The sequence below is a fragment of the Homarus americanus genome, unplaced genomic scaffold (genome assembly GCF_018991925.1).
Source record: "Homarus americanus isolate GMGI-L3 unplaced genomic scaffold, GMGI_Hamer_2.0 scaffold25467, whole genome shotgun sequence".
Lineage (NCBI taxonomy): Eukaryota > Metazoa > Arthropoda > Malacostraca > Decapoda > Nephropidae > Homarus > Homarus americanus.
In genome coordinates, this window is record NW_024732867.1 from 7,002,526 (window position 1) to 7,140,446 (window position 137,921).

Sequence of the window (137,921 nt, forward strand, 5' to 3'; positions counted from 1 at the left end):
CAACATTCACTAAACCAACGTCATAAACATTCACTAAACCAGCGCCAATAAGATACGATTCACGAATGTTCATAAGTTATTTATTATCTTTAATTCGTAAGTTAAATGGTTCGTTAATGGGAAAAAATTACGTCTTGAAGCTTTGGTGTGGTCGAGAAAGGTGTGGTAGAGAAAGCTGTTGGTGGAGTCAGCCTCGTGCCTGGGTGACTCACTAGCGGTACATTACTCTGTTGGCAAACTTTTAATAAGATCCCAAGAGAGTTTTGAAGATCGTCTCTCTCTCTCTCTCGTAATTACTTTTTTCTTTCTCAAAGCGTGACTTAAGACACCTATTAAAAAACACACCCACACCTCAGAAGCTTATAATTATATGGTGTATTGCAGAGCCTACCTTAGCGTGTAGTATACAGTATATCATTACGGGGAGTTATCTTGTTCGCCTTTACATCCATTTGGTAACTTCTCGACTTCACGGTTCATTATTTACAATAGACTCAGAAGTAAATAAGTCTTCGAAATTATGTCGTTGATTTATGGAACAAAACTCTACATTGGTGACGTACGCTCACTCTTGGCTAATCAAGGGAAACTTACGATGACGAAGTGAAGTCGGCGACAAATCACAGATACGGAGTTCAGAGGTCATTGGTGTTATGGCAAATCATGACCAAAGAGAGATAACGTTATAACCTGGGTAGCTAATGTGCGGGTGGAGTATTGGCACTCAAGAGCCTCAAGGACCGTCCCTGTTCCCGTTGTTGGTGCTGTTTCTGTTACTGATAAGGTTCCCGTTACTGTCACTACCGCTGTTCCCGTTGCTGTTTCTGTTACTGATAAGGTTCCCGTTGCTGTCACTACCGCTGTTCCTGTTGTTGTTGCTGTTTCTGTTACTGATAAGGTTCCCGTTGCTGTCACTACCGCTGTTCCCGTTGTTGTTGCTGTTACTCATAAGGTTCCCGTTGCTGTCACTACCGCTGTTCCTGTTGCTGTTGTGATAAGGTTCCCGTTGCAGTCACTACCGCTGTTCCGATGTTTCTGTTATTGATAAGGTTCCCGCTGTTACTACCGCTGTCCCGTTGTTGTTGCTGTTACTTATAAGGTTCCCATTGCTGTCACTACCGCTGTTCCTGTTGTTGTTGCTGTTTCTGTTACTGATAAGGTTCCCGTTGCTGTCACTACCGCTGTTCCCGTTGTTGTTGCTGTTACTGATAAGGTTCCCGTTGCTGTCACTACCGCTGTTCCTGTTGTTGTTGCTGTTTCTGTTACTGATAAGGTTCCCGTTGCTCACTACCGCTGTTCCTGTTGTTGTTGCTGTTTCTGTTACTGATAAGGTTCCCGTTGCTGTCACTACCGCTGTTCCCGTTGTTGTTGCTGTTACTCATAAGGTTCCCGTTGCTGTCACTACCGCTGTTCCTGTTGTTGTTGCTGTTTCTGTTACTGATAAGGTTCCCGTTGCAGTCACTACCGCTGTTCCCGTTGTTGTTTCTGTTACTCAGAAGGTTCGTCTCGTTAAGCACGTGAGTTGGCACGTGGATGAACTGTACCTTAATGATCTCCGCGGGCGACAGGTGTTCAATCAGGCTTGTTAAATATGATAGGAAGGTGTTAATGTAGTTTTTCCATGTTTTTCGTTCGGTTTTGTGTTGCGTCTAATCTTCCCTAGGTGCAGGGAAATAGGCTATTGGAAGTGGACAGGTATAAGTGGTGTAGGGGAAAAAGTAGACGGTGCCTAGGGGTGAAAGATTAGACGCAACAAAAAAACTAAAGAAAAAATATGAAAAAGTTTATTAAATTCTTTCATCTTGACTGGCAAGCTTCAGTGAACACCTGTCGGCTTGGTAATTAAGGTCTCACGGCATGTACAATCATCTGCACTTACACCTGGTACAAACACAGAGTTGCCACATCTTACAAAACGCACCAGCCACTGTACCAGGTATAAATGTAGGCGACTGTGCAACACGTCAGCATGCCAAGGCTCCTCCAGGCGTGCACACAGAGAAACAGAAGGTGCTAATGGGTAAACGTGTCTGAAAGGTTCACTGTAGTCTTCACCACTAGGAAATTCGCGCCATCGCCTTCGTCGTTAGTCTAATGATAGGCTTGAGGTCACAGAGGAAGGTTTTGTGCAGGTCTTATTACTCTGGTCACCTTCAGTAGAGGAAATGGTCACCTTCAGTAGAGGAAAGGGCAGGGGGACAGGGCAGGAGGATACGCATCTCTGTTTGTATATGGACGTCCCTGTGCTATATGGACTGATGCTATATATCAAAACAGACTAGTAAACTGATTAGAGGTGAAGTTATATATTAAAAACTATAAATAATACCTGACTTCGCTGTACGGGACCCGCTTCATGTGAGGCTTGAGAAGTTTATATTAAATCCTCCATTCATCGTCGTATTAATGTAAAAAATTCAGGTGGAACAAAGAGCAATAATGTGGTGTTGGTGTCCATATGAGATTTACTTACGCGGTCGTAATACAAGAACAACAACAACAACAGCAGTAGTAACAGCTACAACAAGAACATAATAACAGTAAATCGGGAACAGTAGAATAACAACAACAAAAGAAATTAATGCAAAAGAAACAAATTCCAGTCAGACAGGATCAGTATTCAGAGACGGGAACGAACGAACGACGCAGCCCCTCCTCCCCTCCGCCTCAGGTACAAAGGAGTGATATATTCAGCCAGTGCCTAGAGTAGAGGGACTGAAAGAAAGACATATCGCTATTCATGGACTAAAAGATGTTGCTGTTGTGGGTCTGCCTCTTGGAGTAATATGGATGGTTCAGTGGTAGCCAACATGATGTGCATGAAGGGGGAAGATAATTTTTACCTCAGAGAGAGAGAGAGAGAGAGAGAGAGAGAGATAGAGAGAGAGAGAGATAGAGAGAGAGTGAGAGAGTGTGTGTGTTTTATGGTGGTAGTGAAGTGTTGTGTAGATGTCAATTGTACTCGGTTGAATGATGATAAATTGACGTCTAGTTTAGATGGACGTATTTTTAATTATATTTATCACACACATACACGCACACGCACAGACACACACGCACATACACACACGCACATACACACGCACAGGCGCCTTGTATCCCCAACAATTTGGCAATATGAAAATTTCCTCCACCACTCACTGTCTTGTCAGCTTTCTCGACTACATATACCGCCATCTGGAGAAACGAAAGACGTGTGTGGCTGTCGCCTTCATTGACTTCACCAAAGCATTTGACCTAATCGACCACAATACAATCATCAACACAGCTATTGGCCTCTGGTTTCGGAGAAGTCTTATACCATGACTTGCAGACTTCCTTAGTAATCTGTGGCGTCCCCCAAGGCACCAAGACGGGACCGCTCTGCTTCCTCATGTTTATCAATGATGCCCCGAGAGGAACCTCAGTTCACTGGAAATATGTCGACGACTCCACCATCTCTCTCCATTCTCCATTACTTTAGGCCCCAACACACTCCAGGTTGTGGACTCCACTAACCTCTTTGGCGTCACTATAGACAACAAACTAAATTAGAAAACACACGTCAGTACAGTTGTCAAATCCTCCAGTTTCCGTCTCCACCTCCTCCGGCGACTCAAGTCCCTCGCCCGAGCTCCTCAGTGTTTACACAACATTCATACTTCCCAAGCTCACCTATGCCTCCCCCACCTGGTCTTCCTCCCTAAACGCCACACAACGTAAACACCTAGAAAAAGTGCAGAAAAGGGCATGCAAGATTATTCTCTCCCCTTCCTACTCCACATATCAAGAAGCGCTCAACACACTGACCCTCTCGGCTCTCTCTGACCATCACCACAACCTCATCTGCAAATCTGGGGAGAAGCTTCTGCACCATCTCAGACACCGTCACCTGCTCCCACCCGAGATCTCTCGTCCGCGTATTGCTGTTCTTCACCACAACCACATTCAGCCCACACGAGCACGTACTGATCGCTATAAGAACAGCCCAGTCCCAACCATTGTAAAAATTATCACCAACCAGTGCATTCACTCCCAGTCAATCTTACCTTTTCTTCACTGTCACTATGTTGAAATTCCCTGTAGTATGACCTTCTCCCGACTTAGTTATTATATATCACATTTGCATCACTTAAGTTACTTGTATATTATTTGTAAATCAAGAGACCCATTCCCCAATTATGTAACTGCATTTTCAACATTCCGGCTGCCACGCTCTTTCAATAAATTGTTTATTATTATTATTATTATTAAACACACACACACACACGCCGCGGGGTTTATACAAGACATCGCTGTTACTGACATTTTTTCTTTTACGTATAAAGGATAATGTGAGGAAGCAGACAAGTCCTCTCTCTCCTACCACTTCCGAGAGAGAGTGGTGGAGGGAGGGGGGTGTTGGTGTGGGTGGAGGGAGTGGGTACAGGGGTGGAGGGAGGGGGAGGGGTGGAGGGAGGGGGTGTGTGGAGGGAGGGTGTGGGTGGGGGAGGTGTTGGTGGTGGAGGGAGGTGGGTGACGTGACTACTATCTTGCCGTCTTGTGCCTACCGTGATGCTTGGGGGGTAGGACACACACACACGTATGCAAATTAGGTTTTTGAATATACTGAGTTGAATATGAAATCGCCCTTTCTCTTGTCCCTTTCAATTACCTTTTTCCTTTCCTTTCTCCCTCTCTCTCTTCTCCTTCCCATCTCCCACTGCTCTATTCCCCCTCTCTTCCCTATCTTTCCTTCTCCCTTTCCTGTCTCTTTTTAATTCACCCTCCCATCCCTTTTTCTTCCCCTCTCTCCCTTCCTCTTCTCGTCAACAACAGCGAGGAGGAGGGGGAGGAGAGGGAGGGGGAGTGAGAGGGAGAGGGGGAGTGGGAGGGGGGTGGGGGGGGAGGGGAGGAGGAAATAAGGTAAAAGTGAGAACACAAAAGGAAGACCAGAATGGATACAAAAGTTATTAGTGTTCTCTGGTGTAAATAACAAGTCCACGACATCTTGATCTGCCCGTTGTCTGCCCAGTCGTATCTCGAAGGGTCTGAGATCAAGGGGGAAAAATATAGGTCGTGATAAAATAAGAATGAAATGATGGTTTTTTTTTGAGGGTAGAAGGTTAGTGAGAAACAAGACACTGGTATTTAATCAAGGCAGAGATATAACTGTATTAGATGTAATGAATCGTTTATTTTTGTTCCACACTGCCAGGTCTTGAAGCTGATAAAAACACGTATTATATACAAGCAAGCAAGTCAGCTCACGTGGGTATATTTATACTAACAAGCAGACGCACAAACGCACGCGTACACAAACACACGCCTACACAAACACGCGCCTACACGGCAAGTCTTAGTCTGTTTCCACCAGACTTAACGCGGTTCTTCCCTGTTGTGATAAAAGGCTGCAAACACGGGCCTTCAAAAAAAAAAAAAAGGGAGGTGTTGAATTCCTACAAGACATTATGGCTCCTTCTTGGCTCTGGTGGCTCTTTTATGCCTCCTTATGACCTTCTCTTGACTACCTGACCTGTTAATGTATTTATGCACATCCTCTTTCGGGTGTTCAAGGAGGAGGAGGAGGGGGGGCAGGAGGAGGAGGACGGGTGAGGAGGAGGAGGATAATTCCGATTTGGGTTTTCCAGATTTGCCCCCACGTAGCGCAGGAGCTAGTTAATCGTGCACACCCCCTCACATTCGGTTAGTCGCACTTACTATTGTTCCTTAAATCTTTGCTGTAACTCATTATATATCACGTCCTTAAGTCATTGGTTCTTTAAGCAGGTTTAATACTGTTCCCTTTCCCTTTGCCTCTGAATACATCCTTGAACCAACAGGACACTTTATACACTGGTCCCCTCAAGACGGACCTATTTTACAATCAGCCAACACAGAAACAAGACTTTTCCCTGTGTTGAAAGGTTACGCCGTCATCATGTTGATTATCTGTCTATGTGAGGTGTTTGGGGGCTGACCGGGACTAAGGCTACCTGCCCCTGACCACCACCCACCTGCCCCTGACCAGTACCACCCTCACACACCTGCCCCTGATCAGTACCACCCTCACACACCTGCCCCTGACCACCACCACCCTCACATATCTGCCCCTGACCACCACCCCACCTGCCCCTGACCAGTACCACCCTCACACACCTGACCACCACCCACCTGCCCCTGACCACCACCACCACCCTCACACATCTGCCCCTGACCACCACCACCACCCCTCACACACCTGCCCCTGACCACCACCCACCTGCCCCTGACCACCACCCACCACCCCACACACCTGCCCCTGACCACCACCCACCTGCCCCTGACCCTTCACCCCCACCTCACACCTGCCCCTGACCAGCACCACCACCTCACACACCTGCCCTGACCACCACCCCACCCACCCCTGACCACCACCACCCTCACACACCTGCCCCTACCACCCCTACCACCTCACCACCTGCCCCTGACCAGTACCACCTCACACACCTGCCCTGACCACCACCCACCTGCCTCTGACCACCACCCACCTGCCCCTGACCACCACCACCCTCACACATCTGCCCCTCACACCTGCCCTGACCACCACCACCACCCTCACACAGCCCCTGACCACCACCACCACCTCACACACCTGCCCTGACCACCCCCACCTGCCCCTGACCAGTACCACCCTCACACACCTGCCCCTGACCAGTACCACCCTCACACACCTGCCCCTGACCAGTACCACCCTCACACACCTGCCCCTGACCACCACCCACCTGCCCCTGACCAGTACCACCTCACACACCTGCTGCTGACCAGTACCACCATCACACACCTGCCCCTGACCACCACCCACCTGCCCCTGACCAGCACCACCCCTCACACATCTGCCCCTGACCACCACCACCCCACACACCTGCCCCTGACCAGTACCACCCTCACATATCTGCCCCTGACCACCACCCACCTGCCCCTGACCAGTACCACCTCACACACCTGCCCCTGACCACCACCCACCTGCCCCTGACCACCACCACCACCTCACCACACCAGCCCCTGACCACCACCCACCTGACCACCACCACCACCCCACACACCTGCCCCTGCCACCACCCACCTGCCCCTGTACCACCACACACCTGCCCCACCACCACCCCCCCCCACCTGGACCAGTACCACACACCTGCCCCTGACCATCACCCACCTGCCCCTGACCACCACCACCCTCACACACCTGCCCCTAACCACCACCCTCCTGCCCCTGACCACCACCACCCTCACACACCTGCCCCTGACCACCACCCACCTGCCCCTGACCAGTACCACCCTCCCCACACCTGCCCCTGACCAGTCACCACCTCCCTGACCACCACCCACCTGCCTCTGACCACCACCCACCTGCCCCCCACACCATCTGCCCCCTGACCACCACCGCCCACACACCTGCCTGACCACCACCACCACACACCACCACCACCACCTGCCCTGGCACCACCTCACACACCTGCCCCTGACCAGTACCACCCCTCACACACCTGCCCCTGACCAGTACCACCCCCCACACCTGCCCCTGACCAGTACCACCTCACACACCTGCCCTGACCAGTACCACCCCTCACACACCTGCCCCTGACCACCACCCACCTGCCCCTGACCAGTATCACCCTCACACACCTGCCCTGACCAGTACCACCCACACACCTGCCCCTGACCAGTACCACCCTCACACACCTGCCCCTGACCAGCACCACCCTCACACACCTGCCCCTGACCAGCACCACCCTCACACACCTGCCCCTGACAAGCACCACCCTCACACACCCCTGACCAGCACCACCCTCACACACCTGCCCCTGATCACCACCACCCTCACACACCTACCCCTGACCAGTACCACCCTCACACACCTGCCCCTAACCACCACCACCCCTCATCTTACACCGTTCTCTCCCTGAGTACACCGAGCCTCTTGTGCTGAACCTCTGTCCTGTATGGCAGTGAGCAATGATTAGTATTATCAGTTACCACGAGACCTGACCTGAATTACTTACATTAAACAAAACATTGTACCTGTATGTATTGTAGCCATTGTTTATGAAGGTGTTGAAGTAATTACCTTCCTGTAATGTGAGGTGAGGTGAAGTGAGGTGAGGTGAGGTGAGGGGAGGTGATGCTGAAGCTGCTGTTTGTCTCGGAGAAAGTTCCCAGTGTCATTTTCATCGTATGATTTTACATAAATGATACTTGCTTTATTCTCATTATTCCTCGTTCTTTTCTCCTTGTTCTCCTTCCATCTTCCTCTCTTTCCTTTCTTCCTCTTCCCTCCTCCTCTTCCTGCTTCTCCTCTCCTCCACCCTTCTCTCTCTCCATCCCCCTCCTTCACTCCTCAGACACATGTAATACATTGTTGTGATCTCTTTATTCACACACACACACACACACACGAATAAGAGAGAGAGAGAGAGAGAGAGAGAGAGAGAGAGAGAGAGAGAGAGAGAGACTGTGTGTGTTCCTGGTAAATATGATAAATAATAGAGAAGAAGAAGAAGAACCCAGACGACAAAAAGTATTGTCTTACAAGAAGATGACAATTCAAGCCATATTCTTGCCCACTATAAAAAAAAAAAAGATTTAATGAAGTTGACACATATTTACATCCTGTCGCAGAGTAAAGAGAAGAGATTCTCGTTACTTGACTTCTTGTGACTTGTAAACACAGCCGTTTATGTCACTGCCGGATCTTTGCATAGTTTGTATATGTTGAAAGCTTGTAGATTATCACACATTCTAAGTGGCATTACAGAAACAAGAGAATGGTGAATAACAGAGTAGCGGAGGGAGGGAGGGAGGGAGGGAGCGTTCTTAAATGTGTAAACTGTTGTTTTCTTGTGTCTGGACTGAGTTAGTTTGCGTGCTTTAAGATCATAGTTGTTGAAGAGCTGTAAAGACCATAACCAACAACAACGGTGATGATTAAACCAGAGTGAGATAATGGTGATAATCTTTATAGTCTTCAATGGTGTCTGTTATACACACTAAGACTTGGTGAACGGTGTACAGTATAATAAACACTGCTAGTTGAAGCACCTAAAACTAAGACCTAGTGAACGGTGCTTAATAAACCCTGCTAGTTGAAGCACCTAAAACTAAGACCTAGTGAACGGTGCTTAATAAATCTTGCTAGTTGAAGCACCTAAAACTAAGACCTATTGAGCCAGAAAACCCCTTATCTTGTGGTGGAGAACTCTTGATTAAAACGCTCAAACAAATAGTCCTCTGAGTTCATGTGACCAATGAGACACCACTGGCCCAAGACAGCAGTTAATGACGTGTTTTGAACCTTCCTAAACCCTTGTATTATATGTAAACAATATCTGTGCTCGAGAGTGAATGGTTCGGGTAGCTGAAGCACTGAAGTCGACGACAACAACTTGTTACCAGCGGCTGTCATCCAGGTGAGGTGACGGAGAGTATGTCATTAATAACGATGCAAATAATTGTGGTAAAGGTGGTACAGGGTGGTAGAGGGTACGAGGAGGGTGAGCAGGCGTTGGTCTCCTGTTTCTTACCATTCAGCAGGTGTTGAGGTTCACGCACCTCCCTACACCACCATTCACGCACCTCCCTACCAAATTACAGCTATTCACGCACTTCCTTACACCACCATTCACGCACCTCCCTACCAAATTACAGCTCTAGCTTTAAAAACTGGAACTGCATAACACACACACACACACACACACACACACACACAGGTGGGGGGGGAGGGGGAGGTGGAGGCGAGGGGAGATGAGGGGTGCAGGGGAGGGGGAGGCGAGGGGGGAGGTGGAGGAGAGGGAAGTGAGGGGGGAGATGATGGGGAAGGCGAAGGGTGAGGGGTAGGTAAGGGAGGGTAGGGGTGAGGGGGAGAGGGTGAGGGGAGGGGAGGGAGGTGAGGGGGGAGGGAAGCGATGGTTGCAGCTTATGATATTACCGTTGTGATGACCAAACAGCCTCCTCCTACGCCCACACGCCCACATTCCAGCTTGACTCATGCCCACACACCCACTTCACTTACGCCCACCACCCGACGCCTTCACTGACGCTAACAAGCTACCAGAGATGAACAAGCCGTTCTATCCACGCCCATAGCCATGCCCAATCAACGCTTACATGTCCACTCATCACGCCCACACACACGCACACCTACGCCCACACTACTCACGCCTATTTACTCACCCAAATCATACACCATCTACGCCCAGATGCTCCTCACACGCGCCCACGTGCCTTCACACACACACGCCCATGTGCTTTCACAGCCCCCACACACACACACACGCTAACGTGTTTCCACGCCCACGTGTCTCCACACTCACGCGTCTCCACACCCACGTGTCTCAACACTCACGCCCACTTGTCTTCACACCCACTCGCCTTCACGCCCACGTGTCTTCACACACGCCCACGTGTCTCCACACCCACGCCTATGTGCCTCCACACTCATGCTCACGTCTTCCCACGCCCACGTGTCTCCACACTCACGCCCACGTGTCTTCACACACACACGCCCACGTGCCTTCATCACTAATACACTCATATTGCCAAAGTCCACAACATATCAACGCCCACACGCCTGTCCCACACGAAGTTACGCTCTCGATCCACCCACGCCTGTACTCCCACCTCACCATGCCCACATTCCCACCTCACCACGCCTACACTCTCACCTCACCACGCCCACACTTGACCACGCCCGTACCCCCACCTCACCACGCCCACATACCTCCTCACCTACGCCCACTCAAGTCATCAAGTGGCTAGCCTATTTATCTGAGTATGTCCTCAGCCTTAGTATCAATGTTAATGGCGAGTGAGTGATGAGGAAGCCCCAAAGATGTTCTGAGGTTGAGCGGTCGTCCGGGATGTTGAGAGATGTTGCAAGAGAGAAAATAATGACAGGACAAATTATATTGCAAGTAACATGTGGTTTTCAAGAGATAAAGGAATTTGCAATGAGACATAGCAGACTAGTTGAGAGTAATATGTCTACAAAAAGCTGAAGGGAAATATTACACGAAAATTAATGGCTAGACAAATGTTCCAAAGAGGTGCAGAGTGATGCTGCATACCACAAGGAAAGGGTAATACATCATGAAGACGGTGAATCATTGTAGGTAACATGTAGTGTATCAAGAGTTGATTGAAAATGCTGCAAGGGCAAAGAAGAGATTGCAAGAATTACTCACAGGGCCATCAAGAAGAGACTGCAAGATATGGTGTCTAAAAGGTGGGGGGAGGACAGAGACGTTGTTATTGTAAGGGGATGTCTCAAGGTGTCGGAAATACCAAATAACTTAGGAGCAAGAGAGAGAGAGAGAGAGAGAGAGAGAGAGAGAGAGCGCGATCACCAATAGAATAAGAGGTGGCAAACGAGAGCGAGGTGGCAGGAGGCGTCGGGCGGGGGTGTGGGTGAGGGGGCAGCTGGGCGATGCAGGTGTGAGCGTGGCACCGTTGATGCCCAGTGCCACCATGGCCTTCCCTCCACCCCGCTGCCACTCGCACGACCAACCTTCCATCACTCCTCCACAACCCTTAATTTAGCGCTCCACCTGCAGTATCATAACGCCCTCAGGGGGATAAAATACATCCCAGGGGAACTATTCGCTCTTCCTGGAGAGGTGGAGGGGCTGAGGGGTGCTAGGGGCGTCAGGATAGGGCACGACAGGTTGGGCCAGGAAAAGGGTAAGGGTCGTGGGCGCGGCCGGCAGGGTAGAGAGGGCCAACATACCGGGTCCTGCCATGGTGAGGAACACGTGAGGGAGGGCAGCGCTATGCGGGCGTGGCGCGGTTAGCTCTAACACCGGAGAGTGCCTCTCTGCCACCATGGACAGGGCCCAGCGTCTGCGCCTCATATTGCAAGGACTCATATGGGCCTGGATCTACCGGCATGTAGACGCGGGTAAGTACTACTACATCTACTGTTTGTCAGGTCGACTCAGGTCAGATGGCATAAAAGGCAAGGATAAAGGTCAAGATAAGATAGTGTTACATGCATCAACGCTAAAAACCTCGCGTATTGATAACTCATCGTGACTAATGTGTTGATCCACGCTATCTGACTTATATGTAGTCTTTTTCTGATGATCAGGTCAGGTCAGGTCAGGCCAGGTCAGGTCAGGCCAGGCAAGACCAAGAATAAAATAAACTCCGGAAAAAAGTCAGTGTAAACACAAAATCAGACGCGATGTTAAGCAGTACAAGACCTCCCAGTTTACTGAACCAATATGATTGATGGAACCACAAGTCAACACGGAAGCAACACCTCCTGGCTCGTCTAACAAGTCAGCATCAATAAAACACAACACCTGACGCACTGAAACTGTCATCAGACAACTGTAACTTGTCTTGGTGGGGGTAGAGGGGGTGATACCTGACGCACTGTAACTTGTCTTGGTGGGGGTAGAGGGGGTGATACCTGACCTTACTGTAACTTGTCTTGGTGGGGTAGGGAGTGATGCCTGACGCACTGTAACTTGTCTTGGTGTGATACCTGCGCACTGTAACTTGTCTTGGTGGGGGTAGGGGGGTGATACCTGACGCACTGTAACTTGTCTGGTGGGGTAGAGGGTGATACCTGCGCACTGTAACTTGTCTTGGTGGGGGGTAGAGGGGATACCTGACGCACTGTAACTTGTCTTGGTGGGGTAGAGGGTGATACCTGACGCACTGTAACTTGTCTTGGTGGGGGTAGAGGGTGATACACTTGTCTTGGTGGGGGTAGAGGGGTGATACCCTGACCACTGTAACTTGTCTTGGTGGGGGTAGAGGGGTGATACCTGACGCACTGTAACTTGTCTTGGTGGGGGTAGAGGGGTGATACCTGACGCACTGTAACTTGTCTTGGTGGGGGTAGAGGGGTGATACCTGACGCACTGTAACTTGTCTTGGTGGGGGTAGAGGGGTGATACCTGACGCACTGTAACTTGTCTTGGTGGGGGTAGAGGGGTGATACCTGACGCACTGTAACTTGTCTTGGGGGTAGAGGGGTGATACCTGACGCACTGTAAACTGGGGGTAGAGGGTGATTGACGCACTGTAACTTGTCTTGGTGGGGTAGAGGGTGATACCTGACGCACTGTAACTTGTCTTGGTGGGGGTAGAGGGTGATACCCTGACGCACTGTAACTTGTCTTGGTGGGGGTAGAGGGGTGATACCTGACGCACTGTAACGATCTGTAACTTGTCTTGGTGGGGGTAGAGGGGTGATACCTGACCACTGTAACTTGTCTTGGTGGGGTAGAGGGTGATACCTGACGCAATGTAACTTGTCTTGGTGGGGGTAGAGGGGTGATACCTGACGCACTGTAACTTGCCTTGGTGGGGGTAGAGGGTGATACCTGACGCACTGTAACTTGTCTTGGTGGGGGTAGAGGGGTGATACCTGACGCACTGTAACTTGTCTTGGTGGGGTAGGGGTGTGACGCACTGTAACTTGCCTTTGGTGGGGGTAGAGGGTGATACCGACCCACTGTAACTTGTCTTGGTGGGGGTAGAGGGTGATTGTAAGTAGAGGGGTGATACCTGACACTGTAACTTGTCTTGGTGGGGTAGGGGGTGATACCTGACGCACTGTAACTTGTCTTGGTGGGGGTAGAGGGGTGATACCTGACGCACTGTAACTTGCCTTGGTGGGGGTAGAGGGTGATACCTGACCCACTGTAACTTGCCTTGGTGGGGGTAGAGGGGTGATAGGTAGCGGCTGACGTTTCGTTGTAAAGGTCAGTTCTCATTTTGCTGTTGCGAGTTCTTGAGGACCAGTCAGTGTCCTGCTGCTGTAGCCGTAGTTCTTGGGGACTTAAACTGCGATATAATGAAGTATGATGACTTAACCCTGATATAATGAACGATTAATTAAACCTGAGATAATGAAGATAACTTAAATCTGAAATAATGGCGTTTGACTTAAACCTGAAGTATTGGTGTATGATGGCTTAAACCTGAAGTAATGGCGTATGATGACTTAAACCTGAAGTAATGGTGTATGATGACTTAAACCTGAAGTAATGGTGTATGATGACTTAAACCTGAAGTAATGGCGTATGATGACTTAAACCTGAAGTAACGGTGTATGATGACTTAAACCTGAAGTAATGGCTTATGATGACTTAAACCTGAAGTAACGGTGTATGATGACTTAAACCTGAAGTAATGGCGTATGATGACTTAAACCTGAAGTAATGGCGTATGATGACTTAAACCTGAAGTAATGGTGTATGATGACTTAAACCTGAAGTAATGGTGTATGATGACTTAAACCTGAAGTAATGGCGTATGATGACTTAAACCTGAAGTAATGGCGTATGATGACTTAAACCTGAAGTAATGGTGTATGATGACTTAAACCTGAAGTAATGGCGTATGATGACTTAAACCTGAAGTAATGGTGTATGATGACTTAAACCTGAAGTAATGGTGTATGATGACTTAAACCTGAAGTAATGGTGTATGATGACTTAAACCTGAAGTACTGGCGTATGAGGACTTAAACCTGAAGTACTGGCGTATGAGGACTTAAACCATGTGCCTCAAAGAGAGCTCAGGTTCTCAACTGGCTCAGCCATGTTAATATTGTTATTATTATCTACTCTGTATCTGTATTTTTCTGGCTAAATAAACTGTTACAATTCAATTGATATAACAAAGTAGGATGACTTAGCCCTGATATAATGAAGTATGATGGCTTAACCCTGATGTAATGGATGGTGAATTAAACCCGAGATAATGAACGATGAATTAAACCTGAAATAATGATTTAAACATGAAATAATGGCGTACTATGACGTAACCATGAGGTAAGAAATACGATGACTTAAAACTAAGATAATGACGATCTAACCATCCAAATTACGGTCCAACGAATTACCCAAAAGTACCCAAAAGTATATTAAATCAGGGTAAAATCTTAACGAATATATGTTTTACATCAATAAAACCTGATTAATAATGTTTTCATTGAAGTGTAGTCAAAATAATGAAATAATAAACAGCGAAAAACGCTAAATTCCTATGAGTCACCTATCCAAAATGGAGATATAATTACCGATGTTTCTGTTACTTTGGGGTATTTAACATAGCCGTAGGATTTACTTTTCGTTAGGTTAGGTTAGGTTAGCGAAGTGCATCACGATGGATCTGAGTTATATCTCTTGTTCACGAACTCTTTGGAATTTATCGTTCGCCAATACTGAAAGTTTTTCGCTGTTTATTATTTCATCTTACAAATTATTTTTACAAAATTACACTAAAAATATTGTTAGACATGTTTTGTGTTTGTATAACAGATATTCGTTAAGATTTTACCCTGATTTAATATAATTTTGGGTACATTTGGGTACTTTTCGGTAATTCGTTGGACCCTCCAAATTATGATAACTTAACCCTGATATAATGACGGCCCCATCTTCTAGAGTACAATGACGAATCCTTAAGTAGTACAAAGGCATAACCCCGTGTTAGTGATGACTCTGCGACGACCCGTAAAACACGATGACTTAATCTCCTTGTTAACGAATCATGCTGACCTCACTTGTTGATGACGGTAACCCTTCAAATAAAACAACTTTTAAACCTTTCTATACCAAGTGTCTTAAAAGTGTAAGTGTCAACCTACTTCTAAGAGCCATATTGTACTTAGATATATCCACCTACGACTTTATTCCTTCAGATAGGCCAAAGGGATTTCTTTTTCTTTTTCATGATACGATACGAGCTATACACATCGACCTCCTTCCAACCTTGTAGCAAACCCCCTATGACGTGTTGAGAGAGAGAGAGAGAGAGAGAGATTACACCTCTACAGATCTGTGCATGGTACTATTGAGTTGATGGAACCTGTCAAGTTGAATTCGTGTCCAAAGCCGCACCGTCAAACCAAGAAGAAAAAGGGTCACTTATCCCAATCTGTGCTGGTCTTTGCGTCAAGGGGTAAGGGTGAAGGGGTGAGGGAGGAACGAAGTAAGGGGGTAAGGGGTGAGGGAGGGATAGAGTAAAAGGGGTAAGGGAAGGATGGAGTAAAAGGGATAAGGGGTGAGGGAAGGATGGAGTGAGGGGGTAAGAGGTGAAGGAGGGATGGAGTAAGTGGGGGTAAGGGAAGGGAGGATGGGAGGTGGGGAGGGGTGGAGGGATGGATAAGGAGGGGTAAGGGGTGTGGGAGGATGGAGTAAGGAGGCAATGGGGTGGAGGATGGGAGGCGGGGCAGGGGTGTGGGAGGTGGATGGAGGCGAGGGTAAGAGGTGAAGGAGGGATGGAGTAAGGAGGGGTAAGGGGTGGGGAGGGATGGGAGTAAGTGAGGGTAAGAGGTGAAGGAGGAAGGAGTAAGGGGGGTAAGGGGTGGGGAGGGATGGAGTAAGGGGGTAAGAGGTGAAGGAGGGATGGAGTAAGGGGGGGTAAGAGGTGAAGGAGGGATGGAGTAAGGAGGGGTAATGGGGTGAGGGAGGGATGGAGTAAGTGGGGGTAAGAGGTGAAGGAGGGATGGAGTAAGGAGGGGTAAGGGGTGTGGGAGGGATGGAGTAAGGAGGGGTAAGGGGTGTGGGAGGGATGGAGTAAGGAGGGGTAAGGGTGAGGGAGGATGGAGTAAGGAGGGTAATGGGTGAGGGAGGGGATGGGAGTAAGGAGGGGTAATGGGGTGTGGGAGGGATGGAGGCGGGGGTAAGGGGTGTGGGAGGGATGGAGGCGGAGGGGTAAGGGGTGAAGGAGGATGGGAGTAAGGAGGGTAATGGGTGAGGGAGGGATGGAGAAGGAGGGGTAATGGGTGAGGATGGAGGGTGGGGGTAAGGGGGGTGGGGAGGGATGGAGTAAGGAGGGTGGGTAAGAGGGAGGGATGGAGGCGGGGTAAGAGGTGAAGGAGGGATGGAGGCAGTGGGGGTGGGGTGGGGAGGGATGGAGTAAGGAGGGGTAATGGGGTGTGGGGAGGGATGGGAGGCGGGGGTGGGGTGGTGGAATGGAGGGATGGGAGTAAGTGGGGGTAGGGTTGGGGAGGATGGAGTAAGGAGGGGTAAGGGGTGAGGGGAGGGATGGAGGTGGGGGTAAGGGGTGTGGGAGGATGGAGTAAGGAGGGTAAGGGGTGAGGGAGGGATGGGAGTAAGGAGGGCATGGGGTGAGGGAGGGATGGAGGGTGGGGGTAAGAGGTGAAGGAGGGATGGAGTAAGTGAGGGTAAGAGGTGAAGGAGGGATGGAGTAAGGAGGGGTAATGGGGTGTGGGAGGGATGGAGTAAGGAGGGGTAATGGGGTGTGGGAGGGATGGAGTAAGGAGGGGTAAGAGGTGAAGGAGGGATGGAGTAAGGGGGTAAGGGGGTTGGGGAGGGAGTAAGGAGGGGTAATGGGGTGTGGGAGGGATGGAGTAAGGAGGGGTAATGGGGTGTGGGAGGGATGGAGTAAGGAGGGGTAATGGGGTGTGTTGTTGATGTGTGTGCAGGACGTCTGGGAACACGAGTCATTATATGTGGCCGCCAGACTACCCAAAGCTCGGGTTTCTTAGGTCCGCCATCTTCCTCTCTGCTTTATCTTGGTCCAAATGCGTCGAGCAGAAGATTGGGGCGGAGAGTCACACACATACACACACACACAACACACAACACAAACAAACACACACGACGGGCTGTTTTGATTTCCAACAGCAAATATTGATCGAAAGAGAGAGACCTTCTTGTAAACTGTGAATCTAATAAAACATACGAGGAAAATTAAGAAGAAATATTAAGTTCTGTCAAAAGAGATTTGTGGTGAGCGACTGTTGTTCGGTTCACCACAAATAATTAATAAGACACTGATAAACTTTTTGTTCTTGTGAGGAAACTTCTAATGAGACCGGCGGACTGCTGACGCCCACACACCATGATACTACTGCTGACACCCACACAACATGTTAACTACTGCTGACACCCACACACCATGATAATACTGCGGACACCCACACACAATGTTAACTACTGCTGACGCCCACACACCATGTTAACTACTGCTGACACCCACACACCATGTTAACTACTGCTGACACCCACACACCATGATACTACTGCTGACACCCACTACCTGACGATACTACTTGACACCTACACACCATGACAACACACCATGTTAACTACTGCTGACGCCCACACACCATGTTAACTACTGCTGACGCCCACACACCATGTTAACTACTGCTGACGCCCACACACCATGTTAACTACTGCTGACGCCCACACACCATGTTAACTACTGCTGACGCCCACACACCATGTTACTCCTTGAATATGACATCATCGCATTCAGAAAGAAAACAGGATAAAGGGGTTAAACCATCTTACTGAAGGGGTTAAACCATCTTACTGAAGGGGTTAAACCATCTTACTGAAGGGGTTAAACCATCTTACTGAAGGGGTTAAACCATCTTACTCAAGGGGTTAAACCATCTTACTCAAGGGGTTAAACCATCTTACTCAAGGGGTTAAGTTGTACTAGACTACGAGTATTTAAAGGGTAAATTACGAGTATCTAAAGGGTAGACTAAGAGTATCTAAAGGGTAGACTACGAGTATTTAAAGGGTAAACTCCGAGTATTTAAATGGTAAACTTCAAGTATGTATAATATTGGAATTAGTACATTTCACCGCCACACCACCCCGTTAAGTACTGTACTGCGGTGTCCCTCAGGACTCATTTCGCTTAAAACTCGTATTGAAACACGACGACCCTCTTCAAGGGAAGATGTTGTTTAATAATACGGGCGTGAAGCTCTTCCTCGTCTAATCTTAAACTACGATAAATTCAACAATGGACTACGATGGTTTATTAGTAGGCTTTAAAGTGGAATACAAGACTACTAGAGGTTTAACTGCAGACTACAATGGTTTAACGTGAAGAATACCAGGATTTTGAATTTTTACCTTACGATATATGTTATGTACTACGATATGATAAGATAATTTAATTGTACTATGAGAAATTAATCAAACTACGAGAATGAAATTACATATAGACTAAGACGTTTTTCACCCAGACTTCGAGTGGTCTTTTCACTTAAAATACGATTTTTTTTACGATTTGAGTTACGACCAATTCAACCAAGGAGATATTTTAATTCTTAAAATATACTTAACATAGGACAAGTCTCTCGTATCTGTCTCTCTCAAACTACGAGATATTTTGTGTTCTAAGTAGCGTGAGATGAAGTGTTTAGATTACGGTAATATACGCATCAGTTACACAAGGGATTTGCACCCAGCTTTTGAGCGTCTCGGCGTAACATGATCTAGCGACGCGGGGGTTGCTGTTGGTGTGTTATAAACTCACAACACTTATGCCATGAGTCGTCCACTAGCAATGACATGTCGTGACCTCACCACATATGGAAGGTTAGTATGTTACTTACCTCACAACATAAGTGGGTAAGATGCTTGTTATAATTTCAAGGCCAGAGTGATTTTTTTGTGTAGTGTCTTGCCAGCTCATGCCAGAGAAAGGCTAGGAAAATTCCCTCGCTCCTATGCTAAGTGGTGAAACCTCGGGGAGGGAGGGAGAGAGAGAGAGAGAGAGAGAGAGTTCACCGCCTCCCACCTCACAACTATCCAACACCACGAGTCACTCAAAATAATCCTTCCATTGGCGGCGTTTTCTTCAGTGAATCTTAAAAAGGGTCTCGGTAACTGGTAGTGATTACTTTAGTGGCATGTCACGAGCCACTCATACGTCCCCCTCACGCTCGTAAACTGTTCCCGCCAACAAGCGTCTAGACTCAACACATTCAACACTTAACCTGGGGAATAAGTTGAAGAGGCAGAGACTTCAGCAAGCCCTAACTAACAACACCCACGCAATTCTCACAAGTTCCTACGTTAAATTTTATTCCCAGCAAAGAATTTCAAGATCACATCTCACTAAAACATAAAGAAACAAGATCACATCTCACTAAACCATTAAATTTGTTGAGAAAAAAACAACATTTACACTGAAATTTTGATCTTAACACCCGAGGCAGTATTCTCAAAGGTGCTTAAGTTGTGTTCTCCTAATAAGGACTTCAAGGGCGTATCTACTGTCTATGGTCCACTTACGAAGCCTTGAGGTAAAAAATATCTCCAAGATTTCACCGAGACTCTGCCTTACCTAGATACTGTCTCTTAGCATCAGTTTGGTCCACGAGGATCGAATTAACGCAAAAACTCTAGTGAATCCGGGCCCTGACCGCTAGGGGGACCACCCAGCCTAGAGTTTTGAGGGGCCGAGGTTTGATTTTACACTTCTACACTGGGTTGTCTGATATACTAGCAGCAAAGAGTCGAGCATAGGATTTATAACTGGGTGTGTTATGTGGTAGTGGAACAGATTCGCAAGATGTAGGACTGGCATCCTGACAACCCTGGCTGAGGGTGTACAGGGTATTGAGCTGTTCGCCGCTTATACTGTCAAAAACTCTGTATAGTGAAGATGGCGATCAAATGATAATATAAAAATGTACTTCCTCCACGTTCACTCGATGACTGTTGGTGTCAGCTGGTAGACTGTATGACTGTGTTGGTGTAGAAGCCTTCAGGTTGGGATGCAATAGAGACAATGTAAACACGGAATTACGGCGAGGGTGGGATTGAGAGCCGACTAATGCTAATTGGTGACACAAACACCTGTCTCTGGCTTGCGTTTATGGCACCCCTAGTCGACCCAACTGTAAATGGGTACCTTACCTTAGATGACAGGAGGTTAAGTGCAGTACCGAGAGTTTAATGTTCTTCAGTGTGTTGTATTGGACCCACCACATACTGTACACCTTTCACGGACCCACCACATACACTTTTCACCCACACAAACAAGGGTTAAACTGAGTCAGTATCGAGGCAGGCTGGAACGATACTTTCCCTGACAGTACTTCTCAACAGTGTGGTGTTGTTCCGTGGATTTCAAAGTAATCTGATATTACGATTTTTTTTGTCAAAGTAATCGTATATTATTAAGTTACAAATATTTTAACTGTCAGCTGGCATGTGAATTAAAAAAAATCAATATATCAGGCTAGGAGGAGAGTTCGGTTATAATAGTCACCCCTTCAATATATCTAACTTTTCTATATATGGTATTTTTTTAGATTCTTATTTATATTTTCAAGACTTATACTGTTACACTTATATAAACCTTTCTACCAATAAACTTCTTTTGTGACTATCACGTGAGATAGATTCGTACAAGTATACAAACATTGGTAAGCAGTAAGTCAATACAGCTAAAGACTACCCGAGAAAACCGCTAGGACAACATTTCTCACTTAACACTTTATGCGCGGGGACGCCTCTGAGCTGAGTGGGTCCCCGAAGTGAAGAAGTTAAGCTACTGTCATGAGGTAATGGTTTTTTATCTGTTTATTTAGTTATTAAAAATGGTAACGTCTTAACTCGGTACAAATACTATATTGTAGATTCAGTCTCTGGGTTTATGTGGAATTATTTTTTTTAATTAGTGTTTTAATTCTAACCAAACTTTGAATATGTAGACATTTACCCCTGGTACTCAAGGGATTAGTGTTTTCGTAGTTAAAGGGGTTAGGGTCTTAGTACTCAGGGACTAGTGTTTTCGTACTCAAGGGAATAGTGTCTTTGTACTCAAGGGATTAGGATCTTCGTACTCAAGGGATTAATCTTTGTACTCAAGGGATTAATCTTTGTACACAAGGGATTAGTGTCATCGTACTCAAGGGTTTAGAATCCTCACACTGAAGAGATTGCCTCCCTCTTCATCTATCTAATAATACATTAAAAGAAATAATAAAATCAGATTCTCATAAAAAAAAAGATCTCTTCCCCTCACGATGTGTTTTATGTTTTATCTCAGAGTAGTGTTAAAACCCGATCTGTGTGTTGACCTCTGTGCTGTTGACGAGAGTTTAAGTCTGGTTTTATGAGGCTCTTGAAGGAAGAGGTCAGGTCATTAATGTCAAGAGAGTGTCCTGTAGCTCAAGAGATGGTGTTGTGTCGCTTTGCACAGCTTTTGTCGTTTTGAAGGAGTGTTGTGTTGTTTTGAAGGGTGGTTGTGCCGTTTATGCTGGTGAATTCATTAAAGTTTCTCTGTGAGGCTGCTTGAGAGGTTAAGACCCTCTAGTGTCGTGTATTGTCGTTAGTTTCTCTGTGAGTTTGCTTGAGAGGTTAAGACCCTCTATTGTCGTGTATTGTCGTTAGTTTCTCTGTGAGTTTGCTTGAGAGGTTAAGACCCTCTTGTGTCGTGTATTGTCGTTAGTTTCTCTGTGAGGCTGCTTGAGAGGTTAAGACCCTCTAGTGTCGTGTATTGTCGTTAGTTTCTCTGTGAGGCTGCTTGAGAGGTTAAGACCCTCTAGTGTCGTGTATTGTCGTTAGTTTCTCTGTGAGTTTGCTTGAGAGGTTAAGACCCTCTAGTGTCGTGTATTGTCGTTAGTTTCTCTGTGAGTTTGCTTGAGAGGTTAAGACCTCTAGTGTCGTGTATTGTCGTTAGTTTCTCTGTGAGGCTGCTTGAGAGGTTAAGACCCTCTTGTGTCGTGTATTGTCGTTAGTTTCTCTGTGAGGCTGCTTGAGAGGTTAAGACTCTCTTGTGTCGTGTATTGTCGTTAGTTTCTCTGTGAGGCTGCTTGAGAGGTTAAGACCCTCTTGTGTCGTGTATTGTCGTTAGTTTCTCTGTGAGGCTGCTTGAGAGGTTAAGACACTCTTGTGTCGTGTATTGTCGTTAGTTTCTCTGTGAGGCTGCTTGAGAGGTTAAGACACTCTTGTGTCGTGTATTGTCGTTAGTTTCTCTGTGAAGCTGCTTGAGAGGTTAAGACCCTCTAGTGTCGTGTATTGTCGTTAGTTTCTCTGTGAAGCTGCTTGAGAGGTTAAGACCCTCTAGTGTCGTGTATTGTCGTTAGTTTCTCTGTGAAGCTGCTTGAGAGTTAAGACCTCTGTGTCGTGTATTGTCGTTAGTTTCTCTGAGGCTGCTTTGAGAGGTTAAGACCTCTCTCAGTCGTGTATTGCCGTTAGTTTTCTGTGAGGCTGCTTGAGAGGTTAAGACCTCTAGTGTCGTGTATTGTCGTTAGTTTCTCTGTGAGGCTGCTTGAGAGGTTAAGACCCTCTTGTGTCGTGTACACGTTAGTTTCTTCAGAGGTTGCTTGAGATGTTAAGACCTCTTGTGTCGTGTATTGTCGTTAGTTTCTCTGTGAGGGTTGCTTGAGAGGTTAAGACCTCCTTGTGTCGTGTATTGTCGTTAGTTTCTCTGTGAGGCTGCTTGGAGAGGTTAAGACCCCTAGTGTCGTGTACGTCGTTAGTTCTCTGTGAGGCTGCTTTGAGGTTAAGACCCTCTTGTGTCGTGTATTGGTCGTTAGTTTCTCTGAGGCTGCTTGAGAGGTTAAGACACCTAGTGTCGTGTATTGTCGTTATTTCTCTGTGAGGTTGCTTGAGGGTTAAGACCCTCTAGTGTCGTGTATTGTCGTTAGTTTCTCTGAAGCTGCTTTGGAGAGGTTAAGACCCTCTCTTTGTGTCGTGTATTGGTCGTTAGTTTCTCTGTGAAGCTGCTTGAGGTTAAGACCCTCTTGCGTCGTGTATTGTCGTTAGTTTCCTTCTGTGAGGTTGCTTGAGGTTAAGACCCTCTAGTGTCGTGTATTGTCGTTAGTTTCTCTGTGAAGCTGCTTGAGAGGTTAAGACCCTCTTGTGTCGTGTATTGTCGTTAGTTTCTCTGTGAGGCTGCTTGAGAGGTTAAGACCCTCTTGTGTCGTGTATTGTCGTTAGTTTCTCTGTGAGGCTGCTTGAGAGGTTAAGACCCTCTTGTGTCGTGTATTGTCGTTAGTTTCTCTGTGAGGCTGCTTGAGAGGTTAAGACTCTCTTGTGTCGTGTATTGTCGTTAGTTTCTCTGTGAGGCTGCTTGAGAGGTTAAGACCCTCTTGTGTCGTGTATTGTCGTTAGTTTCTCTGTGAGGCTGCTTGAGAGGTTAAGACCCTCTAGTGTCGTGTATTGTCGTTAGTTTCTCTGTGAGGCTGCTTGAGAGGTTAAGACCCTCTAGTGTCGTGTATTGTCGTTAGTTGGTGCTTAGGTTCACTTTTTGTCTTGTCCTTTTATATTTTGTTCATCGTGATGGAACTCTCGATTAGTGCTAGTGCCGTTTATATTGTTCGTCTTAGCGTGTCCTGCTACCAAACAGTGGAGGTACTACCGCCTGGGAAGATAGTGGAAGCATAATGTGTTGTCCCATATGGCATCACGAAAATTGTGACCAAGTCCCAGGTTGCTGATCTGACTCTCTGCCTCATTTACACACAATTGCAGGGTCTCAATTGTTTCTCTTACTATTAACAACACAACATACATATAGCGTTTCTCACTATTGATTTTTTTTCATTCATGTATTTCCTTGTATTTATTATTATTCTTATTATTATTATTATTATTATTATTATCACAGTGTTGTTATTATTATTATTAACATTAATATTTTATTTTACTTTTTATAATAAATTTTATTTACTATGAATTATTATTACTATTACATTTTCGCCCCCCGAGCCCCGATGTGGGTCAGTGACCTGTGCCCGGGTGGGCTAATACTCGTAAAAAAAAACAAAAAACACACTACTACTGCTTTGCTGTCACTCGGAATCAAGTATGACGATTATCCAGTTATGATACAAAGATATGAGTTATTAGGGATGTCACCTTCGTTGGTGAGCTCTGAGGTGACTAAAGAGGCCAATACGGGACCGGCAGGGTCTTCCACAGATGTTACACATGTGGAGGGCTACATCTAGTGCGGGAGGGGCAGCGGCAGCGTCTTCCCAGCGTTAGCGCTTGTCTGCCTCGGTTTGCAGTCGGGCTTACTCGAAAGTATCAACATCTCGTGTGGTGCTCCTCTAAGCGTTACTGTGTGGAGTAATCGTCTCCCAGGTGAGGGGGTCGATTTGGCACTTTTTCAGGTTTGTCTTAAGACTATCCTAAACCTTTTCAGTTGCCCGCCAGCGTTACGTTTACTATTCGTTAGGTGACTGTAAAGTAGCTGCTCTGGCAGTCTACTGTCGTCCATGCGGGTAACATGGCCAGTCCAGCGTAGTTGTTCATGGATAATGGTAGCCTCGGTGCTCCTACAGTTGGTGTCAGCAAGAATAATGGCATTTGTTCTCTTGTCTTCCCAGCGAACTCGGAGGATGGAACGTAGACTACGTGGGTGAAAGTTTTCAAATGCCTTGAGGTGCCTCCTGTTGAAAACTTTCACCCTACCTCTACCTTTTACTATAACATACATCTGGACCTGAACGATCTATTCTCCATCAAAATCGACGAGAGATAAAAAAGATATTGATTTTTTTAACTTAAATTTTCTTCTATTTTAAAACTCGAGATGATGAGGAATTAATAAAGTGATATTAACTATTCCTTAATTGGTTTACCACTACACAATGATTTGGTTACACAGTTTGAGAGAGAGAGAGAGAGAGAGAGAGAGAGAGAGAGAGAGAGTATTAGACATCCTGCTTCTAGATTATCTCTCTCTCTCTCACATTACCGCGCCTGGTGATGCACTTAGCGCCTCCTGGTGATTACATCTGACTAGTTGCCTTGTTAGTGGTGGTTAAGGTTAGCTTTTAGAAGTCAATGGTAGTTAGTGGTCGTCTATGGTTGTTAGTGGTGGTTAGTAGTAATTTGTGGTGGTTAGTGAAATGGTAGTTAGTGGTGGTTAGTGAAATAAGTGGTAGTTAGTGAATAAGTGATGGTTAGTGGTGTGAGCAGTGGCTGCATGTGTTGCTAAATACTTTATTAGTAATAGCTAGTGGTGTAAGTGGTAGTTAGTGGTGATTTGTGGCAACTATCGGTGGTTAGAGGTGTTTGATCGTTGGTAACTTTAATGTTTTAATGTGGTTTGTGGTGCTGTAGTGGCGTTTAATGATCCGTAAAAGAAGCAACAACAACAACAACAAGAGCGTCATCAACAACAATAATAATAGTAATAATAATAATAATAATAATGATAAAAAACGTCAAATCAGATTTCATTTTAAAATACAAAATCCTTCATAAGTTTTTGAGCAAATTGACTTCAGCTGCAAATGAGAGATTTTGGAAGGTATGACCTTTGTGACCTTGGTCTATAGAGGTCAAGGTCACAACACCCTATACATGGTTAAAATATGGCTCCTCCCCTCCTCCCGTTCTCTACTGTAATGTTTGTACTGTCATTAGAGTCATCGGTTGTTGATGGGTAACTTTGAAACTGGTAATGATTCGCGTGATGGAGAGGCCGACAGACTGACAGACGGAAAGTGTGATAGACAGACAAGACAGACAGACGGAAACAGTGACAGACAGAAACATCCTAAATACATATTGCTCTACATTACCATAAACGACATAAAATATCTTCACCAAGGGCTGTCCCTGTGTGTGTGTGTGTGTGTGTGTGTGTGTGTGTGTGTGTGCGACAGGTCATTGGCTGCCTCACGCCCCCCTGACGCCAGCCGGGACGCCATGCTGGTGCACTAGGTTAAATGATGTCATTGTGGTGCTTAGGTTGTGGTGGTCGTCTGTATGTATGTGTTGTATTGGTGCTGTAATGGTGCTCAGGGTCATGTAATTGATGTATTGGTGCTGTAATGGTGCTCAAGGTCATGTAATTGATGTATTGGTGCTGTAATGGTGCTCAGGGTCATGTAATTGATGTATTGGTGCTGTAATGGTGCTCAGGGTCATGTAATTGATGTATTGGTGCTGTAATGGTGCTCAAGGTCATGTAATTGATGTATTGGTGCTGTAATGGTGCTCAGGGTCATGTAATTGATGTATTGGTGCTGTAATGGTGCTCAAGGTCATGTAATTGATGTATTGGTGCTGTAATGGTGCTCAGGGTCATGAAATTGATGTATTGGTGCTGTAATGGTGCTCAGGTCATGAAACTGATGTATTGGTGCTGTAATGGTGCTCAGGGTCATGTAATTGATGTATTGGTGCTGTAATGGTGCTCAGGGTCATATAATTGATGTATTGGTGCTGTAATGGTACTTCATGGGTAACCCTGACGTCCTATTGATACATTGTGACACTGTAATGGTGTTTTATTGGTGCATTTGTCCCCCTGTTGCTGTACTGAGAGAGAGAGAGAGAGAGAGAGGTGAAAAGGCGTGTGCCAGAGGTGAGATGGCGTGTGAAATGATTGAGTGTGATAGAGTGATGTACCAGAGGAGGGAGTAGTCAAGAAGGGGGCGTGCGAGAGGAGGGCGTGCGAGAGGAGGGCGCAAGAGAGGTGGAGGGGGAAAGGAGAGGAGGGCGTGCGAGAGGGGGGGGGCGTGGGAGAGGAGGGCGTGCGAGAGGAGGGCGTGCGAGAGGAGGGTGCGGAGAAGGGGGGCGTATGGAGAGGACGATGCTCCCTCATCGCCTTGTCCTCCTTAATCCCTCGTCAGCGTGAAGTAAGTAAGGTGTGGAGTAAAGTAAGTAAGGAAGGTGTGGCGTAAAGTAAGGAAGGTGTGGAGTAAAGTAAGGAAGGTGTGGAGTAAAGTAAGGAAGGTGTGGAGTAAAGGAGGAAGGAGTGACGCAAACCTAACCTAACCTACTCTAACCTACTCTAACCTACCCTAACCTACACTCCTCAGTACTCACGTCTTATATGCTGCAAGATAATAATATTCAACCAAAGATTATAACGGAGTCATTGTTTTGATTCAGGTACACAAACCAGTTCTCTTAATCTGCCTTGTTACATCACTTAATACAGAGATGAATATACGTGTGTGTGTGTGTGTGTGTGTGTGTGTGTGTGTGTGTGTGTTAATAATCTTGTTGAGTAATTGACCAAGTTTTATAAGTGTTAATTTTTTCTTCTCTACGTCTGGTTAACGTTATTATCCCTTATGTTACCACCTGGGAATTAATTAACTTACAGAGCCTCACAACTCATGACCTGTAGCGTCTCACAACTCATGACCTGTAGCGTCTCACAACTCATAACCTGTAGCGTCTCACAACTCATAACCTGTAGCGTCTCACAACTCATAACCTGTAGCTGTCTCATTAACTCATAACCCAAAGGTCTCACAACTCATGACCTGTAGCGTCTCACAACTCATGACCTGTAGCGTCCACAACCTATAACCTGTAGTGTCTCACAACTCATGACCTGTAGCGTCTCACAACTCTGGGCGAGACCTGTAGCGTCTCACAACTCATGACTCCAGAAGTGTCTCACAACTCATGACCTGTAGCGTCTCACAACTCATAACCTGTAGCGTCTTCACAACTCATGACCTGTAGCGTCTGCCAACTCATAACCGTAGCATCTCACAACTCATAACCTGTAGCGCCTCACAACTCATAACCTGTAGCGCCCCACAACCATAAACCTGTAGCGTCTCACAACTCATAACCTGTAGCATCTCACAACCCATAACCTGTAGCGCCTCAGCCAACTCATAACCTGTGTAGCGCCTCACACAACTCATAACCTGTAGCATCCACAACTCATAACCTGTAGCGTCTCACAACTCATAACCTGTAGCATCTCACAACTCATAACCTGTAGCATCTCACAACTCATGACCTGTAGCGTCTCACAACTCATAACCTGTAGCGTCTCACAACTCATAACCTGTAGCGCCTCACAACTCATGACCTGTAGCGTCTCACAACTCATAACCTGTAGCGTCTCACAACTCATAACCTGTAGCATCTCACAACTCATGACCTGTAGCGTCTCACAACTCATAACCTGTAGCGTCTCACAACTCATAACCTGTAGCATCTCACAACTCATAACCTGTAGCATCTCACAACTCATAACCTGTAGCGCCTCACAACTCATAACCTGTAGCATCTCACAACTCATAACCTGTAGCGTATATCTCTGAATACACTGGACGGACTATAAGTACTGTAGTTGCGTTTGATAGTTTATGTTCTTATATTCACAGCTAAGACGATAAACTGCACTGTTGGAAGGCTTACAATCTTCTGTTTACAACTATGAGTCACGTAGAAGAGTATTTACAGTTGTGTTGGTGATGTTTGGATGGTTTCAGTAGCGTTTAACACATATAAAACATCCCATTGTCAAGAAGTTTTATGACGTTAGTTTACTGAGACAGGTTAGCCCTTGGACACAACTAAATGTCAGGCATAACTTTGTCAACACAGACGCAAACACTTCAGTCCGTCTCGTAAATTTTTTTCAGACATTCTTCGCGTCATAAAGAGTGAAGACTGAGTGAACTACAATCTCTTGCACCGGTGTTGCGACCTGTAGCAATACAATTATTCTCGATTCTCTCAAACCGGCAACACAAAAATCAATCATTTGGATTGACAATTAAGAAAATATTACCCTTCCCCACCCCATCCCCACACAAAGGCCAGGTCAAGTAATCAACTGCGTCTGGCGTTCTTTTTCAACCGGCAAAGAAACATTTGGGGAAGGGCTTACTTGAAATATACATTCGCCAGATCTACGCCAGACTAATATTCTCCAACTCTGTTCCTCTGTCTCGTACACCAGCGATATATTTGTGTTTATAATGGGACGTCTATGTCACTGCCTTGTACACCCACGCTTGACTCGGGTTACACCACGCAGGCAATATTTGGCCTTCAAGAGGAGGAGATCGCGGGGTCAAATTTACATCCACAAGACACTGATCTGATGATGGGATTATGTGTGGCATTGAGACCAGCGGAGGAGATGTCTGTCATGCTGCTATTATTGCCCTCACTCTTATACTGTTGTCGATGTTCCTCCTTCTGTTGACTCTCCTGGTGTTACTGTTGTTATTGTCAGTGTTGCTGGTGTTGTTACTTGTGTTACTGTTACTACTGTTGCTCTTGTAGTTTGGCCCCGATGTGAATTGCTCGTTGATGTCAATTCTCTGGTCAGTTCCTGTTACCGCCGCTGTTGCTGTTACTGTTGCTACGTCAGTCTTAGTTATCACTCCCGTCTGTCGTTCTTCACATACGTTCCTGTTGTAGTGTTCGTCAGCGTATTTACTGGTGTTCCTGCCTGGCTGACGGCTAGGATGAGATGAATGTTGGGGCCTGTCATACCTCCTACTCTCGCTCTTCGGTCTTGATGAGAAGGGAGGGAGGGAGGGAGGCAGAAAGGAAGGAAGGAAGGAAGGAATGGAGGCAGGAAGAAAGTGAGGAAGGAAAGGGTGTATTGCTAACCGTACCTATCTCTCTCTCTCTCTCTTTCTCTGCTTCTTATTCTCTTTCTCTCTACACTGACAGCGAAAGACGATTTAGAGACAGAAAGGAGGGGTGGGAAGGGTAGAGGAAAAGGAGGGGAAAAAGATGGATGAGAGGGAGGGGGAGGTCTCTCTTACACTCCCTGGCGGCCACGACCCAGACGACTCCTCTTCTTCTCCTCCTCATCCCCTTCTTCTCCTCCTCCACCTGCTAAAACCCCTTCCTCTTTTCTGTTTATTCTCGTTCCTCCTCCTCTTCCTTGTCCTCTCCTCCTCCTCCTCCTCCTCTTCCTTCTCCTCCTTTCCTTTCCTCTTCTCTCCCTCCTGCCTCCTTCCCTCCCCCCCCCCTCTTCCGTCGTGTACACTTCTGGTCTGAGTTCCGTCTTGTTAAGCTAACTGAACACCTTCACGAGCGTCCTGCCGGGAATTTCAAACTTTAAATTTACTCAGATTTTCACTATCTGTCTATCTATCTATCTGTCTATCTATCTATCTATCTGCCTGTCTGTCTGTCTGTATTTCTATCGAATTATTTATTTACCTGTCTTTCCCAACGTATTCATACAGACAGACAGACAGACAGACAGACACAAAGGAGAGAGAGATGGAAGATTACAAGCATCAAGAACAGGAAGAAACAAATGACGAACAAACAATTAGGGGAAGGGGGGGAAGGAGAGGAGGAGGAGGAGGAGGAGGAGGGGAGAGGAGGAGGAGGGAGAGGAAGGAGGAGGAGAGGAAGGAGGAGGAGGAGGAGGAGGAGGAGGCCACGCACACCCTCTTCTGGACACTGCACTTACTAGACGGGAAGGGGGGGACACGTACACATTAAGATATGTTTACGTTTCGAATATGTGTGTGTGTGTGTGTGTGTGTGTGTGTGTAGTAATATGACCACTGGACTCAGGGTTGAAGGTTAATGACCAACACACGAACAGAAAACAACTTTAATCCTTCCCGAGAATTTCTAAAGCAAGAATCTAGTCATTTACATTCTTATAGGCAGAGTCTTAAGGCATTACAGAGCGTAGGCATAGTCTTAAGGCATTACAGAGCGTAGGCATAGTCTTAAGGCATTACAGAGCGTAGGCATAGTCTTAAGGCATTACAGAGCATTTAACTCGACACTGGAAAAATACCCAATCACAGGTAACTTTTTGTATGAAGAAAACGGATAATAAGAGCTCTAAGGGGTGACTACTGTCATCTGAATTCCTTTTTCTGGGGGAACTACTTAGTTTTGAGTCTGTTCTTATGTTAGTTTAAGAATGGTTTTGTATGTTGCCTGAAGTAGTTGATGTAGGTAATAATAATAATAATAATAATAATAATAATAATAATAATAATAATAATGACACGTATAACCTTACTGACGTCATCCACCTCACCTCTGAACTTTCTGACTTCATAATGATAATAATACCATGGGAGGGGATGAGGGAAGGGGGTGGGGGTGAGGGGTGGGGGTGAGGGAAAGGGTGGGGGAAGAGGGGTGGGGGTAGTTTAGTCAAGGTCAGCCTATTAGAACGAGTGTTATAGGTTGGCGTCATCTGTTATTGGCTCGTGTTGCGAACAGACAGATAAACAGACAAGCAGACAGACAGCCTTACAAACTTGATTGTGGCAATAAAAACTAAATTGACAGAGAGAGAGAGAGAGAGAGAGAGAGAGAGAGAGAGAGAGAGAGAGAGAATATTTTTGCGGTATCTTTCAACATGTCCTTAAGCTTTCATCTTCAATACCATTAAACATAGGTCATAATATACGTTCAAATAACTTACTGATCTACAATAACGGGAGACACTATTTCCAGTCAGTCACATGTACTCAAGGGATTAAGTTATCATACTCAAGGGATTAAGTTATCATACACTAAAGCTTAAGGCGCAGCATATATCATACATACATACATACATACATACATACATACATACATAGAGAAAGGTCTGTCTACATGGAAGAAATCCCTAAAGTAGATCATGGTCGACGCGGCTTTACTGACGATGTGTAATGTAATGTAAATATCAGGTTTTATATTGCTAGCTTAAGGCCATAAAAAATGTGTGTGTGTGTGTGTGTGTGTGTGGGATGCGATAGTTAGTTAGAGAGAGAACTCAGGCTGGTGGAAAGTAATAACACTGAACAGCTGTCACGGATAAACAACTGTTGGCTGGTGAGAGCGTGGTGTGTGGTGGGCGTGTCTTTGAGCTTGGCGTGTAGGCTGGGTGTATGTGGGCATGTGGACTGGACAAGGGTATGTTGGAGCTTGGTATGTTGGCTAGACGTGTGGGTTGATGTGGACGTGAGGACTAGGAGTTAAAGAAGTGTGTGGGCTGGGATATAAAAGGTGTGAGGGTTTGACTTATGGGGTGGAGGGAGTGTGGGTTAGACTCGCGGTTCAGAGTGTGGGTTGGGACCATGTATGTGGTGGGGCATGGGTTTTGTTAGTCTTGTTATCATTACTGTATTCTCTGTCGCTTCCTACAACACCTCGTCACCACACGTCTCTCGTCCTAAAAATATCTACGTCATGTTATGTAAATCACAAAGGAATATGGCTGCTTCCTTGACGTCCAATCACCTCCCCATCCAACATCACCCCCCTCTTCTTTTTAGAGAAATGAGTGGTGAAAGAAGATTAGAGGTGGGGGAAGGAAGTCATAGTTGAGAAATTGAAGAAATTTAGGAGGAGGTAAGAGAGGGCGGGCTGACCGCCCTGCTGTAGGTTAGCTAAGCTAATAGTGTGTTAGGGTTGTGTCATGGGTTAGTTATTGTCTGTCGGTACAGGCACTAGAGATCCTACCCTGTCCCATATATGGGTGTTTTGAGGGCCTTATTTCATATTCAGCCGACCCTACTGGTGGATGCTGGTCTATTGCCTGGCCGTGTAGATCGGGGCTGGTAATGGACCTTTTGAGATTTGGTAACTTTTTGGGAACCATGTATGGTTGTTGTCGTTATCTGGTGAGAGTCTTTGAAGGAGTTCTTGCTCTAATCGTTCTATCTTTTGCCAGACTCTGCTGGCCAGGGTGTGCAGCTGCTGGTTGATGGGTTTTATTCTCAGGTCTCTATGTATCTCGGCTGTGGTTCTGGTGAAGGGGTATCTTTCACCTGTGACGAATCTTAGGGCTACATTTTGGACCACCTGTAATTTTAATATTTGAGTGGTGCTCATAGTATGAAGAGGTACTGCTGGGTAAGTTAATATCGGTGTGATAATTGATGTCACCAGGCGGAGTTTTATTTTCTCAGGAAGCGCTTTAAAGCGGTATAGTTTTCTCAGCTCTCTTCTTGCTTTTTCCTTCCTGGTGTGGACATGATGGGAGTAACCTGTCGTGGATATATGTAGGCCCAGGAGGGTGCCTCTGCTTTTGTATTCTATCTGGGCATTATTGGTTACTAATGGATGGGTTTTCCTTCTGCATAAGGGTATCACTGTGAATTTCGGGAGACTGGTTTGGATTTTCCATTGTTTTTCGTAATTATTTACCCTTTCTAATTCCCGCCTGGTGTTGTCGACCTGTAACGCTCGCGACTTTCCTCGATGTGTTGTTATTTGAGTGATGTCATCTGCATACATAATATCTTCGTTACCTATTTTAGTGGGAGGCGGGGTGTCATTTGTGTAGATAATATATAGGGTGGGGGAGAGGACGCTCCCCTGAAGGACTCCACTCATGAGTGGGAAGGTCTCTCCTGTGTGTTGTCCTACCCTCAGTCTGGCATTTCTGCCGTCAAGAAAGTTGCAAAGCAGCTTTTCAATGTTGGTGGGAGGTCCGAGTTGGAGGATCTTATATTTTAGACCGTCGTGCCAGACTTTGTCAAATGCCTTCGCTACATCCCGGAGAGTTAGATTACATTGTCTACCACTCGCTGCGGCTCTGGCTATGTTTTCACATCCTCCACCTTCTTCTCGGTCACCCCCCCTCCTCCTCTTCTCCTCTCTCTCTCTACCCACATCCGTCATCAGCATCTATCCCCCCCTCAGTTTTATCCGATTTTTTTCAATATCTCCTTTCAGACAATTGGAGGAATGTGAATGAAAGGTCACGACATTAGGCAGGTATCGGCGGTGACACTGATGTGTATTGGCGTTGTCACTTGTCAATGGCGCTAAAAACGACACTAATGATGGCACTATTGATGCTACTAATTATGACAAAGATGATGACGTTAGTAATGACACTAGTACTAGCACTGTTAATTTCGGCACAGTAATGACACGGTTATGACACAATTTAGAGCACTGGTCACGTGGCACCATGTATGGCCCCTTGGCACTGTTTACATACCGTCACATGACTGCCCTCACAGCCATGACCTGGTTATTGCACACTTCACCTCACCTACTGCGTGGCTCTGGGGGCGAGAGGGGGAGGGGCAGGACATGTAGGGAGAGGTGGGGAGGGCAGGACATGTAGGGAGAGGTGGGGAGGGCAGGGTATGTAGGGGAGAGGTGGGAGGGGCAGGCATGGGAGGGGAGAGGTGGGAGGGGCAGACATATAGGAGAGGTGGGAGGCAGGATGTAGGAGAGGTGGGGAGGGGCAGGACATGTAGGGAGAGGGGAGGGGCAGGGATGGGGAGGTGAGGGGCAGGGATGTAGGAGGTGGGGAGGGGCAGGGATGTAGGAGAGGTGGGAGGGCAGGACATATAGGGAGAGGTGGGGAGGGGCAGGGATGTAGGAGAGGTGGGAGGCAAGACACGTGGGAGGGTCAGGACATGTAGGAGAGGGGAGGGGCAGGAAGGCGCAGGAGAGGTGGGGAGGGGCAGGACATGTAAGAGAGGTGGGAGGGGCAAGACATGTAGGGGAAGTGGGAGGGAAAAGGGTATGAGAGGGGCAGGACATGTGGCTGGGTTGACATGTCACGTATTGACTCGGTGTATTGACATGGTTTGGTATTACAGGAGTCAGTTACTCAAGGCAGCTGGAACTGTTAACTAAAACGTAATAATAATGACAGGTTCTGCTAAGGTGAACTAGACGTATTGAAGGAATAGCACACGAAAAGTAGTCAGAAATGGGTAGAGTGAGAGAGAGAGAGGTGGGGAGGGGAGGGGGGAAGGGTGTAATACATCACCTCAGTCGGGATCACCTCTGACACCTTTAACTTATGGCACCCTCCCACTGACGTCACCGCACAGTGCCACACATCACGGCTAGAGAGGGCTATAACACGGCTAGAGAGGGCCATGACACAGCTAGAGAGGGCCATGACACAGGTAGAGAGGGCCATAACACAGCTAGAGAGGGCCATGACACAGCTAGAGAGGGCCATTTCTCTCTCATTCTCCCTAAAAATTATCATTCTCTCTCTCTCTCTATCTCTCTTTCTCTCTCTCTCTCTCTCTCTCTCTCTCTGACTATCAACATCCTCTTTCTCTGACATCGATCATTCACTTCTTCCTCTTCCTTCCTCGTTCGTTAATTACTGAAGGTTTAATGTAATATTCACTGCTTATCTGGACGAGGAGGGGTGTGTGTGTGTGTGTGTGTGTGTGTGTGTGTCAGGTTAGGTTAGTTTTTCTCCCTCGATCTATAAGTTTATATGGGAGTCTCTTGGTTAAATTATATAAGGTTCAATGCAAAAAATCCGACTTTTAACCGTCCTGTGTGGCTGAGAAAACTAAACAGAATTTAGACTCGAGCATTCATGTGTATATACAGTATTTAAATAACTAAACTGAACAAAGTAGAAACAATGCAGGCTTAGGGTTCACTTGACACTCAGCTGTTGTGGTGGTCGGTGGTGAAGACGTCTCAAGTCTAGACACGCCAACACCCCCTGAGGAGGTGAGGAAGGGAACACAACCTCCAACATGAGACACTGTGAGCGCAAGAACACTACGAGGTCATCACGGAGAACATGAACAGCTGAAAACGAGACTGACGCATACCAGATCAAATGTTGGGAGACACGTCAGTTAACACGTCAACGAATAACAGAAAATTCGTGATAACTGCAGCAGAGAGGAATGGGGTGAATGTAAAACGAAGTAGAGAGATATTATAGCCACATCAGTCACTATTCATAACCATAAAACGAGTATTAGATCCATAAATTTACAGGTTTAACTTTTAATATAAATGATATATAATGCTTGGGGCAAGGATTCTGTTCCTTCCTTCCCCCCTCGCTTCTCCAACACGTCCCCTTTCACCAGCACCTCCCCTTTCTCCAGCACCTCCCCTTTCTCCAGCACCTCCCCCCCTTTCTCCAGCACCTCTCCCCTTCCCCAACACTTCTCCCCTTCTCCAACACCTCTTCCTCTCAACACTTTTCTCAGTATCAATACCATCACATTCCTCTCCCTCACTAACCTAACCCAACCCAACCTAACCTAACCTAACCATAACCTAACTCTTGTCCGTTCTGAGTTCTGACACCAAAACACAGAGGTGCTCTACGAAAGGAGAGAGAGAGAGAGAGAGAGAGAGAGAGAGAGAGAGAGAGAGAGAGAGGAGAGAGATCACTCTTGAAAGACAAACAGGGAACCAACACCTGTTCCCCCACCTCGCTCCCGCTCTCACGACCCTGGCAGATATCTCTCTCTCTCTCTCTCTCTCTCTCTCTCTCTCGCTAATCCACCATCATCCGATTCTTCATCGAGTCATAATTTATTTTTTTTATTTTATTTTTTTACATTTGATTCCTTTCGTCTTGCGGATCAACTGTGATCAGAATGGAAATGTTAAATTATGATTATTTTTTATTAGAATTGTATTATTATTATCATTATTTATATTACTACTACTACTACTACTACTACTACTACTACTATCCTCATTGTTAATATCACCCTTGATTTAGTATGTGAAGCCCCGAGTAAATAGATATACAAAGAACTCCCTTGGATTTGAGCACTGGATACCATCTAGAAATACGATTGAATGTCTGTCTGTCTGTCTGTCTGTGTGAGTCTAAAATGAACACATCCCGAATGGCGTCAATATCATACTGAAACTCTACGGTGATTACTTATCATCGTTTAAAAGGACCACAAAATATATTGACGTTCGTGGATCATGTGACTTTGAATCCGACTTACTAGACAAAAACCCTCAGCCTTAAAGGGACAGACGAGTTGTGAGTCTAGTGTTGGTTTAATGGATGCTACACACACACAGACACAGACACACACACAGACACACACACACACACACACACCCACACCTCCCTCCTCCCGAGACAGTAAACAACTCCCTGCCCCCGAGTCAGTAAACAAGAGAGAGAGAGAGAGAGAGAGAGAGAGAGAGAGTGAGTACCCTACGTCAACACACCCACTAAGAACTCTCCTGCTCGTGTGATCATCCCAGGTCTCTAAGCGTGTCCCTCCTGCTGCCTCGTCGGCCCAGAGCACTAAAGAATCTTCCCCCGAAATGGTTCAAGGTGATTGGATATTTACGTCATCACACAGAGACCAGATTCATAAAGAAATTCATACGTGTTTTTTCTTCTCTTTTATCTGGAGTAAGTGAGAGAATTTTACACAGTGACTAGAGAATGTTTGGTTAGGTTTGGTTAGGTTTGGTTAGGTTTGGTTAGGTTTGGTTTGGTTAGGTTAGGTTAAAGTAGTTTTCATTGATAGATATTATGTACTGTACGAGTATACATCTTATCTATATCACTTTCCCCCTTCCTGCAAATTTTCCTTCCCCCTCTTCCTTCCTGCTCCTTCCTCTTCCCCTTTCTCTCCTTCCTACTCCTTCCTCTTCCCCCTTCTCCTTTCCCCCCTCTCCTCAGTCTCCCTCTCCCTCCCACGCCCCCTGCCACCAGTATTCCTCCTTCTACTCCTCCCCCTTACCCCCCCTCCCCTCCCTCCACCAGCTATAAACCACTCTTCAGTTGTTTCCTCCACCGGATGTCGCCCACACCACTCCCTCCGCCCTCCCTCCCTCTCACACTAACTTCCCTCCTCCTCCTTTCCTCACTCACATACCTCCTCCCTCCTCACCACCTCCCTCCCTCTCCCCCTCACATCTTCCCTCTCTCACTCCATTTTTTCTCAGGCTTTCTCTCCTCTCACTTCCTCCCCATACACTCTCACTCACTTCCTCCCCCATACTCTCCCTCCCTCTCACTCTCCCCATGCTCTCCTCCGTCTCACTTCCTCCCCATACTCTCTCCCTCCTCTCACTTCTCCCCATGCTCTCCCTCCTCTCACTTCCTCCCCATACCTCCCTCCCTCTCACTTTCTCCCCATGCTCTCCTCCTCACCTCCTCCCCCATACCTCCCTCCTCTCACTTCCTCCCCCATCCCTCCTCCCTCTCACTTTCTCCCCCATGCTCTCCCTCCCTCTCACTTCCTCCCCCATACTCTCCCTCCCTCTCACTTCCTCCCCCTTACTCTCCCTCACTTCCTCATTTCTCTATCTTTCTTTCTCACTTTCTAATACTTTCACAATAACAAAATCATAATCTTGATCGTGTAAATAATTGTCTCTCTTAGTAACTTTAAATCCGAATGTAAACTTCTAATTCTAATAAGTGAAATAATTCTGAATATCCTAATTCTAATAATAATAATAATCTTAATTCAAATTGTAATACTAATTTTAACACAAATTCTAATAATATTACAGGAATTCTAATTCAAATAATTCTAATTCTAAATATTTATTGTTACAACTACACACGAAACTTTAGTGAAGTTAAGTGAAAAACATTTAATTATTCCTGTTAAGCCTTAGTAATGTCCCTGACTGATCAACGCTTGAGCGGGTCCATAACATGTACACTTGAGCGGGTCCATAACATGTACACTTGAGTGGGTCCATAACATGTACGCTTGAGTGGGTCCATAACATGTACACTTGAGTGGGTCCATAACATGTACGCTTGAGTGGGTCCATAACATGTACGCTTGAGTGGGTCCATAACATGTACGCTTGAGTGGGTCCATAACATGTACGGTTGAGTGGGTTTTTACATGTACTATATGGAACTTTAACGCTTGAGTGAAGACGTTGACGCTACGCTTGAATAAGTGCATTAAACTCGCAGCTGAAGGAATAAAATTATCTTAAGCTTGAGTGAACATGGGAAAGATTACGCTTGAGTGAATGACTAAAACGTGGATTAAGTATTATGTTTTGAGTGAGAGTTTTGAGTAATCCTGATCTTGTCGTGTTTGCTAATATTTCTTCCATACTGTATTTGTCTGTCTGTCTGTCTGTCTGTCTGTCTGTCTGTCTGTACGTACATGTATCGTCGTTTTTACCTGTAATTGTGTTTATACCTGTACTTCATTACGCCCCTGTATTCCTAGATGTATCGTTCTTGCATCGTTACCTGTACCCGTAATTACCTGAAATTGCTGTACCGTTACCTGTTTTTGTAATCACATTTGTACCTGTATCCTTACTTGTTCTTGTACCCGCAAATATTCTTGTATCTGTATTTTTTTTTTTAATTGTTTCTCTCGATTTTAAGTCAATAATATTAAGGTAAATCTATTTTCAACTTCTTCAGTATACACAATGTTCACTCGTGTCAACATGGTCTCAGTATGTATGTATGTACGTATGTATGTATGTACGTATGTATGTATGTATGTATGTATGTATGTATGTATGTATGTATGTTGTATGTGTGGATTTTAAACAAGAGAATAAACTTTTTATATGACAAGTGAGTCTCGGGAAGGGTCACTGACATGTAAACAAAGATATCTGAGGGAGCCTACAAGCCTAAACCATTAATGACGAATAACAAGATGAGGACAACGAACTTATATGAACTTAACCAAAACTGACGTAATTTAACTTAACCTTACTTAACTTAACCAAATCTAACTTTTAACCTGTCTTAACTTGAGGAGGTCAAATACAGAACACTGAGAGAGAGAGGGAGGCCGTTCAATCTGTTACATAACCTTGTTGGTCTTCTTCGGTTTCGCCATTGAACAGTTGTGAACAATGTGAACGTACAAAGAGGAAAGACGAAAGTGAAGAATTAAGACCAGAGTGTATCATGTGTGTCAGCTGTGTCCATGAACATAATATTAGGGTTAAAGGAAAGACTCAGTGGTTATGGAAACACCAGCTGCTATACTATATTCAGCGACCAAAAGATGGAATGGATAACACTCGTTTGTTGTGGTGATGATTGAATTATTGTTTGGAATCTGTGTAACATAAGTTTTTTTTTTTCCTTTATGGATATAGAATTGATTCTTCTCTTTTGTTAATTTCTCTATCATCAACAAGAGAACGTGGATTTCAAGTTTTATAATCCTCTCATTGTTTACGTATTTTTGTTCTCTTGTCAGCCACTATAAGAATTCATCATCATTATTTTCCGCTTTCGTCCCTTTTTCTGCTTAACCATCCCTTCCAACACCCTTCACTTCGCCCCCACCCTAACTCCTCCACCATCACCCCTCCCACCCTAACTACTCCACCATCACCCCTCCCACCCTAACTCCTCCACCCTAACTCCTCCACCATCACCTCTCCCTCGTCTCAGCCTCCCTCCCACACCCTGGGTCGGGCCGCACGTGCACCTCTGAATCATGGCCAAACTTACCAGACATCCTCCAGTGCCACAGTCCCCTTGTTATCCTTGTGTCTCTTCCCACGTTCTTCTTCTCCCTGTCATCACATCACGTCTTCTGCAGGGCGTCTAGAAAAAACGAGAAGGAAGGTTTAAGAGGACAGAGTGGAGCTGAATCTTACGTATTTGGAGGTTTTGGCTGAGGGGTAGTTCAGCTGGCTTACTACAGGATGTCCAGAGGAGAGAACTTGTGTTTTAGGAGACATGCAGGATGTACCAGATCCTACGTGAGGGTGTGGCTTAGAGCTTGGAGGTCATGTGGTTAGTGGATGTGATCATGAGCTGCCTCCTGTAGGGCGTGTTAAAGGAAACACAACAGGGTCGACCATTCGTATATAAAGGGGAAGCTGGTACATCAGTGTGTGGGTTGAAGACTATACAAACACGAGACACATCGAGGCCATCACACTACAGTTACTTCCCTGACACTCACGTTCAGAACCACATTCCGAGACTCACAGGGTCGTGAAACTTATACGGGGCTTAAAGTGAAGTGAATCTGATGATGGCAAGGCATTAAGAGACATGAGATTATACATGACACAAACCACAACATATCTTCTTTGATTCCCACCGAAGGTTTTGTTTATAACTACTGAACTTATTGCGTTGATCACCTAGGAAAATCCATGAATAGTAATTACCTCAAATATAGCCACAATAATAACCACATGTTCAACAAGTTCACTGACTACGTGTGTTTTCATCTGGACCCCTGAGAGCGCCCTCCCACAACCCGACGCCCTCGCTGTAACATGACAAGTGTGTTGACAAATATAGCCGCAACGAGATGGTATCTTACTGGATACCATAGAGGATTTAGTTTTGATAATCATGGTATCCCTGGAGGTCAATAGTTGAAGGGCCAGGGGCTTTAGGACTGGGAGGAGGAGGAGGAGGAGGTAACAAGAGGGCGTGACAGACTGGAGGTGTCCAAGACGCAGCTGCTCCATCATCAACTGCTTCATTGTCTCCCGCCTGTTGCTGTTGTTCTCTGCTTGTATCTCCAGCTGTCTCCCTGCTTGTATCTCTAGCTGTCTCCCTGTCTCCCTGCTTGTATCTCTAGCTGTCTCCCTGTCTCTGCTTGTATCTCTAGCTGTCTCCCTGTCTCTGCTTGCATCTCTAGCTGTCTCTCTGCTTGTATCTCTAACTGTCTTCCTGTCTCCCTGCTTGTATCTCTAACTGTCTTCCTGTCTCCCTGCTTGTATCTCTAACTGTCTTCCTGTCTCTCTCTCTCTCACTCCGGATGCGTCACTAGCTGTTTCTCTGTCTCTCTGGTGTGTCTGTGTCTGATTATCTCTCTCGGCTGTTTCTCAGGCTGTAGTTCTCTTCTTCATTCTGCACTATCTCCTCTCTCTCATTCTCCCCATCTCGTCTCCTTGTTGTTCTCCTCCATTACTCTCTCTCTCTCTCTCTCTCTCTCTTCCATTCTTGCGACCTCTTTATTCTCTTTCATAAATCTCCATCTTTTATTTTCTACTACTTTGCAATTATTAATGATGATGATGATGATGATGATGATAACAATGATAATACCGATAATGACAATAATGACTACGATAATAACGAGAAAAAAATGATTTAGATGACTTAACGACATAATAGTGAAGATTGAAGAATTTGAGGTAGCCAAAGAAAGGGAAATAAGAGAGAAACAGATAATAAATATAGAAGATACTCCAAGAAGATGATGATGAAGAATGATGAAAACAATCATGGATAATGACCTTAACCTTATTACGTCACTTTAGGGTCAAGGGCGATAATAATGTGGAGAAGAAGAAGAAGAAGAAGAGAGAAGGAAGAAGAAGAAGAGAGAAGGAAGAAGAAGAAGAGAGAAGGAAGAAGAAGAAGAGAGAAGGAAGAAGAAGAAGAGAGAAGGAAGAAGAAGAAGAAGAAGGAGAAGAAGAAGAAGAAGAAGAAGAGAGAAGGAAGAAGAAGAAGAAGAGAGAAGGAAGAAGAAGAAGAAGAAGAGAGAAGGAAGAAGAAGAAGGAGAAGAAGAAGGAGAAGAAGAAGAAGAGAAAAGGAAGAAGAAGAAGAAGGAGAAGAAGGAGAAGAAGGAGAAGAAGAAGAAGGAGAAGAAGAAGAGAGAAGGAAGAAGAAGAAGAGAGAAGGAAGAAGAAGAAGAGAGAAGGAAGCAGAAGAAGAAGAAGAAGGAGAAGAAGAAGAAGAAGAAGAGAGAAGGAAGAAGAAGAGAGAAGGAAGAAGAAGAAGACTCATTATCCTCTTTTCAGTTACCAGAATATTTTTAACCTTTGCGAAAGATGATTTATACTACAACCCTTTGAGACAGACAGACAGACAGACATAACAAGAGGAACAAGACAGACAGACAGACATAACAAGAGGAACAAGACAGACAGACACAGACAGACATAACAAGAGGAACAAGACAGACATAGTTGAGACATGAGGTAGGAGGTTCTAGTCTAGCCAATGCGTCTCTTCCATCTTCCACCTTCTCCTACTCAAGGGGTTAAATCATAGTACTCAAGAGGTTACATCACAGTACTCAAGGGGTTAAATCACAGTAGTCAAGGGGTTAAATCATAGTACTCAAGAGGTTACATCACAGTACTCAAGGGGTTAAATCACAGTAGTCAAGGGGTTAAATCACAGTACTCAAGGGGTTAAATCACAGTAGTCAAGGGGTTAAATCACAGTACTCAAGGGGTTAAATCACAGTACTCAAGGGGTTAAATCACAGTACTCAAGGGGTTAAATCACAGTACTCAAGGGGTTAAATCACAGTACTCAAGGGGTTAAATCACAGTACTCAAGGGGTTAAATCACAGTACTCAAGGGGTTAAATCACAGTACTCAAGGGGTTAAATCACAGTACTCAAGGGGTTAAATCACAGTTACATGGTGGTGTTCGTGTGTGCTAGTGTTACTGTTTTGTAATATCTCCTACCAGGAATTACACCTGTATCTGTATTTCTACCTGTACCCGTACCCGTACCTGTACCCGTACCCGTACCTGTACCCGTACCTGGACCTGTACCTGGACCTGTACCTGTACCTGTACCTACATCTGTACCTACACCATACAGGTATTATTACAGACTTACGTTAGCATGGTAATAACTTTTAAGTCCTCGTATTTGTAACTGATTCCTGTACCTTTGTTGTTGTTTCTTATTTAAGTGATCAGATAAATTGGTAGGGAGGAGGAGGAGGAGGGGTAGGGAGGAGTCGAGGAGGAGGAGGAGTCGAGGAGGAGTGAAGGAGTGGTGGAGGGGGTGGGGCAGCCGTCCAAGCCACAGACCTCGACACTTGAGACACAACAAGAGACAGATTTCCTGAGGGTGAATCTTAAGTAGCGGATGAGACCAAGACTTGAGTCAACACGGTCATGGTGGTGCTAGCCAATGAGAGGTCGTGTTTCAGAATGGTTGTGGTTCGGCAGCCAATGATGAGCTTTGTATCAATGTGGTATATGTTGACAGCCAATGAGAGGTGCAGTCAATAACAGATTGCGTGTCAATGTGTTTGTTTTCAGCCAATGGTAGCTCTTATTTCAAGGTCATCATGATGCTAGCCAATGATAGCTCCTGGCAATTGCTGTGGTGGCCAATGGTAGGATTTATTTCAAAGTTGTCATGCTGTCAACCAACCAACCAACCACTCGCCACGCCTCAGACGGTTCATAGTTTTCCCACCAGGCGTCTAAGAAAGTTTATTGAGCACCCCTCTGTATCATGTCCAAGGTAAAAGTAAGAAGAATTAAAAGTGACCAATAGGGAAGCAGAAGGGATTCATGAAAGCTTTGTTACATGATGAATGGACGAGTGTGTCTGAGGGGCCGTCTGTCGTGTTAGTAAGTTAGGTGAAGTGAAGCCAGGATAATTGTGGTAAGCTCCTAATAATGTCAAGTGCCAAGGCTATCTCTAGGAGGAGGTGATGTCTGTCAGGTGATGGTGATGGCTGGAGAGGGGGAGGAAGGGGTCCTGTAGGAGGAGGAGGTATCACGACATGCTCGGATATAGTGAGGGCGTGGGGGGATGGGGGAGGGGTATAAGAGTTAGGAACGCAGTCAGGTTCATGTTGACCTATACTCAACGCTCCTCCGTCCCCTTGACCACGGTGCCATCCTAACGAGGTCAATTCCCTCCTTTTCTGAGATGTGACAGAAAAAACATATATTTATACAGTTATTCATAATAATAATATATATATAATGGTTGCCCCACGTGTAGCGAGGATGGCCCGCCCAAGGGCCACCTAGGCGTGAATTTGTTTAAGGTGTAGAAGCTGTCGCCAACACAACAATCACACCCTGAGTTAACGAGCTGCATGACCCAGTGTTTAAGGTGTAGAAGCTGTCGCCAACACAACAATCACACCCTGAGTTAACGAGCTGCATGACCCAGTGTTTAAGGTGTAGAAGCTGTCGCCAACACAACAATCACACCCTGAGTTAACGAATTGCATGACCCAGTTTCAAGGAATAGTTCGAGAAGACCGGACAACTCGCCAACTACACTGGCTAACCATTACCCGGAACACGATTAACATCCTGGTCCCCAATTACTGCTGGGTAGACAGAGGGAAATGGCGTAAAAAAACTTATCCATAGTTTCACGTTGCCCGGGGATTGTACCCGGGTCCGCTCGCCTGCAAGGCAAGCATGCTGACCATTACACTACAGGTCGCCATACATATAACCATGAATCCGATTGATGGTATGGGAGATTTCAATTTTTTTTAGTGTTTTGTGATAGATGGAGGAAGAAGCTTAGTGGTAGTAGTGAGGTAGTAAGTGGTGGTAGTGGTGGTGGGAGAGCACTGTGAATCACATTAGACACAGTCACAAAAACAAACCAACTCATCCCCTGGGGGCTGATCTATTGAGCAGTCTCCCCTTCCCCTCCTGTCTACCCCTCCCCCCTTCCCTACCCCTCTCCCTATTCTCTCACAGTGTTGTGGTTCCTCCTTGTCCCAGTCAATAGACCATGGAAGGAATTCATGGAACGGTCTCAAGAGAGAGAGAGAGAGAGATTCTGTTTTCCTTGAGCGTGTATTGATATCAAGGAGAAATAATGATCTTTTGTCCTCGTGTTGAAAAGATATCAGTAGGTCGCCCCGATTCATATCTTATTTAAAAATATTACCACAAATATGTTTAGTTATATATTATAAATACCAGTAACTCTGGTGTGTGTGTGTGTGTGTGTGTGTACGTGTGTGTGTGTGTGTGTGTGTGTGAGTGTGTGTGTGTGTGTTGTCTAGTTTACAAACGTCAAAGTAACCTCACAGAGCGAGAGGAAAATATCGTTCAATTGAGTGTATCATGAGAATCCCTTAACTAATCTATTGTTTCACTGTTAATTCTTCTTGGTCCCTCTCCCTCTATTCCACTTTCGTAGTATTATCCGTTAACTCTTGTCTCTCTTGTTTCGCTTACGCCAACAGCTGTTTTCACTAAGCTATGATGTCAGAAATTTAATTGTTTCTGGAAAAAACATGTTTGCGTTTAGTCAAGAGATGATGTAACCAAATAAAAGAGGTTGTTTTGGGAGCTAAAATTGCTAGAAAATCAGTTGTTTGTTTTCATAACGCAGCTGTTCTGGGGGAGGGTCACTGCAGGCTTCGTAACCTTCCTATTTCATTATACTCTAAGTTAATCTCATAGGTAAAAAATTTAATCCGATTTTTATCTAAATACTAAGAAAATTTCAAGTACAATGCAAAATTATCCATTAATAGTTGTTAGAGAAAGAATTATATGAAAAAAAGAAGAAAAAAAATTCAACCAACATGAAAAATGTCCCACTGGAGGGTTGGCACCGCTGAGTAACGTGACCCCCTCATGTGTCAAGACGTAAACAAGGAACTGGGTCTCTATGGACCAGATTTTTAGGGCCACGTCAAGCAAATTAACTCCGCGTCTAACACAGACTCAAGTGGCCACGTTTGTTTTGTTAATATTACTTATCTTTAACTCGACAATATTTAACTACCTCGAGAGATAGAAAAACATTATTTTATGATGTTATAAAACGTAAAAAATAAAAAATAAAATATAAAACATGTCTATTGTCTTACGTTTTCTTATAGGTTTATTGGTTATACTTCCGGCTGTCAGAGATGATTTTAATTATTGGTCTCGTATCTGTCTTTATTTTGCAAAGTACAAAAAAATAAAAAAAAACAGAAGAACGTGGATATCTTCGCTTAGAACATTGTTCATAGTGGTGATGTAAAAGAACATGTGTGTCGTGAGGTATGAAAAAACTTTGGTGTTGTAAAAATGTCAAGTTCACTTGAGCACTGTTTGTTCTTATCCCAGGACAGTTTTATTAAAGGAAAGCACGCGATAGTGGAGAGAGAGAGAGAGAGAGAGAGAGAGAGAGAGAGAGAGAGAGAGAGAGAGAGCACTGTGGGGGCGGTGAGAAATCCTTTAAGACGAAGGGTCAAAGAATATCTTCCTCGGTGAGACACAAGCTGAGGGACACATTAGTCTGGTTAAGATGAGTGTCAGCAGGACCCATACAGTTACCAAATACTTGTACTGTGTTGGTAAGACTCGACTACTACATCAAACAAAGCTAAATATGATGTTACCATTTTACAAGGTTTATGTTAGTCGACATGTTTATGTAGGGTGGTGACTGTGATTACACTTTATCCTTCTGAAATAGTTAATATTAAAGTAACCAGTATGGAGCTTCTCTTAACATGTGCTCCTATCTTGGAAGCTGACAGATACGACACACTCATTACGTTATTTAATTACATTCATATAATTTAAAAGTGATTGAAGGAACCATTAATGATAATTCTAATCAAACTGTATACAGCCGGTGTGGAAGAATACATCTTTTTGCACTACTTTTCAGTTTATTTGGAACAGTTCAAAACTTGAAACTATAAAGTATTATTCGAATCAGTTTCATAAAAAAGAATATTATTGAAACAATCCTCGAGACGCACTTCATAACAGTTAGACTAAGTGTATCTGTATAGACGTTTTATAAGAATATGTAAGTCAATAGGGCATATATTAATGACACTGATAATATGTCAATATATACACGGTAACAGTATCGAAAACGGAATGCCGTACTGCTAGTAGACTGTTTGAGAGCTTCATGGGTTACCGCAAGACACCACTGTACCAGGTCCTTCAACTTGATGTTACTATGTTAACTACCTTGTTGGATTAAATATGTGGCACTGTTGGTTTTATGTGTGTGATTGACCTGGATAATTTAATATGACTAAGTATTGTGGTGATCTGTCCAAGAAATCTAATGGACTGTCGATTTATAATAAGATGGTGGCCAAGGTTATGAGGCAGTGGTTTAATGCCAAATATTGTCTGTATATTATGATTTTCCGTGGAGTAAAGTGCTAAAAGGGATACTACCATCAGTTGGGCTGACCGTTCACGCCCATCCAACTGGAAAAAATCAAAGCTTGTGAGTTTTAGTTGAATTCATAATTTGCATTGATCACGGTATCCTGTAGTGGTAAACCAACGAGTTAACATTACTTTTATCTTACAGTACAGTACAGTACAGTACAGTGCAGTACCTAGCAAGAGTAGCGCGGCTCTGTAGCCTGTTCAGAAAATGTATAAGAAAATGCAACTATTAAATGTGGGTTTTTTATAACTGGGGTAAAAGTAGTGTAAAGCATAAGACAAATAGCTAACCAGTTACTGAGAACTGGGACCCCTTTACCTACTGCTAGGTAGCGTGTGTTTTACTACTACTATAATAATAATACTATTGATAATAATAGTAAAAAATAACTTATAATTACCCGGCTTGGTCCGGGTGGGGGAGAGACTGTACCATTACTCATTCCCAGACACCATCACCTCCCTACTGAATTACAGCTTTGTCCTCATAAACGTGGACACACACACACACACACACCACTGTTATATATATCTCGTAATTTTTATTTGTTGATGCAATTGTGTAATTACCAATCTTCTTACACACTTAAGGACTTCAGTTGTTAAAGCTTCGTAATAACATTATAATAACAAATAATAATAATAATATATTTAAAGGTTTATGAAAATACACAGTAACCAAAACTCCAAATATACAAAGGCCAAGTGACAAGGAGGAGTCAGCCATTTAACAAAAGCTTTCAGCGTAGATAAAATATACCGAAGATGAAACAATGAACATACCTGTGTGTTGCTGTATGTGCAGGTATGTGTGTATACAAGAACGTGATTGTTTTTATGTATGTATCTGTCTACCTATCAAGGGAGGGGGGGGGTGTTAAGAAAGGATTCAGTTCCCTAAACCTTTTTGGACTCAGATATTGTTTTGTGTTTTTGTACTTTCCGTCCAAATTAAATTACTACGAGGGGTAAAAATATCCTTCGTCTGTTTCAAGAGGTAAACCAAATTAAATCTTTCTATCTACATAAAATTTTAATAAAATAAGTAAAGGAAAAAATTATGCCTTTGATGTTTTTTATATAGTTACTAGTTTTTATTAAAAGATTATAGCAAGAGAAAAAATGAGGATAGATTGGAAGAGAGGAAGAAATGAGGAAAGATAGAAGTGAGAGCAAAAAAGAAAAAAAAAGAAAGAATAGGAAAGAGGGAAAGAAGAAAAATATGAAGAAAGGGAAAGAACAAAGCAAATTAAAAGAAGTAAATCAAGAAGAAATATTTAAAAAAATCCCTCGGAGCTAAATTTATATTCCTGGGTCTGCTGGTAGCTCTTACGAAAGGCTTGGAAAATCCTTGTTGGCAGAAGCCTGAGAGCTAATGGCGGGATGGGAAGGGGAAAGAGGTGTAGATGGGAGGGAAGAGTTGAAATATGGGAAGGATAAATTAAGAGATGAAGAAAAGGCAAATGGGAAGGAAGGCAGAAGAGAGGAAGGCATGTATGGGAAGAGAGGGATGGGATAGGGAAGAGAGGGAAGAAATGGAAGAGAGAGGATGGAGGGAGGGAAGGGAAGGTGAGGGGGGAAACACACATACAGACACAACTGAACAAAGATTCCCTTTACTTGAGTTAACAGAAGAGTCAACGGTTAACGGGAGCAACAGGAGGGAGATGTTAAGGAGAAAAAACAGGTTAATCTGCCCTTAGAGCCCATCACTGGAGCCTAAAGCACGCCCCGGGGAAGCAGGCAACAACACCTTTTTTTCCCCAGTATTATCAACAAACTTAGTGACGTTGTAATTCATCCTGTATAAAAAAAATATGTAATTGCTGTCTGGGGATGTGAAAGAGTGTTGTTTACATTGTTTAGGTCATTACAAGATTGCCACCAGATGTTTGGAGGGTGGAGAGAGTGTAGGCGGAGCTATGTAAGGATAGAAGGAATGTAGGAGAGGGAGAGAAGAATAATAATCACTAGAAAGATAAAAACAGAAGAAAAATATCAATGTTTATGTTCTTGGTGTTGTTGTAAGGGGTAGTTTTGACTGTGAGCTGCGCGCGCATGACGTGTTGTAAGGAAGGGGGATAGAGCGTGTGTTCTCTTTGTATTGTAACTTGTAATGTCATCGTATGGACAGCATATTGTCCTCAATGCATTAGACACCTTCTGTTATGTTCCGTGGTGATGCAGTGCTGAGCCTAGCCTTCTAAGTCCCAGTATTTATACCTAGCACAGTGTATAGTATCAGTTGTTTACATTGTGGGATGCTTTCTGTATAACGCCTCCTGTTTGTTGTGTAAAGAACATGAGGTAATCAGTAAACTGCGCAAATATCATGTTTACTTTGTATGTCATGATTTCTAACACTGACTGAAATTTACTTCAGTAAAGTAGGCTTATCTCCAGCCTGCCTGAACTCAGTCTTTTTCTACAGCCAGCTGAAATTTTTGACAGGAAGGGGATATGAATCCTTAATGTCTTGCTCACGACGAGGCTCTGCCAATGTTGAGTGAAGTAGCTAATGATAATCGTTAATTATATGCAAAGCACTTAGTTGTCTCCTCCAAAAACAATCTAACCTTCACGGTGGTCAGCCTTGTTCTGATCGCCAAGCACGGCACGGCACGGCACGGCACGGACCTCGGTTACGGTAGAGTTACCCAGAAAACCCGCTGGGACTCGGTACCTCTGGACACGTATTGTCAGTTCAAATTTATAAGTTTATTGACAGACTCTGAGCTATTTGTAAAACAGTTACAATAAAATCTTAATTAATCTACAAAAAGCTAATTCAACTGAGTTGAAAGTAACTCTCGCATGCGAGTTAGCTCGTCTCGATCCGGGCAACAAACTGTCGTCCAAGTACTATACTGTACGTTCATCAGACCAATTAATAGTAGTAATAACCCGTCACCATTATTTATACACTTATATAAGTGAATTAAGGATTATATAAAATATATTGAGAAATCCGTAAATTATGCCTGACAAGAGCAATCAATAATGAATTACTACAGAAGCAAATATCAGCGTATACAAACACGCTATACAGCTACTGGGTTCAAATTGTCAATTAAAATATTCACAAGTCACAATATTCTAGTTGAAAATATACCCAAAAGATTTCCACGGTGTATTAGTCATGTTGTGAGAGTATAATTCAATGTTTGTGTGTAGTAGAGCCCATTGTTTGCTGTTTACATTGTGTTAACATGTTGAGTAACCTTTTTTGTTTACGTTACAGAGGGGGGCAGCCTGTTGGAGGTGGTGGGCATGGCGGGGCAGCCGCTGGGTGTAGTGGAGACGAGGGGGATGTGCGACAGCCGTCCCGGTGACCCAGGGGAACCTGACATGGCCTACAAGATCACCAAGCAAGCCGTCCTCACTGTTCCGACCGCCAACCTCTTTCCTGGTGAGTTTCTTTTCCATCATCACCAAGATCCAGCCTTATAAGAGTCACTAAAACGATCTTCCTCACTGTTAACACCTCGCCTGGTGAGTCTACACCTTGCCTGGTGAGACCATATCCAGAGGAAAGTAAATCCTTCAATTTACATGTCAAAGAAAATATCACCTTATCACCTTGTGCTGAACTTGATTAACTCATAAAAATCATTATTATTTTTTTATCTGTCGAAAACTCATACATTTTTAACACCTTACACCTGAAGAACTCATAAAACAACCACCCAGTGATGTGATACTCTCATAAACTCACTATGTCCTTCTCCATCAACCACACCAGTTGAATTCCCCGAAGACTTCAGTATCATGGTGACGCTCAGACCGAAACAGGGGTCGAGTTCGGTTCTCTTCGGACTGTACTCGGACTCGGGCGACGACCAGCTCCTGGTGGAAGTGGGCGACACCATCAAGCTCTTCTACCAGGACGCCCACGGTAACCCTGAAGACGGAAACACACTAGAATTCGGCGCAGCAATCAATGACGGAAAGTGAGTGAGATCCCCAACGGTGTGTTTTTGGAGCCTCAACTGTTTCCTTTTTTTTATTTATACGTCTTGGGAGAAGCGGGAGGAAGGGGGAAAAGGAAAACAAATATGTCAAGCTTTCTGTTCCTCAGTTAGACAGATGGACTGATAGATCGTTAAATGAATCAGTAAAAAAACAAATAGTGATGATATAGTTGTATACTTATATATAGGCAAATTTACATGTATCAGAAGATAGAGATAGATAAGTGTATAACAATTTATATATTTGGATAGATAGATAAAGATGGCACATAAGTGGAATCATCACTGTTATGTGACAAAGAAGACCAAGGTTCGTACCCAGGCCAGATACTACTCTCTTACACTGTGTGGCAGACAGTCCCGGGTGTCGTGGGCAGCTGTTGCTCTTGAACCATCAGACTCCCCGTTGTCCTGCTGCAGTCAGTCACACTCACCTCTCACTAGGGAGGTCAACCAACTTATTAACTCTTCAGCCTTGCTGCGCCGCACCTTCTGAGGCTCCCACTATACCAGAAGAGCTTGGCTTATCTTCTGCTGCTTCAAGTTTGGTGTCTCGTGACGCTAATTGGTTTTCATGTTGACCAAGAAGTTTTGCACTTAAGGTTATTTATATACATGGGTCTTTCCTTCAAATAATATTGAGAAGAAAATGATGCACTACTACTACTACTCTTTGTGGTCTCCGATCTCCACTTATAGCCATACCATCTCCACACATTTTATTACCTAACTATCCTAATACTAAAGCAACAGCCCTAGCTGAGTTAGTTAAGCTACAGATCCTTGTGACATTCGGTGACTTTTGCCTCCTAGTCAATGTCTGCGACTGTTGTTGGTTTAGAGGCCGAAGATCTTGTTCCTCTGAGACACAGCAGAGCAGATCTCAGCAAAGAGAATGATAGGCGACTTCTCAACCAGACCACGGCTAGGCTGCTGCTTCTGTTCTGATAACACCTCAGCCAGTCTGGCATAAAATCACTTTGTACTAGGTCCCTTCCCACCCGATGTTGTGAACACCAGAGTAGCAAAGTTGTCTTGGTCGATGTTCTGTATTCTCTGTGCTATGCTCTGTTCTTGTCGTTCTCGATTCTCTTGTGTCCAGCCTCTAGAGTCAGTTCATGGTGACATGTGGCTAAAGGGTCGAATATCCTGATATTAAAGAATCCACAAACACTGACATCCACATGAGTTACTACTATTAAAGTATATTCACACACACACACACACACACACACACTAAGTAGCATCGATCAGGTGTATTACTTTATTCCTCTAAGTCCTTTTCATTATCATCTGTTGCTCATCTATATAATGGCTGTCTCACTAGCCATGTTAACTTGTATATATCTGACATTACTGAGACTTTCCTGACACTACTGAAACTCTCCTGACACTACTGAGACTTTCCTGACACTGCTGAAACTCTCCTGACACTACTGAGTCTTTCCTGACACTACTGAGACTTTCCTGACACTACTGAGACTTTCCTGACACTGTTGAAGCTTAATCATCAGGTGAAATAGGCTAAGGTGCCTAATCATCAGGTTATAACGTGAACCACAACACGAACCCAAACTGCATTGCCTCTCGCCTTTTCGCTGTTGAGGATGCAGTAAGAGAACTGAACATTCACACTAATCGGGAACCCTCCTCTTCCTCTCCTCCCCGCCAGGTGGCATCGGGTAGGTTTGAGCGTGAAGGGCAACAGCGTGACACTCCTGGTAGACTGTCATACCACCACCAACCTCATCCTGCCTCGGAACTCCCCTTCACACATTTCCAACGCCGGTATCATCCTCCTCGGTCAACAGCTGCTTGAGGAGAAGTATTTCGACGTGAGTAGCATTCCTAAGCCTTCCCTTTCTTCTCTTTAATCTCGTTCTTCTATTTTTAAGGCCTTCCTCCGGTTCCTCCTCTACCAAGTCTTCCTCCTCTTGTTTGAGTCATCTTTGATCCTCCTTTTTTTCTTCTCCGTCCTCATCAACTCGAGTCCTACTTGAAGTGTAAAAGGTACAAGTTCCACCCGGTGTAACTTGTCTTCGTTTACTTCATTCTCTAATTCACTCTTCTAAGTCACTGTGTCATTGCATCTTCATCTTCCTTCCTTCCTTTCTTCTTCCACTTTACTCATTCAGCCAAGTTATCTCTTCAGTTATACGTTAATCCTCTCAATTTACTCTCTCGCATCCGTTCAATCTACCCAATTTACTTTCTATGTCTCATACGTTCATCCTACCCAATTTATTCTCTGTTTTATACGTTCATTCACTCAATTTATTCTGTACGTGTCCCAGTTAAACGTCCGCCTCACCCAATTTACTCTCCCTGTCTAATATACGTTCATCTTGGCTCCATCCACAGGGCGACATTCAGCAACTAGACATCGTGTCAGGACCCGAGGCGGCTTACGACCACTGTCAGATCTATATGCCCGATTGTGACCAAGAACTACCCGACCCGCTCCTGCTGGCCTCCTCTACCCAGCTCGAGTATGTCGGCGGCAGCGATGATGAGACAGTGTACTCCTCCAAAGTATCCGCCGAGAACTATACCTCCGTTGACAACTTTACCTCTACCGTGAGTATTTTGAAGCATCAGAACCACTCATTGTCGCGGGTTAATGACATAACTGAGCCTATGGGAGCCGATATGTTTTCACTGTTCTGTGGATCGAAAAATTCACTGTTCTAGGTCAGATAACTTCAGTGTCTTGTGTGCTGCTATTTTCACTCTCCATACAGGCCGATAAATTCACTACCAAACTGACAAATCATTACACAGTGACTGAGTGTAGCCGGGCAACCATCGTAAGCTTCTAACGATATCCCTATGCATTTCAATCATAATAATTAACGCAATTATTTTCACACTCTCCCTTTCCCTCTATAATTGCACTCACCCGCTGCACACGTAATGTTCAATGCGTTTAAAATCCTATTAAAAATATTTTCTTGCATGACAAAACAAATGTTAACTATAATTTACTAGGAAACAAAAAGGGTGAATAATTTTCTTCTGTTTTCTCACTGTAGGATTATGATGCGGCCGCTGCTGCTAGCTTTCTCCCATCTGGCGTCCTGCGAGGTTATCCAGGACCCCCAGGCCCACCAGGTTTTCCTGGTGATAAAGGTGACCCCGGCAGGAGCGGCATAGCGGGTACTAACGGCATCTCCGGTCCACCTGGTCACGTCTTCATGATCCCGGTGAGTGACAGGTGTAGGTACAACTACAGGTACAGAAACAGCTACAGATACAAGTACAAGTACAGATAAAAGTATAAGGTACAGATACAATTATAGATGGAAGTACAGGTGCAAGTACAGGTGCAAGTACAAGTGCACATACAACCATAAGTATAAATTTAAACACAGGTACAGTTGCAGGTAGTGATGCAAGTACTGATATATACACAAGTATATAGGACAACAAGCAGTACAAACCGATACGCTAGAATGTTTTATATTATTTATGAGTTTATATTGTTATAGATGTAAACATGTCTTCATATTGTTTAACTCTTATTATGATGACGGTGAACAAATTCTTGAAGTATTCCTTGATCAGTTCTTGGAGCACAATGTTTCGACAAGTCCTCCTCGTAAACGTAAAAATTGACCCCTTCTTCTTCCTCCTCCAGCTGAACCTGCAAGGCAACCAGAAGGGTCCAGACCAGATGCTGGAGCAGTTTCAACAGCAACTGTCCCAACACATGATGGCCATGCAGGGAGTGGCGGGTCCTAGGGGTCTGACCGGCCTCCCGGGACCCGAAGGACCTCAAGGAGAGCCTGGTATCAAGGGAGAACCTGGAGACATGGGAGAACCGGTGAGTGAGAGAGAGAGAGAGAGAGAGAGTTGTCAAATACACCCCCTTTTTATACACCTTTTCTCTTCCATCGCTACCTACTTTCTTTTCTTTTTCTTTTTCAAATTCTTTCCCTTTGTTTTCTATCTTTTATCTCTTCTTTTAAGTCATCCATTTCCTATCTCCCCTTCCTATTCACTTTTTTTATATTTCTTTCCTTCTCTCTCTCTCTTTCTCTCTTCTCAATTTTCCCTATTCACGTTTTTCTCCCCTTTCTTTCTCTTTCATTCTTCTCGTTACGCCTCCTATCCCAACCCCTCTTCTCTTCCTACAACCCTTTCCCTCTCATCACACCTCCCCCTTTCCTTTCTATTACTTCTATCCATTTCACATCCCCCCCTCTCTCAATCACTCCTAACCCACTCAAATCCCCTCCCCTCTAATCACCTCCCTCCCCTCTCACCCTATAGGGCCCGAGAGGTATGAGAGGGCAGCTTGGTCAGATGGGGGCAAGAGGTCGAAGGGGCCGTCCAGGAAGAGATGGAGAGCGCGGTCTGTCCGGTAGTCCTGGAGCCAAGGGCGACGTCGGGCTCAGAGGATTACCAGGTCAGTCTCTTTTGGTAACACTGTTTATATATTCTGATAAGACTGTGCATTTCTTCGTATTCTGGCAACACTTTCATATTTGTTTATTCTAGTAACATCATTATTTCCTCACTTTGGTAAGAAATTGTCTCTATTCTGGTACTAATGTTTTAAAATTATATACCAATGTTTATCACAAAATTCTAAAATTACATCAAGGATCTAGTTTCAAATGTTGGTAATATTGTTTTGACTCTTTCATTATAGTACGGTAATAATATTCTGGCAACGGTGTTATAATTTTCTCTGTTCTGGTATAACTTGTGGCGATTTTTTTATTGATGACAAAGTTTAGTTGGTTAGGCAGTCCGGTATACACACACACACACACACACACACACACAATTATCCCCCCCGACAGGTATCCAGGTAATTAGATCAGGTACATTTGTTTTCTTGGCTTCTGACCTAACCTGACCCCTACACAGGTATGCCCGGAGAGAAGGGTCATCGAGGAGTGATTGGCATTCCGGGAGAGTCAGGTCTTCCAGGTCACGACGGTATGCCAGGTGAACCCGGAGCTCCAGGTGTCCCCGGTCTACCTGGAGAGATGGTAGGTCATACAGTTTAAAGGTTATTATTATTATTATTATTATTATTATTATTATTATTATTATTATTATTATTATTATTATTATTATTCCTGCATAATATAATCTCTAAAATGTCTTTCAGTAACAAATGGATAGTTTTATAATATAGATAATTATAATGAAACTAAGTATTAATATTTCTTTTACTATTACTCTTTGGTTGATATAAGAGAATGAATATGATTGTTGTTTCTATATAAACAAGTCGTCCTCACTGAAGAGCAGCTAACTTTGCTGTTGGTGAATGTGGGCGGTGGCGTTCAGTGCCGGCCTTGTTTACCTAACGGTCAATAGGCTTATAGAACGTAAATTCACTAGTATGAAACACTCTTCCTTCAGGGTCCACGAGGATTCATCGGCCCTCGAGGTTTCCCTGGCCTCCCTGGACCTCCCGGCATCCCTGGCAGCGAGGGTTCCACCGGGCCCGAAGGTGATGCTGGGCCCCCTGGTCAACCTGGGCCCCCCGGCCAGTCTGGTCCCAACGGGCCTGTCGGTCCCCCGGGACCCCAAGGTCTGCTAGGTCCTCCTGGTCCATCAGTGAGTACCTCGTCTCAAGGGCGCCTCCCACCCTCCGGGGACTGAGCTGCGTCAGGTATCTCTATAAATACTAACGTCTCACTGTATGACTGACTGACTGAGAGAAAAGTTTTAACCTCTCACCACTGACGCAGGTCTAGGCCAGCGTTGTAACTCCTTTATTATCATAGTGAGTCAGTGCAGCGTCTAGCAGTCCTATTTAAGCTTTATCATCATCTGTATTTTGTCTCAGTTATTTGTCATCAGTTGTATTATGATTCCTTTCTTTATTCTATTCCTTATTAAGTTTATTTTCCTCACCTTCTATTATCCCAAGTTTATATATTTAATTCCTCAAGTTTGTTTTAGTTATTATATTTCCTCTTTACCTTCGTCTTTACGGAGTTTTTTGTAAATGTTTAGTTTTCGTCTTCATAAAATCAAATCAAGACCAATGTTATTCTAATGTGTTTGTTTAATGACGTCAGCACATCGTTCTCAGCACACCTTGTCCTCTTTGTTGACAGGGTCCCAGAGGTAAGCCCGGCCTACCTGGCCTTGTAGGGGCGGATGGTTTACCTGGCCACCCCGGCAACCCTGGATCCATGGGTTCTAAGGGTGACAAAGGCCCTATTGGATCCCAGGTACAGTATTACACCTGTACTTTGCATCTTATGTAACATTTAACACCTGTTTTAGTGTAATGCTTGACACTTGTGCTTCATGTATTTCGTAATATTTTATATTCGTATTTTTGTATAATGATTTAGCACGTCACATGTATTTTGTAGATCCACAGGTAACACATAACACCAGTCATTTGATCCACAGGTAACACATAACACCAGTCATTTGATCCACAGGTAACACATAACACCAGTCATTTGATCCACAGGTAACACATAACACCAGTCATTTGATCCACAGGTAACACATAACACCACTCATTTGATCCACAGGTAACACATAACACCAGTCATTTGATCCACAGGTAACACATAACACCAGTCATTTGATCCACAGGTAACACATAACACCAGTCATTTGATCCACAGGTAACACATAACACCAGTCATTTGATCCACAGGTAACACATAACACCAGTCATTTGATCCACAGGTAACACATAACACCAGTCATTTGATCCACAGGTAACACATAACACCACTCATTTGATCCACAGGTAACACATAACACCAGTCATTTGATCCACAGGTAACACATAACACCAGTCATTTGATCCACAGGTAACACATAACACCAGTCATTTGATCCACAGGTAACACATAACATCAGTCATTTGATCCACAGGTAACACATAACACCAGTCATTTGATCCACAGGTAACACATAACACCAGTCACATGATCCACAGGTAACACATAACACCTGTCACATGATCCAGGGGTAACACATAACACCTGTACAGTACATGGTGACCCAAATCTCTCACGGCCTCTTCAACAACTTCTTCCCTTAGGGTCGAATTGGGTTCCCGGGTCCTCGTGGAGTGAAGGGTGACCAGGGCAACAGAGGACTCCAGGGCGAGAAAGGGAACAAGGGAGAACACGGACCCGACGGACCTAAGGGAGATATGGGCATGAAGGGAGATCGAGGAGAGGTCGGCCCTGATGGTCAGATTGGCCTGGAGGGACCTGAAGGACCTAAGGTGAGGAAGGCCTTGAGGTTCAGGTTATTATTATATTTATAAGTATTATATTATACAAATAAACATATTAGTAAAATTTGAATATATAATGCCCAAGTTCCATTAATTTTATGTAAAGTTAGTATATTCTAATATATATTTTATATATCTTTTCTCTGGTTCAGAAAAATACTATTTTCAATATTTAGACTTAACTTTTATGTTTTGTGCTTATACTATATGTGTATATATATATGAATTATGTATCAAAACGTGGAAATTAGTGGAATTGAACACACACACACTCATTTTCCCTTCACTAACACGTATTTTTGCCCAGGGTTTTGAGGGCCCCCGTGGAGAGAGGGGTTCACCAGGCTCCCACGGAGACAAAGGCAAGCTTGGGGTCCCCGGATTCCCAGGCTACCCGGGCCCTCCTGGAGATAAGGGAGGAAAGGGCTCCCCAGGTCTCCACGGGCGACCAGGAGACAAGGGCGAACGAGGTAACCCAGGGCTACCAGGCGCACGTGGCGAACAAGGACCGAGAGTGAGTAGAAGACTTTGTTTGTCTCTGTCTCCTGTTATCCTCCCCGAATAGGTCAAAGGAACACTCGCTTACTCACACGACTACAGCACTTCAATGTTCCTTGAGTCTTATTCCTTTTCACATGTACAGAGATAATCCCCTCTTCTAAGTATCTGAAACACGTCTCTTTTTATACCTTATACAATACAGTTGTCTGGTACCGTCCGTCACCATGTCTCTCTCTACCCAGTCCTCGCCTCCACTTGTCATACGCACACGGAAAATTCTTGCTTTATGGTCCAATCCCTTGAAACACTAAAGTGACAATCCTTAAACACTTGGCAAAACGTCGACAACTTTTCCTCATCACACGGAGGGAAAAATGAGGAAAGAATAATTTCCCTTCTGTTATGTCACAGTGAGCAATTCTTCCATTTTTCCTATGTGGGAATTTTCTGTGAATTTTAAATTTTCTCCAGAAGTAGAATTGTGTTTATTCCTCTCCCTTCCTTTAACTGTTTCTTCTGACTGCCGCTGTTGTCCATCAGGCATTAAACTATTTTATCTTAGATCAGTGTTTGTTGTCTCAGCTGACTCGCATCCCGCCTCAGCTCTGGTCTTCTTTCCTCAGGGCTTCCGTGGATCTCGAGGCCGAAGAGGAAAAACAGGTCTTTCGGGCCCCAAGGGTGATACTGGCCAGCCAGGACCTCCGGGACCTAACGGTGAACAAGGAGGACAGGGTCCTGAAGGACCCCCTGGTTTCGCGGGATCAACAGGTCCTCCAGGTATTGACGGGAAGGACGGCATCGCAGGACCCCCAGGAGAACGAGGACCTCCAGTGAGTCTTACCACGGGTTGTTGTATAGCCTTCTAGCTCTGACGTCATACTTTGTTGCTTTGATAAATTTTTACGGACTAATATTTGTTGGCAATATATGTGCCTTCATCCAATCATGTGTGTGCATCTCTGCATACTTCATACATACATACATACATACATGATTCTGGAAGTATCCTAATTCCTTATTTGACCATGTAGGGTGAACCAGGAAACCAAGGCCCCATTGGACCCCCCGGTGTGGTGGGTCCCGTGGGAACAGCTGGAGAGCCCGGTCCTACAGGAGAACCGGGACCGCCTGGCTCCCCCGGTGTACCAGGAGAGGAGGGCAGACCGGGTGAGTCCGGGAAGGAGGGACCACCAGGACCAATGGGACCCCCAGGCAAGATCGGACCCGTAGGGCCCCCAGGTCTGCCAGGCTTTCCTGGAGAACGTGGACTGTCTGGCATCCCCGTGAGTATACCTGAGGGTACCTGAGTATATCTGAGGGTACCTGAGTATATCTGCCTTTGCTTCGTTCATTACTATCGGGTAAACTGTTTTTTATGCCATAGGAATAAGAACTCGTCAGACTTATTCTCTCGTTCAACACTCAGAACACGGACTGCCTAACTTTTGTAGTAAGTCAATGTTAATAAACCTCTGGACTTAGGCGTATGTTCCTAGCTTGAGTTACCAGCTGAAGTATGCGTTTTATAGCTGAATGATAACCACACTCAAATTGACATCTAAAAGAATATTTCAGGTTAGGAAACCAAAAGGCAGAACTATATATAGATAGCTGTATTAGTTAAGAGAAAGATATAGAAAGAAAAGAAGTCCTGTTATTCTTACTATCTATCTTACTTGTGCTTAATTTGCACCCCGTCGAGAGACGTAGAGTGAGGGGCGATAAGATAGAGGTGTATAAATGGAAGTCAGGGTTGAACAAAGGTACTCAAACTATCCAATCAGGAGCAAACTCGTAGCAATGGTTTTAAATTAGACCAACCTAGATTTAGGAGCGAAATTGGTAAAAATTGGTTTGGAAATAGAGTAGTGGACGAGTGGAACAAGTTGCCAAACATCATCATTAACTCTAATACTCTAGATAGCTTCAAACACAGGTTGGGTGGATATATTATGAGCGATAGGGGTTGGGTGTAAACGGGATTGCCCAGTATGGACCAATAGGCCCGCTGCAGCTTCCTCCATTCTTATGTTGATCTCTGGACTCATCATTTAGGTAGACTGATGATGTAAACAAACTTCATTAAATTAGTGTTGAGTAACTTGCCATGTGAGGTCTTCATTTATAACCTCTCACCTTTGACCTTGCATTATCCAGGGTGCCACAGGTCTCAAGGGCGAAATGGGTCCTCCAGGGCCTGCCGGAACCCCAGGAGACAAGGGTGCCATGGGCCTGGCCGGAAACCAAGGGCCCCAAGGACCTCCAGGAAAAGACGGACCACCAGGACCCCGCGGGTCTTCAGGAGCGAAGGGAGAGAGGGTGAGTATCATACCTCCTCTAGCTACTACTGGTGTCTGAATCGGATTTAAAACTGTAAAAATAGGATTCAATACCACATAAAAGGTTCCATACTTTATAACACAGACTTGGGCCTTTTTAATAGGATTTGGTACTTATAACTGAACCTGATTACTTTTAATAGGATTTCGTGATTTATTAATAGCATTGACTATATAGTAATATAACATGATGCTTTATAATAGTATTTATCACTTAAATATCAGTTAGAACATTCAGGAAAATAACTACATGTTATATACTGTACATACTGACGACATACTCACAGCTATAAGGGAATATGTTAAATATATTGTGTTCCTTCAGGGTGACCAAGGCGCCCCGGGACCCACTGGCCGAGATGGTCTTCCTGGCCCACGCGGTGAGTCACTTAGACCCTTTTGTTTCGTAAGACCGAAGCTTCTTGTTGAGTAAACAATTGTTAGAACCTCCAGTGTATTGTGTAGTGGTGTTAGAACCTCCAGTGTAGTGTTTAGTGGTGTTAGAACCTCTAGTGTAGTGTTTAGTGGTGTTAGAACCTCCAGTGTATTGTGTAGTGGTGTTAGAACCTCCAGTGTATTGTGTAGTGGTGTTAGAACCTCCAGTGTATTGTGTAGTGGTGTTAGAACCTCTAGTGTAGTGTGTAGTGGTGTTAGAACCTCCAGTGTATTGTGTAGTGGTGTTAGAACCTCTAGTGTAGTGTTTAGTGGTGTTAGAACCTCTAGTGTATTGTGTAGTGGTGTTAGAACCTCAGTGTAGTGTGTTAGTGGTGTTAGAACCTCCTAGTGGTGTGAACCTCTAGTGTGTTGTGTAGTGGTGTTAGAACCTCCAGTGTAGTTAGAACCTCCAGTGTAGTGTAGTGGTGTTAGAACCTCCAGTGCAGTGTGTGGTTAGAACCTCTAGTGTATTGTGTAGTGTGTTAGAACCTGTGTAGTGGTGTTAGAACCTCTAGTGTATTGTGTAGTGGTGTGAACCTCTAGTGTATTGTGTAGTGGTGTTAGAACCTCCAGTGTATTGTGTAGTGGTGTTAGAACCTCTAGTGTAGTGTGTAGTGGTGTTAGAACCTCCAGTGTATTGTGTAGTGGTGCTAGAACCTCTAGTGTATTGTGTAGTGGTGTTAGAACCTCCAGTGTAGTGTTTAGTGGTGTTTGAACCTCTAGTGTAGTGTTTAGTGGTGTTAGAACCTCCAGTGTAGTGTGTAGTGGTGTTAGAACCTCCAGTGTAGTGTTTAGTGGTGTTTGAACCTCTAGTGTAGTGTTTAGTGGTGTTAGAACCTCCAGTGTAGTGTGTAGTGGTGTTAGAACCTCTAGTGTAGTGTGTAGTGGTGTTAGAACCTCCAGTGTATCTGTTTACCACTTGTTTGATGTGAATGAACGCTGTTTACTTTTGGTCCATCCCGTGTTTGTTAACAAATGTTATTTACCCTTCTGACGGGTAGGTCCGCCTGGTGCCCCTGGACCTGTGGGAGAGCCTGGGGAGGACGGCGACAAGGGCGAGGCAGGACAACCAGGAGAGAAAGGCTTCAAGGGTGGCAAGGGCAACCAGGTAATCCTAAACGATTTTTTTGTTCATTATGATGTAAAGCATTTGTCTAATTGTATCTTTAATAATTGATTAGTTTGTCTCCCGTATTGTTTCTTTATTATTATTCTATATCATTTGTGTATAATTATTTAACACTGTAGGTATGGCTGAATAATCTCGTTGGTTATATTGTGGTGACCATCTGGTAACATGCAGTACATGGTTCTGGTCTGTAACAGAATTTATTTATATTTTTTCAGGGTCCCCCAGGTCCAGCAGGGCCCCAGGGATTGCGAGGTGCTCCAGGAACTCCCGGGGCCCCTGGGGAACGAGGTGCTCCAGGGAGAATGGGTCGAACAGGAAGGAAAGGCGAGGACGGGCCTCAAGGTCTGCCCGGACCTGCTGGCCCAGCAGGAGTACAGGGGATGCCAGGAGCCTCGGGACCAAAGGGTGAAAAGGGTGATATAGGAAATCGAGGTCTTCCTGGTCCCCTTGGTCCTGCTGGAGTGGCCGGGCCAGTGGGTAGTAAAGGTGCGACTGGATTACCGGGTCCCACCGGTCCTGATGGTCTCCAGGGAGAGAAGGGAGAGTCTGGCCAGCCTGGACTACCCGGTCCACCCGGCAAAGATGGAGAACACGTGAGTAGATGACGCTCTGAGAGACCCTCAGTCTCTGTCAACAGTTTCATCTCGACATTATCACTCGGCTGTAGATAAAGTACTTCATGTACTCACTCATATAGTTGGCCTTCTCATGATAATATATATATATATATATATATATATATATATATATATATATATATATATATATATATATATATATATATATATATATATACAAGAATAAGGTAGAACGGCTTTTATTGAATTAGATATGTGTTGCAGGGCAGAATGGGCCCCCATGGACCAAAGGGAGAAGAGGGGAAACCCGGACCACAAGGGTCCCCAGGCATCCGAGGACCTATAGGAGTACCCGGACCTAAGGGAAATGCCGGACCACCAGGCTTCCCTGGACCACACGGAGAACCAGGCAAGCAAGGACCAAAAGGCGTACCAGGGAAGGACGGCGAGGACGGCAAGCAGGGCGCGACGGGGCCCCCAGGTGAAACAGGACTCCCCGGCCAGATGGGTCTACCAGGAGCTGGTGGCAAACCTGTAAGTCCTGTGTTAATACATCACCACCAGTTATGTATACACTTACTGTACAGTGTACACTTACTGTACAGTGTACACTTGTTATATGTATACAGTATACACCTACTGTACAGTATACACTTACTGTACAGTGTACACTTACTGTACAGTGTACACTTGTTATATGTATACAGTATACACCTACTGTACAGTATACACTTGTTGTATACTGTACAGTGTACAAAATTTCTCTATTTATCAATCGTAAATCATTTCGGTCATCATCGCTGACAATATCTTAGTGAGTCTACAATGCTTCCTATAAGTTATCGCTACTAATTACTTGTGTTTTTTTAGAGTAAAGTGAACTTCTAATTTCATTATAAGTAATAGAAGTAAATTTTTTGTTTTGTAACTAAGTTAATATTTAGCGCCACTGGTCGTTTACAGGCCCTGAGATCATTTATACAGATATGTCACTGTTGCCTACACCCGAGTCTAAACATTCATTGTTATTCTCTAAGAGAAAATAATACAATGGAGATAATTGTGAACTTTAATGCCCAGGGTCCTGAAGGTCCAGCAGGCCAGCAGGGTCCGACAGGTCTGCCAGGAGAGAAAGGTGACAGAGGCTTGACTGGTCCCACCGGCTCCATTGGTCCAACAGGGTCACAAGGTCTACCTGGACCTCAAGGCCTGCCTGGTCTCCGTGGATCACCGGGTCCTGCAGTGAGTACTGTACACATAGTTGAGCCGAAGAGTTGATACACTTTGTAAAGTTTCTTGTTTACACTCAGGTCACTGTCACGTATAATGATACTTGGACACATTTAAATAGAATCAACTGACAAAAAGATTCGTCAAAATCAAATAACAAAATATGAAAACAACTTTGATTAGTCGCCATATTGCCGAAGAGACCAATTACAAAGTACGTAAGCTGAGATGATACAGACGTTGCTTGTATTCTGAATTACGATTATTGCATGTAGTACATACTAAGGCTGCACGTAGTACATACTAAGGCTGCACGTAGTACATACTAAGGCTGCACGTGTTGAGGTTAACTTGTTCTTCAGGGAGAAGTGGGTGTGCCGGGCAAGGAGGGCAAGGTCGGCCAACCTGGTCTGCCTGGGAGCAGTGGACAGACGGGACAGAAGGGCAGACGAGGACGGCGAGGATCTAAAGGCCACCGAGGAGAGATTGGTATTGCTGGATCTAAGGGCGAGATGGGCGAAAAAGGCGAGCCGGGCATGAAGGGCCCTCAAGGACCTCTTGGCATCAAGGGCGAGCCCGTAGGTATCCGTGGAGGAGAATCCCATGGTCCAAATTGTAGTGTTATATACAGCAGTGAGTGTCAGCAGCACCAAACTGATCCTCTGGAATTAATATTAACCATTCATGATAGTCGTGAGGATGAGGGACATAAGTGCTGTATTCTCTTAAAGGAAAAATGTTAACTTAGTGTTATAGTGTGTGACGAGAGTATTGACAAGACTAACTCCCCTTCATTTGTTCTTCCACTGGTAGGGTCCTGTCGGCAACATAGGAAACAAGGGTGCCGATGGTCCCCAAGGTCTACCTGGATTAGGGGGTCCCCACGGTCCAAAGGGAGTACCAGGTTCCACAGGGCCCAAAGGAGAGACAGGGCCATATGGTCCTCCAGGTCCCCCCGGTCCACCTGGGGAGCTGCCACTGTTGCCTCCAGAACTTCTCTTCCAGCGTGATGCTCCCTATGATCCTGACGACTCTGAACGCTTCAAGAGGGCAGCCAAGTAAGTGAGGGAGGAGGCGGCTCACTAGGTGCCCTGCGGTCTCGTCCTCAAAATCTCTAAATACTATTTTCTCTCCTTATAATTCCGACATCAACTTCGCTGTTAATTTTATCTGAGAATCTTTAAACCAGTTAATTAAGAAACGCGATTTTGAGGGTCCAGGCGGTGTGACCCCAGCAGCCTTGGGATGGATGGCGCTCGGGTCAGTGGTGTAGGGAACTGTTGTCGTTGGTAGTATTAGCAGTAGTCAGATAAAAACTTTGTACCTCATTTTTCTTCCCACTTTTCCCCGATTGATCAGGAGTACGATATTGATACTGATCAGGAGTACGATATTGATATTGATCAGGAGTATGATATTGATCAGGAGTACGATATTGATACTGATCAGGAGTACGATATTGGTATTGATCAGGAGTATGATATTGATATTGATCAGGAGTACGAAAATGGTATTGATCAGGAGTGCGAAAGTGATAAGATTTATTCTATTTTTCCTTCTCAATCGATTTTCCTTGAAGTATTATAAAGTCTGTGAAAGTAAACACGGTTACTGGTCAAGCTGGGGAGAGCAAAGTTATGGTATGTGACAGGGAAACAAAATGTGAGTTTACTTTAACTATGTAGAAAGAAGAGTTAGAGTGTGTGTGTGTGTGTGTGTGTGTGTGTGTGATAATGTTGGCAGGAATGATTCTTTCAACTCAACTTAGTATAAATATTAGATTGATATGAAGCTTAGTGGCTTTTTATATCTTATGAGGTACGAAAAAGTGGGAGTGGGGTGAGTTTAATAGACAGATAGACATTAAGTGATCAAGGTAACAGTTCATCATTTATATACGATGCAGATATAACTTACCCACTGGAGGCAGGGAGGCGCCGCAGGACAATTGTTAGGTTCCGCCCAACACCAGCATGAGCCTCGCCACACACAGGTACTGACTCAAGGGTTTTCCAGGCCGGACGACGACTGTAGGATAGGCGAGGAATGTAACTCCTCCTCTCAGCCTGAAAACCCCCTTTACCCTGGGAGAGGAGGGCGAGGAGGAGGTAGGCGTCGGAGGCCCAGTCCCAGTCAGGTGGATAGGTGAGTGTGACGAGCCAGGTCATCCACCGAGGTCCACCTACACCAAGATGACATTGTTGGCTCCTCCTTGGCACCGCTTCATTGCACTGTTACTCGCCTTGAGTACCACACTGCCCTCGCTGGCACTTATTACCACAGCTCCAGTCACCCGTGGGCATCAGGGACGGAACAGGGAACTTGCTTAGTCAATGGACTCCCCAGCATCCTGAGCTATGATGGCCAGCATCTCCCCCCAGCCCTCGCCACGCAACAACCCAGCTTTAAAATGTTGAGCTTTGTGGCAACTGTCGTGCTTATACCCTCTCCCCCTAAACACCTCTACCTACCTGAGGAATAAACGCTACGTCCAGCCAACTTGCTGATCCTGACATGAACCTTTGCACGAGTGGAGTGACCCACAACTGTGTAGCTTGGCGGCCGCTCTGTCACTCTCAGACTCTTGTGGTCACTCGCCCACGCCCACAGCTGCACCCGCCCCTTTATCTCACCACCTGGCTAAATTATACCTGAGATGTGCCATACGACACCCACAATCGGCCTAACCTAAGTCATATGACACCTCATAATCGACCCTATCTAAGCCATATGATACCCTATCATAGACCCTATTCAAGCAAATGACACCCATTCTCGGCCTTACCCAAGTCATATGACACTCCATAATTGATCCTACCTAAGCCATACGACACCCCATAATCGGCTATACCTACACCATAATGACACGTGTAAACAAACACATCCATAGAATGACACAACGCCAGGGCATCATGGTTATGTCACTCGGTGTACCATGACCTGTCATGAGTGTGACATATTACAGGTCCTGTTGACGGCCAGGCTGAACCTGATGACTCGTGCCATGTGGAATAGTCAGTCGGTGCCTGGCACAAGTGTACTCTTCCTGTGATAGAAATCACTCCATTATGACAGTCATTTGTCAAATGACATGAATGACATTACCTGAACTAAAGAACACATTAAAATCCCCAAATTGTATCTAAAAACACCTTATAATACAGTGTTAAATGACACTCATAATTACAGACATAGTACAGTAAGTATAGACAACGTGTGAGGGAGGCCAAACACTCACACTCGGGGAGCCGCTCCATCAGCCCTGTCTGTGTCCGTCTTGGCTCATCATTGACCTTTTTCGTTATATCTCAAAGTAGACTTTAGCTTTTGAGCATTTTAGCGAAGATTCAAGGCCAGGGTGGACACTAAGGGAGGAGGAAGACTCCCCGGTCAAGGAACTACACACAACAAGCACCAGTATGATAAACAACACAGTGAAGGTTCAAAAGGAGAGACACTCATGAGGAAACCAACACACTGGAGTTACTACTCACACAAACGACAGTTTTATCTACAAACAAACATTAATTATGGTCTAAATTATCCGTAGTCTTTTATATTATTAATTATCTTCACCGTGTGTCCACTTAGAACACTTTTTATTTTAATGACTTACATAACTAGATCGATCTGTTCTCCCTCCGATATTGTCTAGTCTACCTTCACTTGTCTGAGGGTCGACGGAGGTTGTGTTAGCGTAACGGAGGGAGTGGTTGTGTTCTGACCGGTGACTCTTACAGACGGAACAAGAGTCGTGGCGGCAGAGCGCGAGGTAACTCGGGGCAACAATCTGGTGGTCATGGTGGTGGTAACAAATTCAGGTTAGTACAGGGGTCCTGCCTCCTCTCACCGACGTGTTTTTGGTCTACTTTACTACTACTTATCACAAACTTAATAGTCACATAGATTTTTTTTTACTTGTATTAGTTCCAGGAAATATATTAGGAAATTAGTTGATAAGGAATTTTAAGAATAAACTTGGTAGGAAATATGCGTTTGATACGATTTAAGAACGATGGCAGGAATAAGACGGGTCTGTTAGTGCGGCCAAGCACCTCCGGAACACCCAGCACATGTCATCTAACTCTATTGTGTACTAATACTAAGGTTGCTATTGCTTCACATGTCATTCTTATCATTAGATCACCCCTTACACTAGTTCACTGTACAGTACCTAAGGTCGCTGGTTCACATCCCCACTCCACCTTCAGTAGCAATGAGTGGGTGGGGAAGTGAAGGTTGCAGTACCGGCTGTACCCCTTAACGGGTCGTCAGGCCCATTGGACTCACATTCACTTTTACTTATTTAAGAAGAACCATTGTTGTTGAGCGGTGTTCTCACTCACTATAGTTATTATACATTAAAATCTTGGAAATAATATTAGGGTGCAGATAATGCCTCACTGTAAGACACGCCTCTCGTCCATACCTCACTGTAAGACACGCTTCTCGTCCAAGTTATTATATTCTCACAGTTCCTTGACGGCAACAACATGAGGTTGATTACATGTAATGTTTAAGGAGCCAACATCGTCACGACACCTTCCTGGGGCGTGGTCTTGTGGACGGAGGAGTGTATGGGCGTGAGCATAAGTGGACACAGACACCTGTGAAAATATTTATCTAATTGAATCACCTGTTACATGAACTTCTGTCTTCAATAGTTTTTCTTTTTTTTTCGATTTACTTATTAGAATTGGCACTTGCCTCGGTAGACTAGAAATGCAGTGGCTGCATGGATACAAAACTCGCCTCCTGTCCTTAAGTCATTGGTTCCATCCCATGGCACTTTTGACCCACGTAGCTGTTAAGACGTACAGTACCTAACTTTACAAACAGTGAAGACCGTGCACGACCACACTAACAGACCGTGCACAGCCACACTAACAACTTACGTACCGGAGGCTTGGTACATAGTGTGCCGTGTCCACACTATTCACTATTCAAAACTGGCAGTCATGCCTACGGGATCCAGATTCACTTTTCACTGTCGGCCAAGGTGAGTGAGTTCCCTACACCGGGCAGCCTGTACTGGGGCAGCTCAGGTGGGCCGCTACAAGGTTATCACTTTATAATTATCTCCTTTAAGTAAAAATATAAATACGGCCGAATTCTTCATATTTTTACTAAGGTAGAGACTTATTAATGTTACACATAACGGCGCCCAAATATTATTATTATTGAAACAACTTGTGCAGTCAGCCAAGATATACACTCACTCCACCCTGGGTCTCGTGCTCGCAATTTTATCTGGCAATGGTTGGTAAAGTAAAGCTGTATGTAATGGTGATTGTGATTGGTGGATCTGTTTTCAGCTGTATCACTGTCAGGATGAATATTAAACAAACCAAAGGTAGAATTTTTATAATAATAAACTATTCGTCATTATTTAAGGTCATAAAAAGTTTCCAAAAATTCGTAAATTTGGTTAAATAATGTAGAAATTATATTAATGAATTGGCAACTCAACTACAACCACAGCTGCCACAGGCTTCTCACATCAAATTTTCTTCATTATTTAAACAAATATAGGAACAATCACCATTACATACAGACTTACTTTATCAAGTATTGCGAGCACAAGATCCAGGGTGGGGTCAGTATACATCTTTGGTTGACTGCACCATACAGTGATAATAACAACCTCGATGATCTTGTAAGCATAAAGATACACATGGTAAAAAAAATGTTTCTAGCCACAGTTTGTGTGAAACAATATGACACAACGGTCGAAGGTCTTAACAACCCTACCGAGACAACATGAGTCATATTGATCATTTCGAAAAGCATTGCACCCATCGGGACAGATAAGTTTTTTACCGCGTACCTACACAAAACATATGTATATGAGGTTACTTATTATATGACCAACTTATAAACTTCAATAATTTTATCGTATTAGATCAGAATTTTCATCAGCACACATTATACGTTACATCAAGCAATCGCTCGTTTGTGCTACCAACGATACAAATCCTGGCCAAAACTAGCCAGCTCACCCCAACACGACAATCAACCAGCCTACTGTTCCGTCATACCACCAACCAGAAGTCTGTGTACAGTGACGCTGATCCTCATTCACGGAGCACGCCCTTCACAACCATCAGATAAGGCTGTTGTCTGGCCTCGAGGTCGACCTTCAGCGCGCTTTCTGGATGACTTCCTTCATTCCTCGACCATCCAGACGTCTATAACTGTCTTCATCCATCAACCATACTTCTGCCCTTCTCTGTCTCCACTCATCAACCATACCAAAACATATCCATCAACTATTCCAAAATCCATCGATCACTCATAACAAAATCCATCCATCAACCATACCCAAATCTATCCCTCTAACCGTACACATAAATTAACACACCATTGCTGAGACTGTTTTGATCTCACTTATCCAGTTCGGTCATTCCCACAGAGAACGCAAGACTCGTCGTAAGGGTGAGGCAGGAGATGACTTCGATATTAAACTGATGGACATGTACACCAACATCTATACCATGAGGCAGGATCTGGAGAGGATGAAGAAACCAATTGGCACGAAGGATAACCCAGCCAGGACTTGCAAGGATCTTTACTACGGGCATCCCAAGTTCAAAGGTGAGATGAAGGATGGATGGTTGGATGAGTGGGGGGATTGGAGGATGGAATGGATGAAAGAAGGATGTATGAATGGATGAGTGAATGAGTGGAGAATTAGAGGAAAGAAGGAAGGAAGGAAGGAAGGAAGGAAAGATGAAGGTTTAGAGGGTGAAAAGAACGAATGAAGAACTACGAGAACTCGAGGAAGGAAGGGTTAGAAGAGGAAGAAAATAGAGTTAGTAGAAGAAACAGATAGATGAGAGAAACAAGGAATGGAGAACTAGAAGTGGTTCAGGAAGAGCAAGAGAGAGAGAGAGAGATTAATGAATCATAGGATAATTTACTATAAATATTTTGGGGAAAATTTGTATTATTATTAATATTATCATCCAAAGAGGTAAGAAGTTAGTCATCTCATTTGGTAAACTGCCACCAAAATTAGCTGTCAGCTTCTCACACACTCTCTCATCCTCCCAAGGCCCTCTCACACCAGTCTCCCACTCACAATGCCCCTCTCATCCCGCTCCCTACCACTCTCTCACCAGTAATCTCCCTTTACCACCCTCAGATGGCTGGTACTGGATTGACCCTAACCTCGGTATGCCTGACGATGCGGTCTACGTCTTCTGCAACATGACGGTGTCCGGTGAAACGTGTGTGTTCCCCGACGTGCACTCCTCCAAGATCATCAACATCCCCTGGAGGAGAACCGCCAGGGAGGATGCATGGTTCTCCGACCTCAGGGGCGGATTTCCGGTAAGGAGGTGATGTGTGGAGGTGGATTTCAAGGGTGGATGGAGTGACTAGGGAAGCATTTATGTAGGCTTGAGGGCGCGGCGCCAAGCGAGGGAGGTGGATTTACCTGAAGGGGGTTGAGTGTACTTTCTTCTTGAAGGTTTAAATAAGACACACACACACACACACACACACACGTACGTACGTACATTTAAGCCTCCCACACACAAAGACAAACATATGGGAGCACACATACACAGACTGATACAAACACACACATACACAAAGTTACAATACACACACACACACGTACATTTAAGCCTCCCACACACACAGGCAAACATATGGGAGCACACATACACATATAGACACATACAAACACACACATACACATATAGACACATACAAACACACACACATACACCCACATACAATTTTATTCAGAGAACTTATTTATATTTAGACTTTTTTTTACTATACTGTAATTTCATAACCTTTTACCTCTAAATACGTTGATTTACCCTCGAGTACAATGACTTATCCCTTAAGTACGACGACTTAACCCCTTGAGTACGATGACTTAACCCCTTGAGTACAGTGACTTAATCCTTGAGTACGATGACTTATCCCCTCGAGTACAATGACTTATCCCTTAAGTACGATGATTTACCCGTCGAGAACGATGACATTAGGACTCAGAAACGCAGCACCTTCAAGGACTTGATCATTTCTGCAGTATGTAATAAAGTGTTAATATGAATTTCTCCTTTTTACAATGTATAATGACCCCAATAAATAACAGTGTTCAATGGGACTCGACACTTCCTACCTCTACTAACTCCTGTTGTCTCAGATCACGTACGAGACGACGGGCGTGGTCCAGATGACCTTCCTGAGGCTACTGTCCTCCTATGCCTATCAGAACTTCACCTACACCTGCGTCCAGTCTAAGGCCTGGTTCGACGAGGACAACCTCAACCACAACAAGGCCATCAAGCTCATGGGGCAGGACGAACAGATATTTTCCATCGATACGATCAAACCGAACGTTCTCACCGACGGATGTGCTGTGAGTCTCTCCCCCTCCTTCACCTCAGGATGTGCTTTTAGTTAACCATATTTTTTTTTCTTGTTAGAGAGCCATATGGTCTTTAAGGCAAATTTTTCCTTTTAACTGATAGTGACACGAGATGTTCTATAGTAAACTCCTTGTGTTCCCGAAGTGACGAATTTCTCTTTTACAGACGAAAAGTGGTGTACCAGGGAAAACGCAGACAGTGTTTGAAGTTCGATCGAAGGACCTGGCCCATCTCCCCCTCGTCGACTTCCAGCCTACGGACTACGGCCTTCCCAACCAGGCGTTCGGCTTCGAGGCGGGTCCAGTCTGTTTCAAATAATTCAACCCAACTCCGACTCTCGCATTCAGCAGCTATGATGTCCTCTTCATGCGCAGCCGAGTTGCCAAGGTGGAGCCATCGAGCATTCTGGTTACTTCCTTACAGCCGAGGCTTCTCTCGGAGGTCATGGAGGTGCAGGAGTGACCCGAGTAGTGGTGGAGACACCGTGTGGACGCAGGAGGCGTCTGGATCAGACATAGGAACTGCTGCTGAAGGATGCGCAACACCCCGGCTAAGACGACGTCTAAGGACCTCTATTGGACCCCGAAGGATTGACTATACGATGACGACCCTCGCGAGACCCGACCACTCTATGGACCCCGAGTCTTCGGACTCTCATGATGGCTACTTGGCGTTGATGACTGACCACTCAAGGACTCACCGTAGTGAACTCTCGTGTAGTGTTGATGTAGTAAGCAGCATCTCTGAAAAAAATCATCCCGATTCGCGTGATCTGGGGATGGGATGGACCTATAAGCACAGTCCTAGTGGCTGTGTTAGGCGTGATGATGGTGATAATTGTACAAAGTGTATACAGTTGGGGTTATTGTGCTTAATTATTGTAAGCCATGGCGTTGTTGTTGTCACTGCCAGTATCTCTTGTCTTTACTTTCACCCACTGTTCTACTTTCTTTCCTGTAGGGGCGATCAATTAAGATATTGCTTATATGTTAAGGATAGTTTTTTTTACAATTTGTATAAAGTCTTAACTAAATATTGGAAGTGTCCAATTAAGTTTTTATTATTAGACAAGAATGGATCTGTTCTTGAATAATACACCAAGGCTTTTATTGTACCTCGGGTGTTGTCGGGACCGGCTGGGTGGAGAACCATTTTGGGACAATAGGTGTCACACTGAAACCATCTTAAAGCACCTTACAGCACCTGGTTTATATAATATTTACTGAAAAAGGGAAAAACATACCAGTTATAATGACAAAAAACTCGCTCGAGTTTTTAAGTAAACTTGGGACTTCAAAAACAAGAAAAGGTTAAAAGATTGACAACTGTAGCGTATAGTATTAGCCTCAATCGGTTATAGTTTAAACCATCATCCTCTGAGGTTTATAGTTTAAACCATCATCCTCTGAGGTTTATAGTTTAAACCATCATCCTCTGAGGTTTATAGTTTAAACCATCATCCTCTGAGGTTTATAGTTTAAACCACCATCCTCCGAGGTTTATAGTTTAAACCACCATCCTCTGAGGTTTATAGTTTAAACCACCATCCTCTGAGGTTTATAGTTGAAACCATCATCCTCTGAGGTTTATAGTTTAAACCACCATCCTCTGAGGTTTATAGTTTAAACCACCATCCTCCGAGGTTTATAGTTTAAACCACCATCCTCTGAGGTTTATAGTTTAAACCACCATCCTCTGAGGTTTATAGTTGAAACCACCATCCTCTGAGGTTTATAGTTTAAACCATCATCCTCTGAGGTTTATAGTTTAAACCATCATCCTCTGAGGTTTATAGTTTAAACCATCATCCTCTGAGGTTTATAGTTTAAACCACCATCCTCTGAGGTTTATAGTTTAAACCACCATCCTCTGAGGTTTATAGTTTAAACCATCATCCTCTGAGGTTTATAGTTTTAACCACCATCCACAAGAGGTTATAAATTAAGCCATCATCCTCTGAGGTTTATAGTTTAAGCCATCATCCTCTGAGGTTTATAGTTTAAACCACCATCCACAAGAGGTTATAAATTAAACCATCATCCACAAAAGGTCAAAGTTTAGACCAACATCCTCAAAGGGCTAAAGTTTAAACCATCATCCACTAAACGTTAAAGTTTAAACCATCATCCACTAAAGGTTAAAGTTTAAACCATCATCCACTAAAGGTTAAAGTTTAAACCATCATCCACTAAAGGTTAAAGTTTAAACCATCATCCACTAAACGTTATAAATTCTCTCAGTGCACGAAAATAAAACAAAAAAATACAAAAAGTAATTCGATACCATTATATTGACTGGTATATCATTATATTGACTGGTATACCATTATATTGACTGGTATATCATTATATTGACTGGTATATCATTATATTGACTGGTATATCATTATATTGACTGGTATACCATTATATTGACTGGTATACCATTATATTGACTGGTATACCATTATATTGACTGGTATATCATTATATTGACTGGTATATCATTATATTGACTGGTATACCATTGTATTGACTGGTATATCATTATATTGACTGGTATATCATTATATTGACTGGTATATCATTATATTGACTGGTATACCATTATATTGACTGGTATACCATTATATTGACTGGTATATCATTATATTGACTGGTATAAGAAAACACAAAATAAAAAAAGACGAAGTGATATTATTTCACAGTACACAGACACAGGAAATGTAACTATACCTCAGGCAAACACAAAGGTAACATAATAATTGAAGAAGAAGAAGAAGAAGGACTAACTTAAGTGAGGAGAAGGAACATGGAGTCAAATTGCTGTAAGTCTTATCATTATTTTCTACGCCAATCAATATATATATATATATAATTTTGTTACATCTGAAACAACACGTCAGGTATACATACAAGAACAGTTATATACGTTAACATTCGTCTCTTTACAGCAATAATATATTAATTCTCTACACTGAGCCGCTTTACAGTCTTCCCGGAACATAACGTAAGATGGAGTTGACTTTTTTGGTTATTGAAAGTGTTTCTTTTAACGTAATGTTATATTTATTTAGTTTGGTTTTAGTGTATATAGGAAATGTTCGCGAAAGTAACACAGATAATGTCTATATGGCTGACAGCTGTGGAATATGTTAATGAGAGATGGGTGGTAAAGCTCTCAGACATACAGTGTTTCCTTCGCCCATGGCTGCACTAGCACACACTGGCTTATATATCATACAAAGTTATAAATCAAGACACCATGTTTTTGTTAGTATGTTATAAGTGACGAGGAGAGGCGACCTCTGCTTGCCGCCGACTGATACTGCTCTTCACAAAGGGTCAAGTGGGAGATATAAACAGTCTCTCTCACTCTCTATAACAACTATTTCTTTCACGCTTTTTTTTTCTTCTTTTTTCGTTGTAAATTATTCTTATGTTTGTTTCAACATGTTTAAGGTATTCTATAATGATGGTAACACACACTTGAAGCTGATGTGTATAATGAGCGGTGTGTACTGAAGGGCGTAGGAGGGGAATAAGACCAAAATAAAACTGGTGATGGGGCACTAGTAGCCAATTGAGACTACCGGATCCCCTCTTGGGTTCGATGTCGGCCCCCCCTAGCGTGAACCCTTGCCCTCCAGAACTCGCCGAGTGCCCTTGCAACTTGTTGTCTGTCGTCCACTGGTGACAGTGGTTGTAGACAGTCAGAAGAAGATGTTGAAGGTAATTACACGAGCGGTTTGGGCGACTAGATGGGGCTGTATGGGAATATCCGGCAGCTTGTGGAGATCCGCGGTCGGAGCCATGGACAACGCCACCACTGTCTGTCGGCCGTCCCTCCTCTCTATCTTCTTACTAACCTACACACCTGCCAGCCGCACGATCACCTCCACACCCATACATGTATCATCAAACAAAAATTTACATTCCAATTTCCAAAACAGAATTGTTGCAAAATCTGAGTCGCTCCCCCCAAGAAGGACGAGCCTCACGCTACACGCTCCCGACCCTCCGTCACGCTAGACACTTTTCCTGTGTGTGCGGCAGCGCGGGGGTCCAGATGCCCGGGCAGGAAGGAGGGAGGACCTTGGGGTTGGGTAGATCTAAACAAAGTGTCTGTAATTCGTGCGCCGAGTGCCAGAGTGCCAAGGAGGGACTACAAACAGTGATCTAACAAAAATGATCTCATCTCGTAAACAAGTGCCATAAAAACATCTTAGAAAACAATAATAAACAGGTTCACGTAAACAGAATAGAGGGTAAAAAAAACGAGCCTTGAACTGTAAAAACAAAAGCGAGTGATAATGTAAACAGTGGAACAAAAGACGTGGATAAGAAACAAAAGTTATTGTTGAGTGAGCAGTAAACATTACGTCCATCGTGAATATGAACACCAAGACGTGAGTACCTCTAACACTATGGTACAATATATGACTTTACCTGTGTTAGGTGGTGACTGCTTCTGCTGCCACACACACACACACACAGTATGTTACATTATGAATATTTCTAAACTCATGCAAACCTATATAAGATTATCAATCCCGAGACAACTACATGGACACATTTATATAAACACAAGTCATAGAAACTCACATATATATAAATCGACATCGAGCCAAATCCATACAGGTGAATTTAGACCCATAGATTCCAACATTAAATCATATAAATTATATAAATCCCCAAGAACTATAAATTAATTCATATATATCAGAATATATCATGTAAATTGCCAAAAGTTTCCAATAAAGAAAAATACCTAGAAATAATCGCTAATCAAAACATTCATGTAAATATAATTCAATTCGTATAAACCTATATAAATCCCCCTCCAGCAGCGCCCCTTACAGGTTGTGGGTGACGGTGGTGTTGTGGGTGGTGGTGTGGGCGTCCTCCACCCACGCCTCCTCCGTTCTTCTCCACCAAGACGCCCCACATCCACTATCTCACCAGGAGGCCGCCCACCGCCTCTCCCAGATCCACCATGGGAAAGTGGAAGAGGAAGTGGAAGAGACGGAAGAAGAGGGTCCTAGAGATGCTCTCTATCGCCTGTCTCACCTCCACCGCGGGAAGGTCGTGGAAAAGGTGGAAGGGGGTCCCACTGAGGCACTCTATCGCCTCTCTCAAATCCACCAAGGGAAGATGAAGGAGAAGGAGGAGGAGGAAGGTGAAGTGGTGGGAGAAAGGGAGGAAGGGAGCCCTCTCCATACCTTCAGGGGAGAGTCAACATCCTCCTCCACAGCCGCCACGCCCCTTCAAACAGCCGCTGACGACCTGTATGAGGAAAGAGGCGGGTTCTTCCTTGATGAACTGGAGGCTGTCACCAGGTGAGGTCATCAGGTCCTTGATATTATCAGTTAGGACTGCAAGGGTCAAGTATTATCACCAGGTAAGGTCATCAGGTCCTTGTTATTATCAGTTAGGACTGCAAGGGTCAAGTATTATCACCAGGTAAGGTCATCAGGTCCTTGTTATTATCAGTTAGGACTGCAAGGGTCAAGTATTATCACCAGGTAAGGTTATCTTAAAGAGAGAGTGAGTCAACCTCAACCCTCACTACGCCCAACCAATATTAATACATATTTCTTAATAAACACATACTGCCCCATCAGTATTTCCTGGGTAAATAAACTGTTTCAATTTCAGATGGATATAATTTCCCCCTTGGTTCCCCTCCCTCTAAAAATATAATGAGTCAACACCATTATGAACCAGTGAGTCAAACACACACACACACACACACACGCCTCAAATGACACCTTTTATCCAAACAATTTCTCTCTATAGAATTAAGAATCTGAATAAAACGTCAAACTGAGCAATACAGTAAGGAGTCTCGCCATTACAATGTCTCGGTACAAATTTGGTCTCTCGTCTCCTTTAAAAACGTTTCTTAATGACTTTAGATAAGGGTTGTATTGTGGAGATAAGGGAAGGTGTGGTGAACCAAGAGAGGGAGAGAGGACACGTTTTATTAATCATGTTTTCTACCCCTAGGTCATGTTCTCTACCCCCAGGTCATGTTCTCTACCCTCAGGTCATGTTCTCTACCCCCAGGTCCGACACCCTAGAGTGCCCGAGCGCCAACGTTATCACCACCAGGTACAAGTGTCAGGTCCGCGAGCAATGGGTTGACTGTTTCCGAAGACACTGCTGCCAGGGGTACAACTTTGTCGCCGGCAGGTAAGTACTTCCTTCTTAGGTACTTCCCTCTCCTAAGTACTTTCTTCACCTATTTCCATCACCTAGATACTTCCCTCTCCTAAGTACTTTCTTCACCTATTTTCATCACCTAGGTACTTCCCTCTCCTAAGTACTTTCTTCACCTATTTCCAACACCTAGGTACTTTCCTCACCTGTTTACTTCACCTAAGTACTTTCCTCACTTAGGTACCTCCCTACCTGTATACATCCCTCACCTGTTTCCTTCACCTAGGTACTTCCTTCATCTAGTTACTTTCCTCACCTAACTACTTACTTTCCTCACCCAAGTACTTCCCTCACCCAAGTATTTTTCTCACCTAAGTACTTCCCTCACTAACTACTTACTTTCCTCACCCAAGTACTTCCCTCACCCAAGTATTTTTCTCACCTAAGTACTTCCCTCACCCAAGTATTTTTCTCACCTAAATACTTACCTCACCCAAGTACTTCCCTCACCCAAGTATTTTTCTCACCTAAGTACTTCCCTCACCCAAGTACTTCCCTCATCCTAGTACATTTCTCACCTAAGTACTTTCCTCCCCAAAGTTAGTCCTCACATAGGTACTTTTCTCATCTAGATACTTCCCTCACCTATTTACTTCACCTAAGTGCACTTCAGTAGACAGTCGAGTATGTGTGTGTGTGTGTGTGTATGTGTGTGTGTGTGTGTGTGTTAATGGGACAGGTTGCCTCGTGTACAGTGTCTGTCTGTCTGTCTGTCTGTCTGATTTTTCTCAAACTACCACTACTACTACCACACCTTCGTCACCACCACCACTACCACCACTACTACTACCACCACCACCACTACTACTACCACACCTTCGCTACCACCATCACTACTACTACACCTTCACTCGCCCAACCACCATCTCCACCAACAACAACAACAACTACAACCATCGTACCATAACACCACTACTACCACTTAACCCCCTCACCTTTAACCACCACAAAGCTCTCCCCACCACTTAAAATCCCCCTCCTCTACTTCCCCCACCTGCCACTAGTCCCACCACCACCACCGACACCAGCATCACCACCACTACCATCACCATCACCACCACAACACCTGTTAACCCCCGTCTCCCACAGGTGTCTGCCGGATACAGTGGACCCGTGTTCTCAGGACTTTTGTGAGCAGAAATGTTCCGTGTATTTCGGCCGAGTGATCTGTACCTGTTACTCTGGGTATCGCTTCAGTCCAGAGAACCATAAGAGAGGAATTAAACCTGTGTGCCTTGGTGAGTAGGAGAGAGAGAGAGAGAGAGAGAGAGAGAGAGAGAGAGAGACTTATCAAAATTAATAATAAAAAACTCCTCCTTTCTTTATATTTTTATCCATATTATATCTATAGTTATATAAGATTATTGAGAATTATATAATACATATTTTAGATCATTATCACCAGTAAACTCGGGATCAGAGTCTCAAAAACTCGTAAGGTCAAAATAAAATTATCTTTAATCAGGATATACATAAGACGTATCTAACTGGATCAAGAATTAAGAATTACAAAATGGCGTTAGTATTACCTTGAGACTTTACTATAGACTACATACGAATTATCCCTTACATATTTTTCCTTTGTAATTAATAATTTGTAGATTACAATGTAGTGAAAGTTTGGTACAACAGTTTGGTGCAGTACAGTAGTTTGGTACAGTAGTTTGGTACAGTAGTTTGGTACAGTAGTTTGGTACAGTAGTTTGAGTATAAATCTCATACCTAAGTTCATTAGGTCAGATGTTCCCTGTTTACGTCAGGTTGATAATATGAACTTCCTGTGTGATGGTATTAATATAACCTTCTTGTTACCCTCTCCTGGTCTACCTCCACCTGGGTCTACCTCCACCTGGGTCTACCTCCACCTGGGTCTACCTCCACCTGGGTCTACCTCCACCTGGGTCTACCTCCACCTGGGTCTACCTCCACCTGGGTCTACCTCCACCTGGGTCTACCTCCACTTGCAGACATCGACGAGTGTGCGAGTCAAAATGGCGGATGTGGGCACGAGTGTGTCAACGAACCTGGCACCTTCACCTGTTCCTGCCGTCCAGGTGAGAGAGAGAGAGAGAGAGAGAGAGAGAGAGAGAGAGAGAGAGAGAGAGAGAGAGGCTCAGGGATAAGCAAAGGGGGTGAACAATGTACCGGATCCTGGGCTAGAAACTGTGTGACTGGTAAGAACTAAGGTGCCGTATAACCCCATGACAGCTTAAACTCCAGACTATCACACAGAGAATATAAGGGTTAGCTTTAGCAGGTCTACAGAATAATCCTGTGAAGACTTTGGATGACTAGAATATTTAAGACGTTTCATATCTAAAGATCTGAACATACATTGACAAGTGGTGAAGGTTTAATAATAATAATAAAAAAATAAAACTTGTAACACTTCTTTGGGATCTTTCGTTCACGACCGTAAAGAAAAGGGAATTGAAGACATCTAGTACCTAAGAGTTAATATTTCAGACGATCCGTGAATAATAAACTAAATAAAATCACATATTTTAGGCGCGAAAATTCATATTCTGGAAATTCTTTAAATTCCAGCTGAGACACAAATGTTTACTAAAGAGAAGTAATCCCATAAAATCGTTGCCTGAAAGTTTAAGAACGGGAGATGGAAGAGTTTAAAGGCGTCTTATCTCTGGAGAGCTGAAGTTCTAGACGCGGTACAGGCATGTTTACGGCCACGGGAGCACCACCACATTATTTCTTTCTGGGGCGGACGTGGGGCCGTTAATCTTGTACCCTTGACCTGCTGGAGCTAACGTCGAACATGCAGTGATAGAACTCTCGATCTTGTGGGGGCAGAGAGGTCGGAAACGGGGAAGGAGGAGGAGGAGTAGGAGGGGAGGGACAAGAGTAAAGTAGAAGGAGGAGTGGGAGAAGGAAGAGTAAAAGGAGAGCAATAGAAGGAAGTAGAAGAGGATGATGAGGTAGACGAGTAGGAAGAAGAATAGGAGTAGAATGAAGAAAAAAAGAAGTAGATAAGGTAGGGACTAAGGAAAGGAAAGGTTTAAGAGAAAGGGGGTGAATAGAGAGATAGACGAGAGATGGGGAAGAGTAGAGGAGAGAGTTGGATTAAGAACAGAAAACAGAGGGGAACAAGCAAGAAGAAAGAACAGGGAGAAACGAAAAAAGGAGGAGAAAAGCAAGAATTTCAGGGAGAGAAGAAAGGAAAACAGATTAATGTATATTATCTTTAGTACATTTGATTGTTATTGTCATCATGTTAAGAGGGTGGTGGATGATAGCACCAAGTCTTAGGCTGGTTAAATCAAATTTAAAATGCCAGGATTTTTGTTCTGGTTAGGTTAGGTTTGAAGTGATCCCAGTCCTAATTGGTCCCACTTGTAATGAGTCCCAGACTAATATAACCATAAGAATTGGGGTCCATGAAGATTGAGGCCCCATAGGACTGGTGACTATTAAGACTGGGGAGGGGCCCGATAGGACAAATACCCACTAGAACTGGGGCCCATTAAACCAGTCACCAAGAAGCAATAACTCTCCTGACGATGGGATCCTCTCAACCTATTATACAACAGGAGTAATTTAACTTCTTCAGGAGTCAGGGCTTGAGGCAGAACTCTTGAGTTAGTGCTGAACGTCGCCAGAATGGTGACCAAGGCTGTAAGACGTCATGCTTTAGTTATCGTAGTGAATATGTTAATGAGGTGTAGCCACGCAAACAGTGTGTAATGAGGTGTAGCCACGTCAACAGTGTGTAATGAGGTGTAGCCACGTCAACAGTGTGTAATGAGGTGTAGCCACGTCAACAGTGTGTAATGAGGTGTAGCCACGTCAACAGTGTGTAATGAGGTGTAGCCACGCCAACAGTGTGTAATGAGGTGTAGCCACGTCAACAGTGTGAAATGAGGTGTAGCCACGCCAACAGTGTGTAATGAGGTGTAGCCACGTCAACAGTGTGTAATGAGGTGTAGCCACGCCAACAGTGTGTAATGAGGTGTAGCCACGCCAACAGTGTGTAATGAGGTGTAGCCACGCCAACAGTGTGTAATGAGGTGTAGCCACGTAAACAGTGTGTAATGAGGTGTAGCCACGTAAACAGTGTGTAATGAGGTGTAGCCACGTAATATTGGACTATGTTTATCATTTGGGTGGAACTTAAGGGGGCCTGATATTATACCAAGGTGAGGACGGTCCCTCTCCACACGTCTGCCACCTTCAGTCTCGCCTTCCAAGAATTTCAAGAGCGTAGGTCCCTGAGGAGAGGTGGTGACGAGATTGACTTGCTGGAGAGTGGAGGAGACCCTACAAAAATATAAACCTACATCATACTTAAACTTAGATTACAATAATACAAATACGTACATACATACATACATACATATACTCGCACACTAAACAACACACACGCACAGGCTTGCACACACAGGTACACTCACAGTATTCTCAGATCTCTCAGCCCCCAAATTCCTCAGTTCCAACAGTTATATAACGCCCTAAATTCTCAACTTAACCCACAAACCCTCCATTATCCTCTCAAAGTTTCTCAGTGAACTGGGAGTGCACGGGAATCGAACCAGCGACCCTTATGACAGGAAGTGCGGGCTTCATCCACTCGGCCACCGCACCTTATGAAACGTCAATGATTTGTTTACATATTTCAGGGTATCGTCTGCGTGGTGACAACAGCACGTGTGAACTGGAGAGTGAGGGGGGAGCTGTGCCTTCTCCTGGCCAATGGCGTGCCTCACAACCCCCTAACCAAGCCCATCGCCCCTCCCGCCGCCCCGCCCACGACTCAGGTCAACAACAGTGTTCAGCGTCTTGCTCCTCCGTGGGTCAGATGGCAGCTAAGATCAGAAGCTTGGAGGAGAAGGTGACTGGTTGTGGTCTTATGATGTATATTCAGCTAAGAGACAAAGACTATCAGGTTTAAATCTATATAAGGTAACTTTTAGCTGTGAAAAGAGTAATATTTATCATCATGTTAGCTTTCGATCTTCAGCTACGATATACCAAAAATTAAAGTTATAATAGTGAAAGAGCTTTTATGTGTTTTTGTGACTATATTTCTCTGTTATTCTGTGTTTAGCTTTTCTTTTAAATCTTATCTTTCTAGTTATCTTAGGTATCCTCTCTTCTTTTCCCTTTCTTTCTCTTTCCCTCTTATTCATCACCTCTCTCTTACTTTCCCTATCTCTTCTTTCTTTCCATTCCTCTCTCTCTCTCTCTCTCTCTCTCCTCCTCCCTCCTCCCTTCTTCACTCTCTCTCTCTCTCTCTCTCTCTCCCTCCTTCTCCCCCCCTCTCCCTCCTGTGCCCCAGCCTCGGATAATTAACCACACAGAAGTTAACCACCTCAGTAACGTCAGCGTAAAGTTGTTCTGTCTTTTACACACACACACACACACACACACACACACACACACACACACACACACACACACGTCTACCAATGATGTGGAAGAAGTCAATTTTTGTCGTTGTTGAAAGTTTGTGTCTAATCTGGCAACCTATGGAAGCATTTGGCTATCTATCTATCTATCTATCTATCTATCTAAATGTCTTTCTCTGCCTCTCTCCTGCCCACATATAACACTACCGTCACCTCCTCCTCCTTCATGGTCGCCGGCAGGTAGTGGCTCTCAGCACGGCAGTCCGTCTCTACAGCTTCGCCGCTGGTCTACCGGGCCCTGAAGGACCCCCTGGGCCTCCTGGTGCTGCAGGGCCTAGAGGCTTCCCAGGTAGGTCAGAGCAACTCATTACAGGTCACCATGACTCATTACAGGTCACCACAATTCATTACAGGTCACCACAATTCATTACAGGTCACCACAATTCATCACATGTCACCACTATTTATTGCAGGTCACTACTACTCATTACAGGTCACCACTACTCAATACAGGTCACCACAATTCATTACAGGTCACCAAGGTAGTATTTTCACTCTAATTAATTATAAAGGAAAATCAGATAGAAAAAACCGGGATGAAAGAAATATTGGCTGTGAATGAAAAAAAATATGTATATGCCTTATAACACAGGTACAACAGTCTCCATCAGTTGAGTCAAGAGAGGCAGACGTGTAAACAAAGTTAAATATCCAGAATATTTTGAAAGATCAATTTTAACCCGAAATATCAAATCCTCGATTGAAGAAAATAAAAAACGACAGAACTTAAACTGATTGAAATGAAAGATAAAAATTTAATGATTTATATAAAACGAAAAGGTATTGGATCAAATATTTGAGTGGCGTCTGTTTTTCATTTCTATATATGAGTTGATTTAGTATTTATTTACTTAGGGATCCATTGTGTGGTGTGGTATTCAAGGCACTGATTAGTAAAAATGCTGTGTCCATTCTGGTAGAAGAGAGAGAGAGAGAGAGAGAGGCCTCTACCTCAAAGAGAAGCTACCAAAACCATCACCTCTTATACTCCACTAAATTTCTTTAGACCAGTTACTTAAACGACAACTTCCACAGAACAGCGACGACTTGACACACACACACACACTCTAAACAAACGCGTTAAAACTCGGACATCTGGATAATGTGTGTGTGTGTGTGTGTGTGTGTGTGTGTGTGTGTGTGTGTGTGTGTGTGTGGCCTCTTTATACAGTGTTCCTCCTCGCATGTGTTCTTTACCTCAATTTTCTCGTGACTGTGGAAGCCGTGAAGTCATTGGCCTAAAGCAAGACAACATTTCCGTCAAATATTCAGAATAAACAAGAACAAAAACATAAAAACCCCCCACAAGGTTCAAGTATGTAATTAAAGGCCTCACTTGTATGATTACGGTGTTTATGACTTTAAGCCTTGGTGGTGGTGCTGACACATGAGGGCGATACTTATACAATAACGTACAATCAAACCGCTCATATATGGATCAAACAGCCTGTGTGGGTGTGGCAGGTGGAAATATACGGCATTTAATGATAGAACTGTTTCCTTTGGCCTCAGTCTCTACGGCGTGGAAGAGGAGAGACAGTCACATATGACTCAGGGACAATTTCTACTGGAGGTGAACGTCAGAAGCATTGTATAAACGTGTCAGTCTGTCCCGCTCACCTTATATATATTGTAGCTCGCTCCAAAAAGTGTCTTTACGGAGGAGTTCGATGAATTTCACAATGAACACTGTTGTCTTGGTATGATTGTCAAAATACTTGGTCAGTTGTCATATTGTTTAACATCGTACAGATACTTTATGGAGCGTGTAAGAGGGCGGGGATGGTAGCAGTGGCCACGGGGTGTGACCTCAGGTGGTGTGGGCTGCCAGCTAGAGTAAGTTCAGGTGGTGCTCGTGGTCGACAGGTCCGGCTGGGTCACCAGGGCCACAGGGGAGAGGGGTGCGGTGGGCCCGATGTGGACGGCGCCCCCGGAGACGACGCCCACGCCCAGACGCCTACCAGCTGATGACCCCTTCACCTCAGAGGACTTCCCACTCGACTCCTGGACCGTCCTTCAGGGAGACGGCCGGCGGCAGTTCTGTAAATGTCGCCGAGCCGCCGTGGTAAGTGTTGCTGGGTGTAGTGTGCAGTGTGTGTGTGTGTGTATGTGTCTCCCTAGAGTGCATGTAAAATCCTTGGGTTTAGTGTATATTCTACGGTGTATCTTTGAGGGTGTAAAAAGCCACAGGGTGTAGTTTGCATTTCTTTAACACACACACACACTATACGTCAACTTTCCCTTACCATCTAAACTTTCACTTCACTTACCTCTTGGCCTTTCTATTTTTACCCAGTCTAAAGTACTGTAGGTATAATTCGGGGTAAATTAAGTGTACGATATAACTACTGGTAATAACAGTCTGTCTTGTCCTAAAGTATATCAATTAATGTGATTTCCTTGTAGATTCATCGTGGTTTATATTGAGAGAGAGAGAGAGAGAGAGATCAACATACCCCTCTCCCCTTGTTCTTCCCTCAGGGTTCTCCTGGCGCCTCAGGTAAGCCAGGGCCGAGGGGTCTTCCAGGATCAACAGGGTCCCCCGGAGAGAAGGGCGACCCCGGCTCCTTCGACTTCCTTAACCTCATGATCGCCGACGTCCGCCACGACATCCAGAAGCTGCAAGAGAAGGTGTTTGGCCCCGGTGACATGTAAGTCTTGGTACAGTGTCAGTGGTACAGTGTTTGTGTGCTACAGTGTTTGTGTGTTACATTATTTGTGTGTTATAGTGTTTGTGTTACCTTGTCTTTGTTACAGTGTCTGCGTGTTAATGTTTGTGTTACAGTGTTTATGTTACAGTATTTTTTAGTTACAGTATGTGTGTGTTATAGTATTTGTTTGTGTTAGTGTTTGTATGTTATAGTGCCTGTGTGTTATGTCTGTGTTACAGTGTTTGTATGTTATAGTATTTGTGTTACAGTGTATTTGTGTTGCAGGGTTTGTTTTAGTGTGTCTTTGAATTATTGTATTCTTTGGGTTAAATTGTCTCTCTGCTTCACAAAATCTTCGTCCTCAAGTCACTGTCCAACAACCAATAAACTTGGTAACTTTATAACATCGTTCCTCTGGTAGTGAGGCGAAGACATTCTTTATACTGTACCTACATTATGCACTGAAAGTTGACGACCCACGCAATGTACTGTTTGATATTGTTGGTAAGGAAATAATACTGCAGAGTTTGCAATATCCTAAGCCAGTTTAGCAGTGAAAATTAGATGAAAAAAGTTACTTGAAATATTCCTGTATTGTATAATTTTGCAGGCCAGAGCCGTATGATTTGGCTGGAGCCCTGGCGGCAGGAAGAGGGTCACAAGCGGCCTGGCAGGAGGACCAATACCATACGCAGCTTCAGGAGATCCTAACAGAGGAGGTCGACAATAGGATCTTTGGCGCCGCTAGACGATTCCATCCGAATCAGCTGCAACTCTCGGCTCTCGACGGGGACGAGGACGTCCCTGAAGGTGAGGTAGAGAGTGGGGGAACCACCAAGGCACCCTTGCAAAGTCCTGGACCTGTGCCACCGCCCAGGCCTGTCTTGGCGGATTCTCAAGATCCCTCTTCAGAGGATGCCCACCTTGAGGAACCCCCTCAGGAATACTATGACATGCTCCTCAACAATGGCGGCGAGTCCCTTGACGATTATATTTCAAATTACGATTACGGGTCGACCTCAGACGCCACTTACTTCTCTGAATATGCCGCAGGCGACACCCAATCCGTGTCGCATCCAGAGTCCACCATGTCGACGCCCTCTGCTGCCACCAACTATAATAAGGATCAAGCACCAGCTTCAGCCCTTCCTACAACAGATCGTTACTCTCAGTATGACAGGGAAACAGTGGATAAAAAAAGGGGTCAGATAATTGGATATAGACAGGAGGGTTCAGTTACATCGAGAGACCCGAGGGCGCCAGTGGGAGAGGCGCCGCGGCAGCAGGACTTTAGTCTGTATTCCTCTGAAGGCTCGGAAGGAGTAACAGAAACTACGAGGATACAACCAACAGACACGATGATGCCAGAAGGACCTCAGAGCCACATTCCAAGAATTAATTCTATCCGAGAAGGAACACAGGTAAAGGGTGTCTCTGATGTAACCAACACCCGGAACCTTCAGAGGGAGTTCCAGTTTATCTTCCCAGAACGAACAAAGTTCTGGTAATCCCACAAGAGCTCTGCCAGATTCCAGGACCTCTAACAATGCCTTTGATGCTCAGGCAATCAAAACCTCCCTCGATAATTTGAGGAGAGATTTTAACTTATTTGACGAAGACGATGGTGGAGGTGAAGTGTCTTCCGGGGAGCAAGTTATCGGTGTTGAGGAACATAACAAAGATGGCGGTGAAGAAGAACAAGACAATGTAAATAGGAGAAGCCAAGAACAAGGATTTGAAAGGGAAGAGTTTACACGAACGAGTTCCCAGGAGATTGTGAATGAAGCAGAGATCGATCCCTTGTACTCCCGACGCCATCTGACAGAGAACGACAAATCTCGTATCAGAGAAACTGAGAAACTCATCGACATTCTTGATGACATCTTGAAGGAAATGGAAGAAACTGCTAAGTTCTCGCGCATTACCAGGAATCCTAAAAATTATTCAATGGCCTACGAAGACAACACTGTCTCTACAACTGGATCTGAAGATTACACCGAGGCCCGTAAAATCCTTTAGTTCAGAGAAGAGAGCAACAAGCAGTCCACCAACTCCTGGCAAGTCGAGTGTCTATAAAAACAAAAATGTGCTTACTATCCAAACCCACCAAGAACATCGTGTCCCCAGTCCCTCAAAATCAAACACGGATGAAAAAGTCAATTCAGAGGCGCCCATCACGAGACCATGTGAAGACGAAAGTTGGGGCCTCCTCACCACCAGCCCAACACTCAGCAAAGAGGATGAAGAACGCTCAACGCAGCCCAGACAAGACGAGAACCGAAGACCCTCGCAGGATTGAGGTCGGCTGTTACTTTTAGTGTGTGTGTATATAAAATACTAGCTCCTACCTGCCTGTTGACGTGTTATACCCTTTACTTACAGGAACACGTACCTCAGCCATATGTCTTATGTAGATAAGGTTTACGGACAGTCTAGAAGCAATTTTCTTAATAATTATTACATTTTCCCATAAACTCTTTTTCTGTCACTAAAGTTTAGAAAACGACGTTGGGTTGGTCAGCCAGCCTGTCTGTAGCGTATCTATTTTATTACGGGAGACTGAGGGTAAATATTACACCAATGGATCAAAGACTAGAAAAGTGCTGACGTCATAGATATATTGTGATAAAAGATTACTGAATATGGATAATATTTCTCAATGTACTGTACTTAAACTTGTAGTTATTATAGAACATCATTATTAAACAATCAATTGGAGAATTTGGTTCCTTACACCAGCACTTGTAAACTGAACCAATTAACCTGTTGAACCCACTACCTGTTGAGCACATTACCCGTTGGATCTTTTACCTGTTGAACCCATTACCTGTTGGATGTTTTACCGGTTGAGCCTACTACCTGTTGAACCCATTACCTGTTGAACCCACTACCTGTTGAACCCATTACCTGTTGAACCCACTACCTGTTGAACTCACTACCTGTTGAACCCACTACCTGCTGAACACACCAACCGTTGAACACCAAGACTCAGTGATCAGAAACAGTAATAAAAAATGGTCTACAGTTCACCTAAGGTTTATGTATACAATTATGTAGCTTTAGTTCTCTAGAAAAACGTGTACTTGACTTTGTTCTTTCTTGATAAATAATGTATTGTAAACTTTAAACCATTCACTCATACATACATACATACATACATACATACATACATACATACATACATACATGTCACGAGTACACTTATTATTGACAAATATTTACAGGGAAAAAGTGTTCTTAAAATACATATATACATAAATTTATTTCAGCATTCTCTATGACATCGTAGTGTTAGAAAAATAGATTTACAAAATACTAAAATAATAATAAGTACTTAAATAATTATAACCTCAACGTTCGAGCGAAGGAAATTATGTTTAAGTTCTTGTTTTTTCTTTTCTCCACAGGAAAAAATATTATTATCATCTCTCTCTCTCTCTCTCTCTCTCTCTCTTGTATAGTTATTATGTTATGTAAAGTCTTAGCGTCTGTCTTCCTTCATTAACATTGTTAGTATTTTTTTCTTCATATTATTGTTGTTCTTATCTTGGAGTTTTTTAAATCAATAATATTGTCTTCACCTCATCCTCTATAATTCTTGTGTCTTCAATAATCTAGAGTTTACAACATATAACATTTATTTACCAGATGTAATGAATGTAACAATTAATAAATGCTCGAATATTTTTGTTCAAAGAAAAAATATTCATGTAAATTGTATTTGACTTAAATAATTATAAATTATTGCATACGTACAATACATAAATATGTACTGCTGTAATTACAGGTAAAAGTACATGCACAAGACTTGGTAGAGTGTGTGTGTGTGTGTGTGTGTGTGTGTGTGTGTGTGTGTGTGTGTGTGTGTGTGTGTGTGTGTGTGTGTGTGTGTGTGTGTGTGTGTGTGTGTGTGTGTGTGTGTGTGTGTGTGTGTGTGTGTGTGTGTGTGTGTGTGTGTGTGTGTGTGTGTGTGTGTGTGTGTGTGTGTGTGTGTGTGTGTGTGTGTGTGTGTGTGTGTGTGTGTGTGTGTGTGTGTGTGTGTGTGTGTGTGTGTATGAATTAAATATTACCGCGGACAGTAGCTAGTTTATTGTGCACCCCATATCCATCGTGTTAACGGTAGCGCAAAACAATTATTGCAGAGCACAGGTCATAAGGGCTCTGTATATTAGACCCCAGAGGAATTCCAGTACATTGTTTGATTATTTCTGCACTCGGTGCGAAGTGTGGATACAGCCTTAGTATATCAGTCATCTCGCCACCAGATAAAGTGTTGTACCATTTCATTCACAGTGTGCTTGGACTGTCCTTAAAAGGTTCTATTTTCTCACAATCTACTACGTAGTGTTGGAGTCTGTGTACATATGTCTGTCCATACACTTTACATTTAGTTTTGTTACTTGTTCCATATATATACTGTATATGTTACTTGATACATCTCGTGGTAAACAATGAATTAACTAATGCCTGTTTGTACTTGTCTACTGACTTCAAATTCATCAGCAAGGTTTATGGGTTTTGTTTGACATTCCCAGATTATATTCAACAGTGTCTTTATTGGACGCGAGTTTAGCTAAGACATCAACTCTGCCATGTTCACTGAGGCCTATGTGAGAGGGGAGCTTGATCCTGTGATACCCTCGTCAACAGGACACATAAGTTTGTTTTGGGCTTCAGAGACAGAGCGAGTAGTGAAGATAAGGAGTCAGTACTAATGAGATTGTTTGTGGGAGTGACTTCAACAAACGGTGTGTGTGGGGGAGGGGCGTTAATGTACTAATGCGTGGGCACGTGTGTACACTAAAGTGTGTGTGGATTTGTGTGGGCGTCAATGCATGGCGTGCAGGCATGTGTGTGTTCAAATGTGTATGTTTGTATCGTCTTTGTGCACCAATTTATGATTGTGCTTATGTGTACGTCAACATGTGAACGTGTAAGAGTATGTGTGTGTACTATGGTGGACAAAAGTCCCTTCCCCCAGCCAGCCACAATATGACTGAATCACCCGAGGTTCGAATAACGAAGCAACTGAGGGAAGTGCTGTAATCGTCCAACAGATGGCGCACTATATAGTGTGTATAAGGGGGCAATGGGGATGGGGACAGAGGGGAAAGAGAGGGAGGTTGAAGGAACTTTTGTCCACCATAGTACGTTACTGTGTGAACCTGTGAGCGTATGTGAGTACGTCATTGTGTGGGCATTTGACATTTGGGTGTGTGTGTGTGTGTGTGTAGGTGTGTGTGTGTGTGTGTGTATGCGTGTGTGTGTGTGTAGGCGTGTGTGGGTGTAGTGAGCGTCCAAACACACGGATGTTTGCGAGAGAAACACTGACTGATGTCTGTTTAATGGCGAGCTGTACACAGTGGGATTATGAGGGGTTACTCCTCCTAAAGAGAGAGAGAGAGAGAGAAGAGAGAGAGAAAGAGAGAGAGAGAGAGAGAGAGAGAGAGATAGGTACAGTACAGTCAGAAACAGTGATTGCTGCCCTTCTCCCCCTAGTAGCAGGAGCCATGGCAAATGAAAGCTTGATCGGATAACCCCCTACCCCTGCCTAACTATCTGTTGTGTTGGAACTATCATGGATGGTGATGTTGCTCTGTGTCAATATCGGCATTCACTATCTGTGGGGATGTGGCAGCAATTACTACTTCTGGTTGTACTTATTAACTCTCTCTCTCACTATATATTCGTGCTCATACTGAAAATTTACCTTTGCGGAACTTCTCAAAGGCTCAAACATATTACCAAACTTAACTAAAAAATTCTGAGTCTTTTTGAAGTTTGTAATTATAATATGGACAAAATGTTATACCTTGAACAGGTGTTATAATCAGGTGGGATAACTCTGAACACATGTAATAACTAATATAACCTTAAAGATCACTTGTTATAGCGATGATAATCCACAATACCTGTTGTTATTACCTGAGATGATAACCCCAGGGTCAGACAGCAGGTGTACAAGAACGCCAGTGTTGGTGCTGCGCTTCTCTCACTTCCTTCCTCTCCCAAAGTATACTGGGGATCCGTGTGTGTGTGTGGACGTACTGAAATATCCAACTAATCCTCCAAAATGGTGAGTCTGAGTTTAATTTATTAATGCTTCTATTATTCTGCTATGGTTCAATGTTGAAATTTAGATATAGGTAATGGTGTAAGTTGTATAAGTTATGAAATAATTAATTAAGCAGTAAAGGTGGTGTCTGGTGCGGAGGCTCAGATGATGTAAACAAACCCTACCTGGTCATACAAATTTATTATTTACCACAGTATGTAGATATAGAGTGTATGTACACAGAAAGTGTTAAATATTTTATAGATTCGTTAATGAGACGTAAAAAGGCCATTTAATAACTTGTTGCTACTGGGGTTCTTACGTGGTGTGTGACTGTTTTATACGCCTTGGACATTTTGCCGTGACCGACTGTCCCTACTAACTCTTTGATTGGCAAAGTACTTTCTGTTTAATATGGCGGGATTCCGCCCCTCGGCGAGGAAGTTAAGTAGGTTTCTTTGGTTGATTTGGTCATTCCATTAAGTACTCGTAAATGGCGCCTATTTTATAATGATAAATTTCCATGCCCCCAAAAATGTGGTTAGGTTTGAGGCTAATATATAGGACTAACCAGCCGGGGTGGGGTGAGGTGAGGTGAGGTGGGGTGAGGGAGGATGATAGAGGTGAGGTGGGGTGGGGTGGGGTGAGGTGAGGGAGATGGGGTGAGGGAGGATGATAGAGGTGAGGTGGGGTGGGTGGGGTGAGGTGGGGTGAGGGAGGATGATAGGAGGTGAGGTGGGGTGAGGAGGTGGAGGTGAGGTGGGGTGGGGAGGATGATAGGAGGTGGAGGTGTGAGGTGGGTGAGGAGGATGATAGAGGTGAGGTGGGGTGAGGTGAGGTGGGGTGGGGTGAGGGAGGATGATAGAGGTGAGGTGAGGTGGAGGTGGGGTGAGGGAGGATGATAGAGGTGAGGTGGTGGGGTGGAGGGAGGATGAGGAGGTGAGGTGGGGTGGGGTGGGGTGGAGGTGAGGTGAGGTGGGGAGGGAGATGATGGAGGTGAGGTGAGGTGGGGTGAGGGAGGATGATGAGGTGAGGTGAGGTGGGGTGAGGGAGGATGATAGAGGTGAGGTGGGGTGAGGTGAGGTGAGATGGGGTGAGGTGAGGTGAGGTGGGGGTGAGGGAGGATGATAGAGGTGAGGTGGGGGTGAGGGAGGATGATAGAGGTGAGGTGGGGTGAGGGAGGATGATAGAGGTGAGGTGGGGTGGGTGGGGTGAGGTGAGGTGGAGGTGGGGTGGGAGGGAGGATGATAGGAGGGGTGAGGTGGGGTGAGGGAGGATGATAGAGGTGAGGTGGGGTGGGTGGGGTGAGGTGAGGTGAGGGGGTGAGGGAGGATGATAGAGGTGAGGTGGGGGTGAGATGGGGTGAGGTGAGGTGAGGGTGAGGGAGGATGATAGAGGTGAGGTGGGGTGAGGGGAGGATGATAGAGGTGAGGTGTGGGGTGAGATGGGGTGAGGTGAGGTGAGGTGGGGTGAGGAGGATGATAGGAGGTGAGGTGGGGTGAGGTGAGGTGAGGTGGGGTGAGGGAGGATGATAGAGGTGGGGTGAGGTGAGGTGAGGTGGGGTGAGGGAGGATGATAGAGGTGAGGGTGGGGGTAGGGTGGGGTGGGAGGGAGGATGATAGAGGTGGAGGTGGGTGGGTGGGGTGAGGTGAGGTGAGGTGGGGTGAGGGGAGGATGATAGAGGTGAGGTGGGGTGGAGGTGAGGTGAGGGGTGGGTGAGGGAGGATGATAGAGGTGAGGTGGGGGGTGAGGTGAGGTGGAGGTGGGGTGAGGGAGGATGATAGAGGTGAGGTGGGGTGAGGTGAGGAGGTGGGGGGTGAGGGGAGGATGATAGAGGTGAGGTGGGGTGAGGGAGGATGATAGAGGTGAGGTGGGGTGAGGGAGATGATAGAGGTGAGGTGGGGGTGAGGGAGGATGATAGAGGTGAGGTGGGGTGAGGGAGGATGATAGAGGTGAGGTGGGGTGAGGTGAGGTGAGGGAGGATGATAGAGGTGAGGTGGGGTGAGGTGAGGTGAGGAGGATGGATAGAGGTGAGGTGAGGTGGAGGTGAGGTGAGGTAGGATTTGAGAAAATGAAATCTGTATTTTATGTATTTTGATGTTTTTTTTATCCCATGGTAGTTCTTTTCCTCCATGGTAGTTCTTTTCCTCCATGGTAGTTCTTTTCCTCCATGGTAGTTCTTTTCCTCCATGGTAGTTCTTTTCCTCCATGGTAGTTCTTTTCCTCCATGGTAGTTCTTTTCCTCCATGGTAGTTCTTTTCCTCCATGGTAGTTTTTCCTCTTGGTATTTTTTCCTCCTTGCCAATTTTTCTGTTTTTTTCTGTTTTTTTTCCTTCTGCCGACTACAACACTTAATTTTTATGATAATTAAACGTAATGAAAAAATATTTCTTACTTTGTTTTGGGTAATTATACGTTAACTCCTCATTTGCATAATTTCATCATTTTTTATTTGTTTATGTCTACATTATATTTTTTAAGCCACCTCAAGAATATTCACTCCAGATTATTTCACCTGAAGATTAACCACCCTAACGAAAGCTAATGTGACCGAACCTAACCTTACGAAAACCTAACCTATCCTAACCCCACCCAAACTGACCTGACCTGACCTGACCTGACCTGACCTGACCTGACCTAACCTAAATCATTAAAAACGGTGCGAAGGAACAGATGACAAAACAGGTTCTTACCTATTCCATACGAATATGTGAGTGGGCTAAGTCACTTGACCCTATTTCCTGTAGGGAGATTGGTAAGGGAGATTGAGAGGAAGGAGGGAGAAAGGTAGGGTGAGAGGGAGGAAGGTAGGGTGAGAGGGAGAAGGTAGGGAGAGAGGTAGGAAGGTTGGGAGGAGGGGGCAAGGTAGGGTGAGAGGGAGAAAGGTAGGGTGAGAGGGAGGGAGGTAGGGTGAGAGGGAGGAGGTTGGGAGAGGGGCAAGGTAGGGTGGAGAGGGAGAAAGGTAGGGTGAGAGGGAGGAGGTTGGGAGGAGGGGGAAGGTAGGATGAGAGGGAGGAAGGTAGGATGAGAGGGAGGAAGGTAGGGTGAGAGAGAGGAAGGTTGGGTGAGAGGGAGAAAGGTAGGGTGAGGGAGGAAGGTAGGGTGAGAGGGAGGAAGGTAGGGTGAGAGGGAGAAAGGTAGGGTGAGAGGAGGAAGGTAGGGTGAGAGGGAGGAAGGTTGGGTGAGAGGGAGGAAGGAGGTTGAGAGGGAGGAAGGTTGGGTGAGAGGGAGGAAGGGAGGTTGAGAGGGAGGAAGGTTGGGTGAGAGGGAGGAAGGTTGGGTGAGAGGGTGAGAGGGAGGAAGGTAGGGTGAGAGGGAGGAAGGAGGTTGAGGGAGGAAGGTTGGGTGAGAGGGAGGAAGGAGGTTGAGAGGGAGGAAGGTTGGGTGAGAGGGAGGAAGGTAGGTGAGAGGGAGGAAGGTGGGTGAGAGGGAGGAAGGTAGGGTGAGAGGGAGAAGGTAGGATGAGAGGGAGTGTAATGAGACAAAGATTTAGAGTAGACGATATAGAGATAGAATATAAAAGAGAGGAGTATAAAGAGAGGAAGACTTTGGTAGCGTGGCCGTGATAGTTATTTACTCTTATCGTACACTTATCGTATCTTATACGTCAATACACATCTATTACGTTCTTAAAGGCGACTTCTCAAACACTGCTTCGTTACAACTCTTTATTAATTACGAACATGACATGGACACATTAATAACACCTTCTATTGAAGTTACTAGGACATTATGTTTACGTTACTAGGACATCATATTACGTTACTAGACACTCTGATTCTCGGACACGAACATGAAATGAATACACTTCCCACGTAAGTAACTCATCCCACGGAAAGCTCTGACAAACACTCACGTGACCTAGGGGAGGCCTAGCAGGGAGACTGCTTAGCTGGAACACTGGTGTCGGGAGGGCGACTGCTTAGCTGGGACACTGGTGTCGGGAGGGCGACTGCTTAGCTGGGACACTGGTGTCGGGAGGGCGACTGCTTAGCGGGGACACTGATGTCGGGAGGGCGACTGCTTAGCTGGGACACTGGTGTCGGGAGGGCGACTGCTTAGCTGGGACACTGATGTCGGGAGGGCGACTGCTTAGAGGGGACACTGGTGTCGGGTGGGCGACTGCTTAGCTGGGACACCGGAGGGAAGTCTCGGTCCTGACCGGAGGCGACTTGCCTCCGGCCTCTGACTTCGGCTCGAGCAGGCCTGGTGGTGTCGTAGCTGGCCACCTTGTTACAAGACAACTACTTCTCTGCGAATCCTCGAGGGAGGACCAGGACGTCCTATATATTGGGAAGCGAGCCGTCAGGTTCAGCTGGCCGGGGGGGGCGGCGAAGGGTCTCCTTACATTTTGACCTCGCAAATGTGCGGTCAGGCCTGGACCTTTTCAGAACTATCTGGGAAAGTCATCAGGCGGGGCCGTGTGTATATTGGGAGAGCAACCGTGAGAGTTCCCCTACACTTGACTTCCCAAACGTCGGGCCAGACTGGAGTTTCTGAGATGTAAGGAGAAGTCGTCAGGTGGGGCCGTGTAACACGAGAGGCCTTGAGTTGGGCTCCAAGGGTTACAAGTGACCTGGCTAATTGTGAGGTCAGGTCTGGACTTCTTTCTGCGGTGTAGGTTATTGTATATTGGGAGAGAGTCGGCTGGTGCCTTCTTACATGTGTGACATGGGAGGGGGAGCTAGTTGGTTTACAATCCTTGGTCAACCGCAGAGTTACCCTACACTTGACCTGGGCTAATGTCGGGACAAGTCTGGCTTTCCTCGCGATGTAAGCTGTGGTCTGACAACCCCTCACTACAGAGAAGGTAGGATGAGAGAGGGAGGAAGGTAGGGTGAGAGGGAGGAAGGTAGGGTGAGAGGGAGAAAGGTAGGGTGAGAGGGAGGAAGGTAGGTGAGAGGGAGGGAGGAGGAGAGGGAGGAAGGGAGGTTGGAGGGAGGAAGGTTGGGTGAGAGGGAGGAAGGTTGGGTGAGAGGGAGGAAGGTAGGGTGAGAGGGAGGAAGGTAGGGTGAGAGGAGGAAGGGAGGTTGAGAGGGAGGAAGGTTGGGTGAGAGGGAGGAAGGGAGGTTGAGAGGGAGGAAGGTTGGGTGAGAGGGAGGAAGGTAGGTGAGAGGGAGGAAGGTAGGGTGAGAGGGAGGAAGGTAGGGTGAGAGGGAGGAAGGGAGGTTGAGAGGGAGGAAGGTTGAGTGGAGGGAGGGAAGTTGAGAGCAGGGAAGGAGGAAAGGAGATTGGAAAGAAGCGAGTGGTGGAGGGAAAGGGGAAGGGGTGAGGAGGGAAGAAGGGAGAGGCGTAAAGCAAAGAAGAAGGACTAATTGGATGTGGTAGAGAGGAAATGAGAGAATGATAAAGAACGAGGGAGAGAGGGAAGAAAAATTAATGAATGGGGAAGAGGCGGTGGGGAGAATGATGTTCCTGAAGCGAGTTGAGAGAGAGAGAGAGAGAGAGAGAGAGAGAGAAGAGGAAAGAGAGGGTGCTGGCGTGTGCGTGTTGTGCCTCCTCCAACCCAGCCACGGCAGCAGCTGTGATAGTGTTATACTGGACGGCGCGAGGGCGGTAGAGGCGAGAGCTGGAAATATACTCGCCGGGTAGCGTACTGTGGCAGAGTCGAGCTAAAGTTACCCAGATCATCGTCTCTGTTGTGTGATATCTGCCATTGTGTGCGTTTGAACTAATGCCCTAATAGGGGGAGGGGTTGTCACTATGGCGTTGAGTGTGCGTTATTGACTTCTGGCGTTGCTACTATGGCGTTGAGTGTGCGTTATTGACCTCTGGCGTTGTTACTATGGCGTTGAGTGTGCGTTATTGACCTCTGGCGTTGTTACTATGGCGTTGAGTGTGCGTTATTGACCTCTGGCGTTGTTACTATGGCGTTGAGTGTGCGTTATTGACCTCTGGCGTTGTTACTATGGCGTTGAGTGTGCGTTATTGACCCCTGGCGTTGTTACCATGGCGTTGAGTGTGCGTTATTGACCTCTGGCGTTGTTGTGAGTACAGTGTGTTGACTACACCCCTCAAGTATGTTCCTCACTCAAAATTTCATTCGACGTTGAGAAACTGATGGAGTACTGCAGTGCTTTGAGTGATTGACATAAATACAGGTGCTTTAGACAGTGACATGATCTTCTGACAGTGACTTATGTTATTAGTGGCAGTGACATGATCTTCTGCCAGTGACTCATGTTATTAGTGGCAGTGACATGATCTTCTGCCAGTGACTCATGTTATATTAGTGGCAGTGATTCGCGTCTGATAGCGGAAGTGACACAAGCACTTTGACAACAGTATCTGATGAACTAACACATACTAGTGACAGTGACTGACATGACCTCTTGATTAACAGACATGTATGTCAGAACATGACCGTGACTATTCTTGACATGAACCATTCAAAGACAGAGGAAAATTTTCTTGACAGGAACATAAAAAAATATTTAAAAAGAAAATTTACTAGGAATATGAGTGCAATTATTTAGACCCCAATCAATCCACAAGTGTTACCCTAAGAAAACAAAGCCATATTTTCTTGACAAAAAACGCAACAACAAAGAAAAAATATTTGACAAAACACAAAGGCAAATTTTCTTGACAGTAGCACAGAATGAAGACAAAATCTCTTACCAAGAAAGACAAAGAAATTTTTTTTTCAATACACAAGACTTCCTGTGGCAAATGCTCATTTCCTGGATAAGAACAAATTTTCTTCACAACAACACAGTGAAAAAGACAAATTTTCTTGACAGCAACATAAAACATTAGCAAGAGAAGACAAGTTATTTTCTTGAACATTCTCTCGACTTCAAAAACAAAATACTGTGTTCACTCAAGTTTACTTTCCTTCGTGTACTGGTAGAGTTAGGTAGTGCTCTCTCTCTCTCTCTCTCTCTCTCCTTAAGACAGTCTATTGTTAGGTTAGATTAGGTTTAGTGTGGTTAGGTAAATATGTTAAATAATAAACGTTTGCCAATATAATGCAAGCAACAGAGGCTTTGTCCGTGTGTGTGTGTGTGTGTGTGTGTGTGTGTGTGTGTGTGTGTGTGTTTCCCGTGAACTAATTATCTCATAACTTACCTACACCCTGACATAACTCACCCTGACATAACTCACCCTGACATAACTACCCCTTGACATAACTACCCCCTGACATAACTACCCCCTGACATAACTAATTCCCTTAATCTACCTGGACCAAAATAGCCTTAAATGAGAGCTAACATGACACCTGTTCACCATATTAACTCACAGGTCATTTACCTCAGGTGTGTTGCTGAGATGGACACAAACCAACGCGTATTTACGACTCTGTTACGTGTAGTCGACCCGGACTGATGACTCAATATTCTACATATATATTATACAGTATCTCAGTCGTTATATTTGTGTTTATTATCATCATAGTGAATAACAAAGCGTACTCAATTTGTACTCAAGATATGATTAATAAGACATTGTTCTATAGTACTGGTTGAGTGAATATGTACTCAATATATACACAGGATATGATAAATAAGACATTAAATTAAAGCAAAATTATTAGTTACTGAGAGAGACATAAGTGAGCAATGATGAAATAAAAGAAAACACCAAGAGGCAATAACTACACCGATAAGTTGTTCAGCAGTGGACAGTTAAATATTGACTTCCAGCACAGTACCCGCAGGTGGATGTGACACAGTACCCGCAGGTGGATGTAACACGACTCAAGTACACGCCCACATTAAGTCCTGGGCTGCCCTGCTGAGGTAGTGTACTTTGACAGCGTCCTACAGAGCTGACTGAACCCACCCACACACGTGCAGCTTTATACGTCCTCGTCCACCACAAACGCCCACGTCCATCTACATACGCCCACGCTTAGCTCCACACACAGACACCCACAACTTGGGAGAGCTGCCCGTGGGTTATGATAGTGGGGGCGCTGATGGACTGGGCTGAAGACTTCAACACCACAATGGGCGGCGAAGACCTCGTCATAGGCCAAGGCACCAACGAGGAGGTGGTGGGCGGCGGGGACGAGTGGCCGCCCACTCCGCCCATACATTCTGACCTCCACAACCTGACCAGTCATCACCCCAACGAAACGGTGAGAGAGAGAGAGAGAGTCACATCATTATAACTCATCAATAATCTCCAGAATAATGGAGAAAGTAATTAGTGAGTGAAAATGGAGAGCAATTTATATAAGTTTTAATAAAGGGAAACATTTAGAAGATTATGAGACCTTTAATAATATGGACACTATTATACACACACACACACACACACACACACACACACACACACACACACACACCTTCCCTTTACACAAACAATTATAAGGTCCTCCTCTCTAGCTCTCCTCCCAGATACTCACTGCCTCTCTGGTTGTGTTGACACTGGGCCCGTAGTGTACTATTGGACACAAGATATACCACCCATCCGGAGTCCAACCCATTATCACCCTTCTACCACCCACCAATCTAACCTAACCTAACCAAAACTAACTTAACCTAACCAAAACTAACTTAACCTAACCAAACTATCCTAACCTAACCAAACTAACTTAACCTAACCAAAACTAACCTAACCAACACTAACTTAACCTAACCAAAACTAACTTAACCAAAACTAACTTAACCTAACCAAAACTAACTTAACCCAACCAAAACTAACTTAACCTAACCAAAACTAACTTAACATCAATTCCTTCGGTAGTACAACCCGACACACACACACACTGGTATGAATTTCAACATAGACTTTCAGAAAACTGGCCAATACATTAAAAGTTTCAACTCCTCGCTCGCCAACAGGTCGGAGAAAAGCTAATGAAGGTAGAGTTTCAGGCCAGTTTGAGCAAATATTTGGATTCTCTCTTCACGTTCTAACTTAAGTAACACAGACGTACTGTATATTCTGAATTTCTTAGTTAGACCGTCAGTTTCTCGTTTAGTGTCAGCCTGTCAGTCTCTCGTTTAGTGTCAGCCTGTCAGTTTCTCGTTTAGTGTCAGCCTGTCAGTTTCTCGCTTCAGCCCGTAGTCTCTCGTTTAGTGTCAGCCTGTCAGTTTTCCGTTTAGTGTCAGCCTGTCAGTCTCTCGTTTAGTGTCAGTCTGTCAGTCTCTCGTTTAGTGTCAGCCTGTCAGTCTCTCGTTTAGTGTCAGCCTGTCAGTCTCTCGTTTAGTGTCAGCCTCTCAGTCTCTCGTTTAGTGTCAGCCTGTCAGTCTCTCGTTTAGTGTCAACCTGTCAGTCTCTCGTTTAGTGTCAGCCTGTCAGTCTCTCGTTTAGTGTCAGCGTGTCATACTATAACTAGTATATACTTTTTCAACTGAGGCAGACACATCTTATAGTAACAATAGTTATACGTAATAAATAATTCAGCATACCAAAACAACTAAGAAAATGTCGTAAAAAATATAAAATTAGAAGAAGTTACCTTATGAAGGTGTGGCAGGAACTAAAGTAGCCATAGAGGTTCTTGACTATTAATTAAGAGTAAAGTTCACGAGGTAACGTCACATTTCAAGGTGTACCGTTGATGCGTTCTCTCTATTTCCCGCTACAACATTTTCCATTACCTAGAAAACTTTCAGTGTTAATGGAGGTTAAGCGAAAATTGTCTTACGGGGGAGAATCATCGGGTGGTGTGACAAGTTATAATCTCTCGGGATAAAGTCTGTCTCTGGATTAAAGGATGGGAAGAGTCTGGGGGCCTAGCAGACCGCCCTCAACCAGGTATGGTGAGGAGGACAAACACTGGACCAGGAAATAAGGGCTAAGGTACAAGATGAATCATTCACTTATACGAGAACAGTGTGGCGGCGGTTACATGAAGCTAGAATTCACCGTCGAACACCAGCTGCTAACAACAGACCGGCTGGGAAGGTGTAAAACAAATGGAGGTCATGTAGTATATTTATGCAGGCAAGCTTTCATAACTGTGAATACCTTTACGGTGATAAAAATATGTTGGCATCAAAACGTTAATACGTAATCATGAGTGAAACTGAGTGAAGGGAAGATGATCTGGGGCACGAGTGAAGATTGCAGGGGTGTGTGGACCAGAAAGGGGGGCAGGTGAGCAGGGCCAGTAGTGAGTCAGTGGTTCCAAGAATGGCGTGGAGGGTGAATTCCAAGAGTACGATCAAAGGGTGCGATCTGAACCCCAGTGAAAAATATCTGAGGTTTTGTTGGGAAGATGGACGGTTAGGTGGTGGACTAAACAGCAGGTCCGGGAACATACTGAACCATGGCTGAATGGGGTGGAAGGAGGGCCACGATATCCTCCACAAGATCGTGACTTTCGTTGTCCGTGAGCTAGAGGAAACGGTGACAGTGCCGTGACGCTGAATGCCTTATTATTTTTTTATGTTTAAGATTTTTTTTAAAATATCTCTTATAAATTATACAAGGTGGCAGCCGCCTCTCGCTCTCCTGGGGTACTTAGCTTCACTCCCGTTCCACAAATTTAAATTTAAATTCGTTGCGATTATAATAGACTAATATTTCTTATTGTGGCCTGGGTGCACGAGATGAAGCATAGCTACTTTTGTTGTTAATCTCAAATGTTCTGGCTGACCAAAAATAACAACTATCATTCTTGTTGTGAGAAAAGAAAATCACATTACCACCTGCAGGCGACGGTGCCAGGTGCCCACCCCCCTACCCTGCCAACACCACCTCCAGGCGACGGTGCCAGGTGCCCACCCCCTACCCTGCCAACACCACCTCCAGGCGACGGTGCCAGGTGCCCACCCCCTACCCTGCCAACACCACCTCCAGGCGACGGTGCCAAGTGCCCACCCCTACCATGCCAACACCACCCAGGCGACGGTGCCAGGTGCCCCCCTACCCTGCCAACACCACCTCCAGGCGACGGTGCCAGGTGCCCACCCCCCACCTGCCAACACCACTCCAGACGGTGCAGGTGCCCACCCCCTACCCCTGCCAACACCCACCTCCAGGCGACGGTGCCAGGTGCCCACCCCCTACCCTGCCAACACCACCTCCAGGCGACGGTGCCAGGTGCCCACCCCCTACCCTGCCAACACCACCTCCAGGCGACGGTGCGGTGCCCACCCCCTACCCTGCCAACACCACCTCCAGGCGACGGTGCCAGGTGCCCACCCCTACCCTGCCAACACCACCTCCAGGCGACGGTGCCAGGTGCCCACCCCCCTACCCTGCCAACACCACCCAGGCGACGGTGCCAGGTGCCCACCTACCATGCCAACACCACCTCCAGGCGACGGTGCCAGGTGCCCACCCCCCTACCCCTGCCAACACCACCTCCAGGCGACGGTGCCAGGTGCCCACCCCCCACCCTGCCAACACCACCTCCAGCGACGGTGCCAGGTGCCCACCCCCACCTGCCAACACCACCTCCAGGCGAGCTGCCATGCCCACCACCATGCCAACACCACCTCCAGGCGACGGTGCCAGGTGCCCACCCCCTACCCTGCCAACACCACCTCCAGGCGACGGTGCCAGGTGCCCACCCCTACCCTGCCAACACCACCTCCAGGCGACGGTGCCAGGTGCCCACCCCCTACCCTGCCAACACCACCTCCAGGCTGCAGGTGCCCACCCCCTACCATGCCACCACCACCTCCAGGCGACGGTGCCAAGTGCCCACCCCCTACCCTGCCAACACCACCTCCAGGCGACGGTGCCAGGTGCCCACCCCCTACCATGCCAACACCACCTCCAGGCGACGGTGCCAGGTGCCCACCCCTACCCTGCCAACACCACCTCCAGGCGACGGTGCCAGGTGCCCACCCCTACCCTGCCAACACCACCTCCAGGCGACGGTGCCAGGTGCCCACCCCTACCCTGCCAACACCACCTCCAGGCGACGGTGCCAAGTGCCCACCCCTACCCCTGCCAACACCCACTCCAGGCGACGGTGCCAGTGCCCACCCCCTACCCCACACCCGTGCCAGTGCCCACCCTGCCAACACCACCTCCAGGCGACGGTGCAGGTGCCCACCCCCACCTGCCCAACACCACCTCCAGGCGACGGTGCCAGGTGCCCACCCCACCCTGCCAACACCACCCAGGCGACGGTGCCAGGTGCCCACCCCCTACCCTGCCAACACCACCTCCAGGCGACGTGCCAGGTGCCCACCCCTACCCTGCCAACACCACCTCCAGGCGACGGTGCCAGGTGCCCACCCCCTACCCTGCCAACACCACCCAGGCGACGGTGCCAGGTGCCCACCCCTACCCTGCCAACACCACCTCCAGGCGACGGTGCCAGGTGCCCACCCCCACCCTGCCACCACCTCCAGGCGACGGTGCCAGGTGCCCACCCCCTACCCTGCCAACACCACCTCCAGGCGACGTTAGGTGCCCACCCCCTACCCTGCCAACACCACCTCCAGGCGACGGTGCCAAGTGCCCCACCCTACCCCTGCCAACACCACCTCCAGGCGAGGTGCCAGGTGCCCACCCCCACCCCTGCCAACACCACCTCCAGGCGACGGTGCCAGTGCCCACCCCCCTACCCTGCCAACACCACCTGCAGGCGCAGGTGCCCACCCTACCCTGCCAACACCACCTCCAGGCGACGGTGCCAGGTGCCCACCCCCTACCCCACACCACCTCCAGGCGACGGTGCCAGGTGCCCACCCCCTACCCTGCCAACACCACCCAGGCGAGGTGCCAGGTGCCCACCCCCACCCTGCCAACACCACTCCAGGCGACGGTGCCAGGTGCCCACCCCTACCCTGCCAACACCACCTCCAGGCGACGGTGCCAGGTGCCCACCCCCCTACCCTGCCACCACCTCCAGGCGACGGTGCCAAGTGCCCACCCCTACCATGCCAACACCACCTCCAGGCGACGGTGCCAGGTGCCCACCCCTACCCTGCCAACACCACCTCCAGGCGACGGTGCCAAGTGCCCACCCCACCCCTGCCAACACCACCTCCAGGCGATGCCAGGTGCCCACCCCTACCCTGCCAACACCACCTCCAGGCGACGGTGCCAAGTGCCCACCCCCTACCCTGCCAACACCACCTCCAGGCGAGGTGCCAAGTGCCCACCCCTACCCTGCCTGCCAACACCACCTCCAGGCGACGGTGCCAGGTGCCCACCCCCTACCCTGCCAACACCACCTCCAGGCGACGGTGCCAGGTGCCCACCCCCTACCCTGCCAACACCACCTCCAGGGCGAGGTGCCAGGTGCCCACCCCTACCCCTGCCAACACCACCTCCAGGCGACGGTGCCAAGTGCCCACCCCTACCCTGCCAACACCACCTCCAGGCGACGGTGCCAGGTGCCCACCCCCTACCCTGCCAACACCACCTCCAGGCGACGGTGCGGTGCCCACCCCCTACCCTGCCAACACACTCCAGGCCGGTGCCAGGTGCCCACCCCTGCCAACACCACCTCCAGGCGACGGTGCCAGGTGCCCACCCCTACCCTGCCAACACCACCTCCAGGCGACGGTGCCAAGTGCCCACCCCCACCCCTGCCAACACCACCTCCAGGCGACGGTGCCAGGTGCCACCCCCACCCCCAGCAACACCACCCAGGCGACGGTGCGGCCCACCCCTGCCAACACCACCCGACGGTGCCGTGCCCACCCCCCCTGCCAACACCACCTCCAGGCGAGGCCCACCCCTACCCCTGCCAACACCACCTCCAGGCGACGGTGCCAAGTGCCCACCCCCACCTCCCTGCCAACACCACCTCCAGGCGACGGTGCCAGGTGCCCACCCCCTACCCCTGCCAACACCACCTCCAGGCGACGGTGCCAGGTGCCCACCCCCCTACCCTGCCAACACCACCTCCAGGCGACGGTGCCAAGTGCCCACCCCACCCTGCCAACACCACCTCCAGGCGACGGTGCCAGGTGCCCACCCCCTACCCTGCCAACACCACCTCCAGGCGACGGTGCCAAGGCCCACCCCTACCCTGCCAACACCACCTCCAGGCGACGGTGCCAGGTGCCCACCCCCTACCCTGCCAACACCACCTCCAGGCGACGGTGCCAGGTGCCCACCCCCACTCCCTGCCAACACCACCTCCAGGCGACGGTGCCAGGTGCCCACCCCTACCCTGCCAACACCACCTCCAGGCGACGGTGCCAGGTGCCCACCCCCCACCCTGCCAACACCACCTCCAGGCGACGTGGGTGCCCACCCCACCCTGCCAACACCACCCCAGGCGACGGTGCCAGGTGCCCACCCCCCCCACACCACCGCGGTGCCAGTGCCACCCACCCTGCCAACACCACCTCCAGGCGACGGTGCCAGGTGCCCACCCCCCACCTGCCAACACACCTCCAGGCGACGGTGCCAGGTGCCCACCCCCTACCCTGCCAACACCACCTCCGGACGGTGCGTGCCCACCCCTCCCTGCCAACACCACTCCAGGCGACGGTGCTGCCCACCCCCTACCCCTGCCAACACCACCTCCAGGCGACGGTGCCAAGTGCCCACCCCCTACCCTGCCAACACCACCTCCAGGCGACGTGCCAGCCCACCCCTGCCAACACCACCTCCAGGCGACGGTGGCCCCCCTCCCTGCCAACACCCTCCAGGCGATGCCAGGTGCCCACCCCCCACCCTGCCAACACCACCTCCAGGCGACGGTGCCAGGTGCCCACCCCTACCCTGCCAACACCACCTCCAGGCGACGGTGCCAAGTGCCCACCCCACCCTGCCAACACCACCTCCAGGCGACGGTGCCAAGTGCCCACCCCCCACCCCTGCCAACACCACCTCCAGGCGACGGTGCCATGCCCACCCCCTACCCCTGCCAACACCACCTCCAGGCGACGTGCCAAGTGCCCACCCCTACCCCTGCCAACACCACCTCCAGGCGACGGTGCCAGGTGCCCACCCCCCACCCTGCCAACACCACCTCCAGGCGACGGTGCCAGGTGCCCACCCCCACCCCTGCCAACACACCTCCAGGCGACGGTGCCAGGTGCCCACCCCCCTACCCTGCCAACACCACCTCCAGGCGACGGTGCCAGGTGCCCACCCCCCACCCTGCCAACACCACCCAGGCGACGGTGCCAGGTGCCCACCCCCTACCCTGCCAACACCACTCCAGGCGACGGTGCCAGGTGCCCACCCCCTACCCTGCCAACACCACCTCCAGGCGACGGTGCCAGGTGCCCACCCCCCACTCCTGCCAACACCACTCCAGGCGACGGTGCCAGGTGCCCACCCCCTACCCTGCCAACACCACCCTCCAGGCGACGGTGCCATGCCCACCCCCCTCCCCTGCCAACACCACCTCCAGGCGACGGTGCCAGGTGCCCACCCCTCACTCCCTAACACCACCTCCAGGCGACGGTGCCAGGTGCCCACCCCCCCGCCAACACCACCCCAGCGACGGTGCCAAGTGCCCACCCCACCCTGCCAACACCACCTCCAGGCGACGGTGCCAAGTGCCCACCCCACTCCTGCCAACACCACCTCCAGGCGACGGTGCCAAGTGCCCACCCCTACCCTGCCAACACCACCTCCAGGCGATGCCAAGTGCCCACCCCTACCCTGCCAACACCACCCCAGGCGATGCAAGTGCCCACCCCCCTACCTGCCAACACCACTCCAGGCGAGTGCCAAGTGCCCACCCCCCTACTGCCAACACCACCTCCAGGCGACGGTGCCAAGTGCCCACCCCCTACCCTGCCAACACCACCTCCAGGCGACGGTGCCAAGTGCCCACCCCCTACCCTGCCAACACCACCTCCAGGCGACGGTGCCAAGTGCCCACCCCTACCCTGCCAACACCACCTCCAGGCGACGGTGCCAAGTGCCCACCCCTACCCTGCCAACACCACCTCCAGGCGACGGTGCCAAGTGCCCACCCCCTACCCTGCCAACACCACCTCCAGGCGGCGGTGCCAAGTGCCCACCCCTACCCTGCCAACACCACCTCCAGGCGACGGTGCCAAGTACCACCCCTACCTGCCAACACCACCTCCAGGCGACGGTGCCAAGTGCCCACCCCTACCCTGCCAACACCACCTCCAGGCGACGGTGCCAAGTGCCCACCCCCACCCTGCCAACACCACCTCCAGGCGACGGTGCCAAGTGCCCACCCCTACCCTGCCAACACCACCTCCAGGCGACGGTGCCAGTGACCACCCCCTACCCTGCCAACACCACCTCCAGGCGACGGTGCCAAGTGCCCACCCCCCTACCCTGCCAACACCATCACCTTTCCCTGTCAAGTTCTTGTTCTCCACAACTGTTCATAATGTTACCATATGAAACAAACAATGTGGTTGTTGTTTTACAGAATTGGAACTTGTGTCGATTGTTGGGAAATATATAGAGTGTTTTGGGGGTTAAGTCATCGTAATTAATAGTTTAAGTCACAATTCTCAAGAGGTTAATGGTATCTGAGACTATGAGTGGCACTACTACTGCTTTGTTGTCACTCGGAATCGAGTATGACTATCATCAAGCTGTGATACAATGATATGAGTTATTAAGGATGTCACCTTCATTGGTGAGTTTTGAGGTGACTAAAGAAACCGAAACGGGACCGGCAGGACCGATCACAGTTGTTGCACATGTGGGAGGATACGTCTATTGCGGGAGGGGCGGCGACAGCGTCTTTCCGGCGTTGGAGCGTGTCTGCCTCGGTTTGCAGTCGGGCTAATTCGAAAGTATTGACACCTTCTCGTGCGTTACGGTGTGGAGTAATCGTCTCCAAAGTGAGGGGGGGTCGATTTGGCATTTTTTCAGGTTTGTCTTAAGACTATCCTTATAGCTTTTCAGTTGCCCGCCTGGAGTTACACACACACACACACACACACACAGGGTCGACTTAAGAAACAAGTTTTTTTGTGTCACTGCAAAAAGGAGAAAAACAATTTAATTGAAATGGAGATTGCCAGGTATTGTGCGTGTTTGTGTGTGTGTGTGTGCTTGTTGTGTGTGTGTGTGTGTGTGTGTGTGTGTGTGTGTGTGTGTGTGTGTGTGTGTGTGTGTGTGTGTGTGTGTGTGTGTGTGTGTACATCAGCCAACTCCCGCCAGTGATCAATAGAGCATAAAGGTCATAATAACACAGCGAGATAGACTAATCCAAGTTACCAAGTACGTACCAACTCACTCATAAACCTGCAGACTTGGATCATTCGACTTCATTAAGGCAAAAGGCGGCCACGTCATTCACTGGATAAAGAAGTTTATGCCACACTTGTAACTTATAGACGGAAGACTGCAGGTCGTTCGATTCTGCAAGAGACTCAGTTGAAGGTTACAGCAAATGTTGCAATGATTTTTGAGAGTTGTGCAGAGCTGCAATATAAAGATATGTGTATGTTTGAGAGAGGAGTTATTTCAAGGTTACCGTCAACAGAAAAGAGGCGTTAGTTGGAATTGTGTGTGTGTGTGTGTGTGTGTGTGTGTGTGTGTGTGTGTGTGTGTGTGTGTGTGTGTGTGTGTGGCGTTTACATCTCTCCTTCAAGTATTTCCTTTGACGCCCACGCTCCCCTACCTCCTCCCTCCTGCCCACCTGTTGGTCGCAGTGTGCCCAGATCAGGGGAGTTAACTCTCTCCACCTCTTAACACGTTTCCATTAACGTAAAATACTTCCCATTTTGTGTTAAATTCTTCTCAGCGTTTATTTGTTTTTCTCCTTCAATGTGTTGGTGAGTGTTGGTGAGAGTTGGTAAGTGTTGGTGTGATGTTGGTGTGAGTGTCGGTGTGTGTGTTGATGTAAGTGTTGGTGTAAATAATAATAATAATAATAATAATAATAATAATAACAATAATAATAATTAACGGGTCATTGAAAACGTTCAGCAGCTCGAAGGCTGAAAATATACATTAGACAAAAATGACTTATTACATACAAAGACATGGGGTGGGTGGGTCGTTTAACATGATGGGTGGGTCGTTTAACATGGGGTGGGTGGGTCGTTTAACATGAATGGGTGGGTCGTTTAACATGGGGTGGGTGGGTCGTTTAACATGGGGTGGGTGGGTCGTTTAACATAGTTGGGTGGGTCGTTTAACATGTGGGTGGGTCTTTAACATAAATTGGGTGGGTCGTTTAACATGGGGTGGGTGGGTCGTTTAACATGGGTGGGTGGGTCGTTTAACATGGGGTGGGTGGGTCGTTTAACATGGGGTGGGTGGGTCGTTTAACATGAATGGGTGGGTCGTTTAACATGGGTGGGTGGGTCGTTTAACATGTGGTGGGTCGTTTAACATGGGTGGGTGGGTTGTTTAACATGGGGGGGTGGTCGTTTAACATGGGGTGGGTGGGTTGTTTAACATGGGGTGGGTGGGTCGTTTAACATAAATTGGGTGGGTCGTTTAACATGTGGGTGGGTCGTTTAACATGAATTGGGTGGGTCGTTTAACATGGTGGGTGGGTCGTTTAACATGGGGTGGGTGGGTTGTTTAACATGGGGCGGTGGGTCGTTAACATGGGGTGGGTGGGTTGTTTAACATGGGGTGGGTGGGTCGTTTAACATGGGGTGGGTGGGTCGTTTAACATGGTTGGGTGGGTTGTTTAACAAAAGCTTTCATTAATAAAAGGAGAAGGAACAATGAATTGAACATACAAATTATTATAGTTTGCAGTTGATGACCCGAGCTGGTCTTTTGCCAAACTGTGTACAGTAAGGTCACGTGGGCCACGTAGGTGTTGATATGAAGGACATCACGTGGAAATGGAGACATCGGGTGGTGTGGTGTTCACGAGGTGTAGTGACACGTCCGTAGGTGTTGATATGAAGGACATAATATCCTTAAGTGGATTAGGGCGTGGTTACAGGAGAGGAAACAGCGAGTGAGCATTAACGGCACTAAATCCCTTTGGAGCAACGTCACTAACGGAGTTCCCCAAGGCTCAGTACTTGGACCATTATTATTTATTATATACATAAACGACATAGATATCAGCATAGACAGCAACATAAGTAAATTTGCTGATGACACTAAAATAGGACGTGTTATTAAATCTGACGAGAACTCCGCAAAACTACAGGAAGATCTATACAAATTTTTCGAATGGTCTGAAAAATGGCAGATGAAATTCAACGTGGATAAATGTAAAGTACATAGTCTAGGAGATGTAAACAGGGAAACCAGTTACCAGATGAACAACGATGTCATTATGGAATCCGACTGCGAGAGATTTAGGAGTGATGATAAGTAGGAATCTTAAGCCAAGTAAACAATGTATATTTGCTCGAAACAAGGCTAATAAAGTACTTGGGTTCATACAAAGGAGTGTTAGTTACAAGACTAGCGAGGTCATCTTAAAATTATATCTTGCGCTTGTGAGACCACATCTGGATTACGCAGTTCAATTCTGGTCACCGTATTACAGAATGGATATAGAATCCTTGGAAAGAATTGAGAGGAGAATGACAAGACTAATCCGGGGCATTAGGAACCTTGAGTATAGAGACAGGTTAAAGCATCTAAATTTGCACTCCCTCGAGAGACGTAGAGTGAGAGGCGATATGATAGAGGTGTATAAATGGAAGTCAGGGCTGAACAAAAGGGACCTTACAAAGGTACTCAAACTATCCAACCAGGAGCGAACTCGTAACAATTTGTTTTAAATTAGACAAATTTCGATTTAGGCGCGAAATAGGTTAACACTGGTTTGGTAACAGAGTAGTGGATAAATGGAACAAGTTACCAAATATCATTATTAACTCGAATACGCTGGATAGCTTCAAACATAGGTTGGATGCTTATATGAGCAATAGGGGTTGGTGTAATGGGACTGCCCAGTATCCAATAATAGGACCGCTCCAGTTTCCTCCATTCTTATGTTCTTTCTTATGTTCTTATCACGTGGTCATAGAGAAACCGAGTGGTGTGGTGTTCACGTGGTATAGTGACACTTCCGTAGGAGTTGACGTGAAGGACCTCACGTGGTCGTGGAGCCAGGATGGTGTAGTGATCACATGGTTTAGTGACACATCTTCATAAGAACATAAGAAGGATAAAATAGGGGAGAGAATATAGCGAGAGGATAAAATAGGGGGTGTAAAAATCTATTGTTATTTTGGTAGTGAAGCGATATTTGGAAAGCAATCAGGGAGAGAGAGAGAGAGGGAGTGGAGGGAAGGGGAGCGGAGGGGGAGAGAGGAAAAAGAGGAGGGAAAAGTGATGATGGATGAGAGAGAGAGAGAGAGAGAGAGAGTCTGCAATTATAGTGTGTATGTGTGTGTGTGTGTGTGTTTGTGTTGTCATATATTTCAGCACCCTCGGGACTACTATCATTTATACACTTAAGAATTTATGTCTTTCACTATATCCACACTTTCAATTTCAATTTCAATTTCAATTGTTTATTCCTTGATAGAGGAAGCGGGATCCTAGTGCTGTCACTAGGTACCCCTGTACAATGACACCAGAAGCATCTGGCAAGTGTGACAAGTATATACAGTATAAATATTATAAAGGGGCTTACTAAAGCCTAAGGAAGGAAGGATATTCCTTTAACACATAATCAATATTATTTACAAAATATCTGGCCAGTATGGGAGGATCATCGTGTCTCCGTCAGGGGGTCGTGGAGTGGTGGTCCAGCAGGCTTCACGGAAGCGTTGTTTGTGGGGACATCTTAGGAGGTAGTGGATAAGGGTGCGGCTGTCGGGTCTTCTGCATAATGCACAGAGCGTTGCTCAGGGGATGCAGGATACCAATCTCCCAAGCAAAGTCATACCCAATGATGATACGGGCAGCAATCACGTCCCTTTCCGCGACCCTTTCCGTTAGACGTACGAGAGGTCAGGAAGTTTACGGAGGACATCGTACCAGGTGGGCGGGGAGTCCAGGGGGATGGCTGCTTCCCGAGCTTCTCTCTGTTTGCGTGGAATTTGGGTCCTAATCTGTAAGAGTGTTCGAGGAACAACGTAGTTAGGTGTGGCCTTGTTGCAGCCAGTCTTGGCAAGGCCATCTGCTGCCTCATTCTATCCACACTTTTACACCATTTTACACTAACTATTTTCACACTTTAATGAACACGGGAGATAGACATTTGTGATCTGATTTAAAACTCTTCCCAACAACCATTGTCACCAGATGCTAACATAACCATTTTTTTTTTTCCACGTGACTTAACCTCAGCCAATCAGAATGTTTTTCCACGTGACTTAACCTCAGCCAATCAGAATGTTTTCCACGTGACTTAACCTCAGCCAATCAGAGTCCGAGGCGCTGCATTGGTGGCCAGAAAAACAAAACCAAATCAAAACAATTCACTTCTATAATTTAATGTTTCGTTTTCTTATTTTTCTGGTCTGGAAGGATTACTTATAACTTGGTCTTTGCACTCTACTTAATTACTTATTTAAGAGTTCACTTATAAAATTACTTATAAATTCTCTTGATTGGGACAACTAATTATAGAGTCACTGGTGGTGGTGTCGGCTTGAGCAAAAATTCGAAATCATGGGACCCAGAGTATAAGGAGAGGAGAGGGATGTGAGTGGGGTTTGGGAGAGGGATATGTGAGTGGGGTGGGAAGAGGGATATGTGAGTGGGAAGAGGGATGTGAGTGGGGTGGGAAGAGGGATATGTGAGTGGGGTGGGAAGAGGTGTGAGTGGGAAGAGGGATGTGAGTGAGAAGACGGATGTGAGTGGGGTTTGGGAGAGGGATATGTGAGTGGGGTGGGAAGAGATGTGTGTGTGTGTGTGTGTGTGTGTGTGTGTGTGTGTGTGTGTGTGGTGTGAGTGTGTGTGTGTGAGTGTGTGTGTGTGAAGTTCTGTACAAAGACAAAATAATCCATCAGGTTCACATACAACACATATACACAAAACGTTCACACTCACAAGCACACACACACCTAAACACCTTATATTAGCTTCACTCTCGTATTTCGTCCCCTAGCAGAGAACACTGACGAAATTCTCCCTTTGTTGACTCTCTCTCTCTCTCTCTCTCATTTGTTCTTTATCCCAAAATAGTTCCATTTAACTATTGTTCGTTTCCCTTCTCTTCCCCTCCTTCTCTCATTCCCTCCGCACGCTGGAGAGAAGACAGTGATAGGGAGAAACCAGTCTGGGGGAGAGGAGAGGGGGGGTGGGAAAGGGAAGAGGTGAAGAAGAAAAGAAGGGAAGGGAAGATGAACAGGGTAGGAGGGAAGGAAGGAAGAGGAGAGATAGGAATTAGAGGAAGTAGAGGAGCGAGGAAGAGTGAGCAGGAGAGGAGAGGTTTAATCATCATCATCACCATCATCACCCTCTTAGTCTTCCTCTTCCTCCTCGTCCTCCTATGTCTCTTATTCTTCATCTGTCTCTTCCTTTTCTTCCTCCTTCTCTGTCTCCTCTTCCTTTTTTCCTTGGTCTCCTCCTCTTCCTTTTATTCCTCTGTCTCCTCTTAATTTTCTTCCTCTGTCTCTTCGTCTCATCTTCCTCTATCTCTTCCTCTTTCCCTCCTCTGTCTATACCCCTTCTTTTCTTCTTTATTTCCTCTTGCTCCTCTTTCCCTTCTTCTTTTTCTCCTCCTCTTACTTCCTCTTCACGACAAAAATGATTAACGAATCGTTTTCTATAACTTGAAGAAGACGTATTTAAAATGGCTAAGTAGATCTATTCACTAAAAAGTTGGTTATGCCTATTTTCGATTTTCGTACAAACATACATACATACATACATACATACATACATACATACATACATACATACATACATAATAAATATAAAGATTTATCTAATTTGTAAATAATGAGTAACTTTCAAGTAGTATTTACAGTTGCAGAAAACTTCAATGTTGAGGAATAAGCTGTGGGGCTCAAGGGCTCACCAGCCGAAATTACTTGTCTGAGCCTGGTAGCTCTCTATCGTGCAATGCTGCTATAGTAGTACTTGTTGTTGTGTCTATATAATATTTTTTTTTTGTATAGTAAGCCGTAATGGTGGCAGAGTGGAAGTCGCCATCCCATACAGACGTAACTAATTACCATGTTATAGTCTTTCCCTCCATCAGTTCTTATACTTCCACGGCTTCACAACCACTAACTCCTGCCACCTTCCTTTTGTCACCCCTTCCCCCCTGCCATCCCTTCTTCCCTCCCTGCTACCCTTTCTTCCCTCCCTGCCACCCATTTCCTTTTCCCCTTCCCTGCCACCCTTCCCCTGCCACCCTTCCTTCTCTCACCCTTCCCCTGCCACCCTTCTTCCCCCCTGCCACCCCTTCTTTCCCACCACCCATTCCTTCTGCCACCTTCCCCCTGCCACCCCTTCCTTCTGCCACCTTCCCCCTGTCACCCTTCCCTCCCTCCACCCCTTCTTCCCTCCTGCCACCCCTTCCCCCCTGCCACCCTTCCTTTCTGCCACCCCTTCCCCCTGTCACCCTTCTTCCCTCCCCCCACACCCCTTCCTTCTACCACCCCCCTGCACCTTCCCTTCTGCCACCTTCCCCCTCCCACCTTCTTCCCTCCTGCCACCTTCTTCCCTCCCTGCCACCCCTTCCTCCTACCCACCCCCCTACCACCTTCCCTTCTGCCACCCCTTCCCCCCCTTCCACCCTTCTTCCCTCCCCACCCACACCCTTCTTCCCTCCCTGCCACCCCTTCCCTTCTACCACCCCCCTGCCACCCCTTCCCTTCTGCCTTCCCCCTCCACCTTCTTCCCTCCTGCCACCTTCTTCCCTCCCTGCCTTCCCCCCTGCCACCCCTTCCTTCTGCCCCTTCCCCTGTCCCTTCTTCCCTCCTGCACCCCTTCCCTTTGCCACCTCGACACCCTTCCCTTCTACCCCCTGCCACCCCTTCCTTTCTGCCACCTTCCCCCTTCCCCCCTCCACCTTCTTCCTCCCCTGCCACCCTTCTTTCCTCCCTGCCCTCTTCCTCCTGCTACCCCTTCCTTCCTGCTCCTTCTTTCCTCCTGCCACCCTTTCCTCCCTGCCACCTTCCTCCCACCACCATATACGCTAGTGCCACCACCCTCACTACTTCCTCTACCATTTATTCAGCCACTAATGTTCAAGAGCCCTAGATACTTCCTTTCACGAACTCCTACTTCACCTCACCACTAACTCCCCCCGCCATCAGACAGCTAATGGCACGAACTGAGACGATAATGAGGTCCTGGTACCACTTATCCCCACCCCCCCCCATCACCACCACCACTAATTGGACAACTTCCCCTTTCACACAGGTAGCAGCCCGACCTAAGATGTTTAATCTCATTTACCACCAGCAAAGATCTCCCTCCCCCCACCACTAATTTTACACTTACCCCCTCCTCCCACCACTAATTTCACCCATCCACCACTTTCCTCTTCCCCACCACCCTCTTCCCCCACACTTATCTTCCCCCCCACCTTACCTCCTCCCCTCACCACCCACCTCCCCTCACCCTTACCTCTTCCCCCACCACTTACCTCCTCCCTCACCACTTACCTCTTCCCTGCCACCTCCTCCCCCCTACCTCCTCCCCACTACAAACGTTTTCTCCCCACCACCAAAGTCTCTCTCCCTCTCCCAGCAGATAATGGCTCGCCCTGAGGTACTGGGACCCGGGTACCACAAGCAACTGCGTCAGGGTATCCTCGGCGTGATGTTCTTGGTGGCACTGGTGGGCAATTCTCGGGTCATGTGGAGTCTGAGGAGCAAGTGGGGCAAGAGAGGACGAATGACCATCCTCAGCTTCAACCTGACCTTAGCTGACACGCTCGTCGTCCTCAGTACCATTTTAGGTAAGTACTTCACATCCTCGTCCTTCGTCTTCATCCCTGGTAAGTACTTCATCATCCTCGTCCTTCGTCTTCATCCTGGGTAAGTACTTATCATCCTCGTCCTTCGTCTTCATCCTAGGTAGGTACTTCATCATCCTCGTCCTTCGTCTTCATCCTAGGTAAGTACTTCATCATCCTCGTCCTTCGTCTTCATCCTAGGTAGAGTACTTCATCATCCTCGTCCTTCGTCTTCATCCTAGGTAGAGTACTTCATCATCCTCGTCCTTCGTCTTCATCTGGTAAGTACTTCATCATCCTCGTCCTTCGTCTTCATCCTAGGTAGAGTACTTCATCATCCTTCTCTCCTTCTTGTCATCATCCTAGGTAGAGTACTTCATCATCCTCGTCCTTCGTCTTCATCCTAGGTAGAGTACTTCATCATCCTCGTCCTTCGTCTTCATCCTAGGTAGTGCATTATCCTCCTCCTTCTTGTCATCATACTGGTTTTCGTTTCTTCCTCAATTGGCTAAATGAGACAGACAGACAGACAGAAAGACAGACAGACACTTCCGAGAATCAGGATAATGCTGAAGACTCGGCCAGAATTATCCTTTGGTCTCCGAGGCCCCGAACAGGACGGTTGGTGCTCAGTAATTAGTCGAGTGACCCATGAGCAGATTATGTACCCTTTGGGCATTCTCTCTCTCCCTCACACCTTATATTACCTCCCTGTTTATTACTCTCTCTGTCTCTCTCTCTCTCTCTCTCTTTCTCTCTCTCTCTCGTTTGTGAGAATTTGTACAGGTGATCATTAATTCCTGGACACATTTGTAAATTTTCTTAACGCCAGGTAACTCTAATGGTATTCTTGAGCACAGGTAATGTTGTTGGCCTTTTCACCATATAATCTTTAGATAAACAGGTGATCAAGGTAACTACGCAATATCCCATAAATCCTCTTGATATCATAACTTAGAAATGTCTCTTGCAACGGTTGCTATATTGCATCATCCTATTGAAAGAAAATTGGTCAATCAAATCTAGTCTCTTGAAATGTAAATACGAAACGAAAAATTCACCCAGTCTTTCCCGGTATCAAACACTCTTTACAGTCTCCTCAATCAGTGTTTAAAGCCTCTCCTCCCAAGTTCCCTCTCAAGGAAATAAAGGTTCTCTTACCCTACACTTGGAGGTGGCAACACTAAGTTATCGGACATGTAAACAATTATATAATCATCTTGTGATGTCTTTTTATATTTATGAATTTAATATTTATGATAAAGAAAAAAAAAACATACACACGTCTTAATATTTATGATGATTCATTGAAGAAACAAAACTTGTCTAATATATTGATTTAGTGTCAACCATTGTTTATGTATTTGCACTGTCTGTATGTACGCTGATCCATATAAAGTTAAGATTTGACTCTCTCTCTCTCTCTATATAACTAAATCAGATTTCCTTCTTGTTATCCTAAACTTTTCAGGACAATATTTATTCAACAGAGACGTTGCACAAACATCCGAGATGGTTTAAAAAAAGATCCATGTTCCTCAGCGTGTTGTCAGGTCTTTGTGTTGTTTTGTATTCATAAAGAAGTCATGAGACGGTCTTTCATGTTTGAGGTTTAATTAAATATATTGTCGTTGTTGGTAGATATATTTACTTATCTTTGTCTATTTTATGTGTATATTTTATTATTGTTATTCTTATTATCTTCTCTACTACCGTCCATTTTGGGTCTCTCAAAGATTCAGGTTCCAATGCCAGGTTTAGGAAGAATGGTCCTGGCCTCTCTCTTTCTCTCTCTCCTTTTTATTTTTTATTTTTCTTTCTCTCTTCTCTTTCTCTCTTTCCTCCCTTTTCCATCTAACTGACTTCTCTTTCGCCCTTCTCTCGTTCTTCCTCTTCATCTATGTCTCCTTTCCTTTCCTTCCTCCCACTCTTCCTTCCTCCCACTCGTCCTTCTTGCCTTTCCTTCCTCCCGCCCTCCTGCTCTCCATCCCCCTTCCTACCCTCCATCCCTTTTCCCCCTTCTACCCACAATCCTCCTTCTTTCCCTCCTTCCTCTTTTCGTCCTCCTACCCTCCATCTTTCTTCCTTCCTTCCCCCCTTCTATCCTCTTGTCTTCCATCCTCCTCCTTCCTTCCCCCCTCTTTCTCTCCTGCTACCCTCCATCCTCCTTTCTTCCTTCCCGTCCTCTTTGCTTCCTGTCTTCTAGCCCTTCATCCTCCTTCCTTTTCCCTCCTCTTATCCTCCTGCCCTCCTCCTACCTATCCTTTCCCTCCTCTCTCCATCCCTACATCCAGTAACTAATAAAATAACCTGATCAGAAGCTGTTATATGTTTTCTAAAAGGACTAAAATCAGCTTTCATATCGGTTAACACGGACGGGGAGACAACACGGACGGGGAGACAACACGGACGGGGAGACAACACGGACGGGGAGACAACACGGACGGGGAGACAACACGGACGGGGAGACAACACGGACGGGGAGACAACACGTGCGGGTAGACAAACGGACTTGGACACAACACGGACGGGTAGAATAATTATACGGTCCTTGGCATTGAATGTTAATGTCTGATAGTAATTACGGACAGTGGGAAGGAAAAAAATGATCGGTTATTGAATAAATCTTGTCCTCTTCCCTTCCCTCACTCCTTATCCCCCCCTTCGCTCTCTCTTAATCCCCCCTCTCCCCCCCTTCGCTCTCTCTTAATCCCCCCTCTCCCTCCCCTTCCCTCCTCATAATCCCCTAAAAAATAGAAATAGGATGCGAGTGTGTTTGCCAGGAGCTGGGATGGGGGGACAGGATGGACAATATCTGGTCTGGTAATGGGAACAAACCCATTATCTGCCTCAGTGCAGGAGGCAATGAAAATTGGCCGGTGTGGGAGTGAGGAGCTTCTTGATAAGTTCAAGGCAGCTACAGAACGTATTAGGGTGAAGGGACGGATCCCTGTCATGTGTGGTGTCCTTCCTAGGAGGAGAGTTGGCAATGAATGGTTCTCAAGGGCAGCGGGTGTCAACGGCCGTCTTGACAGATGTTGCAAGTCAATAACAGTCCCATTCATTGACAACTGGAACAACTTTTACCGCAGAAGGGACCTTTTTACTAGGGATGGGGTGGCAACCCTGGCTGGCTCTCTTTTGAGAGCAGTTTAAAAGATATCGAAGTCTTTAAGTTGCTCGGGGAACATGTAAGCACGGAGACCGAAGACACTGCAGTGGGTGCGGGTAAACAAAATTATAAGTTACAGAGAAATAGTGCTAAGAATTATAACAAAACGAAATTGGGCAGGAGAGTTAAAACCTAAACGCGACAAAGTGAGGACTCGGATCACGACTAACTTAAATGTCTACTACGCAAACAGTAGAATTATGAGAAACTAAATGGGTGAAATCAGGGCGTTGGTATGTACCGAAAAAAATCGATATAATAGCATTCACTGAAACATGGATAAACTTACTCAAGTGAGTTACCTGTCGAATATCAAATTAAAGGTTACAATTTATTCCAAACCGATAGGCAGATTAGGAAAGGAGGCGGAGTAGCAATCTATGCCAGGGTTAATATGAAGTGTGATATCAATAAGGAAATAAAAACTGAACTGAATACAGAAACAATTTGGATAGAATTAACCGATGGTAGGAAAAAAATTAATCATAGGAATAATATATAGACCTAATCTTGATAGAGTTAATGAGCGACTTATTTGGGATGAAATGCGCAGGGCTTCCATACATAGCAAAGTCTGTATAGTAGGCGATTTTAACTTTAGTCAAATAGATTGGATCAACCTTACGGGTAACACAAAATCAGAGGATTTTCTTGAAACAGTTCAGGACTGTTTCCTAAGTCAACATATAACCGAACCCACCCGGAGTAATAATAAACTCGATTTAGTTCTGTCAACAGCGAGCATATAGTGGAGTTCCCCAAAGCTCAGTATTTGGACAATTACCATTTATTATATACATAAACGACATAGATATAGGAATCGACAGCAACATAAGTAAATTTACTGATGACACTAAAATAGGGCGTGTAATTAAATCTGACGAGGACTCCGCAAAACTACAGGAAGATGTAAACAAATATTTCGAATGGTCTGAAAAATGGCAGGTGAAATTCAATGTGGATAATTGTAAAGTACTTAGTCTAGGAGATGTAAACAGAGAAACCAAAACATCAGATGAACAACGATGTTATAGAGAAATCCGAATGTGAAAAAGGTTTAGGAGTAATGATAAGTCGGAATCTTAAGCCAAGTAAACAATGTGTATTTGCTCGAAACACGGCTAATAAAGTACTTGGGTTCATACAAAGGAGTGTTAGTTACAAGACGAGAGAGGTCACCCAAAAACTGTATCTTGCGCTTTTGAGACCTGACTTGGATTACACAGTTCAATTCTGGTCACCGTATTACAGGATGGATATAGAATCCCTAGAAAGAATTCAGAGGAGAATGACAAGACTAATCCCGGGCATTAGGAACCTTGAGTACGGAGACAGGTTCAAGCATCTTAATTTGCACTCCCTCGAGAGACGTAGAGCGAGGGGCGACCTGATAGAGGTGTATAAATGGAAGTCAGGGCTAAACAAAGGGGACATTACAAAGGAATTCAAACTATCCAACCAGAAGCGAACTCGTAACAATGGTATTAAATTAGACAAATTTAGATTTAGGCGCGAGATAGGTAAACACTGGTTTGGAAAAGCGTAGTGGATGAATGGAACAAGTTACCAAACATCATCATTAACTCGAATACGCTGGACAGCTTCAAACATTGGTTGGATGGATATACTGTTTGAGCAATAGGATTTGGGTGTAAATGGGACTGCCCAGTATGGTCCAATAGGCCCGTTGCAGTTTCCTCCATTCTTATGTTCTCAGATGTAGGTCAAGGTAGAAGTGAGGAGGGAGGGAGGTGGGGGAAATAAGTGATGGTAATTGAAACGCAAACGAGGGAAAGAAGAAGGGAGGTGGGGAAAGAGAGAGGTATGAAGGTTGGCGAAGGAAGGGAGGAAGGAAGGTGATGGAAAGAAGGGAAAATGGGAGGCAAGGAAGGGGGAAAGGAGTTGAAGGAAACAGGCAATGAGAAGGGTGTTGAGGAAGGAAGAGAGACAGGAGAAAAATGAAGGGAGGAAACGCAGAAAGGGAGGTGAAGGAAAGAAGAATGAAGGAATGAAGGCAAGGGCGGGGGATGGAGTCGAGGAAAAGAGGAATGATAGGAAGGGGGAGATAAGAGTCGAAGAAAGAAGGTGGGGAAAAGGGAGAAAGGGAAAAAGGAAGGGTGAAAGGGGAAAAGGGAAGGGTGAAAGGGGAAAATAAAGGGAGAAAAAGGAAAAGGAAGGGAGGAAGGGGAAACAGGAAGGAAGGGAACCGGGAGGAAAGAGGAAAGGAAGATAAAGTGAAGAAAAGAGCCAGGGTCGTCAGTGAGATATTCCATCGCTGTTACAGAGAAATATTAGTTCATTACCACACAAAGTTGCTTCTTCACACTATGAATACATTAAGACAGAAGCCACCTATAAATCTCATCGTGTAAAGCATTTTGTGAGTTAGAAATGAATGTTACTATGCTGTTATATTATAGTACTATAGTTTAGAGAATATTTAAAATTCATATCTACTATTTCATCGATTCCAATTCCTCATTTGGTGATTGGAAAGTTGAAAGAGATTTTTTGTATTTACTGGAAATGTTATTTTCCTCCGTCAAGGACATTCATAATTTTTCAACTGAAAAACATAATCAAATGAGGTTACATTATCAGGTATCTATGAAGGTCTTCCTCACACTGATTGATGCTTCTCTCACTTGATTGTCTCGGAGCCAAATAATCCTTCAATTAGGCAATCAATCAAGGTGACATCCCCGTATTGTATACCTGGCTGTTGACGACCACGACTCAAGGTTAGGTCTGTCTCTACCATATATTGTGACAGCCTCGATGATCACAGTTTTTAAGTTCCTTCATGCCACCAGTCTTTCTATCCCCCGGCTCTCCTCCTACCCTTATTCTCTTTCGGCCAGGTTTTACACTTCTTCATCAAAATTCTCTCTAAGCATCACAACAATGGCCAGGTTAGCGTTGGATTTAAGTAAACATTAAGTTCCTCTCCCTCCCATGGCCATTGCCTTATCTGTTTATGACGCTTGTGTATCTCGCACCCAGGTCAGCTCATGTGGGAGGTACTAGACATGCACTGGTATCTATCCAACGTGGCCTGCAAGCTGTATAAGGTGGCGTCGACCTTCGCCATCACCTCTAGCAACTACATGCTCGTCGCCATCGCTATCGACCGCCACGAGGCTGTGGTAAGGCCACTCAACCCATTTATCAGCGCCAAGAACCTGGTGCTGGCAGCCTGGGCCGTTAGCCTCCTTCCTTCTCTGCCCAACCTCTTCGTCTTCTTGAGGTAGGCCATCTTGTTATCTCGTCTGCAGGTATTGTAGATTCTTCTATCATCTCTTCAAGCAGGTCTTCACATTATTTACTCCTTGGGATAGGTTGTTCCCGCTCTTTCTCCTTCCTCTTCATTTCAGGTAGGTTCTCTTGTTGTCTCTTCTTCAGGTAGGTCCTCTTCTCCCTTCTTCAGGTAGGTCTTCCTCTTATCCCTTCAGGTAGGTCTTCCTCTTATCCCTTCTTCAGGTATGTCTTCCTCTTATCCCTTCTTCAGGTATGTCTTCCTCTTATCCCTTCAGGTATGTCTTCCTCTTATCCCTTCTTCAGGTAGGTCTTCCTCTTATCCCTTCTTCAGGTATGTCTTCCTCTTATCCCTTCTTCAGGTAGGTCTTCCTCTTATCCCTTCTTCAGGTAGGTCCTCCTCTTATCCCTTCTTCAGGTAGGTCCTCCTCTTATTCCTTCTTCAGGTAGGTCCTCTTATTCCTTCTTCAGGTAGGTCTTCCTCTTATTCCTTCTTCGGGTAGGTCTTCCTCTTATTCCTTCTTCGGTAGGTCCTCTTCTTATCCCTTCAGGTAGGTCTTCCTCTTATCCCTTCTTCAGGTAGGTCTTCCTCTTATCCCTTCTTCAGGTAGGTCCTCCTCTTATCCCTTCTTCAGGTAGGTCCTCCTCTTATTCCTTCTTAGGTCATTCCTTCTTCAGGTAGGTCCTCCTCTTATCCCTTCTTCAGGTAGGTCTTCCTCTTATCCCTTCTTCACGTAGGTCTTCCTCCTATCCCTTCTTCACGTAGGTCTTCCTCTTATTCCTTCTTCGGGTAGGTCCTCTTCTTATCCCTTCAGGTAGGTCTTCCTCTTATCCCTTCTTAAGGTAGGTACTCTTCTTATCCCTTCAGGTAGGTCCTCCTTTTATCCCTTCTTCAGGTAGGTCCTCCTCTATGAAGAAATGTTTGTCGGTTTATTGTCCACAACATTTTCAGTATCCCGTTCCTCATCTATATAATCCATCCTCTCTATCTCTCTCTCTCGTATTTCTTTATCTTTTTACATCCCACTTATTCTATAAAACATCGTCACTCACATTCTCTCTTTCTCTCACCCCCTCCTCATTCTTTTTTCTTCCCGCTCTCATTTGCTGAATTGGCATGCATTGAGGAGATGCTTAGCGGATAATAAGTAATTTTAAAGTATCCTGGAAAAACGTTCTTCGGATATTGCAATCCAAGGAGATAAAAGTTTTCCTGGGGCGAAATAAAGTACATTGGATTACCTTAAAAAGCGCCACTTTACACAAGTTGAGAAGATTCCCTACGGAGAAGAATCTCGTCTAGGAATGGTTATGTTGCGGTAGAAACAACAAAACAAATATTAATACAACTAAGACTCCATCCCTGTCACTGCGTCCCTGTGCTGTCTAGCCACAGCACTCCCCACTGAGGCCGGAATCTTCCTCTTCAAAGCACTATGACTCTTGTTTCCATCATGTTTCCTTTGAGGTTCATTAAAACCCTTGATCCAGATCATGATGAAACAACAGACAATATCTTGGAACATGACACAATGGGAGAAATCACTGCAATTGTTGAAAATAAAACCAATGTCGTCTCGTCTGTGGTAAAATAAAGTGGGGGGGGGGGACGGGGAAGGATTACGTTGTTGAAAAAAATGGTGCAGTAGTTGGTTGGAGCCTCAATAACACATTTTCTGCACCACTAGTAACATTATATCACCTGTCAGTTCAAATTCTCAGTGACTCCCGCGGTTAGTTTCTCATCCCGCTAGTTAGTTCCCACTACACTAGTTAGATTTCCACATCGCTAGTTAGTTTCCGCGTTGCTAGTCAGTTTCTCACCCCGCTAGTTAGTTTCCCATGTCGCTAGTTAGTTCCCATGTCGCTAGTTAGTTTCCCATGTCGCTAGTTAGTTCCCACTTCGCTGGTGACGTAATTTCGTGTGAGTCAGCATTTTGAGATTTAAATCTTATCATTGGGCATCTCTACTGTACACCCTCATATCACCCCTTCAACACCTCACTACACCCACACCTCTACACCACCACCTACACTGACTTTAGTGGCTGCTAGACACTCTTCGTCTCTCCACCAGGTACGAGACGCAAGACGGAGGTGTTTACTGTGTGTCCAAGTTTTACACCAAGGAGCTGGATAACAACTTCAGAAAGGTGGGTCAAGTTGTGTTATTCGGTGTGTATGTGAGCGACTTAATGATCTGATAACATTTGACTTTGTGACCTAATAACCTGGTGAGCTAACAAACTGGTAAGCTAATAACCTGATGTGCTAATAACCTGGTGAGCTAATAAACTGGTGAGCTAATAACATGGTGAGCTAATAACATGGTGAGCTAATAACATGGTGTGCTAATAACATGGTGAGCTTATAATCTGGTGAGCTAATAACATGGTGAGCTGATAACCTGGTGAGCAAATAACCTAATGAGCTAATAACCTGGTGAGCTAATAACCTTTCGTCCACAGGTGTACCTGATGGTGGTCCTCGTGCTGGTGTTCGTCTCTTGCCAGATGTTGCTGCTCATCCTCTACCTGAGGATCTACTTCACCATCTGGCGACAGTCCTCGTACTTCAAGTGAGTCAGCAGGATGGAGGGTGAGAGGAAGGAAGGGTGGGAGGGAGGGTGAGGGGAAGGGAGGGAGAGTAATGGGAAGGGAGGGAGGGTAATGGGAAGGGAGGGAGGAAGGAGAGGAGGAAGGAAGGAGGAGATGAAGGGTGGAAGCTAGGGAGGGAGACCGAATGAGGGAAGATGATAGTAACGTATGTGTGTGTGTTGATAGTGACGTGTGTGTGTGTGTGTGTGTGTGTGTGTGTGATAGTGACGTGTGTGTGTGTGTGTGTGTGTGTGTGTGTGTGTGTGTGTGTGTGTGTTGATAGACGTGTGTGTGTGTGTGTGTGTGTGTGTGTTGATAGTGACGTGTGTGTGTGTGTGTGTGTGTGTGTGTGTGTGTGTGTTGATAGTGACGTGTGTGTGTGTGTGTGTGTGTGTGTGTGTGTGTGTGTGTGTGTGTTGATAGTGACGTGTGTGTGTGTGTGTGATAGTGACGTGTGGTGTGTGTGTGTGTGTGTGTTGATAGTGACGTGTGTGTGTGTGTGTGTTGGCTGACTCACCCAAACACATCTGTCCTCCTGTTTCTCTCTAGGGTCAATACTGAATAGCTAATGGGAAAATCTCTCGGAAGAACCTAAGTGGCTATGAAGAGCTGAAGGAGGATTACACAGGGACTGGCAATGATTGGATGAGACTGGATGAGACTGGGAGATTATACGTGAGATGGGGGAAAGCTTGGATACTACAATGACTTAGGGAGATTGGAAAAAATTAAGAATTTTTATGATGCTGAGTTGGATTGGGAGGGAGAATAAGAGTGAGAAATATTAAGAGTGATAGTCAGAGAAATAATACTAAATTGAAAGAGAATATGATGGGCTGAGAGATTGTGAAAGGTATAGAGAAAATAGAGTCTAGACAAGATGTACCTCTAATTTGTCTCACACTACTCCTTACTCTCCCTCATTCTCACTTTCTTTCTCATTCCTCATTATAATTCTCTCGTTCTTGTGTGGTTATCTTCTCCCTGACTCTCTTAAAAAGTAATCTCCCTCTTCTCCCTCACTCTTACTAACTCTCCCAATGGAAGGAATGGATATTTTTCCTCCCTTCCTTTCTCTCTCTTTTTCTTACTCTTTCGTCACTGCATCTCTCTCTGTCTCTCTATATTTTCTTTCTCCGTGTTCTCTCTCTTTCAATGTCCTACTTTTTTTCTTTCTACACACACCCTCGCTGTTTACGGTGTTTAAACCCCCCCCCCCTAACCTCCACCTTGATCACCCACATTCTCACAGCCTCCACTCCCTCCCTTCCCCTCAGGAGCGGCGACAGAGGGAACAGTGACAGTCGTCGGTCCAACAGCCTTCTGCCTAAAGCGAAGACAAAGACACTTAACATGACCATCGTAATTGTCGCCACCTTCTTCATCACAAACACGCCTTACGTCACACAGGTGAGAAGCCTTACGTCACACAGGTGAGAAGCCTTACGTCACACAGGTGAGAAGCCTTACGTCACACAGGTGAGAAGCCTTACGTCACACAGGTGAGAAGCCTTACGTCACACAGGTGAGAAGCCTTACGTCACACAGGTGAGAAGCCTTACGTCACACAGGTGAGAAGCCTTACGTCACACAGGTGAGAAGCCTTACGTCACACAGGTGAGAAGCCCATGAGAAGCCTTACGGGTCACACAGTGAGAAGCCCACACAGGTGAGAAGCCCACGTCACACAGGTGAGAAGCCTTACCATACAGGTGAGAAGCCTTACTTCATACAGGTGAGAAGCCTTACTTCGTACAGGTGAGAAGCCTTACGTCACACAGGTGAGAAACCTTACTTCATACAGGTAAGAAGCCTTACTTTATACAGGTGAGAAGCCTTGCTTCATACAAGTGAGAAGCCTTACTTCGTACAGGTGAGAAGCCTTGCTTCATACAAGTGAGAAGCCTTACTTCGTACAGGTGAGAAGCCTTACTTTATACAGGTAAGAAGCCTTACTTTATACAGGTGAGAAGCCTTACTTTATACAGGTGAGAAGCCTTACTTCGTACAGGTGAGAAGCCTTACTTCATACAGGTGAGAAGCCTTACTTCATACAGGTGAGAAGCCTTGCTTCATACAGGTGAGAAGCCTTACTTCATACAGGTGAGAAGCCTTGCTTCATACAGGTGAGAAGCCTGACTTCATACAGGTGAGAAGCCTTACTTCATACAGGTGAGAAGCCTTGCTTCATACAGGTGAGAAGCCTTACGTCATATCTTCAAAACTTCAAATACAAAATTCAGCTCCAATTTCTTAACCATATAAAATTCCCAATATTCGTGGCAGCTTTGACGACCTTCCCATTACTTATGCAAATTGTCCATTGGGAAGGTGGGCTGGTGTTCCGGCGAGGCAGGGAGAAAATTACCATACGGGGTTCACTTTTATCTGCCACTAACTCACCTGTAGAAAAATCTCTTGTGAAAATTCCCTCTCAAGCTTGCATCTCAAAAGTCTCTTCTCGCGATTATCTCTCAAACATACATCACAATAGTCTCTGCCGCAGTTATCTCTCAAACAAATATCTCAAAAGTCTCTCAACGGGGTAAGGACTCTACATTGCTGTTGTGGTTATTGAGACTCCCACAATACTAACTGAAATACACAAAAAATAAACCTTGGTGAAACAAAAGAAGAATGGATTACAATAAATTAACATAACCACAAACAGTAATAACCAGAGGATTAGTGATAATTTAGAATAATTAATAAGATCTTAAGAATAAACCATAACTAATCAGGATGATGAATAAAAATAAACTATTGTGATGAAAAATAATAAAATATTGAGGAATTATGAAATGTAAAATAAATAATGTAAGAAAAATGAAACAATTAATATGTATGTACAGTGAGGTATGATAAGTATATATGAATAATATATGGCAGCAAACACACATTAGGATATTTAAACATATAACAGTAAAGAGGAACTTCACAAAGCCTTTCTTCAATTATTTTTTACTTTTTCGTTGTTATTCCTCGTCAAAAACAGTCTTTGTCTTGATTCGCAGATCTTTCTTGCTCAATTTGCTTGTTTCATTATCCTGTGTGAAAATAATCTCTGGCTTACGTAGAATATTAATGACTTGTTTATCATTTCAACGACAGATAATAATTGAGTTATTGTTGTGTTAGTGACCTCATGCATTAACTCGTGTCTCAGTTGTTTATCTCTTCTCAGTACACAAAAGGATAAAATGTTATGTAGTTCTCTTTCCTACAGCCTCTAAAGTTAATTGTCTCTTCCAGTTATCTCTCCTACAATCTCTGAAATCTCTCTCTCCCTATCTCCCTCAGGAGCTCATGATGGCCTTCTGGGACATGAACAAAATCAACCCCAATGTGCTGGCGCTCTTCGGGATCATTTCGGCATCCAACTCATGCTTCAACCCTTTCATCTACCTCTTCTTCTGTCCCAAGGGGGAGGGGAGGTCGCTGGAGAGTTATCGGGTCACCTTCACGAGACGCTGGAACACCCTCAACAGCAGCAGGTCACCTCCAACACCTGCCTCCGCCCAGGCTTATTCTACCACCGGCACCAGCAGTAGGGGCAGCAGATGAACACCGATGGAGGACACAGAACCTACCGAAGGACACTCCAGCAGCAGCTGCACGTGAGGTCTGTTTACATGAGGGACCGATCTGATTCCTGGTAAAGAACGGTTTGAGTCTGATGGACTTGAAACATCTGGTGAACATGTCAATGATTGTTGACTATATCAGGATCTCGTGAATGTCTGGTGACTTAATGAATGTGTTGACACTTGGTGGACTTGTCAAGGTCTAGTGAAAATATCAGAATCTGGTTAACGGATCAAGTTTTCGTGCAAGAGTACAGGAAAAAGGAAAAACTTATTGACATTCATAATCCAAGAGGTGCCTCATGTATGGTGATCATCTCTGTTGAACACTGTAGAGTGTAGATGATAACAAGAGTGCATCTGCTGTTCAAACACATAAGTAATTGTTCCCTTACAAGAAGTAAGCTAAAACAACCACTGATAAAGATCAGTGATTTCCAAGTACAAAGTAGTTTGGTATGTTGCAGCTGTCTTAAGACCAAACATGGATTTGTTAAGTTTCCTCTAAAAAGTTTGCTGTCTGGTTTTAAAATGGCTATCAAGCAATATGAAGTTCTATAAATGTATCTATGATTCATGTAGACTTAGTCAGATAGAGGTGGCAATGTTCATGTCAGTGAGAGGAACAATTCTAGTTAGGTGCCTGTAAGTGCAAACTTGGTGACACTGGTTCAAGGCCCCGGATACCAGTGTTGCCCAAGTGAGGCACTGGGTGTTTAGTACAGCTGAAAGAGACAGGAGTGATGAAACAGTGTTGAATATAGTAAACCTTTTCCATGTTTATGTTATACCATGGGTGTGTAGACGTGTGACTGACATTATGATCTTGCCCCAATGGTATCGATAAAATGTGGGAGAATGAAATCTTAATAATTACTATGTTATAGGATTGAACTGTCTGCTGTACTTGTGTGATGAATAAATCAAAATAATATTCCTCGAAAGATCTTCCTAGAGTCTTCAAAATACACACACACACACACACACACACACACACACACACACACACACACATATATATATATATATATATATATATATATATATATATATATATATATATATATATATATATATATATATATATATATATATATATATATATATATATATATATATATATATATACGGGTATATATGCTGATAACCACAAGGAAAGAAGAAAACACGAAGTTCCCAAGCGCTTTCGTGTAATTCACATCTTCAGGGGTGAGTACAGACTAAGGAGAAGTACATAACAAGGTGTATATATACAGAGGAGGGTGAGATCAAGTGCACAATGGTCAGGTATTAGGTAATGACCCTACTAGTCTTCAAAATGCACCTGGTTACAAATCTTCTTAATTACGAAATTATCCAGTTTGTACATACCATTGCTCAAATTCATGTTGATGGATTCGGTAGGTTTAACGAGACTGGATTCTATAAAGTTCCTACTGTCAAATGAATTACATGGTAATATTGAGGAGGCATTATCCCAGTCAATGCAATGCTTATTATCCCTCAAATGAACAAACAGAGCATTGGATTCCTGGCCTGTCCTAACACTGTATTTGTGTTGTTTAAGTCTAGTTACAAGATCTTTACCTGTCTGGCCTAAGTAAAACATATTACATTCCTTGCAAGGAACCTTATAAATGCAACCACCTGTATTGTTGGGGGAGTTCTTGATTAACATTTGTTTAACAGTGCATGAGTATTTAAATGCCACATTGACGTTTCAGGTTTTTAGTTGTAGGAATTTGAGAGAAATTTTGTGAAATGGTAATACTAAGAGATTCTTATGGTCATGGGTGGGCTTTTGATCGGTTCTGTAGAAAGATTTCTTCTTAAATGTTAAGGCATTTGTCTATGAAAGATCTAGGGTACTTAAGGTTCAAGGTCTTATTGCAACTATATCTTGAGCTAGTCAGGCCGCACCTCGATTATGCGGTTCAGTTCTGGTGCCCTTATTATAGAATGGATATCAATTCACTAGAGTCGGTGCAGCGAAGAATGACGAAAATGATTCGGGACTTAGAAACCTTCCATATCAGGATAGGTTAAAGAAACTTAACTTGCATTCCCTAGAAAGACGAAGAGTGCGGGGAGATATGATAGAAGTATTTAAGGGTGAAAGGAATCAATAAAGGGATATAGATAAAGTTCTTATAATATCCGAGCAGGATAGGACTCAGAGCAACGGATTTAAGTTGGATAAGGAAGGAACCGGTTCACAAATAGGGTGGTGGACGAGTGGAACAAGCTAGCAACTTTTATTAGTGCTGGAACCTGGAGAGTTTTAAAGGAGGCTAGATAGATTCATGGATGATAGAAAGTGGTAGTAACTCTCGACATGAGCTCCATGCACAAGCCAACCCCAATTGCAGACTCCTTATGCTCTTGGCGGTGGGTTATGTGTATACCTTCGTCAGCCAGTGCCCTACCAGCTGAGTATTTCACCCCTGCTCTGTGTGTGTGAAGACGTGTATAGAGTGTATGAGTTACTCTACCCCTTACACACAATATAAACGTCACAAAAACTGTCTCGTTACCAACACTGAATTCCTTACATGAACCCTTAACATTATTACTAGTTAACCGAAATAAGAAAACACGCAATTAACATCAGTACAAGATGACGTCATGTAAAATCCGCTAATTAGAAGGCAGGATGGTGACGTGCTTCCCTTTATGCAGCTATTGTAATTCTTGACGCCGGTGATCTATAGCCATAACGCCGTCACCGTTTAATTAATTAGCATCGAATACACTTGTAAAGTTGTGATAATTACAGAAAAGCTGTCCAAAAACAAGTCAAAATAAAACGGCGTATCAACAGTCATTAGTGTTTTGTGTGTGTGTGTGTGTGGATCACCTCCATGGACAGTGACGGGTTAAGACTTTCGTAGGCCTTAGGCACCTCCAAGATATCCATTTGACACCATATTCACTAATAACACAAGCTAGTACCAATTATAAAAATGTGACAAAGAATAAGATTCAGTGATGTTTGCCATGAATTGAGTAAAGAAAATGGGTTAGATCAGCTGTTCTTGTACAGTACAGAAATAGTTTTGTTTACAAGAAGCACAGCTAGCTGGTGGACACTAATAGGATTAAGTAATAAATAAATGGAAAAAAGTACTCAGTATCAATTTAATAATAACCTGTAGAAAAAGGGAAGAAAAGTTCTCGTTATATTTTTCGTAGGCCCTAGGAGGAGGTGGTGACTGCCTCTCCCTCCACCTATCTTGAGTTACGCGTTTATGATCATTTTCGTGTTTTATTTATTGATTTTATTTTATTTATTTGTTTTCGTCTTCGTTAAAAACTGCTACAAAGTAATTTAAATCTCTCATAGTAACGGTAATATATGAGTGATAAGATAATTATTGAATTGTTGTACCGTAAAGAGTCGTTCCAGTGCTTGTTTGATAGTTCGCTCGTTTGTTTCTTTAATTACTTCCAATAAAGCTCACCAAGGTTTTATTTTAGAGGTTAGGTTAGGTTAGGTTAGGTTAGGGGTAGGTTAGGTTAGGTTAGGTTAGGTTAGGTTAGGTTAGGTTAGGTTAGGATTTTGTTCAAAATTTCAGTATAGGTACTCCTGAATGTGCTGCTTAAGGATCTGTTAACCAAAATTTGATATCTTGATTATAACTTGTTCAAATGGCTTTAGAAAATGTTCAAATGATTTTTAGAATATTTTAATTACTTTTGCAATGCTAATTACTCGCCACTTATGGGTTTTCGAGGTCATTTCTTGGTGCTTGTGTATTATTCTGGATGTACTTAAATAGTTAGGCACATTAAATTTTAGTTCAGAGAGAAAACGTATTTTTGGTCAAAACTTTACTATAGACTTACAATTTTCTTCATTTCGGCCAAAAATGGATTTTGTTCAAAATTTCAGTATAGGTACTCCTGAATGTGCTGCTTAGGATCTGTTAACCAAAATTTGATATCTTGATTATAACTTGTTCAAATGGCTTTTAGAAAATGGGCTATAGACTTTAATTTTCTTCATTCGGCCAAAAAATGGATTTTGTTCATTTCAGTATAAATTTACTCCTGGATAATGCTGCTTAGGATCTGATAACCAAATTTGTTATATCTTGATTATAACTTGTTCAAATGGCTTTTAGAAAATGTTCAAATGATTTTTAGAATATTTACTAATTACTTTTGCAATGCTAATTACTCGCCACTTATGGGTTTTCAGGTCATTTCTTGGTGCTTGTGTATTATTCTGGATGTACTTAAATAGTTAGGCACATTAAATTTTAGTTCAGAAAAGCAATGACTTTTTGGTCAAAAAAATCCTTTAAGGCTATAGACTTACAATTTCTTCATTTCGGCAAAAATGGATTTTGTTCAAAATTTCAGTATAGGTACTCCTAGATAATGCTGCTTAAGGATCACATTAGCAAATTTGATATCTTGATTATAACTTGTTCAAATATTAAGCACAGAAAATGTTCAAATGATTTTAGAATATTTTAATTACTTTTGCAATGCTATTCTCGCCCTTATGGGTTTTAAGGAGGTCATTTCTTGGTGCTTGTGTATTATTCTGGATAATACTTAAATAGTTAGGCACATTAGGAGAATTTTTAGTTCAGAAAAACGTATTTTTAATTGAAATCCTTTAAGGCTATAGACTTACAATTTCTTCATTTCGGCCAAAAATGGATTTTGTTCAAAATTTCCAGTATAGGTACTCTATTTCGGCAAAAATGGATTTTGTTCAAAATTTCAGTATTATTCTGGATGTACTTAAATAGTTAGGCACATTAAATTTTAGTTCAGAGAAAGCGTATTTTTGGTAAAAATCCTTTAGATATAGACTTACATCATTTGAGCCAAAATGGTTGTTAAAATTTCGAGTATAGGTACTCCTGAATGTACCTTAAGGATCTGTTAACCAAATTTGATATCTTGATTATAACTTGTTCGAAGTGGCTTTTAGAAAATGTTCCAAATGATTTTAGAATATTTTAATTATTTTGCAATGCTAATTACTCGCCACTTATGGGTTTTCAGGTCATTTCTTGGTTGCTTGGTAGTATTCTGGATGTGCTTAAATAGTTAGGCACATTAAATTTTGTTCAGAGAGAGAAAAAATGTTTTTTGGCCAAAAATCCTTTAAGGCTATAGACTTACAATTTTGTCATTTTCGGAAAAAATGGATTTTTGTTCCAAAATTTTCATTATGAAGTACTCCTGAATGTGCTGCTTAAGGATCTGTTAACCAAAATTTGATATCTTGATTATAACTTGTTCAAATAGCTTTTGAAAATGTTCAAATGATTTTTTGAATATTTTAATTACTTTTTCAATGCTAATTACTCGCCCACTTATGGGTTTTCGAGGTCATTTCTTGGTGCTTGTGTATTATTCTGGATGTACTTAAATAGTTAGGCACATTAAATTTTTAGTTCAGAGGAAAGCAATGTTTTGGCCAAAATCCTTTAAGGCTATAGACTTACAATTTTGTCATTTTCGGCAAAAAATGGATTTTGTTCAAAATTTCAGTATAAGTACTCCTGGATATTAACTGCAGGATCTGTTAACAAAATTTGATATCTTGATTATAACTTGTTCAAATGGCTTTTAGAAAATGTTCAAATGATTTTAGAATATTTTAATTACTTTTGCAATGCTAATTACTCGCCACTTATGGGTTTTTTCGAGGTCATTTCTTGGTGCTTGTGTATTATTCTGGATGTACTTAAATAGTTAGGCACATTAAATTTTAGTTCAGAGAAAACGTATTTTTGGCCAAAATCCTTTAAGGCTATATAGACTTACAATTTTTGTCATTTTCGGCCAAAAATGGATTTTGTTCAAAATTTCAGTATAGGTACTCCTAGATAATGCTGTAGGATCTGTTAACAAAATTTGATATCTTGATTATAACTTGTTCAAATGGCTTTAGAAAATGTTCAAATGATTTTAGAATATTTTAATTACTTTGCAATGCTAATTACTCGCCACTTATGGGTTTTGAAGTCATTTCTTGGTTGCTTGTGTATTATTCTGGATGTACTTAAATAGTTAGGCACATTAAATTTTTAGTTCAGAAAACGTATTTTGGCCAAAATCCTTTAAGGCTATAGACTTACAATTTTGTCATTTTCGGCCAAAAATGGATTTTGTTCAAAATTTCAGTATAGGTACTCCTGAATGTGCTGTAAGGATCTATTAGCAAAATTTGATATCTTGATTATAACTTGTTCAAATGGCTTAGAAAATGTTCAAATGATTTTTAGAATATTTTAATTACTTTTGCAATGCTAATTACTCGCCACTTATGGGTTTTCGAGGTCATTTCTTGGTGCTTGTGTATTATTCTGGATGTGCTTAAATAGTTAGGCACATTAAATTTTTAGTTCAGAGAAAACGTATTTTTGGCGAAAAAATCCTTTAAAATATAGACTTACAATTTTGTCATTTTCGGCCAAAAATGGATTTTATTTAAAATTTCAGTATAAGGTACTCCTGAATATTATTTGGATGTGCTTAAATAGTTAGGCACATTAAATTTTAGTTC

General features: G+C 45.1%; 4 protein-coding genes across 7 annotated transcripts; all 4 read left to right on the forward strand.

Moving 5' to 3' along the window:
* Positions 1 to 11,691: 11,691 nt before the first annotated feature.
* Positions 11,692 to 74,931, forward strand: LOC121869176 (collagen alpha-1(V) chain-like). Of its 4 annotated transcripts, XM_042370394.1 has the most exons (29): positions 11,692 to 11,887; positions 51,265 to 51,432; positions 51,766 to 51,973; positions 53,667 to 53,829; positions 54,356 to 54,571; positions 55,027 to 55,197; positions 55,632 to 55,817; positions 56,267 to 56,402; positions 56,870 to 56,994; positions 57,374 to 57,571; positions 58,078 to 58,194; positions 59,031 to 59,219; positions 59,539 to 59,745; positions 60,356 to 60,562; positions 60,764 to 61,015; positions 61,890 to 62,051; positions 62,397 to 62,451; positions 63,508 to 63,614; positions 63,854 to 64,231; positions 64,481 to 64,750; positions 65,297 to 65,458; positions 65,809 to 66,024; positions 66,260 to 66,504; positions 67,463 to 67,591; positions 69,187 to 69,267; positions 71,859 to 72,040; positions 72,591 to 72,778; positions 73,611 to 73,826; positions 74,002 to 74,931. In XM_042370394.1, the coding sequence occupies exons 1-29, from the start codon at positions 11,812 to 11,814 to the stop codon at positions 74,152 to 74,154; spliced, it is 5,163 nt and encodes a 1,720-aa protein (XP_042226328.1). In that variant the 5' UTR covers positions 11,692 to 11,811; the 3' UTR covers positions 74,155 to 74,931. The 4 variants fall into 4 exon arrangements, with proteins under 4 accessions (XP_042226328.1, XP_042226329.1, XP_042226330.1 ...); XM_042370395.1 differs by lacking the exon at positions 69,187 to 69,267; XM_042370396.1 differs by lacking the exon at positions 67,463 to 67,591 and having other exon boundaries at positions 11,693 to 11,887.
* A 2,940-nt stretch (positions 74,932 to 77,871) lies between these two features.
* On the forward strand, positions 77,872 to 90,828 carry LOC121869158. The gene is made up of 11 exons (XM_042370346.1): positions 77,872 to 78,223; positions 78,662 to 79,153; positions 79,884 to 80,009; positions 81,126 to 81,274; positions 82,004 to 82,090; positions 84,671 to 84,882; positions 85,640 to 85,748; positions 87,326 to 87,524; positions 87,838 to 87,850; positions 87,941 to 88,110; positions 88,721 to 90,828. The coding sequence occupies exons 1-11, from the start codon at positions 78,210 to 78,212 to the stop codon at positions 89,616 to 89,618; spliced, it is 2,469 nt and encodes an 822-aa protein (XP_042226280.1). The 5' UTR covers positions 77,872 to 78,209; the 3' UTR covers positions 89,619 to 90,828.
* A 10,224-nt stretch (positions 90,829 to 101,052) lies between these two features.
* Positions 101,053 to 118,867, forward strand: LOC121869159. The gene is made up of 2 exons (XM_042370347.1): positions 101,053 to 102,248; positions 118,574 to 118,867. Exons 1-2 carry the CDS (start codon positions 102,069 to 102,071, stop codon positions 118,865 to 118,867), a joined length of 474 nt encoding a protein of 157 aa, XP_042226281.1. The 5' UTR covers positions 101,053 to 102,068.
* A 6,069-nt stretch (positions 118,868 to 124,936) lies between these two features.
* On the forward strand, positions 124,937 to 132,323 carry LOC121869178 (gonadotropin-releasing hormone II receptor-like). The gene is made up of 5 exons (XM_042370398.1): positions 124,937 to 125,200; positions 127,286 to 127,361; positions 127,677 to 127,786; positions 129,083 to 129,215; positions 131,106 to 132,323. The coding sequence occupies exons 1-5, from the start codon at positions 124,965 to 124,967 to the stop codon at positions 131,367 to 131,369; spliced, it is 819 nt and encodes a 272-aa protein (XP_042226332.1). The 5' UTR covers positions 124,937 to 124,964; the 3' UTR covers positions 131,370 to 132,323.
* Positions 132,324 to 137,921: the final 5,598 nt, after the last annotated feature.

What these genes read in the sequence shown, in the direction of transcription:
- LOC121869176 (XM_042370394.1), top strand. Translation starts at nt 11,812, where the DNA reads ATGGACAGGGCCCAGCGTCTGCGCCTCATATTGCAAGGACTCATATGG. An exon ending in CCGGTCTACCTGGAGAGATG is followed by an intron (nt 56,995 to 57,373) that starts GTAGGTCATACA and finishes CTCTTCCTTCAG; the next exon opens with GGTCCACGAGGATTCATCGG. An exon ending in AGGGACCTGAAGGACCTAAG is followed by an intron (nt 59,220 to 59,538) that starts GTGAGGAAGGCC and finishes ATTTTTGCCCAG; the next exon opens with GGTTTTGAGGGCCCCCGTGG.
- LOC121869158 (XM_042370346.1), top strand. An exon ending in TCAGAAGCTTGGAGGAGAAG is followed by an intron (nt 84,883 to 85,639) that starts GTGACTGGTTGT and finishes GGTCGCCGGCAG; the next exon opens with GTAGTGGCTCTCAGCACGGC. An exon ending in AGGGCCTAGAGGCTTCCCAG is followed by an intron (nt 85,749 to 87,325) that starts GTAGGTCAGAGC and finishes CGTGGTCGACAG; the next exon opens with GTCCGGCTGGGTCACCAGGG.
- LOC121869159 (XM_042370347.1), top strand. Translation starts at nt 102,069, where the DNA reads ATGATAGTGGGGGCGCTGATGGACTGGGCTGAAGACTTCAACACCACA. An exon ending in GTCATCACCCCAACGAAACG is followed by an intron (nt 102,249 to 118,573) that starts GTGAGAGAGAGA and finishes TCCCTCTCCCAG; the next exon opens with CAGATAATGGCTCGCCCTGA.
- LOC121869178 (XM_042370398.1), top strand. Translation starts at nt 124,965, where the DNA reads ATGTGGGAGGTACTAGACATGCACTGGTATCTATCCAACGTGGCCTGC. An exon ending in AACCTCTTCGTCTTCTTGAG is followed by an intron (nt 125,201 to 127,285) that starts GTAGGCCATCTT and finishes TCTCTCCACCAG; the next exon opens with GTACGAGACGCAAGACGGAG. An exon ending in TGGATAACAACTTCAGAAAG is followed by an intron (nt 127,362 to 127,676) that starts GTGGGTCAAGTT and finishes TTTCGTCCACAG; the next exon opens with GTGTACCTGATGGTGGTCCT.